Source organism: Argiope bruennichi, chromosome X1 (assembly GCF_947563725.1).
Source record: "Argiope bruennichi chromosome X1, qqArgBrue1.1, whole genome shotgun sequence".
In the NCBI taxonomy this organism is placed as follows: domain Eukaryota; kingdom Metazoa; phylum Arthropoda; class Arachnida; order Araneae; family Araneidae; genus Argiope; species Argiope bruennichi.
Window position 1 is genome coordinate 16,179,514 of NC_079162.1, and position 133,498 is coordinate 16,313,011.

General features: G+C 29.0%; 1 protein-coding gene across 1 annotated transcript; it reads right to left on the minus strand.

Annotated features, from left to right (window-relative positions):
• Positions 1 to 19,974: 19,974 nt before the first annotated feature.
• On the minus strand, positions 19,975 to 53,775 carry LOC129958827 (muscarinic acetylcholine receptor M5-like). The gene is made up of 2 exons (XM_056071526.1): positions 52,953 to 53,775; positions 19,975 to 25,385 (listed from the first exon to the last, which is right to left on the minus strand). Exons 1-2 carry the CDS (start codon positions 53,696 to 53,698, stop codon positions 23,942 to 23,944), a joined length of 2,190 nt encoding a protein of 729 aa, XP_055927501.1. The 5' UTR covers positions 53,699 to 53,775; the 3' UTR covers positions 19,975 to 23,941.
• Positions 53,776 to 133,498: the final 79,723 nt, after the last annotated feature.

The following is a 133,498-nucleotide window of genomic DNA, read 5'->3' on the forward strand; positions in this document are numbered from 1 at the left end:
AAAGGTTGACTAATTTTGTTTTTACAGGATAGTTTCATGAAATATTTGTACTTTCGATGGAATAAGAACAGTTAGATGACCTAAAGCTGCTTTACTTATTTTAGACAATTTTCCTGGGAATGCAATGAAAACAATATGAAATCATCAGTTTTCTTTTTGTCATGTTCCTATCCCCAAATATTGTGCCATTTTCACAATCAATGGATTGGAATTTTATTCAGAAGTTTAAAATGTAACACGAAAAATATCTGTTTAATGACAACGGTGTGATGAAATGAATATAAAATAACCAATTTAAAGGATTGGCTTTCTCCATTGCATATAGTTGCATGAGAAATCTACGTGACAAAAAGATCGTTTGCTCTCGAAAAAACTTGTCTTAACATGTCGTTATTAGATCAATACAAAAAGAAGGCTGTTCAAAACGAAAAACAATAACAAGCCATTGCTGACAATGAAGAAACCATTGATGATCAATTATATCAACTGAGAGGTACAGTTGTCGAAATGTCTTTCGATACATTTGATGATATGACAACAGACCAAGTTAAACAAGTGGTTTTCGGGGAAGAAAAAGAAAATGTACCAGGTGACGGGATAATCAAGGAAGTGAGGAGATAAAAAAAGGACAGGGGAAAGGAAGCAGCAGTTCAAAGAATATCTCGCAATATTGCAATGGATTCCTTCACAACATTTATTATGGTCCAAAAAATTGTGTCCCGACTAGTGGTATCTTGCTGTTAGAATGACATCAAGAAGAAGTATTACTTCAAGCTAAGAAGCAAGGGAAAATGACTCTTTTTTTTTTTTTTTTTTTTTTTTTGGAAGTGATCCTTTCCAGAGATGATGCGGCCGCGATGGTCTGGTGGTAAGGTCTCGGCTTCGGAGCTAGAGGGTTTCAGGTTCGAGACCAGACTCCACCGAAGAACCGCCGTGTAAGCGGGTGTGATGCACGTTAAACGTCCGGGCCAAGGCAAGCGTCCTCCCGCTGGTGTGGTGTGGTGTGGTGTGGAGAGGGGGGTAACAGTTCAGGTACCGTCCTCGTCATCCGACCGAGGTTCAGAATTACGAGGTTCATCCCCCAAAAAATAACACTTGTGTTCCTTCAAAACGGGACGTTAATATAATTAAACTGAACCAATTGAGGGATGATGCAAATACAATACAGAAATTGAAGTTCTTTTTTTTTTGGTTTTTGTTATAATGTAAATCTAATATATTCCTTGTTAATATATATGAACTATAGAAAAAGCAATGACTTTTTTCATAGTTTTTTATGACACTTATTTCTATTTTCATACATTTTTTAATATGTTCCTCACTGTATACCTATTTTTCCTTAAAATGAATTTTTTTTAAAATTTTTAAAATTATTTTTTATTTTATTATTGAACTTGTACTAATTCGGCAGTCATCTGTGTGATATCTGCCGCCTTACTGTAGTTTATTTATTTGCTATAAAAGTTTAAAAAAAGTAATTTTCTAAGGTTTTAAATTAAAAACAAAATCTTAAATACAGGGATTAAATATATGAATTAAACTGAATTATAAGTATTAATCTCTAAATAAATTTGCTACAAGACAATTTTTTAAAGAAAACAACCTGTATCAAACAAACAATCAATGAACAGTATTAGAAAACAATCTAAGTTTTTAAGCAACAGTGTTTCAATCGAATATTTATATTAGCTAAATATTTTAATACGAATTAAATACTAGCAGAACTATAAAAATCTCTTTCACCGAAAAAACTTTTTTTCATATAAAATATCTATTTCAGTGTTAAGTTCATGAAATGTCCACCAAATTAATTTATTTTTTTTGAATTAATTAATTTTTATTTTTGAAGTTTCTGAATTATAAAAAAAATAATGGATAAGATTCGAATAAAGAGTTCTGACATTAAATTATTAGTTCGATTTTAATGTCTCGGATAAAATATATGTTTTATTTTACATATATTGTTTGCCTTGACAATATGCTTGTTCGAACCCAATATTCTATGAGAATTTTAAGGGCACCGAATTTCAGGCAATTAACTAAAACAACTACCATTACTAAAAATAAAATAATTAAAATGGATCTTTTCTTTCATTTTAAAATCTTAGTAGAAATACTGCATAAGATATCACGTAATTTCTTTCTCTCTTTTTTTTTTCAAAAAATTCTCTTATGCTTTTGCTTAGCTTTCGAAAAAGGGGCCGCGACTAAATAAATCGTTTAATTTGAAAGAAAAAAAATCTCGTAACTTTCCGCGGTCGATGCTCTCTTTTGAAAAGCATTCGATTTCTAATTGATCTTTGAGATGAAGCTGAACAATAATCGAAGAGGCGGACGACGTCGTTAGGGCAAGAGCAATTAAGTTTGCTACCGATCGATACGCTTAGAATAGCTTCTGAAGAAGTTCAAGAAAGGAAGACCGTCAGCACTTCTGATGAGTCATTACGTTATTAAACTGCTGAGAGATTAATTTGAAATTAATTCACTCCACACTTTCAATTTCTTCTTTTAAAATACAGTTATCAGCACTTTTTTAAAAGCTACAAAGAATTGGGTGTAACAAGTACATCAGGAAATATTTGCTCACGTTCTTTTCTGTGTCTAGGGAAGATACGTGATTCGGAGAATTTTCAATATAAATTATGTCGTTATTTAAATAACGAGGCAAAGCAGGGCAGTTCTCTGTTAGGAAAAATTATTTGCATTAAAATAAATAGTACAGGTCTGAGACAAAACTGTCTTAAAAATAGCTAGAGGTTTTAAAAAAAATTTGCTTGGTAATTACTAGAAAATAATTTAAAAATTCTATCGTGATCACACATTGGGTTATTGTATACCTGTTGATAGCTCCAATTACATATTTTCTTTAACCGTTTGGAATAATTATAGAATTGAAAGCCGTGAATTATTATTCAATTATTTATTTTTTTGTCATTTCTATAAATCTAATAAGCTTGCGTCATACTCTAATCATCTATGCTTATTTTGTAATTATAATCATTCTATAATTAAGAATAAAGACTTAAATGTGCAGTTTATATAGACGTTTCCCAGTGCTTTATCTGCAATGTAATTAAATTAGTACAGTGATTAAAATGGATGGCTTTCAAAACCGATTCAATTTATTTTATGAAATTTCAAACAACATAATTACTAGGATATTTTTTGAAGGTATGTTTCACTTTTACGAAGTAAGCTAGCACAATTCCAAGTATATTTAAAGTAGTACTCCTCTTTTATTGTGCCATCTTCATCATACATTAGTGCAAGTTTTTAGCTTTATCTCTACTGGATTAAGCACAGAGACAGAAAACATTTTGGGTTCAATATAAATTTATATAAGTCGTACTATTATAATTTTCAGCTATAAAGATTCTGCAACACAGCACATTGCCTATAAAATCAGGAACCATTTGGTAAACCATTCACAGACTCTAGTTAATTTTGCTTCTCTGGATTTTTTACTTTTAGCAGAATTATTTTATGACGTCTTTGCAAGGGACGAATTTGAACGTCATTTTGAATTTCAAAAACCCAAATTTCTAGGATTTTTGAAATTTAACTAGTGATCAAAAGTAGCAAGGAATTTGACATGAATTTAAACATTTGGATAAAAACTTTGGAAACTTGTTTCCCATTAGCATATGTAAATTACCTTAAATATTTCTGATTTGACAGTGTCTTGTGTAGCATTTAAGTACAGCACATAATTATTAAAGTTCATAAGATTTTAAAGTTATCCTCCCTTAAGCAGGTTTATTACTTAAAACTGATCGCTTTTAGTGCCAAGTTGATTTGACGAGATTATTCATTACGAAAAATTTCAATTAAATCGATTAAAAGTTAAAACAATATATTAAAATATTTTAATCTATTAAATTATTATTAAAATATTTTTAAACTTTCAATTTTAATAGACATTTAAATCGTTCTATTTTAGAATTCTTGCAATATTCTATTCATTGTGCTATGCTCCTTCCCAATTCTCTGTCATCTCACCTAGTTTAATTTGAAGCAGCAAATGATTCAACTTCAATCTAATAACTTGGTTACTCAATCGAAATAAGTTCATAAGATATCTATTGGACGAAAAACAGGCAATAAACCATAGATTTATGAATGAAGATAGATAACCATACCTTTCGTTCATCAACCGACAACGCAACCATCTGGTTTGTCATTCGCTGCGGAACACATTCGATTTCAATAAAAATTGAGTAAAATTATTCATTTGACCATATTTTTTAACGGTCCTTATTTCTATATATTATTCTTATTTAATGACACTCCTAGACCGTTTAAACATTTAAAAAGTGCATTTTAGATGAGTTGCATTTTTTAAACTTACTTTTCCTCTGTGATGTTAATAAACTCATTTGTTGTAGGATGCTTTGGGAGAGTATTTTTTATTACTGTTACAGCATATCCAAACCATTTGGACATTGCAAGACTTGTCAGAGAATTTAGACGTTAAAAAGCATTCCAGGCGAATTCTCTTTCATTATTTTTGACCTCATTTACTTCCATAAATTTATAAAAGTAAATTTTTATATATTTTAGCTGTACATTCTCGGTTGATTTACTTTTTCATTTACAGAATATACTGCAATAGTTTAAATATTTACAAACCAATTAAATAATCAGAAGTTAACGATTCTGATATATAAATATTTGCATTGAAATTAAATTTATTTTTAACTCTTTCTAAGAAAATTTAAATAATAAGTAATTGTTAAAAATTATTTATAAGCTGGTTAAAGGAGAGAAAAAAAAAAAGAAAAGAATTTCAAAAACGATAAAAAAAAAATACGCAACATTTGCAGGAAATGAAAAATTAGAGTTTTAATGCAAAATTATAATTTTTCTAGTGCTGTAATAAATTACATTAATATAAATTCATGATTCTGATTTTACATAATTTTCATTATTACGCTTATTTTTAATCTGAGAATAAATAATAACTTTATCTTCGTCATCAATATTCATTTCCTCATCATTTTTCAGCCTTTTTTTTGTCTCTTCATTTTTAGAAAGTTAAATAGATGTGAATAATTAGTCAAACATGTTTTTAATATCAGCATAATGAAATGTAAATGCTTACGATGACTCATACATTTTATTATTTTTATTTATTTATTTATTATTTTTCATTCAACTATTTTTTCTTTCCCCAAATAACAATTCTAAAATTATTATTTCGTGATTGAAATTCGTCAGAAATAGTCAATTTTTAGATTTTTGCACAAATTTATGAGCTTCAAAAGAATTACTACTTACCAATTCTTTGATCTGGTGTGTATTATCTTAAACTGCTGCAGCATGGTCAGTGAAAATATATAAATTCCTTGGTAATTAAAACATCTAAAAAGCTTTGATAAACTCGTAAATTACAGAGATGTTTAAATCAATGAACTCGTATGAATCGCTTTCTTTCAATGCGTCAACAGTCAGGCAACATTATAATAGTAATAAAAATGTATTTCCCGACCACGTACAAAAAATGATCGTTGAAAAATTGAAAACAATGAACTCACCTGGCGTATCATTTTCACCATCCAAATAGTCTAATATATCTTATGTAACGTTTAAATGATATGGTAATATTATATTATAGTTAGCCAAGCACTATGCGAAAATCGAGTTTTGTTAAAATAATTTATTCGTCCTGAAAATTGACGGACATAGGTTGAATTGCAAAATCTATGAACAGCTAGAAGGCTTCATTCGTCACTTGATAAACAAAAGGGTCGAGATCTTTGTTAAAATCATTTATAAATGACGCCTCTAAACTATAAGAATAGCAAGTAGAATCATTCATCAGTAATGTTTGGCGTTTTCGGCCAAATATATTTCATAATTAATATGTCAGATAATTTTTGTTTACTGGTCCCGTAAAATATTCTGAGTACTGAAATAAAAAAAGCGAAATTTCAAGCTAAAGAAGTGATAAAATATTACTATACATTCAATTATATTACAGGAAAGAGCAGCAGTGCTTCTTAAAAATGGAAAAATTAAAAAAGATTTCACCAGTACTGAAATCAAATCCTGACTCTAACTATCACATGTTAAAAAAAGTATAAAAAACATCAAAATATGCTTAAAATATTTTTTTAATTTATTAAAACTGAATAAAGATTGTATAGCTGTGAAATCAGCTTCAATGAAAAGTTGATATTTTGAAATTTAAAATAGTATACAAGTCCCTTTGTTCTATAATATTTTCAGAGGTAATCGCTTAGTTTTTAATAATTTAATTTTATACTTAAAATTTCATATAAATATTTTCAATGCACGTATTCTTTCCCTCCTCAGAAGTAAATTTGTGTCTCAGTCCAACGGTTTGTCTCATAAAGTGCCAGCAGGGGAACATACACACATAAAACTTTTTATTATCAGTTCAAATAATAAATATTAAAATTTAATTCGTATCAAGAGAGTATTAGCCTATGTTTGGGTAAAGTTGTCTCTTCGTTTAAAATAGCCCTTTTTTAACAGAAAAAGAATATCGAAATAGTTTTACTTTTTGGCCCAAAATCATTGATTCTTGTCATACCTTGTATAGTTAAATTTATCTGGGTGAATAAATTGCTGCAACTTAAAATAATGTTTATATTAGTTAGGAATTTTTTAATTGTTATGAATGATAATAATACATAATTTTAATATTTAATTACGAAATCACCATGTTTGAAAAAATTGAGGAAATTTTAATACATTTTTGGAGCTTAATCTAGTTCTACGATTCTGTAATTAATTTGAAGCTTAATGGAAGTAAAGTTTTGACTTCGACAGATTCCAATGCTTCTTTCAAATACATAGTGGCGCACGTTTAATCCATTAAGGGTCAAAAGATGGTGCGAAGAAGGGTTGGTAACATTTCATCATTGGTGAAAATTAGAAGATCTTTACGACTATAGTCTTTGAGGAGCAGCGAAACACGAAGTTAATCGGTTTAAACAAAACTTGAAATCTTAATAAATAGATGTGATGTCATAGCATTTTAAAAATTCCAACCAACTGAATCAAAGAAATAAGAACAATAGTCTTTTTTTGCATAAATATTATTTTAAAAATATAACTTTTTTTTTCTCACTTTCTATATGAATCTTTTAAGAAGATAATAACAAAATTCTATTTTTTCTTTTCTTTTTGTCTAACTAAACTTAACTAACTAACTAAACTATGCTACGCAATTTTCTGTATATTATATTATATTTGTGTATATAATAGTCTTTGCTGAGTTTCAGAAATGCATTATTCTTTTTTTTGGTATACCTGAAAGGAAATACTTTTTACGAAATTGTTTCAAAAATCATTCTGTTTCACAAAATGATATGAGCTGTGGGAGAAAGGACAGTTAAATCACAACTTTTTATTTAATAAACTTAACAATTTGATTATTGATATAAGCTGAAACTTTTGGTCTCTGATAACAGTATGTACAAAATAATCTGCATTATGCATTATTTTTTGATAAACAATACAAAAACGCCATATATCCAACAAATTAATCACACAGATATAAAAAGTGAAATGAATTTATAATTATTATAATGATTTTATAATTTATAATTTATAATGATTTTATTTTTTTCTTTCCAATTGTAGTAAATTTTTTGCAGTTATATCACTCTTATCTTATGAATATTTATTCTTGCTGTTGTAACATTACGGTCGAGTTGGTCGCGATTTCTGGTCGACCAATTTTAAATGAGTTTGGACAAGTTTTTTTTTATTTTACAGCTAATCATGTTAATAAAAACACTGAAAGAATAGTTCGCTATTGACTCATCTACAAAATATACAACCAGTTTTTTCTTTCTTTACTTTCTGTGGCATTCATCTCTCTTGGTTGTTTTCAGTCTCATTCATTTAGCCCCAGCATAGTCAAGAAGTTACAGAGAAATTGCGTAAGAAACTGTGATTGATTAAAACATAAAAGTAAGAAACAAAAAGTTACAGTAATCTTTACAATGACAACTTTCTCATCGACTTCATGCAATTGTAAATGGCGGCCACATGATCCTCAGGTATTCATTCACCTGAACTTGATGTCTTAGAAACAGAGAATAAACATCTTCTCTAAAGTACATACTCTAAGGTTCTGAATGAGTTACATAGTAATTTTTTTCATTTGTTGACTCATAGCGGAGCCAGTTCAAATGAACTTGATTGTACTAGAAGAATAAACAAAGTATAATTCATATTAGTCCTTCTATTTTTTATCCACTTAGAAAATATTGAATTGATTTAATTTATGATGAAATATTGAGGAGTAAACAGACGTTTCACTGAAGTTATTTGAAATAGGAATTTTGTCTGTGATATTATAGAAAGCCTTTATATCATTTGATCCTTACACAATATTTTTCTGACACTACGGAGAGTCGAGAGTGGTAACGCTATCGATAGTCAAGAAAATATTAGTTTTGTCAAAACAAAATCTTCATCAACATTTTGCTACAAATTCATTTAAATTTGATATACAGCTCCATATATCTACATCACGCTTCTGTTTTGATTTTTTGAAATATTTAGACGTCTATTCAAAGGATTATTTGCTCTAGAGTTTGGTTCACGGAATTTTCAAATAGTAATGCATTATTTTGCTTTGTTTATTCTTTTCGTTTATGTTTTGGATGAATCTCAGAATTAATTCACATTCGAATCATATAAAATCCTTATCAATTTATGTTGAATGTGAGGCTAATGTGATACAATTCACCAGTAAATTTATAACATTAATCATTCTTCTTACATAAATATCTAATATTAGATGACAACAGGCAACAACTGCAATTTAGCCCCAAATGGGATAGACAAAATGAATATTCGTCGTCTTTATTTTGAACAGTTAGTTGTAAATATTGAAAAACATTTAGATAATCATGAAAAGATGCCCGAATCCTAATTAGCTTTCAAAATCTTCAAATTCTTCGAATGAATTTTTTTTGCTTGTTTCTTTTATTGATTGGACTTCCACTGAAATATTCCTTCAACGAAAAAAAATTATTCATTATAAAAATAATTTTTTAAAGATGGTAGGGGTTCCCATTTTATGGAAAGGGAATTTTTTATAATATTTTTATTGCATTCTGTATAATATAATTACATACATTCTTTTTTGAAAATATAAGCATATTAGGATTGAAGGATGACAATAGACGGAATTGTGTAAAGTAGGGAATTCAAATCTATATAGTTTCTAGCCAAAATAATTTTTGTATAGCTTAAGAATCATCTTAGACATTATTCAAAACCTTTTTTTCTTAATAATTATTTAATATTTAAACTGATTGAACTTTTTACAAAAATAAACCTTTTGCTTGGAAAAGACGTTTCTGTTGATTTTTTTATAGCTCAAGAATCATTTCATGGTAATAATTTCTTTTTTCAATAAGAAAAAAAAATGTATTATTGAAAAAAAAGAAAATTGAACTTTTTAGTTATACATATGATCGAAAAGTTACTCTAAAGATTATCCGTTTTAAAGAAAAATAAAATCCTGAGTGTTCAATGAAGTGAGTGTAAAGAAAATGAGTTCTTCGAGTTTGGAAGTATAGTTCCAGTTTAATTATAATAAAGTCACATCCAATCATATAACATAGTACGAATGTATGTAAATCTCAATTTGACATCGAACGTGCATGCAATACAAAGTCACCAGTTAGCTAACATTTGCTTATGGTAAATACAGCAACATTTCTGCAAAGAATTTTATTACATTTCATAGCAAAGAGTTGTTTGTTCCTACTGAACAATTAAGTATAATATACATCATTGTAAACAATACCATAAAGCATGCTTCAAAATATAAAGTAATCATACTAACAAACTCAACATAGCTTATCTATTAATATTACTTAATATACTACAATTAGTAAAAATTTTGTAATTATGTTATTAGTGTATATAACAATCATTACATTTATGAAATAAAAACATATACTATGAGGTAGCGTCACTCAACGTACAATTTTTCATTATAATTTTGGTTTCATATATATTAAATTCATATATGAACACTGCAATGATACAATAAAATTCAGTATATACAGCTTACCCTTTTTATTTAAAATTCATCAAAAAAAAATTTTTACTTCAAAAAGCAATTCAGTAGCAATAATGGATGTTAATGGCTTCATTAAAATATATAAGAAAGATTTGGAAACACGCTTTATTCTTTGAATAGTACATGAATCTTTGCAAGGAATGCATGTACGATCAACTGACATTACCTTTAATTTATAAAAATGAAAGAACAATGATCTTTTGGCAAAGCAAATGTAACTGTGCATAAACTCTTTCCTGAATTGTCTTTGAATTTAAGATATCTAAGTTCACTGATATGTTTCGTATTTGTATGACAAGAAGTTCTGAGCTACACGAACAAGAAAAAGCTGATAGTCACTCAACACTATTTCTTTCCTTTTTGCACGATGTTTTTTCTAAGATTGAGTATCATCAGAATGATACTCTAATTTAATTTATTTTGTTTACTCGTTGTTTAAAATTATTGTAGAAGAATCACAGTAGCACAAGAAAGAAACTTAGATTAAAGAGGGTGTCATCCTATTAGACTCCTATTATTTTGTCTTCTGATAGAAGCAATTGATCTCTTTTTCTTCAAACGGCTACTTAAAGCGAATATTGCTCCGTTAATAACTGTTACATCCACATCATTGCGTTTCCATCTAAAAATGATGATGCGAAACCATCATTCTCTGCTTCAATTTTTGAGTACATAAGAAATTCGAGATTTAATTGGATCAATGCACAGTGTTGAAGCTACAGGTAGGTTATTTCGCGGCGGTCCTCAGGATTTTCATCAATGGGCAGATAACACCTACTTTCGAAACATCCGGGCCACTTTAGCGGGAAGACGAGGCATATTTTAACGCGCACCAAATCCACATTTTAAGTAATCGAGTTTCGAATTTGCGATATCCGCTCAAAAGACGAGACTTGGCCTAAAGCGGATTTTTTAATTCGGAATTTATATTTGCATATTAAAAAAAGAAAGCGGGCATACGCTATCAATATTAAATATATCCTGCACTGGTGAACAATGAAAAATTACATAGCTAGATTTATCACAAATCTTTATTCAAAGATAATGGTATTCAATAAAAATAGATACATAGATAAAAATTAGCAAGAAGCATGATTTATATTACAATATCTTTTCGATAATCAAAATGAATCGTTCAATCTTCTGTGCTACTGTAATTCTTGTATAAACGAGAAGATTATTTTAATTCATTCAACTCATCTCAAAAAATATGTAGTTAAAACTGGCAGAGAGGTCTTGCAGAAAATAAGTGCAAATTGAAGTTCGAAAGAAATGCAAATTTTTTATATATTGATTGACGTAAATAGAAAATTAGAGAATCTCAGGAGCTTTTTCTAACAACATAAGTTGTAGAACTCATACCTTGAACCTTTCATCTGTAGTATATGTTTTCTACTGTCTAAAAGTGGATGATCTTTGACGTTGAGAAATCATGTTGACATGGAAGACTGAAACTGCCGCGACCAGTATCAGAATTCCTTCTGCGGCATAACTGAGATTAGGTATGTAATAAGTGATCTGAAATAACTTGTAAAAATGGCACGAAAACAAGACTTGTAAAAGGTATTTGTCTATAAATCCCCTTACCTCTTCCACCGTTACTCAATGTCGTGTTAAATCTTTACTTTAGTTCTGACGAAGCTCAAACACTCATTGCTTTTAATGCTTACTGGTATAAGAAGAAAGATGGTATTTTAAAAACGATTTAAAAGATATAAATGTTGCTGAAATGGCGATTTACATTAGCTTGAATAAAATCGAATTCAAAGAAGTTTCAAATTAAACAGAAGCTAAAATGAAATGTGGTTGTTACAGGATGCGTTTTGGTGGTATGATCTTATTGCTGTTGGGTCAATAATCTTCTAACTTTTTTTTAAAATATATTAAATAAAAATTTAGTATCAAAGCTTCTGCTATTTTTTTTATTTCATTAATATTATTCTCTTATTTTTATTCATTTATTACGATGATCGATAACAATGAAAAAGCCTCATTCCGAAATAAATAATTTCGAAGCCAAGTGTTTCTCCCCAGAGAAGCAACAGATGAAGCTGATTGCTGCAATATGTAGTTATCTGTAAATTTCATTGAGTATCAGACAAATTACAGCAATTGGAATATTAAGATTCTTTCGGGGGAAAAAAACGAAATGTTATGGCATCTGAAGCATTACAAATATTTGTACCTGTAAAATTCACCTTCAAATCGTTGAAATTTTTGATGAATATATTGAATGATAGTATTCTGCTTCATGACAATTCCCGCGATTTGATAAAAAGCTCCAAGTGGAAGGTTTGGCGCCATTCCCGTATAGCCCTGATCCTTTTCTTGCAAATGCAAAAGCACTTGAAAAGTTCTCTTCAGAGGAGGCAATCAAATGCTAAGAACTGAAGAAATGATCAAGAACGAGATATTTTTTCCTCCGTGATGTCCTGTGCTCTAATAAATGCCTTAATCGATTTAACAATTCCATAGAAAAGTGATATGTCTCTCAAAAACAATTTCATTTTGTGTCAACCATTATTTAACAATATTTTTTACTGGTATTGTTTTTTAAAACTTACTTTATATGCATTTGCAATGATATGTCTTTAAACCAAGACACAGCTTCTTTGGTTTAGCATATCTTTTATTACGAAAATGTCTGCTGTTGAAACTTGATTATGGTTTTTACCCTGCAAATTTCAGTTCCATATCAGAATAAATACTACAAAACTAATGTTAAACGCTTTTCATTATTTTCATATTCATTGAAATAAGTACTTATTTTACTTTTACTTAAAATCCCTCCGAATTTTTCAGTACTTTTTCATCCGACTATTGATCTGATGATTTGAAATGTTTATAACTTATTGCTTCGACTTTATATGAAACTGTAGAAGCTGAAATTCCGTAAAAATCATATCTACAATTTTAGATTTTAGTGACTTTTAGCGACTTTCATATGTATTTACTATTTTAGAAATAGCAACACCTAGAATGAACATACACCCTACATAGCTCAAGAGTAGATATAATTGTTTCTGATAAAAATATCAACTCTTTCTGAGGTAAGGCGTTATGGTGATATTTTCAGAATGTAAGCATATTGTTAATTCTTAAATCACAGTTATATAAATAGTGAAAAGCTTTTTTATAAAAGCAACTAAGCTCTTTTAAGAAACATATATGTAATGTAATGGCGCCTCTTAAATGTAAGAAAGCTCAATTTGACAGCGAAAAATGAAGGTTTCAACAAAGAATGATCTAATCGCTTAAAACTTCTCTTGAAGGAAAATCACTGAAATGGGAAATTTATTTCAATTAAGTAAACCTGAGTTATTTCAGTAACAATTTTGCAGAAATATTCTGAGGATTCTGCCGTATCGGGGGTAAAAAAAATAGGAATTTCGAGTCAAAAATTTAAATGAAGCCCATTAGTTAATATCGTTTTCGAGCAGTGATATTTTAAGATCACTCTAAGTTTTAGTTTCAACGAATGCTATAAAAAATTCATTCAGAATAAGTTTTAACATAACAAAAGGAAAACGAAGCGAAGGAAAAATTAGTTTTATTAATACCACTTTTGGAAGTAACATGAGAGCTATTTAGAGAGGAATCTCGTAATTTTGAACTGTGATCAGATGACGGGACGACACTTGAGCTAGCAACTCTCTCTCCGTACGTCTTTACAAACTCAAGGCGAGAATATTTGACCCATGAAATACTTAAAACGCACCAGGCCTGATTATGCGACCCATCTTTAGTGAAATCAGATCTAAAACCGCCCGTGGCCGAAGCCGGAGCCGGAGCCTTGCTACTAGGCCAAAAGAGCCATCCATCATTATTATCATCAGGAGCCATTATTTCCATCTACCCGGAATCGAAACAGCGACCTATGACTATTTGCTATTTAGTTTTTCAGCCAATTTAGCTGACGATGTACAAGTGTGATCTCAAGAATGTTTAAATTGAATGCAACAAAATTGAAAGAAGGATATAAAATATAAAGTATGTCCCTTTGAATTCCTTTATTTTTAATGGAATTTAGACGAAGGACAACATATAGAGATCTGTGCCTGATATGTAGATTGCATTCTCTGGATTAGAATGACAGACTATACAGTATCAGAAGAAAATGAATATAAAATGAGCAGGGAATAGAATAATATTCACAATTTTAGCTCTGAATTCTGACTAAAAAGGCTGCATTTCTTTCTTCGAAGGATTGAATATCTCATACAAACTTAAATCAAATATACGATTTCAAGAAACTCACCGCCCCAAATGGCATAATATATTTAAAAAAATATTGCAAAATTTGAAAACATAGTATTGTGTAATATTTTTTCACAATTTTGAAATAGTTTAAAGAATAATACTTTATTATATTACACAACACTGATATTCAGTATTGTACAATATATTTCCCGACATTGTACAACGCATTTCGCAATATTACAAGTATTATCAAAATTAAACTTAACTACTATTAGATTATGGAAAAAAATGGTTACCATTAAGAAGTATTTCTTGATTCTTTTTCAACTCATACTCCGTATTTTTCCCTCATTCTTTGAACTTACCTTGACATTCGAACTCAGGAGCCTTTGTTTGGCTAATATCTCACTCTCTAGACTAGCAAGATCTTAAAGAGCGTAGATTATAACAACGGAGACGAAGCACGAATGATGCATACCTATATGCAATTTTGAATAGTCCTTTTGAATTAAATTACTTTTTTACTGTTTCATAAAGTTTACTGTTTCATTTGAAGTCAAAGAGAAACCAATTTCCCTCGTAACTAAGATTTGCCATTGAAATAAATGATGAAAGTGAATGACAAGATGAATTGCTTTTAAAATATGGGACATTACCGAAATGATCACTTTATTATAGTTACCGAAGTGACTGAAACCATTTACCGTTTCTTGGTTTTGATTTAGTTTATGAGCATTAAAATTTCAGCATCAAGAAAGAGGTGAAATAAAGAACTCTGTAAAGCATAGGTTATTCATTAAAGCTTTTGATAGTTTTCTTAAGCAGACTCATTTTGGCATGTTTTATATTTAGTAAAAGTTGGGATGGAGAATTCTTGAAAAGAAAAATTTTATATATCTATACCTCATCAGTTAAAAAAAAACTAAAATTAATTTATTGTACGTTAAATTAATAAATAAGGGATGAATTAGGACATTTTGTGAAAAACCCAGAAACAATAAAAACTAAGATATACAAACGTATCCAGGTCGTCTGATCAGATCAGGAAAAACAAATAACAAATGAGAAGTAAAATGACGTATTATATTGTTAAATACAGAAATCAAAATATTGTCACCATAACATTGATAAAGCTCCTTAACGAAGAATTTATAGTATACTTTTCGCAATATTACTCAACGCTTATTAAACGTAGAATTTATAGCATACTTTTGGCAATATTACTCAATATTTTGCAATATATAAAACGTAGAAATTACAATATAGTTTTAGCAATGCTGCCAAATAGAATTCATTTAATTGCCCTGAATGTAGAATCTGCAATATCGTTTAAACGTTGTTGTTCAATAATATACAATATTCCTCTTAATGGAAAACTGTTTCAGTGAATTATTTTAAATAAAATGAATTATATACATTCAAATAAAATGAGCTCAGTTAAAACTAACATTTTAAGGCAAAATTTTACTTTAATAATATTTTTTTTTTAAATTATCTTCCCCTTGAATGTTGTTATATATTGTAAAATATTGTTGATACGGTACTAAGCATTCACAATATCCTCTAAATATTCTACAATAGTGTGGTGCTAATGGGCTACTTCAAGAAGTCAAATATGCTCAGAAGTTAATCATAAAATAATTCCGTATAAATCCAGAAATGTGAAACAGAGCGTCCTAGGCAGCAATCGTATAGATATGTCTTCCGAGCTTATCTTTCTCTCTCTATATATACATACATACATACATATATGTATGTATACAAAATCTATTAATGATACATTATTGCTATTTTATATGTTTTTGTGAAACATATACATTTATATACCAGCATACATCATTTTTGACATTCCTCGAGAAGGTTTTTATTTGTGATATTTATGGACAGTTACATCTGCTTGCTTGCCTTATTAGAACTCTGAAGTTTCCTACTGGAACTTTTCAATGATGATGAATAGCTCAAAAATAGTTCTTGAGAGTTTCTGTTATTACACTACAGGATTGCCATAATATAAAAGCTCTAAAAATATTAAAGATATTTAGAAGTATCATATACGATGAAATCTCAAATTTGGCATCTTCGTCGTAAATGCAGCGCCAGAACGTAAACAAAAGAACTAACTACGTTATACAACTATCAACAATTGTTAAATACATTGTCATCGTTATATTCTTGGTTAATCAACATGGAAAGCTACGTAGTAGCTAACACTTAAAATATGTTCACTGTAACTACAATCAATCATGCAATACTGAGATTTCACACATAATCTTCCAAAAGTATATACGAATAGGAACATCAAAGAAGACAAAGCAAGAGTTGAGAAATATATTCTTAACTGCAAGATTCCTGCACTTCATTTCGGAAGTGTTTTAATTACAATCGATTTAGTTCTGATATTTAGTTTCGATCTTTCAAAACACACATTATACATATTATCCACTAATGCCTTTTGCATCGAATCATTGCTTATTTTCTGTAACTTGTGACAACAAACATGATCATTTCTTCAACTTACAATTTTATAAATAACTCAGAATAGAAAGGGAAAAATAAATGTATTAGAACATTCATCCCTAAAAATATTATTCAGTTTTGTAGAATAATCGGAAACTATGAAAAAAACGCAAGAGAAAAGTCACCAACTTTCGTAATTTACATAAAAGTTAACAATATATCACAGTGTTTCCCTAAACAGTGTAAAAGCATTTCCCACACTAGTGTCCAAAATAAAAGTCATTTAGAAAAATTATTTCACAGATCATTTATGGGGTTAAGCCAGAGTTTAACCCTATAAATTCAGAATTTATTAATCTCTATCCTTTATAATTGAATAGGAGAAAAGTTCGCGACACTATTTTTATCCATGAACTCTTTTAATGACCTCCAGTAATCAAGCATGCTTTGCATTTGACCCCAGCACTTGTTAACAGATTTTCTACCATTCTCAAATTTTGCTACCCATAGCATACGGAAGTCATATAGTTAAACGACAGCGACAAAGGCGGTAAAATACTAAAGGACCGTCTGTAGGGCTTCTAAACTGCTCTGTTCAGGGTTCCAAATGCAGATTTATGCTACGAGACCGATTACAGAACTCAGTTTATGTTCAAATGAAGCGATTATACGAAAGACTGCCTATGTTAGTTAATAAGTGGCAAATTCAGTAAATTATGAAAGAATATGTATGTAGAGAAAATATGTGTGTGTTTAATCAGAACTTTTTCTGAGATAAATGTTTTCAAGCAAAACAGGATATTTAACGAATTGGGCGCAATTCTAATATTTACCACGAAAATATTTTAAATTAAGATGGTATTCTCAAGTCGATTGATTGAAAAATCAGACTGTTGAAATGATTAAGATCACATTTGAAGCAAAGATTAAGCAGCTGTAATGAATTGGTGGTGGGGGGGAAAATGCTGATGTTTTAAACTCCTGGTCAGAACAAAAAGATTTTGCTGAAAAGAAAGTCATTTTATATATGATAAAGTAGCAACTGGAAAAGGCCCCCAAACATTTTGTTGTAAATGGTGATTTCGACTGAAAAATGTGTTTCTTCAATGGTTGATGTAAGAAAAAGCATACGTATAAACTTTGGTATTAAAAAATTTCCTCTGAATAGTTATTTGCAAATTTTTCATGGTTGGTAATGAAAATTATAAAAATGAAGAAGTAGACATTATAAATAAATTTCAATTTGCTATCAATAAATTCAAACGTGATTCCTAAAATTAATTTAAAATAGGTCCAAATGCGAACAGTCCATAAAATTCCATTTCTTATGGATATTTATGTACTGTTCGGTATGAAAATTATTTAGAATTGTGCCAGATATTCATCTTCGATTAGGGATTGCAATACCGGTATTTTGAGCCATTTGTGCAATTTTGTAATACCGGTATTCACAAGTTTAAATACCGGTTTTTCGGTATTTACTAGAAATTTTAAAAATTGTCTCCACATTATGTCCAGGGATCGCAAACATAGCAAAATAGTATACGCTTTTGTTTTTATGTCACCATAACGGGCGAAATTAATTAACTAATTAATGGCTTAATTAATTGTTAAATCTAAATTAGCGAAACATGGATTATCCCTGAAAGAAAATATTGTATCCGTAACGACTGATGGAGCAACAATTATGAAAAAAGTTGCAAAGTTGATTGGTGCAAATCAGTAGTTGTGCTTTGCACATGGAATTCAATTAGGAGTAATTGATATATTATATCAAAAAAAAAAAAATAAAGAACAGAAGAATCCAAATACTGTGGATATAAAATTTTCGGATTCCAACTTTGAAAAGAGTAAGAGTGAGAGTGATATTGACAATGAAGATAATGACAATGTAATTGTTGAAGAAGATATTGCTAATGAGGATGAAATATTAACCTATCAAGAATTGTTTCCTATAATTTATAAAGTTCGAAAAATTGTTAAGATATTTAAACGTTCCCCTATAAAAAGGATATATTGCTAAATTATATACTAACTGAAAGTAAAACAGAATATATGTTAATATTAGATTCTAAAACACGTTGGAACAGTTTACTCCTAATGATGGAAAGATTTTTGAAATTGAGAAATCCAATCCAAAAAGCAATAATCGACTTAAACCTGTAAATTAATTTTTCAGATAGTGAATTCGACTTAATATCCAGAACAATATCAGCTCTACTTCCAACAAAACTGAATATTGAGGCATTATGTTGGAGAGATTCTAATTTATTAACAGCTAATACCACAATAAATTTCATGTTGCAGTCACTGAAAGAATAGCACACATCACTATCTGAAGAATTATATATTACATTGAAAAATCGCATAGAAGAAAGGCATGCCGAAATAGAAAATGTTCTTATGGTATTTACATAATTATAATGATTTTAAAAATGAAAATGAAAAAGAAATTTTTTACCCACAAACCTATCCACATTCAGAAGAATTCTTTTCAATTATTGAAGATTATTATGTCACTATTGTCGATAGTGAAAAGGAATTGTCTCTTGAACAAAAATTAGAATTAGCGATAAATAAGAAAATTTCAACGAACCAAAATACAATACAGAAATCAGCTATATCCAAAACCATCCGACGAGAAATCAATTTATTTGAAGATGAGGGATTTAGAGGTAAATACTTGGAAAAAGTATATCACGTATTGCTAACAGTACCACCAACTAGCGTAGATGCCGAAAGCGCGTTTTCGACAGCTGTTAATTTTTACACAAATTACTTTTCAGGCTTAATGACAGTAGAATTCATGCATTATGTTTTTTAAGATCAGATTTCAAAAATTTGTCATAGTACCACAGACTGAATAGTTATATTTACGCTTTTTTTGTAATTTAAATAAATAAGATGTTTCTTTACTTTTTTGTGATTATATACTGTTATAATTTATAAGTTACAAATTATTTTTGTGATATTTACACTCTCTAACAAAACTGGCAAATAAAACAAAGAAACACCTACGTTTTCTTTCTTTTTCTAAAATTTCTAATACCGGTATTAAAACCGGTATCCCGGTATTAAGATTTAAAAAATACCGAATACCGGTATTGAAATTTTGGTCCGGTATTGCAATCCCTATCTTCGATACTGGCATCTACGGAAATTTATAACAGTCATTTATATTTTAAATAGGAGTTTCTTGGATTTGTAGCAAAATGACACACAGATTATCCCAAAAACGTGGAACAAGCTTTTATTCCCATAAATATTGTAATAAGACATATATTTCTTGTTACAAAGTTCTATTAAATAAGGTAAACAATTACATGAAAATAGTCTTGTTTATGTAGAAGGTGATAATAAAAAGTTTAAAAAATTAAATTTTTATACCGCTCCGTCGTGAAAAAAGGGCCAGTAAGTGAAACGTTTTTCTTATGCTTATTTACAAACACACGAATTTTCATACTTCGTTCTGCAAAATTTCCAGATATATTAAAAGGCAAATTTATTGCCTGAGACCAAATCCGATTTCTATCCGAAATATGTTTTAGCGAGTCATAATCATTTAAGGGATTATGAAATATCACATTATGCTATTAAAAGGCAGCATTAGAAACTCTTACATTTATCGATTCTTGTTAAAATTTAAAAAAAGGTTCGAATAATTCGTTATTAAAGTATTTGGTACTTGTATAAAGCCTCATCTTTCTCTCTCCTCCCCGGGAACTAAAGATTCTTCATTTTGCAATAATTTAAACATGCTTTCTATACGCTTCTTTGAAGTATACCAGGAATTCTAAAAATGACAAGTTTATGTTCTTTTGCAGCTTAGCCAGGATTACGATTACATACAGCATTAATAATCTGTATTTCAAAATATTCCTCGTTGCTGAAAGCAATAGGATAGTTCATTCATTAATTCTTATAAAGCTTAATATCACATATATAAATGGGAGCAAAGAATTTTTATTTTCTTGTTCGGTAATACATTACTTCTCTAAGATATTTTAAATATTCCATTTGTGAAGTGCTTCTTCTCTTCTAAATAAAATCGAACATGTATTATTAACCAATAAAAGTGAACAAATGTATGTGTGATTAGTAAATTCATTTCAAGCTATGATACTTAGATTACGTACTACTATACAAATATTTGTATGTGAAATTTTTCTGCATTGGATAAATCTGCATCCTGAAATAAATTCTTCCATCTAAATTTGCGATTTGCTTTAAAAAATAAGCATATCGCTGCAAATTTTGTAGAGAGAAGAGTGAAACTTTCTGTTCGCATCATAGACGAATGTAAGAAAAATATTTTACTAATTGACACTTTTTTACTACTGGGTTGTATAAAAATTTAGTTTGTAGAACTTTTCATTATCGACCTCCACATTGTTTTCATAGAATCATCCACCTTATTTAATGAATAGAATAAAAAAAAATTTATAACACTTTATTACGTTCGATTTTATAGAATTTAAATATACAAGACATTGTAAATGGACCTTTCATTTTGAACACTAGTGATGCACACATTTGTAATAAAACTTCTGTTTGATAATCGTTTATACACACAATAGATATAATCACATTGTAATAAATAGTTTTGCCACCTGAGTGTTTACAGAAAGAAGGCTACGAAACAATTCCTACTCCCTAATCCTATTTTTTCTTTCAAGAATAAACTTATTTAATTTGAAATAATGTCTGTTAGATTCATTCCAACGAATAAGATTTTCATAAAAAGAATTATATTTTAAAGGATTCTATACATTGAGAATAAAAAAATCAAAGTTTAACAGATAAATTTACAAAAAGGTTATCCTGTTTCTACTCAGTGTTTATTTACATGCAACAAGCAGTTAACTTGTCGAAATACCACAATATTTTATTTCAGGAAGAAAACTCAACAAAGTTGAAATTTCAACTTTGAAACAAAGTTGCATTTCGCTCAGTATGGTACATCGAAAATAACCACTAAATGTGACAAAGGGTTTAAAGAGGATTTATAAAGAGCTCCTTGATCATGAATAAAATATTGAAAAAATAGGACAATAATAATGCATTTAAGAATTAGTTCAATTATAATTGTAGATAATTTCTTAAAATTGATTATTGAAAATAGTTTTGGGAAAATGAAATTCAGAATAATTTTATTCAAGAATGAAATAAACTTATATTGACTTATTAATTATTCAAACTTAAATCAATTAGCCTTTTACCAAATAAAATGTAATTTACAATTGATGATACAGATTTTACTAGCCTCTAATTAATGATTTTTTTCATAAAGTACTGAGTAGTGATACATCAATGCTATTTTTGTCCTTTCCAGTTTATTTTAAATGCTTTAATAATTGATTAAAATGATACGCTTGAGGAAGGAAGAAAATCAGTAAAGAAAATTTTATCAGTATATCTAATATTTTTAAATCATTTTCATTTAAAGAAAAATTAAATTTTGTAAATATGTTTCCTGTATTTCTTACACAAATGTATGTATCGTTGAAAAGCAAAATACCTTGCAAGTTAGTTTTAAAACTATACACCATTTTTAGTGAGATTGATTATTTATTCAACTATTTTTCAGTTATTCACTTGCATTGTGTCACTGCTTTCTTAATTTCAATCATCGATTCCAAGCTTCTGTCTACTGGAATTGCAAGAAGCTTTCAGGTTTAGAAAGTTGTAAGGGGTTTCTACAAATTAAATAAATATTTCTGAATTTCTGCACTTTTTTTCGCATGCTTCTTTTATTCATAATATGATATGTTACTTTTATTTTATTGTTAAATTTTAAACAGTGGTAAAAATTTGAATAAAAGTAAGCAATTAAATAAGTAAAGTTAACTTTTTTCTGTGTTTCTCTGAAATTATGAGGATTTTTAAGATATAGTTTCAGATTGGATTGAATATAATATAAATATTTTTTTTAAAGAATGTTCAGTATTCAGTAATTTCGTTATACTGAGTTAGAGAATATTTAGATTAGGAAATATTGTTAATGGCAACACATTTTATGAAATAAGTTAACGATATTATCATTTATAGAAAATTACTGAAATAACATTTACACAGATTTTTGTAACTGCTTAGAATAAGAGAAAATCACAGAAAAAGTTAAAATGTATGATCCAATTGCATTAAACTTTACTTAGAGCCAGTGATTGCTAATCTGGTATTTATCAACAAAATCTACATTTTATGTATAATAATTTATTTGAGTTGTTCTTTCAATTACTATAGACTTTATCTTTTGAGAAATATGTCTAAAAACTAATATTTTGCAAAATATTGGCGCACTATATAAAGCTCATAAAGAAGTTTGTAAAGGTGTAACTGATTATAAAGTATTTTAAATACATATATCAGTGATTTAACTATAAAATTTTAGGAGCATTTTTGGTGCCTTAAATCGTAGGATGATTTAGTAGATTAGCTCTTACCATCATTTTAGAATGTATCATTCTCGTAGGTTTCTTTAATGCTGCTTTTAAGTATAAAACTAATTTTAAAAAGTTCATTAGAATTTTGAAAAAAGTTAGTAGCTTCTTTCATATGCATTAGTTATTCCAACGAAACTTTCCAAGAGCTCTAACTATGAAAGTTTTTTAAGTTGGATGCATATTTTCTGATGAAAATATTGATATAATGCCTCCAACTATTGAAAATAATTACTAAAAGTCTAGTTGCTTGGAAAATATTTACACCTTAATCAATCGATGAACATGTATAAATTTTCTTCACATTTTCTCCTGTAACGCACAAAGATGTCTTTGTTCTGAAGTAATGAATTTTCTATCTAGAAAATTTTATTAAGAACATTTTAAGCGTCATAGGAGATGTATATATTCAATAAGGTTATAGCCACACGTTGTAAAATGATATACTAATAATTGCTAAACATGCATCCAAAAACTCTACAGGCTAATTATCAAAAAGATAAGGGTAAAGTCGAGAATTTGATTGAATTCAACTATAATTGATTCTAAAAATATAAAGGAAATTTAATTCTAAATAGTCAATAAAATACAAAACTTATCATTGGAAATAAATCTATTCAGAATCATATCTTAAAAATATATAAAGGGATTAAAAGTCGTAATTAAAAAGGGGATATATAAAATCATTCTAACTCAATTCTTATTCATACACAGATCAATAAATGTTGACTACAGAATAGTTTGCAAGTCAACAGTTTCGAAAAGTCAACTATGTCTTATGAAAATCGCCTTTCAGTATGCGGGTGAATGTTTTCTTGAATTGTTGGTTAGCCATAGCGTAACAAAAAGGATTGATTGGGCTATTGGCATAGCAAAGAAAATAAGTAAAGTAAAAGAGATGGTGGTTTACACAACCTGTTGCATCTCTGCAAAATCCAGCAACCAAAGCACATATATGATAAGGTGTCCAGCATACGACGAATGCACCTAAAATAAATGAGATTGTCCTAAGCGCTTTGCGGGCTCTATTTTCCGATTTCGATTTATGCCGTTTGTCACTTCGACGACTCCGTTTCCTTTTATTGCGGTGAATTTTAATTTTTTGGCTCAGGGCTGAAACAAGTGTTCGTCGTGACTTTTCGTTTTTCGCTCCATCTAAGCTTAACTTCCCTTCGATGACAGAGAGATGATCCATTGGTTCAACCACATGAATGACATTTTCCCCATTTTTGGATTCGATCATAACATTTTTGGGAGTAATTGACTGATTTTTAGTCGATGATTGTCCTGCTTTAATCGAAGAGTCGAGGATTTCTGAGTTTGGTTTCGGAAGGAAGGCGACAGACGCCATTTTTTCATCTTTTTCCGCTTTATGTGTATCTTGGGCTCGTCGATTCCCTGACTCATGGCAACTTTCTTGATCACTAAAATCATTTGTCGAGACCTCAAGGATGCGTGTTATATCCATTTTAAACAGAGTATCACATAACTGATTGTTATGTAAAGTGTTGTCATTTCGAGACGTCTGAGGTTCGTCACGATCTCTCAATTTTAATGACGAATCGGGAGAAAATTGCGAAGGAATATTCGTCGCTACTGTTGAAGTTGAAGGCTCTAATAAATTAGGCGTCGGAAGAATCAGATTCATAAACGGCTTTTCTTTCATCATTGGAGTGGAAGGCTCAAGTCGGGGGATTGGAATCTGTATACCTGCTGATGGAGATCGCTTTTTCTCTTTATGCTTGCTTCCTTTTTTGCTCTTTTTTGAGGCTGTGAATTTTGGCTCGATTTCATCGGTTTGCTGAAACATTTCATCGAAATCAGAATCAAAACCTACGCTACTTGATCGATCTTGATCATCTGAATTGTTTTCCGTTAAATTCGAATTATCTTGATTTTCCATAGCACCGTCCTTCTTTGATCTATTTCCTTTTGGACTAGTTTCTGCCGTTGGAAACGGTTGACCACTTGTGGAAGTAGCTGCTGCTATCGAACCAATCACTGCTCCAGCGACTCCTCCCATCGCAGATCCGAAAGCAAGACCCATTGAGATATTCTTTGTTTCATTCTTCTTGTCTTGGCTCAGAAGGGTACTCTGAGTTTTGGATACCGGCAGGGAGGCTTTAACTTCAGTATGGGATCTCCCCATGGCAACGAGAGCTTGAATCTTCCTTTGCTTTTCAATAGACCTTTTTTGCATTTGACTTGCAGTCCTACGAAGAAAGAGATCAAGATTAATAATTTAAATCTTCATGCATAATCGATATCACATATAAAATGTTTACGTTTTGTTTTTATCATAAATTTTTTAAAGAATTTTGCGATGTCCAGATTTGAACACGTATTGTCGTTAGCCCTCAGAAGTTTTATAGGGCTAAAAATTTGTCGAAATTTAGTGTTTATATGTTGCTTTATAACCATTCACAAATGTATATATATTACAGTAATTTCATAAAAACTTTGATCAAAATCAAAAAATTATCAATGGTCTCTTGGATTAATATCTAGAATTCCATCGACCATTGTGGCAGAATATCTACCGAAATGAATGAAAAAAATTAAATAGAGAACTATCTAACAGCTTTTAAACTCAACAAGGTTTTCCTTTCTAAGTTATTCCTATGTTTATCCTTTATCTAAAGCTCAAATCTTCGTTTAGTTAATTATTCTGAGTACTGTTTTTCTAAAATTTATATTTACATGGAAATGGACTTCTTCAAAAGATATTATTCTACTCACAAAAAAGAAACAAGTGAAACTACACCCCTCCCCTCCCTTCCTCTTCATTCTTTTCGGCCATTCGGGTAAAGTTCAGTTGTCCCTGTGGGGGGGGGGCAGGTTTTCCCCACTTCTTATCGCTGGTTGCTTCCCTTCCAAAGCTTTTCTTTCACACATGTTCTGTTTTATTAGAACACTTTTTTTTTTTTTTTTACTACAGATGATGAAATTACATAATATTTTGCAAAAAATGTACAGATATTTATCAGAAATTAATTCGGATATCCAAAATCGGAAGCCATAATTTTATTATCCTCTGAAAATCATTTTTAAAAAAAAGTATGAGAGTATATTTAAAAAAATCAAAAAAATCTTTTAATAAGAGTCTTTCTTTATTTCCAAAATTTAAAAGCTTCATTTCTTAATATAACATATATTTTCGAAATTTTTAAATAGTTAAAATATTATTTTTACGAAACAAGGCATTTCGATCTAAAATAACAAAAACATATTTTTGGATGCCGTTTCCTGTTAACGACACCAAGACAATTTTATTATTGAATAATTTTTTAGAACTAAAATGTGGGAATTAAAAAATATCCAGAAATAAATTTTCCTCATACCTCCAGAGATAAATTTTCCTCATTTTCCTGGGAATAGAAGAATTATTCTTGAAAGAATAATGATTTGAAATATTACTGAATATTAAGAATACTTCAATCCATAATTTGATATACATTTTGCAACATCTTAATACTAATGAGTTTAATCTTTAAATTTTTAGAAAAAAGTCAAGTAAGGGATACTTGATCTTAGCCCGTTAAGATATATTTAGACCTCAAAAAAAAAAAAAAAAAAAACTTTTTCAAAGCAAGAATTTAACTAGGTAGATGCATTTTGATATTTGGGGCCGCAATCGTTTTACTCATGAGTTTGTCGATATAATGAAAACCACTTGTAAGAGTGGTCACCGGAAACTTTCTCATATACACTGTAAAAAGGTATCATCCCCTTTTCTATAAAAATTGTGGACTTTAGGTAAAGAGCGTTTTGTGCTTCATAGTACAGCGAAGAAAACTGAATATGTATTTTGGCTATTTTTTTTGTCCGGTGAATGAAACCAAACTTTGACATAAAACCGCAGATTCAGTAACAATATCGCCTGATTTCATTTAAAAAAGCCGTAGAGCATGTGAATGCTCGCATTTACAGGCCTGTGAATGAACAAATCGAATGCCAATCCCTTGAGGATTTCGGTTTAAAATTGATGCAGATATATAGATATTAAAACTGTAACTACATTTTATCAATCGAGCTCTTTTGTTTTGTAATCATTCTTTTCAATTCCAATTGAACAGGCAGTCAGACATACAAACTTCCTGTAAATGATATCGTTCAAAATTTGATAAAAATCTACAAATTTGTTGTTTAAGCCACATACCAAAATTCATCCATCTAATTTTGCGTATTTTAGAATGATCGAGTTCGCAGACAGACATCATTCCAAAAATGTTGTTTTCAGACTCTAGAAAGATCTGAAATGTGGAGACTCGTCAACATGTTGAGTTCGAACTTTTTGATGATTGCAGTACTTTTTCTTTGTATGCAAGAAAGTAAAAAGTTAGATCTGTCATGAACTAACAATAAAAGTGCAAAGGAACTGCTGCTAGGAACTTACGTCTAGGTTTCCGAAACAGATGAATTCTAAAAAGAGAAGATATATTTTTTCAAACTGTAAAGTTGGCTGGAGCTATTCTCATTCATTAAATAGAAAAATAATGAACATACTTTAAAAGGAAAAACGAATGATATTATTTTTTGTTTTATTATTTTAAGCAATTAAAATTAATTTTTATATGTATTTATTTCCCAGGTCAAAGGTACAACACCCCCTGTTTAAAGGTACAACATCTTGTTGTGCCAATGGCCACGGTGTAAGAGTGATTTAAAAAAATATTTAAAAATACAAAATTTATATTTTTGACTTTTTAAGATATGTAGTCAATGCAAACTAAGCAGAGTTAAACATTTCAACAGAACATTCACAACAGAATAATGAATTTATAAATAAAACAAAAAAAGGCACAACATTCTCCGATAATAGATAACAAAACGAAAAATCATATAATCAAGACAATAATAATGAAAGGGGGAATTAGAATCCCACTAAATTTTTTAAAAATGAATTATGTAAGTAATAAACTTTTGACTGACAAACTTTCCAAACTGAAGAAATTTCCTAAAGAGTAGATTAAAGAACTATTTTAAAAAGATGGCCAGAAATATAGTATTTTCATACAAAGATAGCAAAAAATATTAAAGCAGACCCTATTCGATAATAATAAGAAAAATATAATCATTTCCTTACAGTTATCAAATTAAGAATAAAAAGAAAAGATTGTCATAGATGAAACTTTATATATTATTTGTTAATATATAACCATCATGTCCTGATGAATTGCAAATGAATACCTGTTATAAATGATTGACTTTTATGTAGGAAAATGCGTTAATTTTCCTACATAAAATTATTTAATGATTAATTAATAATTCATTAATAAATGATTGTAATGTATACATCAGGGAAATACATGAAAAGGTTAAATTTTCAAAAATGAATGGGAGAGGGGGAAAAGATAAGTATTGTTTGTATTTTTTTTAAAAATTTTTGCAAATTTCAGAGTATTCTATTTCAGATTATTCAACAAATAAATTAAAAATTTTATTTAATTGCCTATACATTTCTGATATTGAAATCAATTAAATGATGCTCTTAAATAAAATCAAAGTCATGTGCTGAAAATCTAATAACTATCACAGTTAGAAAGAAATAACAATAATATATGTCAGTTGATTTTGAGAAATAACTCTTTAAAATTAGCAAAATGTTTTCCACATGTTCATAAGTTGTAGAATATTATAACTTTTTGCAAGAACATTAAAATGATTCAATGATAATGATTTCAACAAGTCTCAGTGTTATCCTCTTAAAATATATTTATCTTATTTTCATTCACTTCGGATGTTTTGAATAATTGATGACTCAGGTAATCAGAAAATTATATCTTGTGCTTCCCTTTTCTTCCCTTATTCTTATTTCAGACCCATCAATTACACTCTAAGTAAGCAAGTTGATCAATCTTTTTTTGTTTATTACGGATTGGTTGGTTGATTTAATAAATTTAATGGTGCAAGAGCCAAGTTTGGCTACTTTGTGTTCATGTTTGTTACGGCATATGTGTGCGCTTATAATCCGCATTTTAGTTCTCGTAAAAGATATTGAATGAAAGAATGGAAATCTTGAATCTTATTTCTTATAAATGAGCAGATACTTTATATAAGAAAGTATCAATTTCAGAATGATGATATCATTAAAGATATTCATCGAAATTAAAGCTTTCATCTTATTTGTCTATTAGAAGGGGACATATAGGATGCATTTAATATATAGCTAAATGAAATAACTTTTACGCGAAGTGAATCTTCCTCTAAGATCATCGTTATTAACAGCAGGTTCCTGGGGATTTCCTATTTAAGGGCCAATACAGTAATGATAAGCATTTTTTTTTAAAGGTAAATATTCGGTATTCAAGGGAAAACAGATACTTTATTTGTTTTCCCTTGAATGCCGAAAATCTATTTTGAAAACAAATCATGTAATAAGTGATGTAAATAATCGAAATTTTAAAAACTAATAATTCAATTTTTTATTTTCAAAGACATAATAATTTTATATTTATTTAAGCATATTTAAGACATATAAAATATTTTAATATGTATATACAACATTTCATATAGCATTCACATCAAAATGCATATTGCAAGGAAAAGATTTGAAATGAACAGAATTTCATTTTTTATATTTCTTATTCATAGCTACTCTAAAAACGAAAATTTACTCCCTCAAAAGAGAACCAAGATAGTTTGTATCTGATATCGTTGGAGAGTAAATCTTGAAGCTACATGCAAACTAACACCTACTTCTTGAAGTAAACTGTGATTCATTTTAGAAACTAGATGCTTTAAGGGTACAAGATATCTCGACATGACATATTTGAATATAAATACAATTATAAATATGAAAATAACTTTGCCAGAAAAATCTAAAATGAAATCATCCAAACAATCGAGCGTTAATGTAAAATATTTTTATGAAAAAGATTTCAAATGAAATCGTTGGAATATTGTTGAAGATAACTTTCAATAGAGATTCTCACATTCATCCACCCCTCCCAACCTCAAAAAAGAACAATCACCTGTAAGAACCCTATTTTTAATGATTTTTAGAAACATGCCTAAGATTAATTCTTTTTTTATATGTAAATAAACAATTCTACTTTCCCTTTTCATTCTTGAAACTAGGCTTGGCTTTCAAAGAGAAAAGAAAATTTTATCACTGAGAAATTATTCAACAAGCCCATTATTTCAATGCCTTCTTAATCAAGTTCTTTTCTACGATCCCAAAGGAATATATAATGCCACGAAAATAAAAGACAGAAAGTTACTGAATAAAAATATCAAATAGATTATAAAAAAGAAAAATATGAAATGGATAAAACTTTATCAGCCAGAAAAAGAAACGGCTTCAACAGAACTCCAGATCAATACTTATCGCGTGCCTTTCTATAGAGAAAGTTGAGAGATTTCTTTTGAAAATGCAGGAAAGAGATCTTCTCTTGTGGACAAAACAAATTACATAGAAGCGTCATTTGAAGAAGAAATAAAGGAAAATAATTCCTTTTGATACATAACCGTATGATTTTGCATCCTTTTCTGGTGCATTCATGCAATAAATGAAGAATTTTTGGAATAAAATAAGTTGGGATAATCCTCGAAAATAATAATTTTTCTTCTTTTGTTAGAAAGGTCTTAAAAAAATCTGGAAAAGAAAAATAAAGGATTTCTTTTTCATTATATTTTGGAATGAAAGTAACTCTTAAATGTCACATCAATCAATATAAAAATCATAATATTTTCCACTGATTTCGAAATTTAAATTTTCAGCTTTAGATTTGAATGTATTTCTTTAAAATAAAATTTATTTGACGAGTATAATTTGAACTTAATATAAATTTAGATAAGTTGAAAGAGGAAAAATTATTAACATAACCAAAGACATATGAGTACAAACATCACTATTTAGTAAAATATTTTTCAATTATTTCGGAAGATTACTTTTTCTGCATTTTAGTTGATAATTCTTGACATGGCAGAAAAAAATAATACGTGTTTATCAAAAATGCAAGAGAAAAGTAATAAGTTCAAAACTTATCCCCTTTTTCACTTGAACAAGCTTTTAATTTCTTTTTAATAATAATGCATTTAATTGTTTTTAGTTGCATTGAAATCACGGATGGCAAAAGAGACGAAATGATTCTTTCACCGCAAGAATTTTTTTAGTCAAATAAGGAAAAATAAGAATATCCACAAATGTAGGGTGAAATCCAAAAAGGAAAATGGAGTGCATAGGAGAATTTTATTTGCTTCTCTAATAAAATATTCTTTTACATGGGACAATATGGAAGTGAATCTTTTTTACTTCTTCCTTTATGCTTATCGTTCGCTATTTGTAACATAAGAGCAAACCTATGTGCGCCTAAAAATGTAGTCTAGTTAAAGTGTCTATGCGTCATTTTATTCTTTAGAAGCATCCATGTCAAAACTTTATGCTTTGTATTCGAGTTTGTCAAAAGTTGAAGCCTTTGTAAACTCTAATTATGCATTTTCATTTATCCTTCTTTATTTATAGTTGATTTGGATTCATTGAATCAATCCATCACAATAGTTCTAAGAAAAAATATCTTACAGTAAATGCTATAACAATTCATCTAAGAATAACTTGAGGCAAAATTGGCTTGATTCTGCTCTGAGTTTTCTGATTGATTATACTTACAATTTATTAACAAATAATTATTATTTATTGCAAATAATAAAAGGATTTCATTGGGGTAGAGACAGTTCACATGTTATGTAAAGGCTAGTAACAGCGTTTTGTGATTGAAAAAAAAACTTTTGATACGAATAAGTGCTATATATTTGCATTTCATAATCTTATAACAAAAAATAGCTTTCATTTAAAAGAAATGGTCAGTTTGATGAATATTCCTGCATACATTTTATTTTAAAATGTTTTTTCTATAAAAAAATGCTAGCATTTTTACGTTTTAAGCCTATAAGATTTTTCTATTTTCTCATGAGCTCACAAGAATGAACTCAGCAATGGAATTTTAATGTACTTTTTCAGGAGGCGAAGCATTATCCTATTTGTTGGTCTATTATTGATATCAGATCTTTAGCGAAGTTCCAAAAAAGCCTGATGTCAAACTTCCTTTTAAAGGTAACTCGTTTTACTTGCAGTAAAAGACATTCATGATAGATTCTTATGAAAAAGAATAAGCTACATCAAATATGTGCAGCTGTACTTTAGTAGCTTCAAATAAAGCATGTTTGAAAGTGACTGCTAAAACGGATAAATTGAATCTGGAAATTCTATTTAAAACAAGAGATAGGAAGTTCGTCATAAACTTTGCAGAGGTCTTTTAAATAAAATGAAAAAATTTACTTTGCTTGATTTAACTTCAAAACTTTTTAAGGCTATAAATTTTTGATAAAATAAAACTTTTCAGAGCTTCTTCCTAAATGCTTTTATAAGGCTTTGTCATTTAAATCATTTTTTTTAGTTTAATGCGCCAATGGACCGCATTTCGAAATATCATCGAAAGAGCAGTGAAATTTTGGAATAGAAAATATATATCTGATGGCCTAAATTTCTAAAATAAAATATTTTCATTGCAAATTTTTGTAAATATTATGTATCTGAATATACAAACATTCAATTAGAAAAAACCTCATCTCGTGAGAACATTAGCAGCCAATTAATAAAATATCTCAAGATACTCTTGTAAAAAAATCTTCATAAGATTCCATATTAAAAAAAATAATGAAGTCAATGCCAATAATATATAAAATATGTTAAAGAATATAATATTTTTGTATTGTTAAATTACCTATATACTACTTAGAGCAGTGACATTTGATTAATTTGAATGATATGCATATTCCAATTGGTATAATTAAAAATAGAATTTTTTGAACTTTAAATTTTTCAAAATTTATTTTTGTGTAATAGTATTTTCGGAAATTATTGTAAAAAAAAATCAGAATCTTACTTTATTTTTAATTAATGAAAATTATTAAGAAATTACCCTGATCTGCTCATTCCCATCTTCCAAAGCTTATTTCTGTCAAATTTGATAATTCAAAGCGGCAACAGACAGACACATACACACACTCCTTTATTTTTAATAGATATATATAGAACGGTTTTACTCTAGTGACCATATTTGTGGAAACCGGTGAATATATATTTGTAAGGATTGTTGGCTCACTTGTTTCAAATAAAATCTTAAATATACACTTGAGTGAAAGAATAGTTTATTCAAAAATGAAAATAATTTCCTTAAAGTGATATGAGACTTTTATGAGTGCCAGAAAAGAGTTTAAGAGAGTCAATTTTAGGTCAACTTATTTTGGTATAGTTCACCAACTCATGTTCTCTCTTTATATATATATATATATATATATATATATATATATATATATATATATATATATATATATATATATATATATATATATATCAACTTTAAATTAAAAAAATAAACTGAAGAAATGCCACAAGTATACCAATTACCATCCAGAAAAGGATGTTAGATAGTACTGTTAAGCGATTAATGCTACAATTTTGAAGAAAAACTCATGGAAATGCAATAAAAAATGTGACTTCTAAATTTTTGAAAAAGATTTAGTTGCTACAAAATCCGATTGGTAGATGTTCATAATAACAAGGGACATTAGAGTAAAAAAAGAAACATGATGAAAAGACGGAATGTATCGCGAAAATGAATGCAAGGGCTGTTCAGCGCAGATTGCAGGGAATTGCTCTGATCGCTAGAATTTCATAAGAAAAGCTATTTTAATCCCTCGAACAAAGATTAGAAAGTTTAAAATATATAAAAGTTTGATTAATTGAACATAGACACAGTGAAAATGAATTTTTGTGACGACGAAGCCAAAGCCTCCTGGTTTGTTAATAATTACTAAAAATATGTAAAAATAAAGATTGGAAAGATCTGATTTTGATGAATGTAAATAGCTAGGTTTATATTGTATAAGTAATTTTGAAGTAGCAAATATTATGACAAAACACTTGATTGCAGGTCACCTTCAAGAGAGCTAGTTTCAGTATCTCGCATGCGAAAAATTAATGTAAATTTAAAAGTAATTTTCAACAGAAAGGTAAAAAAATTGCATAAATTTTTAACACCATCCAATTCCTAATTTGTCAGAGCCGTTGATTTAGAGTCAGTCACCTGAATTAAAAAAAAAAAGAAGAAGAAGAATCGTTCTTATAACGAAGCAAATTCTGGAAACATAAAGAAAAACCTTCAAGAATAGCGAAATGATAGATGATTATAATTTGAATAACTTCTAAAATTCAAAAATGTAAATGAAATGAAAGCACAAAATTAAATTACCTTTTGAATAATGTTAAAAAAAATCGAGTCCTCTCCCCTCTAAGTTGAGAGACCTGAAAAACAGTTGCTTACTTTGCCCATTTGATTTTTCGCATGCGAGATACTGATAATCCTACCCTGATCGTAAAAAGCCAGATACAAACATTTAGATCTAAAATTGCAAAGGCATTCTGTTGAGAAATTTGTAAGGCAGTGTTCTTTATGATATTGGAAAAAACAAGCTGTGTTAACACTGATGATTATACATAACATTCTCGTAAAGCTGCTGATAGTTGCTCGTAAAGCTAATATTCAGCTTTTGAAGCCTTTTCGCGCGCGCGCGCACACACATACATACGCACACACACACACACGCACAAATACACAGACTCACACAAATGCAGAAAGGGATGCATCGTTACGATTTCTTATGGCAAGGTTCTCAAGAAACGTGGGAAAATTCGGGTGGCAATTATCACGCAATGCGTTATCGTCTCTGCTGTTGTGCTTAACTGCTGCACAATCCATAATGGTCCTGAATGCTAGGTTATTATCTTCCGCTGTTGCTACATGTGTTCTAATCAATAGGTCCTTTTCTTTATTTCTCACTTAATGTAGAATTGGATAAAATATTCACTACCACAAAAAATTTCTGCCTTTTCGATGTTTAAATGGATCATATTCTTTGATAAAACAAGATGCGGCGGTATGAATCGGTTTTAGGAGGATTTTTTTAATGTATAATTTTATTCTAACTTGAATCGTAAATAATTGGATTGCCTAAGCTTTCAAAATTTTAACCACCAGAATTTTTTAAAAAATCCTGTTTTTGCGATTTTCTGTTATTTTGATGAATTTTTCATTGTTAAGATGGTAGTTTCAGCTGTGAAAACGTGTTAATGAATTGAAATAAGGGTATACGAACTTCAAAGCTATCATTCATTTAACTTCTTTATTGAAAACTCGAAACAATATTTATAGCTTTGCTTTTTTATTTAACAGAAAATAAAATCAGTTAGCGATAAAATCGTTTATATTTCAAAACTTTCTTTATTTAAAAATTCCTAAAAACAAAAAATTAGGAAGAATTGCCAGTTTTCGAAACCTCAGGGAAGCCTAATAATTTTCTTCACTTTATATTTCAACAAAGCAAAAGATAAATTATTAAGGTCAGAAGAAAACTCAAATTTAGAGAATAGTAAGTGTAAATAAAAATAAAAACTAATGAAATTATAATGTCCTGTGATCAGCTCTCGATGAGAAATTACCTCGTACTTAGATTTTTAAGAATTAATATTTTCTTTTTAACTTATACAAGCCTCGCAAGTTATTTAAAACATTAGAATTCCACCACGTTTTTAATAATTGTCATCTTTTGCTGACATGACTTCATGAACCATTTCAATACCAGCGAAGCAGTGGACAATGCAAAATTGTCAAAAATTAAGTAACATAAAATATTAATTTTAAAATTATAAAAAAATTAATTATATATAAGACGTTCAAACAGAGTACCATTTTTCCAAAATCCTTATTTTAAAGAATTTGAAAGTAATGCAGGATAACATGAAAGCGAAAGCCGAAGAGAAGAAAGAACTGAAAAATTAAATAAAGATGATCAAATTTCTAAACATCTTTTCAGTTGAAATTACTCGTGTTTTTCATAATCCAAATAACAATAAAATATTTTGATTCATATCTTGTAATAAATATAATTTGTTGAATGAATAGCAATAATTCATTTAATACATAAATATCCCATTTTGAAGTTGTACAGGGATTTTGTTTCATAATGAGACTGTACATGTACTCCTCTTGGGATTGCAACATATCGCCTGTTTAATTAAATCTCGAAGCTGAGACTGTGCTTAGTTTCGAAAGAAAAACGGAAAATATGTTCTTAATTTCAAAATTTTCAAATCATATGATTTTAAAAATATCTTAGCAGTTGCTATCATGTAAAAAGTTTTATATTATAAGCAATAAATCTTATAGAGATTTATTAACTGATTAATAAGAATATATGATTTCCAAAGAAACAGTTTTAATTTTTTTTATTTACATTCATGTCCCTAAATTAAGGATAATTCAGAATGACACGGAAATTGAACTCTAAAATACATATATCACCCATAAAATGACTAGAAACATCCTCAAAGATCATATGCAAATTGCAGGAAGTCACCAGATGACACCGATAGTACGTCACAATGACGAGAGTGTAAGAGAGTGATGTATAAGGAATACAGGCAAAGAAGTAAAATGGTTCGCAAGCGCTTTATAAGCCTTTCAATGCAATAATCGCACAGTTATGTCACAAAGGATGCATTTGGATGATTTTTTACATGGTAGAATTATCGGCCATCTGGAATGTGGGCATGCCCAGCTGGAAGTATCCGAGGAACTTGGAATCGCCCAGAGTGTGATCTCCAGGCTTTGGCAACGATTCCAAGATGATGGTAATGTGAGTAGATGCTACAGGACAGGTCGCCCTCGAATTACAATGCCGAATGAAGGCAGGTATTTGGCAGTTACTTCCAAAAGAAACAGACGGAGCGCAGCATCAGACCTGCATCGTCAGCTCTCTTCAGCCACTGGTATGACAGTTTCAAAGCAGACCGTGAACAGATGCTTAGGGCAGATTGGTCTATATGCTCGTAGGCCTATCAGATGTGTTCCACTTATTGCAACTCACTGTCGTCTGCGGTTAGACTGGAGTAGAGAGCATGCATTTTGGATACCGCAACAGTGGGCTTCTGTGATGTTTTCCGATGAGTCCAGGTTTAGCTTGAAGTCTGATTCTCGCCGGAATTTCATATGGAGAGCTCCAGGTACCCGTTACTACCAAGAGAACATCTTTGAACGGCACCGTTACGATGGTGCAGGATTTCTCGTTGGGGGAGGAATTATTCTGGGTTCCAGAACTGACCTACAAGTTCAAATTGGAACCATGACAGGCCAAATCTATCGGGGCGTCATTCTGGAACAGCATGTACGTTTGTTTCGGGGTGTCATGGGCACAGAATTCGTGTTTATGGATGACAATGCCCGTCCTCACCGTGCAAACATCGTAAACGAATGCCTTCGATAGGAGGATATCACCCGTTTGGACTGAACAGCATTCTCACCGAACTTGAATCCAGTAGAACATGTGTAGGACATGCTTGGCCGACGAGTTGCAGCCCGTCAACCATCTCCTATATGTCTACCGGAACTTCGGAGAGCATTGCTTGATGAATGGTGTAATATTCCCCAAGATCAGATCGATAATTTGATACTCAGCATACCTAGGCGTTTTATGGACTGTATTGCATCTTCTGGGAGACATACTATGTATTAACCATAATACCAACCACGTATCTTTTTTGTTCGTTAATTTTTGTTTAATAAATACGCTTTACAAATAAGTCACATTTGTTTTGCTTCTGACTCTTTCTTTTCCTGAACTTGCATTATTATTAATTTAAGGACATGAGTGTAGTGCGATGACAGAAGAATTAAATCATTTTACTTTTCAAATTCATATCTCTAATGATTTAAGCATGAAATTATATTTAAATATATTTAAGACTGTGGAATTTCATGGAAAAACCAGGACTAAATAGTTATTTCAGCTTAAAATAGAAGAATTTATCATAAATTCTTGACTTAATAAACATGCCTATTATATAAATATAACAATGAAAACTATTTAAAAAAATGTTTGATGATCGAAATTATACTGCTGTTTTCTGGGGAGTCGGACAATATTCATATCCATATATTTTTATATTATTAAAGGGAAAGGAAAAGTTATTGTCATGTGAAAATTGTTACTGTAACAGTAAAACACTACAGTACCTACAGTAGAGTCTTTGAACAAGACAAAAAAGACCTTTGAAAGTTTTTTAGTGACTAATTGAAAGTATACAGTGCAATGGTTTTCTCCACTCTCTACTTCGAATCGTGATGAGAACAAATCTTTTGCATTCAAACTTTACATGCGCCTTATTTTTCAAATAAATCCTCTTTGATGTAGGGAGTTGCTGGAGATTTAGAAAAATATTCTCCAATTCGAAATATAATAGGAATGCTGTTCGGCCAATTTAAAGCAATTCCAACCTTAAAAAGAAGTTTTGAATTATTAAAATGGCATGATAATTGTTTTTTTAGACTGTCAAATGCAAGCAAAAACAAGTTTTTCTCTTGCTGTTACGACTTATTGTCGTTAAACTGATCAAAGAAAAAAATTATTCAATTCTGTATTAGATTCATTATTCTTATCAGACTCTGTCCACAATGAAGGAAACTGCGAAAGTGAATCAGTGTCTCTGCAAATAATTTATTCATCCATATTATCGCTTTTGTAAATAAATATATTTATACATTGCCACATCAAGTTAAATATTGATTCATATATTTATATTAGATACCACAGCATATATATAAATATATCACACATAATTGCATACAGAATAGAATTCAGGCTGTAAATTATTTTAAATATCTATTATGTGGCACTGTTGAAATTTTGAGTGAACTAAAACTTGTTTGATAATTTCCGACTGATGATAAAACTTAAGGGAACCTTTCAATTTAGCTGAATATATATATAAGCTTATCTATCCTCATTTGCTTTCATTGGAACCAATGTTAATCGACCATTTGTCTTTTATCAATAACTTTTTTCATTTGAAAATTCCTTATTTTAGAGATTAAAACTTAAACCGCATCCAAACAATTTCGATTGAACTGAAATCAAGCGCTTCTGTCCATTTGCCATCAGGATCAATGGCATAAAGGCTTTGAATCACAAGCTGATGGAGATCGGTCACTTTTATCGTATACCTGAAAATTTATAATTAGGCTAGATTATGCAGAAGGTTTATTTATTTATTTATTTTGCTTTATTAGAATCTTTCGAAACTAATTAAGACGAAAATAAAAAAGAGAAAAAGATTGTTCTGAAGCAGTATTGGGCTTTCATTCCTCTTTTTTTTCTTTAATTCTAAAGTGCTATCATTTTTAGGAAAGCAAAAAATTCATTTTACTCTTTCTTCTTGTAAGAATGCCATAAATTTTGGTGTGACATTCTCTACAGTAATAATTTCGCAGATTCTCTTTGCTTATGAAGAAGAATCCAAGTTCGAGGTAACATTCTTTAAAGCACTTTATCCATAGAAAAGAAAATGCTAAATGCAGCAAAGATTTTAAAAGTCATTTTTAATAATAATAACAAAATGAAAGATGCCTATAATTCAATCACAACAAAAAAGGCATATGTTAAATTTCCATATCCCTTTTATGATAACGAAAGTAAAAAAAAAAAAAATCATTTTTTTTTTTATCAATTGTAATTTTATTTGTAATGTACTCTCGTCAAATCATCATGAATACTCTTCTACAATTGTGTTATGATTTTCATTAATATATTAATGACAGTCTCTGCGGAACACTAAATAAGTAAGAAATCGGGATGGCTGAATCTCTAATCCATTCCCACTTTCATTTGCCTTCAGAGAAGATGCGTGCGCACCTGTGCCTCCGGGAGCTTCAACCGTGCATGAAATGAAGTTCCCTTCCTGACACTTCCGTGGGAAAGTGGAGTAGAGTGCTTAGGGCAGCTTTGAAAATAACACCGAGTTGATCACCTGATCCATTTTATTTCTAAATTCATATTTTACATCTGCTAAAAATGGGAAGGAGTTCTCATTTCGTGAGATTTATTTAAAAAAGCAAATCCCCCGCCCATTATCATAGCTACAAAAAACAGGACTGCGGTCCAGGTTGCAAATTTCTTTAGAATCTGTTCGAACAGTAAATGTTATTGCAATTTACCTTGTTCATTTGATAACTTTTTGAAATAAAAGAAATTCTCAAAGGCTGTTAAAACAATAATAAATATGTTCTCAACGAAACAGACGTCCATTCTTCTTTCCCATTTCCCTTAACGGCCTTTTAGTAAATAGAAAAACTTTCATGTAACTGCATGAGCGATATTAAAGTGGAAAAAGCAATCTCATTTGGTATTTTTAATTAGGCTTTTATTCCATTTTCAAATTAAAAAAGCAAACGTAATTTTAATGCGATAAATTTTAATATGTAGTAATAAGTTAATTTTACAAAATCAACAATATATATTTGTATACTATAAAAAGATTTATGTACTACAAAATAGATTTATATGCGAAGTTCCAAATTTACTGAAAAACTACCCGTTCATTTCCTTTGATATCTGACCACCAAAAAAATAATATTAAGTCAGAATAAATGTTTGTGGGACTTAAATTTTTTCCATGAGCTGAGATACAAAGACAGAAACGGAAGCATCAGTTGAACTTTGCGCTTACACTTCATTAGGCTTAAATAGAAGTTGAAAACCGCTTTGAAATCCAATTTTGAGGAATATGGTAGCGTTACTTTAATAACGAAAATAAGCATTCATTTCGTTTGTGCCAGATGAACGGAGTTCAATGAAATCTTACATTTAGAAAACTACATTTTCAAAAATCCGAATTTTATTTACTCCACGTCGTCTTTAATATTTGGAATGATTTTTTTTGTAAATAATGAACTGAAATATAACACTTAAATTCAATAATAAAATACAATTGAAATTTTATTGATGGGATTAAGAGATTCGAGGCAGTTTTAATTCCTAGAAAGTCATAAGACTGGTCTCCTATATAACTCTTGTATTTATTTCCATGGAGCTTATAGTAGGGTTTTTTTCTGCATTTCACTCATTTTCGATAGCAAGAAATCTTGCAGAATTATCTTTATGGAAAACATTTTTCAAGCTTGTAGCAATACGAGAAAACAAAAATGGAATCTAAAAAATTTATTTATAAAAAATTTTTTAATTTAAAAATTTCAAATCATAATTTTTTTTAATGAAGCTATCAGACGAACATAGGTCATACTTTGAAATACGAAAATTTTGATTGTCATTTTGGCTTGCACATTGCATTTAACACTCAGATGTAAAAACCAAAATAATCAAGTTTAATTAACGGTTTATATATTCTTTTCTGACAATGGGAAGATTCAAAAGAAATTCAAATGAGGGTTTAAGTTAATAAAAGTATTTTGAGCTAGTGTTGAGAGAAAAGTTAGGTATCTATTCATAAATAACGACAAATTTCCAAAATCAAAATCAAGAAAACTGGCTTTGTAATCTTTCGTATTATTATCATTTCTGTATTAAAGCTCGTGTCTCTAGTATTTATAGTAGAATAAATTATTCAGATTATACTAGTTGAAGCAAATCATCAGTCTCGTTCACATAAAATGCTTTTAAAATTTTTATTTCTAAATGTAAAAGTGACAGCTTTCTTAATTCTATTATATTCTTTAGTCAAAATTTTTAATTTTCGAAATTATTCATGGCAATTGTGCCATCCTTCAATCTGGTTATTACAAAATTTTATTTTAGCGAGTATTTATCGTCATTTTGTAGCTTCAAACATCTTACTTTTACGAAAGATTTTTTTTTACACTTTCGTAAGGCTTTAAAATTAATCCTCGCTACCAGGATTTACCAAAAAAGAAGTTATTTATAAATCCAAGTTGTTGATAAAGTATAGTGATCAAGATTATCTGGCGCATTTATAAAATTATGCAGGAAAAAAAAATTATTCAGCGATAAAAAAGATTTACGTTTAATTTTTACATTGAATTTATTTATATTTTTGTCTATTTAGTTACAGAAACTGAAAATTCTTGAAGCTTTTCGAAAGAGAGTACTTCACTTAAATTTAATCAAGGCTGAATTCATTCGCATTTATCTTTTCTTGAGTACACAAGTTTTTTTTTCTTTATCAATATTTTTAAAGCTGGTCCAATTTATTGTCCAAAAATCAGCTTCATTATTTTTGCTACAGCTTCAGTTGTGATTTCATAAGGGGCTGTATCTATTTGAATTATATATCATTAGTATGGGTTAGTTTGCCAATCGAAATCAGTACAAAAAATAAAGCCATAAATTTGGATAAAATATAATACGTAGAATTTAGAAAGAAATGGAATAATGCAAAATAATAAATAATTGATAAAATTGCTTGATTAACATTTGAATTGTACGCTATTAGAATGGGTAGTTTGCTAAACACCAAAAGGAACAGATAACTCTCTTTTAAAAGTTGCACAGCCCTTAATTTCTATTATCTATTATTTCTTCTATTATCTATTATAGTTTTGTTAAATTCTAGTAGTTTTAGATAATTTTGCTAAACTCTCTTGAAAACATCATGCTCACGCCAGACGAATAAACTGACACACTTTACGACTGATCGTTGTAAAGCTTTCAGGGAGAGGATGATTGGTAAGATGTAATGATGCCAACGACCACAATTTACCAAATTGAAGATAAAACAACACGAAATGGTGAGAGAAACGAAATAAGAAAATTCTCGTATATTCTTAAGTATGATTTATATAAATTTAATAAAAAACATTTTTTAAATACAATTTTGTGTTTATTAAAAGAAGATTTCTTTATTTTACTTGTTTTCTATTCTTGGGCTTTAATTTAAAATTCATCCTTGTAAATCTTAAGGAACCCTGAAATCAAACGGCTTCACTCTATAGAATCAAATATTGCCCAAATTAACAAATGATGATGCTCCGAAAATGTTAAAATAACATTTCATCTTCAAGAATACCCAATTGCACAAAATTTTAAAATTCCGACATACTAGGAAGTGAATGAAAACTGTTTGCGAAACTTCATCTTCACAAATTTGAAACAAATTAAGTTCAATAAAGGTATCTGAAAACAAATTTAACAGCCAATCACGGGGAAAAGTTCAAACCTTTCCCCATTTCCCTGGAAAGTTAAGTAGATAGGAAGTTAAAAATGATTAACATGGGAGACAAGCCAAAGGCAACATACGCTGGCATCATGGATACAAATATTGTCTAGAAAATATTACATGTCCTCTCTCACTAACTGCTTCCGATTCATTATTAGAGTGGCAAACATTTGAATGATGTTTGGTTGGAAAATTTTGCTATTCAACATAAGAAAAATCTCTGCTGGTGGATTATTAGTGAAGAATTATTTTAATTCAAGCAATTCTTTGTTTAAAGAGAAATCAAATTAAATCGAGATGAAACATTTACTGACATTTTTGCTTTCTTAGAGAAATTATCTAAAACACAAGATAAATGCTTCAAAAGACAATAAATGCGAAATCATATTACAAGATAACTATTATAATTTCAAGAAAAACTGTAAGACAAGTATAAAAGATATAAAGAAAAACAAAAAAACAATGGCTTTGAAAGTTTTCGTTCAGTAATAAATTATCATTGCCTAAATGGAATATCACCTTTACAGTATATTAAAAATAAAACTATTCTAATCTTTTACTTTTCAAGAAAAAGTAAAACGGATTATTTCTGATTTTTAAAAGAGGGTTTGACCTTTAAAGCGTGAATTTTCTAGAAAATTGTCTCATGCTGAGTAGAAGAAGAATACCCTCTAATTCCCCTTGAAATGCAGTCCTTAATGAAGACTGAACACGCGATGGCGTGAGTCAACAGATTCTACTGGGGGAACATTAACCCATAAATCCGAAACCTTTATTTTTAAAAAATTTAAGAGTCGAAGTAAATGAATATGCTTGATTAGTCCCATTTTGATGTTATACGAGGGCATCCAGCCTTATAATATTCAACTATGCTCAAGTGATGAGGAGAGCATTTTCCAATCTTCCATACCAAACCAATTGGAAAATGTGTGCTCCGATGGATTAAAGGTTCCATGGAATCGGATTTCACACTCTTCCGATTTTAAAACTAAGATTTGAAGAAGACACGAAGCTCTCATTATATCATACGAAATCGTAAATACGCAGGACTTTTATTTTTTATCCATTTTCACAAAGATAAATTGCTTACAAGCACATATCTATTAATTTAAAGGACATTTACATTAATGGGTAAAATAAATACAATAATGAAAAATGTAAAGAGATATATCCACTGTCTTACAACAACACCAATAAATTACGAAAGAAACGTAGAGAATAAAAACTGTTTTTGATTGAAATACTTGTCTCATTCTTAAATCTAGAAAATGACAAGAAAATTCTTTTTTTTGATTGAGTATGTCCATCACTTCTTTAGTTTCGAAATAAAATGATTCTATCGAAAAATGTACAAAATTATTTGTAAATATTGATGGCATATATTTAATTAGGCTTTCCTAAATTGAATTTTTCTCATTTGAATGCAAGTGAAATGATTAAGCGAAATGAAAAATACTAACCTTAAATGTTTCCTTAACACATAAAATGCCACCCGCCATTTCGTTTCTAAAATCAAGAAGTCTCCAAGACATAAAATAATGTCTAAAAATGATCAAATAGATAGAAAAGTGAGGCACAAATTTCTTTGAAATTGAAGACACGTGTCATTAATGATCGAAAAGAAGAAACTTTTGCTAATTCCTTTTGTTTAAATACAAGAATAGTTCTATTGGGGCATCAATTTCAAAACATCCAATTCCAAAGGCATTGGAGAAGGAACCAAAGAGCAGGCAGGTGCCAGAATGGAAAGACAAAAAAATTAGACAGAAACAAGCCACTCTTTCTCTTTCAAAGAGACCATTCTATATCTTAAGTTCATGTTATTTTACACTTTTTTTTTGTTTTTATCATTGAAAGTTATTTTAACTGTCAGGATTCAACTACTAAAAGACAGTTTACCAAATTGAAGTTGGGAATCCAATAGTTCAAAAAGCATAGATTCGAGTAGCGATCTCAATTTATGCTCACATTAAAAAGTATGAAACAAGCCATAATCATGTTTCATTACTAGTTTTCTTACTCATTTCATTTTGATGTTAATCCATGGGTTAAACCTAGGCAATTCTCAAATATTAATATTTTTCTGAAAATAATGAAACTGTGCGACAAAGTATTCAGTTCAGCTCATGTATTGAACGTACCTGAGCTCTTTTTTGCATATATTGTTGCGCACTTCTATAGTCCATTGAAATTAGGAAAAGAAAAAGAAAAAATTTATATACTTTTTAAAGTTCCGCTCAAATATTCTTTTGATATTCAGGAACTGAGAACCGAAAAGTGCCCACCTCTGAAGGTGGATCTTCCTCTCTTACACCGCCCTAAAATTTGAAAAAGTCAAACCATAAAATGGTTATATCTTGATTATAGAACAAGGAACAGTAATGATATTTTGGTAAATATTGGTAATTAATTATTCTATACATTAGTAGATTAGATTAAAACTTATATCTAAGGCAGTTTTCCTATAACAATATATTTTACATAAATATACCAGTAAAATATTAAATTCTTTCTACGACAATATTTATTTAATTGCGTCAAATAAATATTTAATTGACTTGTGAAACTTGAAATATAAAAATATAAATATTATTTAGTTAAATAATTGAAATACCGTACTGTTTTATGCTTTGTTTTATCAGTGATGTTATTAAAAGCAACCTAGCCTTTTTTTTTATCCAGTGCTTTTAATTTCAGAAGAAAAAACATGTCAAAGTTTAAAATCAAAGCTTTCTAATCATTAAGCAAACCAGAATTTTCTTTAAAGGTAAAATTTGGAACATAGTTTTTTAAACTAAGAATTCATAACCTTCGTAGACGAGAAATAACTTTTGCATTCACATCAATACAATTTTCTATTTAGAAATACTATAATTATCATAACTTTTTCTGCCTAAATAATGTAAAGTAATGTAATATTTGGTTTTGCTGCATAATATCATTACTTTTTTCTTCGCCAAAATACGATATTATTGCTGCGGTATTAGAGATTAACATTTTGACTTCAGCAGCGCTAATAATTCATACAACGATCGAAATGAAATATTGTCGAATGTCATCTTTCGATTAGCAGGTTTTCGACTATCTAATGTACAACTTTGTACCTTGGATTGATCGAAATATTTATAAAGAATAGTGGAGTTATGGGAAATTGCATAGCCTGAAGAATCATTCATCCACATGCATCCGGACACGCTCATGGAAGAGATATCTAAGAACACTTTACAACTCCTATGCCTATTTCAGTAATAATAATCGACAAAGTGATAACTTGATAAAAACTGTACGACTAGATCCTATGTCTTAATAGATTTTTCAGGTAGCGCAAATGTCGGAGAAAAATGAGTTCAATAAGAGATTGACTTGAAATGAAAACTCTATTTTCAACTACTAAATTAAACTATTAATCCTTACTCATTTGCATTTTAAAAAGTGCGTTCTCATAATATCCAATCACATCTATTTTTAAATAGACATCTTTCCGTACTAACCCGCTGAAAGTGGAGCACAAAATGATTATAAATTACTTCATACTGACGGTAATAAATAGCATAAGAATTTGCAGGCTGTATTCCATGAAATAGAATACATTTTTATTGTAAAACAATAAAAGGACAGTACTTTGGGATAGTTGAAAACTTGATGGTAAAACAATTCTGAGACAACAAGCAGTAGTTTCTTGTCATTTTAAAATATTGTATCAAATCAGTTCATTATTGTGATATGAAACCAAAATTCGAGTTTTCGATCACCTCAAAGTCTCTCGAATAATCGGGAAGATACCGGGTTATCATATTGTTACATTTGAGATTGGATAGATAATAAATTATTATATTTATAAGACATTGTTTAATGAGCTCTCAAGGGAATGATTATACATACGCATAAATTATAAGTCTACTTTCAATTCCATACCATCATTTTAAATAAAAAATGTAATAACATCTGCGAAATTCATCCTTATTAAACTCACTAATCCTAATTGCTATTCTAATTTAATACTCCATCCTCTTCTATTCTATGGTATTCTAATTGTTAATTAAAAGAATAATTCGGCATAATTTGAAATAGGACTAAAGATTTAATATAAATTCTCACAGAAAACTTACTAGCATTAAGCTTGATATCAAAGGAAATATTACTTTTACGTTTTAAAATGCATTTAAAATACATTGGATTTTTTGAAAATAAAAAAATATTTAATATGCCAAAGTCATCTTTATGTTACAAGTCTTTCGGAGTGTATTAGTGAAAACATGGCCGGTAAATTTAATTTAACTTTCAAATAATTAAAAGTAAGTTAAAATTTTTTGGGGAAAAGGGCTCGGATGTTCTCTCTCCCACCCTCTAATGCATGCCTATTGTTGATGTGTATCAGTCGTTTCATGGCCACCTCAATTTATCTAATCTGGATTTCTTCTTGCGGATGGTCCCAAAAACAGTTAATTCTGCTATTGACTTTGTTGTAAAAATGTAGAAATGATTAGAAATCGATGTTTCAAAAGGACCTTTTCCTATCTCTTCAAAATTTCAGTTGGTGTTTTTACTGAAATTAATCATATAAATAATTTGATATTTAATCATTTAGATATGTTCAAATTTTGGATCATAAGAAGCAGTAAGGTAGTCATTATAATGAATTTTCCTTTCAAAAGATTATATCAATTTTATTTTCCTCTTTTTAACAATATACTTAAATACTGTTAATACAGAAACAGGTTATACTGTAAACTATATAAGATTTAGAGAATTGCATCCAATTACCTTTTTCTTATCATAAAATTTACGATTTTTCGTATCATAAAAATTTTACTTCTTATGAAAAATGCATATTGAAACTTAATTGGTAATTGAAAAACAGTACTTCAGAAAATTATATATATATTTTTTATTTTGAAAGAAAGAAAGACTTTTTAAATATGTATAGAAATTCAAATTACATTTTGTAGAAAAGAGGATGATTAAAACTTTCATTCTCATCTACTTTGATTACCTACTTAATATGACTTATTATCTACTTTTTAATTCAAGATTAAACGAGGATTTATTGACCTGCTAGTTTATGTTTTAAGTTAACAGATAATGAAAACTGATATAAGAAAGGGAAAAGATTTTAAAAAGTGAAAGACCCAGTTGACATAAGCTCTTAAGCAACAAAATCATACGCTGATTTTATTCAAATGGATTTAAAATCTCAAATGATTGAATTTCAAAAAATATGTCTCGTTTATTTGAACATGGCGGTTTTGAGGCAAAAGAGAAAATCATTAAACATGTAAAAGTTCTTGATCACGATATCCATGTCCATGTAAAAGATCTTATTTATTTTTCATCAATAAACAGCATTTAGAAAATACTATTCTAGTTTTAGATGAAAGAATTTATGATGTAATAGGCATTCGATAAAAATATCTTTCAAGTCTTAAAGATAAAGCTGATGCTGTTCCTAAACAATATGCCAACAGAAAACAATAAAAATATCTGATAATATTTTAACATTAAGCTCTGTTTATCCGACTAAGTATGTGGTAACGGGGTGACTAGCTGTAATAAAAAAAAATTTATCGCGAGAATGTGTGACCCATCACAATTCAGTTGAGTCCCATGACATCACAGTGCGATTAAAAACATCACTATTCATGGTTCATCCATTTTTTTTTTACTTTCCTGATACTGTAACTTAGTCCTTAAATAAACTTCTCACATATTGGATATAATCTTTATTCTGTTTTCAACCAAGGAAGAAAATTACGGAATAAAATATTTGATGACATGGGAAAAAATGTTCGAGTTTCGGTTCAACAATAAAATCTATTGTTGAAATTTATTCAAAAAATATCTTTAAAAAATTGCCAAAATGCAGAAAAATTTGCAGGACAAATTGATATAGTTAAAAAGACAAAATTTTCAATTTTAAAAATGGAACCAAAATCAAATCAATCAATATTTTCAGAGGTCAGGGCAGAAAAACGCTTAAATGTAGATTATTTTTAATTAACAAAAAGTTTAATTAAAATTTCAAATAACGCTCCAAACACAAATTTTCAGCCACCAAAGTATATCTTTTCCGAAATTTTGTAATTCTAGATCAAACGGTCTATCCTATAGGGAGAAAACACACACACTTATAAATTATCTTTCACTATTAGAGATAAATGGGAGAAGGAACGAAAATTCTGAATATCCTGAACAGACTGAAAATTTGATCAGAAACTTTCAATATTACGTTGAATTATGTTTGATCGCTAGATATCAAAAAGTATCTGATTTATTAATTTTAAAACTTAAAGATAAATCTATTAATACATTTAAACTTATCAAAAATTGTGTGAAAATTTTTTAATTGAAAATAAAAATTTGAACAAGATTGAGATATCGAATCCAAATATCACACATTTTCAAAAAAAAATTATATTGATGAATGATTATAAAGTCTTTCCAAAATATCAGATATAAACGATCAATTTTTTTGGATAATGTTGAAAATTTAGATATAGATATAGATTCTAGATATTAAATGAAAAAAATTAGTCTTTTTCAAAAGTGATTCCTTCTTAGAATGTTTAACGTATAAGAGTTCCAGCTTGTGCACGGAGAGCAAATGTTTATATCAAATAGCTCCTATGTAGTTATTAAAGGGACATTTGTCACAGAAAATTAATCAATACCAAACAAACTTCTCAAATTTGCTGTTAATTTATAAACTGATGAGAAAAAAAAAAAGAAAAGAACAAATATGAAGTTACAGCTCATGAAACTTCACAAGTAATAAGTATTATAATTGAATATTTATCACTTTGAAGGTAAATAAGCAAATATGAGAATAATAAGAATTAAATAAAACACCTGAAAAAAAATGAGAAGATAACAGGAACCTTCCCCGATGACATCATCGTAACTCTATTTCGAAAGAGACGCGCAAGAACTTGTAGATGGTAAAACTCGAGTGGGGGGGGGGACTCGAGTGCTTTCTCGCTACGCTAAGTTCATTCGTAAATTTGTTTTTATTCTCTCTCTTTGTGCTGCTGCAAGCCGTTTTCGCTTTAAATTTATTTCTTGACTTTCTCTTATTAGTATCGGCCTTTTTCAAATTAAGAGTACTTAGAAAGTTGTCAAAGTGTGATTTTTTCTTTATTTGGCTGCGTAATCTACTGGATAGATTTTCTTCAACTTTTGCTCACAAATACTAGGAAGTTTGAAGGAGGTTTAATAAAAGTAACTCTAATAATTGAAACTAGCTTTTCATGCGTTTTTTTAAAAATTCCGCTGATTTCTCATTTTAATTTTTAGACTCTTCTTGTGATAAAAAGATTAGTTTTATTAATTAATTTGTGTATTATTTTTTTTTAAATCAACACATACTTTGCATTCAAGATCTTAGACAGGAAAACTGATATATTAGAATTCTAGCAAACCGGAGATGATAGTGCTTTCCCGTTTATCATTGATAAGTTCAGACTTCCTGCCTCAGGGCTTGAATTCAATTTCAAAATTGTTCGGTGAGATTTTCTCTCTTATACTTTACATTATGCGGAGATAATTATCAAAATATTAATATTTAATTAAAAAATTTTTCATTAAGTGATGCATAACGAACATGTACAGAAAATGTGAAGAAAACGCACTTCCTTCCGTACTGAAGAAGCCAAATATTTTAAGTCAATGACAAATTTGTAGGATCCAGAATATCTCTGTTAAAATAATAAAATAATTTTCAAGATTCAAATGCATTATTGAAAGGCTAGAGAAAATTTTCAATTCAAAAAATAAATCTTTAAAAAAAGACAAAGCTGACGAATGAATCAAATGAAATAATACGTCTTAAGTAAATAGACACAATTCTTTTCTTTTGTAATTGTCACTACAACATAAATTAAAATGCTTTCAGCTATGAATAAGTAATTTATTTGTTTTTTAAGTCATTGGATATTCAACCAACATTATTCATCTTTTGTAAATTGGCGAAAAAATAAGAATTATCGTAGCGAGTCTTATTTTCATGCGGCATTTGCAAAAGCAAATAATATTTAGAAATCAGTCGTATTTTCTTTAATATGCTAGATTAGGAAAACTGCGTATAAAAATAAATGCAACAAAAAGCGTATAGAATAGCATTTCCTTGTTTCTAATTTCTAAAATGTTTTCGTATTTCTCTGATGCGTTAACTCTTAATTTTTTTTTATTTTGGTAAAACTGTCTGCCTTTTCAACACATAATCTATCATAAGAGGTTGTTATCCGATTATAGGAAGGATTTTTCCTTTTTTTGTTTCCCCCAAAATCTTTCGTTCGTTTCTCTTATCTAAAATTTCCTAATTAGAATTTTCGATTAATTACCAATCTCAAAATTAATTTTAGAACAAGTATATCCTTCAAAAATTAAATATAGGAGCAATATGAAAGTAAGATTTATAACATTGATAGCTATCAATGACTGTTTTCTAGGAAATTGGGGAATGCTTATTAAATAAAAAAAATGTGAAGTATTACGAGGAAAATATTTTATGTTAATTCGTCGAACAGCTGGGACTTCTTATCTCGTCTAATATTTGAAAAGCCATCATCACTGATCACACTTTAAATTGTAAAAGTAATTGCAATTCATTCTCTAAAAAGAGAATAATATTGAGAATTTAGAAAGCTCAGAGATGTACCTGTAAAGAATAAAAGATTTTTGAAATTCTTTTTGTTCCAAAATACGAATAGACGTATATCCTAGATTATCTGATAGAATTTACAATAACTTTCAGTTTTTTTTTTTTTTTTTTTTTTGAAGTCGAACTGCAGCCATTCTGAAATAACTTTTTAGAGAGATCGCTTAGATGAAGATAAATTCCCATCTATTTTATTTATGAAAATATTAAATAAGAAATGAAATCCGAAGATATATCTTCTTTTGATACTGCTTACATTTGTTGAACTTCGATATAATAAATGGCAAAGAGGATAAAAATTAGAACAAAACAACAAAAGTAGTAGGAAACAAAATGGAAAGTATATTCGCTGTACTTATGAGAAAATGTTAAAAGTAAATTATTATTTATAAACATATATTTCAACTGTGAAACCTGGACCGTTTAATGGTTTAAATTAGTTGAAATAAAGAATACAAAGTATAGAACGTCAAATAACTTTTCATAAAAAAGCAATGCATTTATGACTTATTTACTAAATACTAAATAAGGAAATACTAAATAAGGAAAAATGTACTCATTTGTTACAATATACACTTCTAAAGCGGTTTTATTCAGAAAAAAATAAACCCTAAAATTCGCGTATAATATTACCTAAATATCGACAGTATTTGTCGATATTTAGGTAATGGAAAATTAAATCTTATAATAATTTAGTTGTGCTTTAAGTTACAATAGAGAGTGTCTTATATTTGGTCAAACGGAAAGATGAATTATAAATGTAGACATGAGGATCAAGATGTGAGAGATTCATTCAAATTGTTGTTGAATTTATACTCTGATAAATTGCAACTGTATTAACATTTTTTTTAGTCAATTTGATTCAAGCAGCATTCAACTTCAGAAGATTTTAGTCACAGCATTAATATTAAACATAGAAAATAAAACATCCTGAAAAATTCTCAAATGAGATTGGTACTTTAATATTTAATTTAAAATGAAAAAAATTAAAATTTGCAATAATTCTAAATTAATCTAAAACCCAGAATTATCTGCTTAATGTGATGATCAAATTAAACTAATGCTTAGTAATAAAAAGAATTCAATTTAAATGTAACATACCTGTATATTCCCCAATAAAGCCAGAAGAGGATGATCAAAGTGCAGTAAAAGTAACCAATGATGAGCGACGTATTGAAGATTGGATCTTTCAGAAACTGAACTTCGCATTCTCCATCTTCCAGATCTCTATACCCTATAAAGTGCTCCCATCCCATAATACTGATAAAGAATACCAAAAATGGAACTATCCATGTCACAGCTACCATCCAGATCACTTTGTTTTTGGTTCTCCAGCTCCGGTAACGAGCTGCAATTTTCACTGAACAAAACCGGTCAATGGTGATTAAAAGAACGGTGTAGATGGATACTAAGCATACTGTATGATCGGTAGCTAACCAAAGATCACATGTGATTGGACCCAAGTCCCACCTCCCCATCAAAACATACACAGCGTAGAAAGGCATGGATATAACACCAATGCAAAGGTCAGAAACAGCTAAGGAGACGATGAAATAATTACTTGGTTGCCTGATGCTCCTTTCTACAGAAAAAGCTAACAAGACCAGGATATTACCAGCTACAGTTAGAATAATACAGAGCCCTATCATAACGCCAATGAAAATGCTAAACCATAAAGAAAATGGCAGAATCCAGGCACTGGGTTGCGAAGCCGTGAAATTGGTATGAGTTCCACATGGGATAGTAAAATTGGTAGAATTGAAGCAAAGCTCCTCAGAAAATACTGATGTGGTTTCATTTGGCATTGAAGTGTTATTTAAAAGTGATGGCTTAACGGCAGATGCCATTTCTTGTTATTATACAAAGGAAAGAAAAATTAAAAATAAAATCACGAGAAATTTATATTGAGGTCCACCGCTAACATCAGAGAAAACAGAAACTATTCAAATTTGGCTTTCTTTGGAATAATTTGTTGTCAAACAGTGAGCACTTGTTTCAATAAAGGAATCAGTATTTTGATCCATCTGAAATAAAAAGAAAAAATGCTATTTAGTACAGTATAAGTGAGTTTTCATCATGATAATTTCTAATACACCGATAAAAGAAATAAGCACAACGCGACTATAGAATCAATTTTAAATATATCATCCGAAATTTCAAGGAAACATGATAAGATTCTAAATTGAAATGGCAAATGCCATGTGTTATAGTCTTATCAGCTTTTATCTTACAATGAAACTGCTTCAAGTTTTCATTAGCCTACAATTTTTGTGTGATTTTAAATTCAATTAAAATGCTGATTTTAAACGAGAAAAAAATAGCTTACAATATCAAAGATATGAACAACAAAGAAACTAATCGCATGAAAATAAATTAAATGTTATGCAGAAGACAGAGAGAAATATTTCAATTTTTGTCGAGTTTCAATGCAGATTGACATGGTGTTTAAAAAAGATTCATTGAATACAGTGAGCCTTATTAATGCCTGATGAAAAATTAGTCATTTTTTTATTATCTTCTGCTCTTTTGTTTTTAAATGGCACCATAAAAAATGTAAATTAAAATAAGATATGGACACCTTCATTCTAGCATATGCCATAAAAAATCTGAATGAATGCAAAATAAGACATATTAAAGCAGAACAGAATAAACTGAAAGATGGCAAATTCCATATAGTAATTAAATACATTATGCTATTCAGATTTAATCGGCTGTTTAATTATTACTCGGAAATTACTTAGTTAAATAGCAGTGTAAAAGTTCTATTAAATAACAGCGGAAGATTTGAAAGAGTATTATTAAATAATAAAATTTTATTACAAGAATTTGGAAATAATTTCTTTTACAGAATATTCTTGGTATTTATGTAAAAATAACCATCTTGATATTATATAAATTATTCTTAAGTGACTATGAGAATTATTTTTAATAAATTATGCAAAAATGAAGTCTTTGCATTTATAAATGCTTTATATATAAATTTCTAATAAGTCATTTCGAAAGTCCTATATATAACTGCATCCATGATATACTTAATTAGTCTATTTTTCTAGTTAAAGTTTTACGCAATAAATTCATTCAATCTTTTGAAAAACTTATCATGATATTTTTTAATATCTAAAAAATATTTTAAAATAAAATGGCAATCTGACTAAAATGACTGTATTCCAAGAAGTTTTTAGTAAAAATATCTTCCAAGACCCTAAATAATAAATAATAAAATAAAAGACCCTAAATAAAATTAGCAGGTATATTGTCATTTTTTTAATCGACCTGGTTTTACCAACCGATAGCAAGTTATCTTCTAGACTAATCAAATTTTTTTTTCTTTTCTGCATGATCATGTGTACTCAGATTTCTATTTTCCTTTCCCTTTAATGAGAGCAGGCAACGTTTTTCCAAGAAAAAGAAAAAAACTGAGTTTATTGATGCAGCGTCATGGTTTTGTCTATTTATAAGGATTTCCACAGTAGAATGGCTATCCTTTTTTATGAGAAAAATTCACAATAAAGGACTGCACTTTTCATCTTTAAAGTACCGAGAGTTTTTATTTATTTATTTTTAATCTTCTGGAATTTTTTTTTCAGATCCAAAACTCAAACAAACCTAAAAACAGAATGGCTAAAATTTTGTAAAAGAGAATTTAATTTCAATGCACGATCTTTAAGCTCTTTTTACTTATGGTTTTATGATGAGCCTTTTCCTACCTAAGAAGTAACCTAAATGCCTGTCTTCTCTGATGAATAATTCAGTGTTACATTTCTATTAGAAAGATGTCAAAAGAATTTATTGACGCGGAAGGGGTCTTTAATTTGCGTATTTAATAAAACTGTCATCGTTACTCAATAAACACGCAGCGAATTTTATTCCGTTTTTGTCTTTTACATTTAAGTTCAAATTTTTGAAGGAATGAAGGATTTGTAATAAGTTGCTGCATGAGCATAATGAAGCGAGCTCCTAAAATAGTATGGATGTGCATGGGATCACAAAATCTGAAATTTCAACTCTTTTTGAAAGAAATCTCTAATATAAGGACAAGCATTGAAATACTGATTGCGTGAGGCATAACTAATATCCCAAATGAGCACTGGAGCAAAGACATTCCCGAAAAAATGTATTTACAACATTTTAAAATGTACGCTTTAACCTTTGAAACAATACTAGTTTCATTTCTGTGCAAATATTTCTTAAGTTATTATTATTTTTAAAAAATAAACGGAGACGATTTTGAGATGAGGAAATATAAAGGCACTCCTTCGTTAGGCAACGATAAAGCTTTACTTTAGTTTACAACTATTTTTTTTCTTCTCTTTTATTTTATGCATACATTTTAAAATCCTTTTTAATAGTGTGAAAGTATTGATTTATGGTTACCTAAAAGCAAACATAGGTCAATCGCTCAGACGAAGGCAAGAAAAATAAAGCTTTTGCGAACGAATGAAAATCATGTTCAATGACAGGAACGGTTTCAAACTATAAGAAATAAATTAATTTTTTTTCTTTTTCTATAGTAACTTGGAAGAAACTGATTCCAGAAGTTTATGTTAACATCATCTTAAAATTCAAAATTTACCTTTCTGATCGTAACAATTTCATTTCTATTCATTTTTTTTTTATTTGAGCTTTCAAATATTTTAGCACAGACGATTCTAAAATACGTACTCGTTTGCTAACAGTAATAAGACTTTAAATTATTATTATTTTTTAAAATTTCTTTCAGTAATTTAACGGTAAATAAAAGAAAGAATAAGTGCTCAGCTCAAATTGAAGCGAAGACTAAGAAAGCAATTCTTTCATAAGCAAATGAAAAATCTTTTATTTTTGATGAACAAGAATATATAAGAAGAGCTGCTGCCAAAGCATATGAGAAAAATTCTACGAGAAATGCAAACAATTAACAATTTGTAACAGGAAAACTATCGATTTAACCCTTTCTAGGGCAGTGGGAAGTATGCTTCCCACCAAATTTATCAATCTTTGTATGAAATTATGTAGATTGGTATAAGTTCTGACAAATTTTTTTAGAAAGACAGAAACTTAGATGCTTCAGTTCTTTATCTTACACAAAATGATGTGTCTTCATTTGTTACTTAATTTTTAATTAATCAAATTAAATTTATCTAATAAGCTAAATGAATCCCTTTTTTTTATTCTAATTTCAAGCCTAAAAATAATTAAACATAATATGACTAGAAAAAAATGGCCCTTTAAAGGGTTAATTTAATTTCCTGTTTCTTTTATTAATGAAAAATTAATATTTACTTAATTATCTCAAAATGTTCTTTAAAATTTTACTTGTATTTTTGAAAAAAAATTGGCTGCACTAATATGACAAATATTAATAACTTATGGAGAAACTTGGTTATCGTTGGTTTTTAAAAACCATCCAATTCAGTTGATATCCTAACTTTGATTAAGAAATATTTCATATGATAAAAAGATTTTGAATATTACAATATTTTACATAAAAGTAATTTTTATATAAAAAAATTATACATGAAAGAGTTAAATCCCAGATGTATCATTTATTACCCAATAAAATAAAGCAGATGCTCTCTGTATACATTGGAGAATGCAGTATGTCTCGAGCAGAAAAACTAATAGTACTCTTTTCGCATTGAGAATATGGTAAAACATTTTTTTCAGTACAGCACATTAACACACTGAGCACTAAACTATACTATTGTACAGAGGTAGATCATTATGTTCTTTATTCAAAACCATGTGAAACATTAGAATAGATAGAATAGAAGTGGATGACATGTTTCAATTCGTTATTTAAGTATGTCCCGTGCATGCTCCTTTGAATTCAGGAGAAAAAATTGACCATTCTTAACTTCTTCAAAGCATACATTCATGGTGGTTACACGAGTCAGTAGGGACGTTTTCATTCAGAAAATAAAGTCTGTGCCCTTTGCAGTCCTTATGGAAATCCCGATGAATTTAATCCTGATAAATGGAACCTGTTATGGTTGAAATATTTGAAAACTCATGATAATACTACTCCAAAACAGAAATCTAATGCCACTATAACCATGACATTCATTAACATTCTATGCAACAAAACGCAACTCCGATAAATTCATAAACAGATTCGACGTGAGCCAGATTGAAAAGAAAACTCAGATCTTTTAGCAAATAACCTAGAGGCTTAGTATGCTAGAATTCAGGTAATTTTTTTATACCACATTAACGTGCAATGAGTGATACATATCTGACAGACTTGTATGTATTAAAGCTATACTCTTCTAATACCCGATGTCAATACCCGATGTCGTCTTGAGGCAGTAAACCAAAGATAACGTATCAACTTAAGTGCATCCTCTTGTGATAGTTATAAGGTGTGACAAAATGAAAAGGAGACTTTAGCTGTAGCAGTGTTGTATAAAATTCAAATGAATTAATGTATTAGCCGATAGATGGCGTGGTGATATTCTCAGTTGCACAAGTCTAGTTAACGACTTCGTGTTAATATCCTCATTTCTGATAAATTGTTTTCGCAGTTCGATGCGAGATGGATTTCTCCAGATCAACTCAAAGTCAGTTATTTAGTTTCGTCGCGCAAAAGGAGAACATATTCCACAAATTTATCGCAGGCTATAAGAGGTGCAAGGAGAGCATTGGCTCGCACGGTGCAGCATATTCCGGTGGTGTCTGTACTCTGAAACATCGAAGTAATGATTAGTTTCAGACGACAGCGAAAGCAAATATTCTTCAGATGGCAGTCGTATCTTTAGAATGATAATACTTTAAAATTAGGGTAAATTGACTTACCACTTTTAGATTTTTTACATGGAATTAGCAATCATTTCGAAAATAAAATAGAGATAGTTCAACATGAAGATGATTTAGGTATCTTTTGCCCATATCTCCCCGTGGAGGAAAGTCTTATCTTCTATATATTTTATACATCACTCATATTTATGAAACTTTCAATAAAATCGTTTTTACTCCAGGTATGGGGATGTAGTGAGGTTATCATCCGCAATTGAATAAAAGGGTGTTTGAACGAAAACATCATCCACAAAGGCCCAGAACTCTTTAGTCATGTAGGAATTGCGTCCCTTCACGAAAAGTGACAAACAAGTTTTATCAGCATCGAAAAATTATTGGAGCAGAAATGTTATAACGTCTATAGTACTTGCCTAGACCTTCCTTAGTTCCTCTATGTAACCAGACTTCCTTAGTTTTGCTATTTTCAAAACTCTTTTCAGCCGAATCAAAGATCTCATTCGAATGAATCATGAGTGAATATATGATGGTTTATTTGCATAAAATGCTCCAAATAATAAGTTAAGAGCCTTGTCATGCACTGAAAGCTCATAATCCCTTTTTATTTTAAAAAAAATATTCCAAAGAAGTTTTCAGTTTTCTAAGTTCTAAGTATGGTGTTTTGTTTTACAAATGACATACTAGAAAGGTAAAATTCGAAAAACGATCAATGAAACTCTGGGCTCAAAGTATGGACTAGATAAAACACTTGCATTGATAATTTATAAATTGATCCGTAGATCATACAACCATAATCTAATTTTAATAAAACAAATGATTTGTATATTTTTCATAAGGAATGTTGGCTGGTTTAGTAAGACTTAATGGTGCAAAAGCCAGATTTGGTGAAGTCCCGTAATATAAGTGATATAAAAGATATTTAAACAGTGAAAACAGTCCTACATGAGTATAGAGAAAGATAAAACTGTTAAGAAAAAAAGCAATGAATATTTAAAAACTGACAGTTGCCAAAATATTAGAAAATGTAAAATCAGAAAAATAGAAACTTCTTATTTTAAACAGAGGCAAGGTTCAAAATTTAAAGAAAAGCAAAAGATGTTGCACATTTTTATAATGATTTCTTAGCCGTTTAATAAATACTTAAAATACAAAGGCTATTTTTTGTATGTTTGATTTAATAATCTTTTTAAGGATTATAAATTTGTATCGCGATGTTTCGTAATGGAAGGGTTTTTCGTAAAATTTCCGGGGGGTTATTGATTTCCATTACTTTCCAGAGTCGAATAATGGTGGATTTGTACTTAGAAAAAGTTCTTTCCAACAAATCAAAGGCATAATAGACTATTGGTGCAGCGTTAGAAAAATTTTCAGGAATATTTTGAAAAGTTATATAAGAAAACTTGTATGAATCTTCATTGTTTCGAGGAATGCAGGGTACTTTTCGAAGTATAACTTATAGCTTTATCTTGATAAAGTTTCACCGTTTGAAATTCATTGGGATAAAAAAAAAGTAATTTCTTTAATCTCTTAATATTTGGCGTTTTTGTCTTGTTAAAAACTATTTTACTTCAGAAATATTTGAAACAGTGCGTTTCTTTTCAGGATATTCGTTTATAGTTTTCTTTCCGTGTAGAAACAATGATTATCGTTTTTTCATTGCCGATTAATAATGTGCTTATTTTGTACCATTTAAAAAGAAAAGCAAATATAAAAAAAAAAAACAGATGATATTTCTCATTGCAAACAATATACTGTTTTTAAAAATTTACATTCCAGAAAATGTTTGAAAATATAAATTCCTTGTCGAAATCGTTCTAAAAATGTGTAAATATTCTCTGTATAGATTATATTTAGAATTAAAAAAATTTATAACACAGAGCCAAATAACTCTAGTAGAGAATACTTCTGATCGTGCGATGAAAAGTTAAAATCAGGTCTTTGAAATTGACTTTTTTCAGTTTTTGTTTCAAACAAGTTTATCCAAGAGATAGGGTTTGTAAAGGGTTATTGTTGTTGCTATTGTTGCTGCTCAAAAAATGGAAGACGTTTTTTCAGTGGTTTCGTTTGAATTATAGTGTACAGCACCAATCTCATTATCAGATGCTTCATTCTTTTAGGTTTCTTTTTCTTTATAACTGTTTTGAAACCGTATAAATCTGGGAATTAAAACGCCGACAAGGCTGCAAAGAACGAGGCTATAGTGAAATATTTTTAGTTCTAAAAAAACTGGAAGTTAAATAAAAATTTAGAATGGAAATCTGTTGTTCAGTTTGAATAATGGGTGTAATAAGTAGGACCTGATCAGAAATTCAATGTGCAATTTTAGGAGCTATGATTATTTTTTCTAATGTAGAAAACTCCTACATTTTATCAGTAAGTTTTTTTTTTTGTCTATTTGTCCAGATTTTTGTCAGACAGAATGGTTTTTTGATGGCAGATGAATCGCTAGTTTCAGCTGTAGGTATTTGATATATAACTATTTGTCTTCAAAATAAGAAATCTGTTGTTTTATTTTAATGGCGATAACTTTTTTTTAAATTGACAGAAGTGGGAAAAATGGCATGAATTTCTTTGCATTTGTGCACACCTCTTGGACGTCTCACAGTAGACTGTCGTGACCGTTTTCGCTGCAACAGGCACAACTAAGAACAAGCTGTCTGAAATGCATGCAATTAAAGCATCTGGGGTAGTTCGGAGTATAAGGATTTGCTACCAATTTCAGAAAATCTGCTTAAAGGGGTGGAAGTAGTTGTGGAGCATGGAAGTTTAGTACAGAGTGTTTTGTGACAAGGAATTTTCCCTCTCTTCATATTTTAATAATTCGGATATGTGCTACTCCTTGAGATTTTAAATCTTGGAAAATATTACAAGAAACGACCGAATATTGAATTACTGAGTGTGGAATATGCATTGATGTTATTGTTATAGTTGCAAGATTTTCTTTTTTAGTTTTAGAAATTGCTGGGCTTGCTTACGATAAGAAACTTCTACAAGCAGGTTTCCAGAACAGAGCTCTTTGATGGAAATTACGTCGCCAATATTAATAGTGATGCCTTTTTAAACAATAAATTATGTGAGGCTTCGTTTTGTAAAGAAATATGTTTCCTAATGAAAAAATAATCAAAATGCTGGTTAGATGAAAAACTCTGAATTTTTGGAGCCCACCAAAAAAGCAGGTTTCCTTTTCCCTATAAGGTATCAAATGCTATTCAGGTCTTTATAAGGGATGGAAAATCTGCCACCCGTGTAGTATTTCATAAGACATTAAAAAACTTCAGAATCTTGACTATCTTTTTTTTATAAATAAAATATGGTGTTTAATATGGTGTTAATGTTTTTCTATCCGAGGAATTTAACCTCAAAGATTACAGGAATAACAGTGCTTTTACTAAAAGCTTCAAGATGAATTCCACGTAATACCTAAAGCATTAACAATTTTCTTCCAGTTATATAAAACAATTATGATATATTATAATTTATATAAAAAAACATCTTTGAATATATGCAGTGATGCAAACAACATTTAAAAAAACAAAATAAGGTACCACACTTTATTACAATGCCTTAAGTCTCATTTCCTGTAAAAGAAACTGGAGCAAGTATAATACAAAATAAATTAATGTAGAAGTAACCGATTTTGAATGAAAGTACTGATGCAAATTATGTATAATATAATTTAAAATTTATTAAAATTAAACAAAAATCTATATGATTGAAAATATTATGATCAAAATTTTAAGAAAGGGTGTAAAAATTATTTTTGTGGGACAATACTTTCAAAAATTAAAACAGGATAAAACTTTGAAATAGTCCAAATACTGATGAGGATCTGCACTATAAGTAAGTTTTGAATAGTCCAAATACTTCCCCCCTCATAAATAGATTCAGTGTTTCTAATGATCATTCACCTAAATCGAAAATGCTTGAGGGGAAAAAAAAAAGCTTGAACATCGCTACTTGTTTCAAAGAAAGTAGGTATAGAACTAGTAGAAAGCCTGAGTCCATTGGAAATTCAGGACCCATTTCTGACACGATGATACCAGACAAGTTTTTTGAACCAATGTGAACAACAACAATAAACATGTTCTTCGTATGTTTTCAAAGTGACTTAGTCTGTACATGCTCTATACAGATATTTCATTATTAATGTGCCAAAATTTTCAATATATTGTATAACAATCTGTAAATTAAAGGAATCATTTGTTGATATATCACAATGAATGCAATTTTTATATTTATTTTTTATTCAACTTAAAGTGCAATGAATGATCTCTAGACATATGAATTTTATGTACTTCACTTATCTATTTCTGTATATCACACTTGTATACATTAGGCTTTTTTATATTTATGCATATAATAGGTAGGAGCAATGTTTTTGCTTAATTGAAATGGATCATATGCAAAACATTAGTTTTATTAGGACTGTTATCTGATTATTTGGAAGAGTTTGTTTCGTAATGAGATTTATCAAAAATTCGGTTTCAACATGATGGGGCTTGTCACATTTTTTCAGCCACGCATTTTCTAGATGAAAACGTATGAAAATAATATTACTTGACGCTTAAATCCTTGTGAGGAACTCATGTGATTACCAGATTTATGTTCATTAAGCTATTTCTCTGGGAATTACTTAAAGAATAAATATTACAAAAAGTAATTAGTAATAAGAACAGATTTTATGGCACATTAATTGTTACACCATTAATGTTACCTAATATGTATATTTCGCACGCTTTTTTGTATATCAATCGGAAGAAGTCGCTTTTCAAACAAATATTGTGGTAAAACGTCTTTTATTTTAAGTTCTCAAAAATGCCTATTATTGTAGTATTTTAAATAACATTTCATTTTGTAATGAGATTTTCATCATTGCCGCACAATCTGCTTTATTTTTCAATTTCTTTTTGCATACAAGCTGTCTATCTGTTTTATGTTTTTCTATTAAATATTTAAACCAATAAAAAATGTAATGGCATTTTTGATATCATACAAACATTTTACTTTTCAAAAGGTAATCAATTTCCTTGAAATATGTATGTATACAAGTTCCCATTTTCTTTAAACAGCTATTACTCAGTCAATTTTATTCATAAAATATAAACTTTTATTATTATATGTTTTAGGGTTTCTAAAGTTCTATTGGGACCGGTGTGCTGTATAAAAATCTAGATTTTGTAATTCTTTCAGCATTAAATTACTGATTAATTACATAAAATTTATTTTTTACATCTTTTAAAGCCTTTTTTCAGTTGGAATTCCATGCCTAACTCTATAGGTTATTAGTTAGCAACTGGGCCACGATTAAAGTGAACCTCTGTAGTTATTTTCTCAATGGTAAATGTTAATAGTTAATATGCTAATACTTAATTTTGAATAACATTAATTTTAGTCTCATCTCTTGAACATTTTCGAAACATCCTTTTGAAATGAATATTCGGAGCTCTACATTGCTTATTTGTTAAAAATCGCATGCATCTGAGTCGATTATATCTCTTAACAAGTTCTTTATAATTTAAACGAAGTTTAAGGTTCTGAGTTCAATTTGAACATCTCATTGAACGATTAAGCGTTAATTGCAGACTATTATAGCAAACAATATAATCATTCTTTTTTTTTTATTCGGAAATATTGTGTCTTTAATCCCATTCAACTTTCTCTCATCCGAATTCTTCTCGAATGAATTATTCAGAGGAAACGTTGTTTTTCTAAAATTAGAAGCTCATTCGATCGATTGGAGGCTAACCATTCAGAAGCAGAGAACGAGAAATGTCTTCCTTTTTTTTTATCTCTTCTAAAAGCTTCACTCTCAAGAGAGGAATCACTCGCTGCTCACAATTCCAATTGTTTTCCCATGCTTATCGATTGCTTTGCTTTCGGTCAGGAAAAAATTATAGGTATTGAAAATCGACAGCGTTGCTTTTTTATTATTACCTCATTCTCAACCCATTTCTGCAGCTGTTTATTTTCACAAAACGAAAACAACTCGTGTGAACTCGCAAAAATTCATCACGGACTCTAGAGAAAGTCATTGCACCGTAGAGAGTGCTTTTCTTGTAAAAGGAAAATTAGGATAATTTTCTATATTCAAAAGAACAAAGCACGACTCTGGCGCTACAATCAAGCCCTTTGTTTATGTGTGTGCTTTCAAATTGTTTTAGAAATATAGATAATATGTCTCGAAATGCATAGCTGTTAAAAATGATTATGCAATAAAAATACGTTGATAAATTTACATAGTAGAGAAACTTACCTTTTGATCTGAGAAATTTTCAATCAAATTTCAATACAGATAGAGTATATTATTGCAAAAAAGTCAAATGGACCCAAATTCTTTTTTCGTTTTCATTATTTTTGTATCAAAATAAGTACTTTACTAATATAAAAAAGTTTAACAAATGTATAATTATTTTACATATTTTTCCCACTTATGTGCACGTGCTTTATTGAAAAATTTAATTTTTGCGATCATCGCAAGAGAGATGATTACAAAAATTGAGAGTGAGAGTTCAAGAAAATAAAATAAATAATTACGATAATAGTCTAAGGTAATGAAAAATATTCAAGTACAAAAACTTGCATTAAACAACTTAGAAAAATTATATAATACAAAATTTTTATGCTTTATCTTAACTGTCAGCCTCTAAAAAAATCTCACTGCTGCTAAAGAATGGAAATGATAATTGATCTGATACCGTAATATGGGAATTGATAAAACTTTTTTCCAAACAATTGTTTTAGGAACAAAATGCATGTTTAAGAACTGAAAGCAATGCTTAAGTGCTACTTCATGGTAGCTTTAATAAGTCGAAGAAAACTCCGATTCATGTATAAAAAGAAATTTTTAAGCACCAGTTCGGCGATCCTAAAAACGTGGAGCAAAACGAATCCTTCAGTAGTTGGTTTTGGTCGTTTTCATAAGTTTCAGATAAGAATGTTGTTCTAGAAAATACGAAGTAACTCTTAAAGAAATATTTCTGACACAAAAAATAAGAAAATAAAAATTATAAAGATTTCGTGCAAAAGGAAGGAGAAATTAATAAAAATATTTGTTAGTGGGTGTTGCCATGGCAGAGGTTATACGTCAAATGATATGACAAGTAACAGATGATCGTTTCCTAATAAAAATGATGGAAAATCAAAAGGAATCGTCAACCATTTCAAATTAATCCGTTGATTAAATTAAAATCTTATTGCATAAGTTATTCTATGTTCATCATGTAATAATACTCCATTGTGTTTAGCATTTACAATTTCAAAAGAATGTCGAAATACAATAAAACTCCATTGTGATTAGCATTTACAATTTCAAAAGAATGTCGAATTACAATAAAACTCCATTGTGATTAGCAATTAAAATTTCAAAAGAGTGTCAAAATGCAGCAAGTTTCTTTGGGGATAATCAGCGTACATTTAAAACAAAACTTTTGATCGTCTTAAGGAAATGATCTCTAGAAATCTATTATTATTTATGCAAAATGTCTTCTCATTATCAAAATTCTAACTCCATTCGTTCTAAATTGTTGCTACAGCCAATTTGGAATAGAAATTCGAATTCTTGTAATTAAATTATCTTGAATATGTATAAAATATTCCTATTTCATTGAGATAAATGTTGAATTATAAGTTGTCAAAATTCAAGTCTTCGAATGTTGAATGAGGCTTAACATTTTTCGGTGTACCTCTAGATATATGAAATCGATTAATATAATTCTTTATTTGCATTTATCCATTACTTAACACACGCAAAGAAACAGTGTTTTTTTTTCAAATTGAAGTCCATAGTAATTTCAAATTGAAAAAAGAATGTTATAATTTTAATTTGTTGCTATACTCATATCTTAAAATTTAATTAATAAAAACGAGCAAAAATTTTGTCCCGAAAAGGTGCAACTGAGCAACTTGGATCAAAATTTCAGTCATTTCACTGTATAAAATATTAAAGTGACCATTTTCAGTTTTTTCAGGAGTCATCGTAGCTATATTAGCTTGGAAAATATCTCAAAATTAAAATGAAAGTAAAAGAGATCTTTGAAAATTACTATGGACTAATATTTATTAAATGATTTAATGATTAGATATTGTTATAGCATTTCCATTTTCAGAATCTAAGAAAGATTCAGCAAATAGATTCTAATTTGCTTGCATTCGAACAAAATTGTTTCTACTCTAATTAGTATTGAACTAATTAGTAATGCAGAAAGTTCTGGGAAATCCTTTGTCTATAAAATAATAAAAAAAGCATTCTTGAAAAAATATTTTTTAAAATATAAGACAATACAGCCATAAAAATATAATTAAGTAAAAATTTGAAGGAATAGATAAAATAATAAAAGTATGATTGAGTTAAATACTGACATTAGATTTTAAAATTGTGTTATCTTTAAAATTGAATAACAAATTTAAAGCTGTCTAAGTCAGTTTTCTCATTTGCGAACCTTTCTACCAAAAAGCAATTGAATGTAAATGCTACATTAAAAGTTTTCGTAAATGTTTTAAATTTTCGCTTGAAGAAAACTTCATCATAAATATCATATTATATTGATGAAGAATTTTTTAAATAATGGTTATTTGCCATTATTTTATGTTTCTGAAGATATTCGATAACTTTTTTAATCTAAACAACAACACGATTCGATATAACGAAATATCGAAACATTATAAAGAAGCAAACTTCAAATGGATATATGTAAGGTTAATTCCTAAATGCGGAATTAAAAATATAGAACTTCTGTTCATGTTACTTTTTTTTCCCTAAATGAACATAAAAGCAGGAAAAGTTATTTTGAACTCATATTTTGACAAACCTTTCGAACTTTTACTATCAGCGCAAATCTTTTTCATAACAATTAACACATTCAATGTAAAATAATCGAATCAATTTATGAAATATAAAAAGTAAAGAAAAGAGGTGTAAAAACGATACATTTTCTTCTTTTGTGTACAATGAGACGACCCCCTAATTATTTTTCTTGTACGTCTCAGGTCGCTTTGTGTAAAACAAGAAAACATTTTATATCCAGAGAGTCCTCAGTGGGTGAAATTGTTTAAAAGAAGAAAAGCTGATATTTGCTTTTGGAAAATTTAAAGATAATATAAAAATAAATAGGAAGATTGGACACTGCGCAAACACTATTTATGTATTTTTAAGAAAAATGCATTGCTAAAATAAAGACATATTTTAATTAATCTTAACATTTGAATATGGCTAGTAATAAGAAATGTTTGGGACAATTTTTGTTGACAAACTATAAATGTCAATAAAGATTAAAAAATAATTCTTGAATTTATTTGTTGATAGATTTATTTGATTAAAATTCTTTTCTCTTTAAAATAAGATTGCAAAGCTGAATTTTCAGAAATAGCTTTTTTCTTTTTGCACAGATTTAAATATTATGGAAACTTACTAAACTTATATAATTGCACATTCTTAAATTGATGCCCTTTTGAATATACGTGTTATATCAGACTTCACTTTATATCAAAAGACCAGCAAATTCACTTTATATAAAAAAGAAAGCACTAGTAACAGTGGGATAATTTCTATATAATGATAATTTTTTCGTCAGGATATATTGAAACAAGCAGTGCCGAATGGAATTAACACGGAAATCTATAAACAGCACTATCGTAACTACCCTTCATGCTAAAATCTGTCAACTTTACCAGAACTGTGTCCATTTCATAAGCTTCCTAATGAGTTTACAATATACCCTATTTTTTTCCAAAAAAAAATAGCCTCGTATTTGCAATTCATCTCTGAAATCAGCGAATTCCATTGTAGACATTCGTCTAGCATTTTAGAAATGAAGCAATTGTAGTTCAACAGAATGTATGTAAATCCATCACTATCTAGTTGTGAGCTCTATGAGATATGCAGATGTCTTTTAACCATTCTTAGCATACATCTAACTTGCGGGTATAGAACAAGACAATCCGCCTTATTTATGGCTCTTGCGCCACTAAAACCCAAATTAAATCTAAAGCCTAGGGAAACTGGTTTGTTTGATAAGGTCTAAGAAAGGTACCATAATCACTGCTTCTCCACCATCCAGGAAATGTAGTCAACTACAAAGCAAGCAATCCAAATATGAGTTCACGTAAAGAAATGGTTAAAGAAGATGCAATTTTACTAACTGAAAAATATTTTGCACAAAATCCAATGTCACCCATTTCATTTTACAATAGCACAATAGTTACGACATTCAAAGTGTCAAAAGCGCGTATCATTTTATAAGTGTGCAACGAAATATTGAAGAACATCGCTTTCTAACAATGATGCTATGTATAGATGAAGCCCTTTTCAGTCTGGAAGGCATGTTAAATTTAAACAGTTGGTTTGCAATTCCTTCAACAGAACACGTTTATCGTGCGAAATTCGTTGTTCCAAGTGCAATTCAACTTCCTTTACTTGGAGAGATAGAAAATCACTTGATTGGTCTATATGTGTTTCAGGATCATCTCAAAAACAAAACCCATCTGGAGTTTCAAGAATCTCATCTGCTAGGATTACTTGATATCAATCCGGCACCACAATGAGAAAAAATCTTTTCTGAACATGATGGGGGCCTTGTATTTTCTATAAACGCCGTTCGGGACTTCCAGAGAGAAAAAAAATCCAAATTTTGGTCGCATGGAGGCAATTTCTTTGGCCATGTATATTGCCAAATCTCACTCCAGTGTATTGATTTTTTGGGATTTTCTAAAATAAGTTTAGCGCACACAAGAAATCAATTTGATAGACCTGGGAAGCCGGTTTAATGAGGCATTACGAAAACTAGGGGATTAACTACCATCAAAAGCCTCAGTGGTTTCAGTTCGTAAACAAGCAAGGACGTATATAAGATATGGTGGCTATCAATTTCTATATTTTATTGTACGCATATTTTTATTTTTAAAATTCATTTCACTTATTTACACATTTATCGATGGCGCATTATATTTCCAAATGAATGAAAAATTTTAAATAAAATATTAAAATATATGACTATAAGTAACTTCTATTTTTCGAAGTGGTTAAAATTTATTTCACCATTCATAAAAAGCTAAGCAAAAGGTGTGACAGTTTTTACCCATCTAGCTCTAAAAAGTTAATCAGTAGAAGATACATTTGTGTTTTTAAACTGTGGCTTAATAATTGCAATTAAAAGGGACGAGTTGATGTTTCTAAAGATGAGCTTTATGGAGAGCCAAGTGAGGTCAGTCAATCAGCATTGAAGAATAAAATTGAAATCTATTGAAGCCTCCCAGAAATGCACTTCACAAGCAAGAGTTGGGGCTGTTTTGGAGGTAGTATGATATAGAAGGTAAAGTCATTGATCTGCATAGTAGAACTAGCTATATAGTTTTTTCAATAACATATGTTTTGTTTTTGTAGATACATTTTTATCCTTCGTTACTTTATTAAAATGGAATTAAATTATTGGTTTGTTGGTTATAAAAATTTTTCATCTTGATTTACAATATCTCATGAGAAATATTCATTTAGGGTACAAGGAATTTTACTTAAAAATTCTATCGTTTCTGAATCTATAATACAACCCACATTTTGTATTATCCTTCCCTGTTTCAGACTTTGTAAAGAAATTTTAGTTCCACAAATCTGTATCTATAAAAGGAGCTTAAAAAAGGTTCTTAAAGGAAATATATGGGTTTTTTTTTCTATACATGAACTCGAATTCTTGAAGATCCTGTTTTCATAAATATTCTTCATTCTGCCTTCAACACGATTTATTATGCCAATAAAGCAGGAGCATTTAAAAATTTTATTTCCTCATTGGAAAAAAAGAGGAATCGGTTTATTTATACTACTCTGTACGATAGCTTAAATAAGACCTGCATTTTTTTATTGATTAGATTTTTCATGGTATTTCACAAAATCCAGGGCTGACCGTTCTGCACCAAACACAAAGTGTTTACTTGAAGTCTTTATCCCCTTCCTTAACATTCAGTTCTGAAAATAAAAACTAAACAAGAAAAAAATAACTAAAAAAACCAAAACAACAACATTTAGTCATATAAAATTACGCAATACTGATAACAACATAAAATGATTTTATATTCTGAGTATCTCCGAATAATGCAACCAGATTTTGATGTTTTGTTTACATAGAGGACTGCCATAAAATAACTTTCTTTATTTGGAAACATTTGCAACGAAGAATTGTGGACGAAATAAAATGAAATTTTATATACAAACAGTCGAAGGCATAGGGTAAGCAATCCCACAAAAATTAAAATTACAGAAGTCATCGATAAAAGAGTTTTTGGTGCTATTTCAGAGTCAATAAATGTAATGAACAGACGAGAAATGAGTTATGTCAAAATTTCATTAATGCTGGAGAAAGGGTAAAAAGAATATACAGAAATGAGAGACATACAGAATGAAATTCAAGAAAAATAACCTTTCATTAATCAACAATGAAGCCCCTTGGCTGGCAAGCAACATCGCCAAACATGCCGACTTTCTCTCTATATAAAATATCGCTTCGGCAGCTTTTGATGAATTTGTTTTCGGAAATCATTTCCAGTGGCAGTTTTCGGAAATCATTTCCAGAATAAATTTATGGAATTTTTCAGTTGTTCTTTTTAAGTACACCCATATCTTGGAAGCACAATCAACAAACCTTGGCGTAAAGGAAATCTCTTGTATGAAACGTTTGAAGCATTCATCTAATGCAATGCAAGCGAAAGATGCAAGTACTTTCTGCTTTGCTTGAATACAATGTTGTGCTGAGGTTGTTGGCTGAGATGTCTGTGACCGTAAATAATATGCTTTCCCTTCTTGATTTAATCTGTTTTGTTATAAACGTGTTTTCTCAACTTAGTAACGATTTTATCTTCCAGGAATCAGATGATGGTTAATTCACATCAAAACTTGCAAAGTAGAGTAGTCTTCTGGGTTTGAAATATCGAATTCATGCATTATTTTTACTGAAATGGGCTTCATAATTAACCCTCATAATTTCTTAATTCATGACGATGCTCTAAATTTTACATTCACGAAAGGTTATATATTTTTTAGTTACTGTTTTGAAAAACTTAGATTTTAAATTGTGTTTTATGATTTTTTTTCTAAATTAAAATTTGCACAAATGAAAAACAAAACAAAAAAAAAAGCACTGACTTTTAACAACAGCTTTGATTAGAAAAAACAACGCAGTTCGATATTGCGAAATTTAAGTGAATAGTATTTATTTCTTATCATAGAAAAAAATCCATTATTTTTTATTAAGTTGTTACAGGAAAACTATACTAGATACAGGCTTTAATCTAATGTAATGATTTATGGAAAATTTAATTACTTATATTTAAATAATTTGTTTTGAAATAAATATACAAACGTTTCATATTTAACTTTTCCGAAGGTTTGCAAAGGGTGTTTTGTGAGGCAGGACGATCTCCTCTCAAAAGAGAGAATTTTTCGTTTCTCAATTCTTTGAGAACAAAAGGAGTATTTTACCAAAATTTAAGAATTTTATACATTTTTTCTTCTATTTTCTCCAATTGCAGTGAATTCCTTTGCACAGTTAGAAATTAATATGGTTGCACCGTTCTCCATCTGCATCCAAAAAGAACAGCGTTCTTTAATCAGTATATTGTAATCTGAAGGTGTGTTAAGAGCTGAAATTCAAAGAAGAATTTTAATTCTATACATGAACTATGTTTTACCACGGTCGAGTGTTCGCCAATGAATTGAACAGTTCTAAAATTGTATAACGAGCATGAAAGACATGGAAAGAGCTACAAGTTCAACCACATTCTGTATCATCCGATTTTTTTTAAAATATACGTTTGGAGGTTTTACATACAGTTTGCTATTTTTTCCCGTAAAATTACCACGTATTTGGTCCACTTGAATACTCTCTAAGTATCCAAGGCTTCAAGTGTTGTCCCGGAGATGAAAGAAACGGTACACATTTTGGCTTGATACTCAAACGAAAACCTTCTTCCTCTGAGAATATCAAAAAGCTTTGGCAAAGATGAACCAAGTGGATTGAAAACATGGGTGACGTTTTTAAAAAAAATTATCATTTTAAATTCTGTTGTTGTTGTTATTAAAATTCAACGGAAATATTAATTGACTTAACCTGGTATTTTCTGCAATAACCCAAAAGACTTTATAGAACAAAAATTCTCAATATTATGTGCATGATTATTGATATGCGCTAAATACTGAAGTGATTAGTTTGGTAAAGTCATATATCATGAAAGAAATACCAAATCGTTTAACTATATTTTATAGGATGTATACACTAAAATTTAAATGTTTTGTGTGATTGAGCAATAAAAGAAAGCAACTGTGATGTAATGACATATAAAGCAAATGTAATGACATATAAATCACATTTTTACTTTCAATCTCAGCATCCTGGAAACTTTTATGTTTTTTTTAAGGAGTAAAACTTATAAAGTTAAAATGTTACTTATAAAGTTAAAATATAATAATACTTAAAAAGTAAAATGTGATGAAATGTAGTTCATTATACAATGCTTCATTCAATAATACTACAAAGTATTATTGAATGTATAAGTATTATACTACAGAGTATTATTGAATGAAAATAATTAAAACGTTATTATATCTAAAAGCTTAAAGAAATAAATTTTCCTGATAGTAAAATGGAAAAACTTTTGTAGCAGAAAAAAGATGATTACACGTTTACGTATGTAATTATTGCAATTACCTAAAATGCATAATTAGCACTGCTTTTTATGAAGAGTTAATGAAATTCTCTGCGTTATATAATGTTATGCATTCTGCTTCCTTTCGGGAAGAAATTCAAGAGAAAGGAAGTTGACGATTTGTAAATTAAGACAGAAACTAACAATGATTGTAACACTTTATGAGATTGCAATCATTGCTAATTTGCCATCTCATAAAGAGTAAAAAAAGATAAAAAACGATTTGATATGTAAAGCTCCAACATAAAATTTTTAAAATGATGAAAAACTGGAAATTAAAAAAACATTTGGAAGTGCGCATATATTAATTCTTCCTGTATACAATTCACAATAAAACAGAATGAAAACTAAATTGCATAAAGAATCACTTGGAGAACGGTAGAAATAAACATCTCTGCACCTTTAAATATGTGACTAAGTATACAAACTGAGATTAACTGAATATTGGAGAATAGATGATGTTCAGAGGGACTTAAAAATCGCAAATCATCCAACCAAGTCGGATGAAATTTTGAAAGAATTGTTTGTTATCGATTAAGAAGGACTTCAGAATGCTTGAAAATTTTTTTACTGAAAGAGTATTCTCCAGCATCAGGAGAAAACAAGATTATTGCTAATACATGAAGAAGATAGTCGGATTTGTTTTCTCTCCATTCTTGTTAAAGAAAGAACTTGTTCATTCAAAAATTCAATTTAAACTACATAGAAAACTATTCAAGATAAAGTCAGAAGGAGAAGAAGTCTCTACGTCACAGAAAGAGTCATTATAAAAAATGATGACCTGAAATTTTTAAAGTAATACTGAGAAAATAATTTTTAATGAAAATCATACTACACTCAAAAGCAAAAAGTATTTATATAACATTAGAGTATCATAAATTGAGTTCAGGAACTTTAAAGACGGAAGTTTCTGTGCAGTCCTTGCAGATGAATAATAAACACAAATTATTCAATTATGCTCAAACATAACATTGTTTGCGAACTTGCTTGTGAATGTTGAAAAAGAGCATCGTCGTGTTGAAGAAGAGAAAATTATGATATTTACACAGCTTTATTATCCTGATGTGGCTTGAAAAAATTTATATAACATATGTCATAGAACACTTCCAGAGTTTAGAAGAATAAAACAGTGGAAAAATGAATAGAGGAGTTTCAAAAGGCATAAAAAATATTTCTGGGAAATCATTCTAAGAAATTGATTTTTAAATCTAACACTTCATTTTGGTTTAGTAAGCATCAATTATTCATTTTTTCGATACATCATACGATATTTGTTTGAGACTGGGGATAAAAATAGAGTATATCCATATATTTTGTTTGTTGTGAGATGACTGAATTTTGCATCATCAGGGAATTTGAAATGTTTTGTTTCATTACACACTGTTTGCCATAAATATATAAAAAAAGGAATGATGGAAGGATTACAGATCTTTTCAAAAGGAAACCAATCGGCCTGAAATATGAGAATATTCTTACCTGAAATGTTTGGACTTAACAGTGTTTCTGTACACGGAAAGGGTCTTTTGCAAATCTGTGTATGAAATTAAGAAAGCAAGATTCATAGAAATAAATAATTAGGAATAACCAGTACCTTATAAGGACATTCTTGCCCAGAAAAAAGTCGATGACGAACCATTGGGAGGCATGTCAGAATCAGCAGGAGGGAATCCGATAGTAAAATGTGAACCCTTCTATAATTAACTACAAATCCTCGTATGACATCCAAAATTATCAAACAAGAACAGTCAATAGATATTTCAAGTGCTGATGGCATGTAGGTGTAGTTATGTGTATGAAAAACTGCATACCTACTGAACTAACTTATAGTTTTTCTGCAGACAACGGAAAGTTTGGTGTTAATTTCTACAGCACACACTGAAACGATTAGGGATTTATTAAGTATTCATCTCGTGAAAGAAATAGGCACGTTTGAGATCAATTCCATTGAACTACATGTCAAGATAAGAATGTTCACTTTATGGATAAGTCTAACTTTATCATATTTTATGGGCTAAATTCTTTTGCAAAAACTACTTGGTCATTTGTTATCATATTAGTTAATCCCTTAAAACATTTCTCTCAATTCCATGAAAATCCATAAGTAACTTTATGAGTAAACGCTGTAATTTTCCGCTAATTTGTAGAGCATGTAATGACATATAAATCACATTTTTACTTTCAATCTTAGCATCCTGGAAACTTTTATGTTTTTTTTAAGGAGTAAAACTTATAAAGTTAAAATGTTACTTATAAAGTTAAAATATAATAATACTTAAAAAGTAAAATGTGATGAAATGTAGTTCATTATACAATGCTTCATTCAATAATACTACAAAGTATTATTGAATGTATAAGTATTATACTACAGAGTATTATTGAATGAAAATAATTAAAACGTTATTATATCTAAAAGCTTAAAGAAATAAATTTTCCTGATAGTAAAATGGAAAAACTTTTGTAGCAGAAAAAAGATGATTACACGTTTACGTATGTAATTATTGCAATTACCTAAAATGCATAATTAGCACTGCTTTTTATGAAGAGTTAATGAAATTCTCTGCGTTATATAATGTTATGCATTCTGCTTCCTTTCGGGAAGAAATTCAAGAGAAAGGAAGTTGACGATTTGTAAATTAAGACAGAAACTAACAATGATTGTAACACTTTATGAGATTGCAATCATTGCTAATTTGCCATCTCATAAAGAGTTGCAATTGCTTTGAATTGAGGTTTATGCAACACTTATTTCCTTATGGAGAGAGTATTTCCTTACATTTTTGTTTCTATGACGAAAATGTTACTTATAATACTTTTGTCATAGAAAACCTGCTCATACTGAAAATTCTTTATGCGAAAGATGAGTTCCAGTTAGCAAGATTCTGTATGGAATTTCTTAGAGGAAAGTAAAAATTTTCATTGCAGAAAAATATAAATCTTCATTTATTTACAGTTTTATTATTCTTTTTGAAAAAAAAAAAGAGATTGATTTTGTTGACCAATTTGGAAAAAGAATTCATAATAGTTTTTTTTCAATAAAGACCAGATTTTTTTTTTATATTTAAAAAAAAATTCGAAAAAGATCTATAATTTTTCATAATGATTGAAATCCATAACTTTCTTTTCTTTAAAGGCGTTCTTTCGCACATGATAGAATGGCAGAAAATTAGTAACAGATGATGGTTTTATAGAAAGTCATTATGTCCAATGAAATCATAGTCAAAATACCAGTTCTTTGTTCAGCTTTTAATTTACATGAAAATTAGTCGTAAAAGCTCCATAATTATTATAATTATATACCTGTGGATAATACAGCCTTTTGGGGATTTCAGTATTACTTTAACTTTTACCAAAAAATACTTTACTATTTTGTAAAGCAAAGTAAGAAATGGCAGAGTCATCCATTTCCCATACAACTAAAAATGCTTCACAAGTATCTTAAGAAGGTTATTTGATATATAAAACAGTAAATTTATCATCATCATCCACTTTTAGTTTTTTTTAATAACTGTTGCATAAAATTCTTTTAATATTATTTACTTAGATAAAAGAATAATTTATTAATGCTAAAAATAATAGCTTATATTTAATATTTAATGCAAATTCAACTCGCGTCGAAATTCAGAAGAATAAAACAGTATTAGATCTGTAAAATATAAAAAAACTGTTAAGAATTTTTAAACAATTTTCTCCGCGAGACTATAAATGTATTTTCAATCCATTATTATTCTTAAAATACTCAATTGCATTGCTAAATATTTTTTTCTCTGAAGTATAAAAAGGCAATATGCAGTATTTTTCAAATCATTAATAATTTTTGAAAAAGTAAGAAAGGCAAGTTCATTGTTGTCAATCTTGATTATTGAACAAATTAAGTTAAAGGAATTCTGAGACTCAATTTGGAAAATTAGTGGATGCTGAATTAGTTTTTATCATTTTTTCATAATGATTTTTTTCAGATGAAAAGTCAGGCCTCTCACAGAAAAACTCCCTGCTTGAAGGTGACCCAATTTTCAGGCCGGATTCATCATTTTCTCTTTAGTCTTCTATTTTATTCTGTTTTAATGCACTATAATCTTCTTGCTCATTGATTATTTCTACTTTGGATAATTTAATTTGTGTTTTAGAGGTAATAGCATTGGCGCGCTCTAAATGCAGTGTTAATAAATTTCATTTTCCTCTCAGAAAATATTTTCCTATTAAGTTGTTTCATAAAATTATCTTTAACTTTATTGATTTTTGTATATTATTTGTAATTTTTCCTATTTTATGATTCATTTTTATTTTATTCTGTTCTTTTAATGTCGATACGTCAATTTTTTATTCAAATTTTTAAATTTAATGGGAAATTTAAATTTAAAGGGTCATTTAAAAGTTTGAGCAACCTTGAATACCATACAACAATATAAAAATTTATCTCTGAACTCTGTATTTTTAAACATTTAAAAATGAGACTGGAAAAAGAACTATAATGAAATTAACTTCTTTTGAAACAGAAGAGTTTTGACAGAGAGTCAATTGAATAAAAATTTGAAAATTTCTAAACAAATTTTCCAGTTTAAGTTCGTAGCTATGTTAAGTACTGGTTGTAAAAGTAATTACAGAATGGTCTCAATAGGATTTTAAATTGCATGAAGAGCTGTTTTTGATTTAAAGAGAAGAAAGGCAATGCCAGCATTCGAATGCTTTCAGTGACAAGATGGAAAAATTAAGAGAACAGTTTTTTCACGATTAATAAACAATACAATGAACGAGATGAAACGTCTCATTTTGCTTAAAAACCCAAAAAGGACATTTTCTGCTTATAGATAATAATATTCAATATAAAAATTTACCCATTGTATTATGAATTCGATCATTAAAACAAAATATCCATCCAAAGAGTCAATTTTTATAACTAAAAACTTCAAAGTTTATTTGATTTGACTGCTAAGAAAATTTCTTCATTTCAATATTAAAAACAGATCAGATAATCATTTAGATAGTGCTAAGTAAAATGGATTCTGAAAGGTGATCTAGCAAACAGATTAATATAAATCACAACGCAGGTGAACCTTCAATTTTTTACTTTCATTTGCAATTTTTTTCTATACATTTTATTTCAGTTAGCATGTTTATATTGCTTTTATAAATTCTTTTGTCTGAATACAAGATATGAAGAAAATTCTAGAAATCCAATTCTCGTCTTGCTAGCCATTTAAGACCTCAAAATAAATACGTTTAAATGCTAGCATTTAATAATATCATGGATACCTTGATAAACATTTGGTTTTATACCTCAGAGAATTTATTATTAGACAAATATTGGAAAGTTAGTTATAAGAAAGTAATCATTAGAAATGAAAAAAGAAATTCAGCAAATCGTGTTTCCAGACATTTTGCAAACTCATTCCCTAGATTCATCATTTGGTAGATTTCTTTTTCATATGTTGCTCAACTTTTATGCATACAGTTCTACAGTTTACAACAGTTCGTCCATAAAGAATCCTAAATATGGATAATTCTACATATCCATATATGAAGTTTGTCTATATATGGATAATAATTTTCAAAAATTAGAAATGAAATATTTAAACGAATGTTACGAAACTTCATGAGATACAATTAAAACCCATTTTCTTTAAATATAACAAAAAATCAAGATTTTGCTATTTTTCAGTTTTGACTCTATGAATGTGATTTCGTTACTAAACGACTTGGGTGGAAGTTGAATGGACTAAAGTATTAAAATAAATATGTATATAAAATGAAATCAATTGATGTCTCTTAAAATTATAAGCAATTACATTTCGTTATTGAATACATTACAATTCCTTAAGGTCATCCTTCCACGCTTTAATGCTTGATGAAATGAAATTTCTGTTAAGAAAAATACTACTTGTTTGTATAATTATTATCATCAGCATTAATAAAAAGTGTTTGCATTATTGCATTAATAAAATTCGGATTATTATAACAGACACAAAATAAATAAATAAAATTGCCGAACTACACTAACTGCATTAATTATCTGTAAATAAATCAGGACTGAGCAGTACTTTATTTTATTTTTTTTAATTTCAATCGTCTTTTGTGAATTTTTCTGACTAAAAATGTTTCAAGTAATTTGAAGTAGGAGAGTAAAATCTGTTTCTGATTGAAGAAATGGATGTATAGCCAAGCACATTCTGAAAATGTTTAAAGTAATATTTATTGTTTAAAATTGTTTTATAGTGTATCTTAAGATGTGATGTACAAATTGTTAGTGTGGATAGTAAGCACAAAAACAAGCCAACTGAGTAAGCTAGAGGGTGAAAGCACTGCGGTAGATTTCAGTGTCTAAATACAAATTACATGCATCTTGCGTCATAAAGATCAGTAAACATTCGAAAGGGTGAAAAGAGTAAACAGTCATTTCTGTCTTAGTTTAATACGGAATGATTCTCTCTCTCTCTCTTTTTTCAATTTTAAATCCCCTAGTATTAGTATCGCACACATCACAAATATTTCCTTAAAAGTTAGAATGGTATTTTCCTCATTTCTTCCTGCAACATTTATCAATTTTAATTCATATCAAATAATCTAAACAACAGTTTTGCATTTAAGTATAACAGAACTCATCTTTGGAAAGTTAAATATAAGAATTTTTCTTCATTTTTCTGAAATTCAAAACAAAGTAAGTCCATTTTTTGAGCGAAATTTATAAACAAATTGAAAGTAAACTATGTCTTTTTGCTATTAAATGATGCACAAAATATCAAAATAATTCATCGGGCTGCTTCACTACTGACGGGGACGCGAGATCAGGTAGCAATGGAAACGCATCTGAACGTCATTCAATATTTTGGAAAATAATAGAACTTTCTTTACTTTATAAGATTTACGAGTATAAGTAACGAGTTTATTTTAACAACGAATCGGTAAAAACAAACCTATCATTTCAGGTATTAGCAGATTTTGTAATAAATATGAGTAGGTTCATAGAAAAAAACAGAATATTTTCTATTCATTTTGAATCAATTAAATAATGAAATCAAGAACAAGTTTCAATGGTGAATAAAATTTATCGAAAAAGTGATTGAAAAGATGAAATAGAGTGCTTTATTGCAGAGTACTTACTTATAAGTTGGATGGAAAAATTGATTTTTTTAAAGTATCAAATTCATTAGGTAATAAGTTTTAAAAGTAGCATTTTTGCATACCAATGAACAGGAAGATATTTAAAATTTATATTCTTTATATCTTCAATTTATGCAAAGATAAATACTTTAGCCAAAGTACTTCATTTTATTTGGCTGATAATAGAAAAATTATATTAAAAAATCACGTGCTGCATTTTGAGTTCTTGCATTGCGACTGATATTTACATACTTCCGTGAAAAATCGGGGATTTCCTTTTTACAAAGACACACCGCGCATTATTAAATGGCAGGCTATAAAGACAATATACGAACTCGTTCTTAGTATAAAGAGAATAAATTTTGATGGCAGATAAAATGATATTATATACCTTTAAAAAAATAGGATCTAAATTGTACCAAAGAATTAGAAAAAAGGAGCACATTAGCGTTATTCATGAGTTTACGGAACACTGTAAACCTGTAAAACAAGCCAGTGGGAAAACAACTAAGTGGAAATGAAGTAACTCGATTATAATGCTATTGATGATAATGAACCAGAAACAATCTGTTGCAATGGCATAACAAAATTCTGAGATTAACAAGGTGAAAAAATAATATTATCCGCAACATAGAGGTTAACATTTAGTGCCCATTGCAGTAGCGCATTTTCTCACTTCATTTCTACGAGATACCCTTCAAACATTTATATGAATGCTTGGCTAGAGAGACGACGAGACCAGCGTTATTCTCTGAAAAATTTAGTAATAAAAAAATCCTTTCCTAATTGTGAGAAAGTATCCGATATAAATTTTGAAGCAATTAAGTTAAATCAAATGAACGTAAATAAAACTGAACATAATAATAAAGACTAAGAGTACCTTCGGATATTATCAGACCAATCCAGATCTTCTGGTAAAATAATTTGGACCTCATCGTCATTTCCGATGGCTAAAATATGTAAACTGAAGCTTATGGATATTTATTAAACAAACAAGTCCAACTAACAAGATGCTTGTAAACTATATTGTAGCATCATACACCTCTATCTGGTTTGACAATAAGAGATATCAGTTTGGGAAATACGGTCTTAAACCTATTTTGAAAGCTGTTCAAGCAAACAAGACATTGGTCAAACGACATTAAAAGAGCCATCGAACCTTGTATTGAATAAAATGTATTCATATATCATCTAATGGATGATGGCATTACATAATAGGCCTACTATAATAGTAGTGACAGGCAATACATGCGAGAATTAGGTTACAAAGGGTGGGAGGGTACTAAAAGTAAGAAACCGAGAGCTTTTAATATTCCTTCAAAAAATTTTGATACTATGGTAAGAACGAAGCTGATAAATTAGATAAAATGAAAGCTGTTCACTCTCTCCAATCATGGAAAAGTTGACAGAACGAACTGTCTCGTCACTTCCCCTGGATATAGTTCTTCCTGAGTTTGACTTTATAAACTTCTCAACGCCATACACTAGCTGCTTAAGGATGTTGCAGTAATTCAAAAATGAAAAACTCCAGTTACAGAAAAAAAGCAGTGAAAATAGAAATGATTACATATTAGTAATCTTTCTCTCAAAATCCACAATCCGAAAATTTGATTTTAAAAAGTTTCAATTTAAGAGAAAAAAAATTTAACTCATTCAAATTGGTTTGATGTTCTAATAAGTTATATGTTGAATTCTGAGTCATATTCTCGTATTGCGTTCTGAATCATTTCATAAAAAAAGTTTCGTAAAAAGACAACTCCAAGGCTTTTTTCTCATGGAAAATCAATGTATCAAATCGTTTCATATCAAAAATAATCCCTAATGGTCTTTTATAACTTAAAATAAAAATGGTGTATCTATATGTAACGGTACAAATCACGATTTCTCATCGAAATTTTAAAATTTTAGACCTTTTACGCGAGTTAATAAGGTTTAAGAATAAACTTGTCAAAATGTAATATCTAGGTTCTGTTAGAAACCAAAAACCGAAATCTTTATGAGCGAAATGTAAATATTAGTGGGGTTTTTTTTTGTCATTTATTTTCTAATTTAAGATCCTACGTAAGAAATGAACTTTCAAAGTATTTTCTTTACAATATTTTCCCATTCATCAACGTATGAAGATGAAGCATTTGACTCTGCTAGGATTTGATATTTTTTTATCTCTATTTAATAGCAATTTATCTGAATTTAATAGTACTAAATTTAAAAAAATAAAAATTGGAATTCTAAATAATAACTTTTACAAAGACGAACTATACATAGTGATTCGTTGCTAAGTTTATGAGCGAAGCCTTAATAATCCTTAAGAAAGGAAACACTAAAGTAATAAAATATGAAAGTAGCTATTTTTAACTAGGATATACGTTGCCAGTATCAAAAATGATCTCACATCGCTGACATTTTAAATAATGAATTTTCATCTTATGCTCATCCCTCGCACTTTTTCTGAATGCAGTAATGTAGAAATTAAAGCAATAAATTATTCATTAAAAGGAAGGTTTGCAATTTTTGAGAAAAATGAATTCGTTGCCCTACCAAATTCTTCGCCATACAATAAAAGCCTCATCGTACTGAGAAGACTTTTAACAATAGTCATTTTGTGCATTTTAACACTTATCAGCTTTTTATAATATTTAATCAACGTTTTTGTTTTCAACTTACAAAATAAAAGTTTTTGGAAGCCATGTTAAATGATTCAAACAACTTGCTCATTCAAACCTAAGTAAAAGCCAATTTTTTGCCTAAATTATTAAATAATTTCATCTCAAAATGGCTTTCAGATGTTTATTTTATCTTACATTTCGGTTTCATTATATAACTTGGCATGTTAAACGAGAAATCTGATTGAAAACGAGACACCTTTGCCATTCTAGAATTTCGTATTTTTTCTCAAATTCTTACAATTCTTGGAAAACACACTCTTCCTTTTTCAAGCAGTGTGTTTTCCGTGTTTGTTTTAGAGGTATTTAAGATGCCAATACTCATTAGGGCGAATGAAGAAGTCGCAGATATCAAAATAATGACAATGCTGCATTGCTGTTTCTGAATGCATTAATGTAGAAATTAATGTCTTTACTTGTACTGATTGGAGAATACCTTTTGATGCTCTAGAGTTTCGACTTATGTTGAACGATTTCTTGGATTCTGACGGAAGACATATCCAAAATTCTACAGTTGATGAAAAAAATCTTTTCCGAGTACTTTTACGACAAATAAAATTGAGAGGAGAGCTCGTAAATCGAAGAGGAATGATCATCACACTAGAGAGGAATTTGGCAATGTGTGTTTTCATAGTTTAAATCTCTTTTTCCTTATGCTTCTTCAGAAATTTCAACTGTTTTTAACACAGCTGGAAAATTTAGTCCTTTTCCAAGGTAACTTATAGATATTCACTTAAATTGCCGTGTTTCCAAAGAATGTGAAACTAGAGAGCAAGACTCATATTTTTATACATTTTTAGTTTACAAAGCAGTTGAAGGAAAATAAAAATATGGCATAATTGCAACGGTTTACGGTTGTCATAATTTACTACTATTTCTAATATAATTTTGTATTGATTTTTTTATTCACTTAACTAAGTAATATTCGCAGTCTAAATCCATACTATGTGAATTTCGATGACATATCAATCAGCCTCACTGCTTTGGCAGGATTTAACGATATAGCAGATAATATGCATTCTAAATTATGATGGATTACAGTTCTTTTTAACTATCCTCTTTTACATATAAAAGTCAAATCAAAACGTTTTGTCTCTCATTGAAATTTAGAAAATTAATTTAGTGAAATAAACTTAGGAAGCAAAAATACTGTAATCCTAACTTTTCTTTTCTGTTGGTATTCGTCTTTAATAATCAAGTGCACTAAAAAGATTAAAATACACCATGAAATAACTGAATGATTACGAACAGGCGATGAGGTAAAATTTTATATACATAGGAGTGACAAATATATAATTTCCTGAAATCCATATGGAGTTTCCAGTCTAGTTCTATTTGTCTTGTGTGTGGGGCTTGCATCTTTCTGTATTCCCAGCATTATGAAGCATCATTATCCTTTCACGCAACACAATGATAACAGAATTTTGAAATAAATCTACGGTTATAAAGGACATATTTAATAGTTTGAACAATGAAAAACATACAACTTTAGAAATTATGTCACAGAAAACTTTACTTCGAGATTAAAATAATTTTACTATACTTTTTATCAACAAACTTTATTTTACTGAATAGGAATATTATGTTCTACATAAAAATTTGAATACTACATAGAAATTGTACGCTTTATTGAATTGTTTCTAATTACTGTATTATGATATCTGTAATAAGATCCTAAATTGATTTCGATACAATACTTTTTTGCAATAATTTTACCATATAGGTAAAAGTAATTGAACAAAGTTTTCCATAATAAGGAAATATTTTTTTAATTACTAGAATGAAAAAAAATGACAATTGCTAGATAAAAGAGCAATCTTGATAATGATCAAGAAAAAATGAATTTCTCAAAATGAGCACTGAAATCTTTCAAAGTTTGAGCTTTTAAAATGTTGATTAAGTCCTTTTTTAAGACAGAATATGCTATAGCTTCTTTTTCAGTCGTATTAATATTTTCCACATTTATGTGCAAAGATGTAAGAAAATTCACTCAAATGCTACGACATAAACGAAACATTCAAATATAATGAAATTCACTTTTCGTTTTGTAAAACGGAGATTATTCTGTATTACATTTAAATAAGAGTGCCTTTTCTTTTATGATTTTATTATTAACAAATCCTTTCCTTCGTATCAAATAATATTCATCATCTCAGTAAATATTTCAATTATCTTAAAAGGAAATTTGCTTTCGATTTATCTGGAACTTCATAGAAGAATCTGTTAAATATCAAAGAAATTTTCCTTCGATGTAAAAACCAATATTTTTGATGGATTTGCTCTAATTATTGCAGACTGTTGCTAAAAGTCGGTTTGAAGAAAGCCAACCAATTTATTTATTCACTTTAAGAAGCATAGATTTCATTACATGGAGCTTTTTCGACTATTGATGCATTGAAATATTTTCTTCGACTGTTCATATAAAGTATCTAACAAGACTGAAATAAGATATAAATCCTGTATTTCAATAATTAACTAATCAGATTCGACAGAGAAAGGATATTAATATCTATAAAATATAATAAAATTATAAGAATTCAAATATTCAATTCTTCTTAAACTTCTTCGATTCTTCTGTCTATCTTAAATGCAGTAATGGGTCTTTTCCATATCAAAGGACTTATTCAAAATCTGTTTCTGCAGCAAGATGCTTTTTGCTCATGCAAAGACCATTCTTTCTGGAAACTTTAAGCAAGCAGTTTTTCAACATATTGTTGCAAGGACATAAATTACTTTTCAATATTTCTTGAATTATGAATAAAATGGATAAAAATAAAAATTCGATAATTTATTACTTTAGAAATGGACGTTTTTGTGAGAATAGGAAACTTGCATCTTTTGAAACAATTAGCTAAACAGTTAAAATATGTTTACTTTTTACTTAAAAATCCTTGCGTAAGAGTAAATACAAAATTCTATTTGTCTTGTATTGGCATTGGGGCCATACGCTTTCATTCAACGCCACAGAATTTTAAATGTTTCAATATTAATTTCCAAACCAGGACAAATGATTATCATTTTCAAAATCTACCATTCATAAAACAAATATTTTACAAAAAAATCTTTTAAATAAAATAAAAAAAAACATATCTCATAAATTCAATAAAAATTCCATCCTCACAAAATTTAAAGATTTTTGATTGAAGTAAAATTCGATGTATAAACCGCAATGAAATTTACATTTCATGACCATTTAAATAAAAATTGAATATGAACTATATATATGATTTTCTTTCAAAGCCATTTCATATTTTACGTTAATATATTAATAACAATATATACTTTATATATAAATAATAACGGCAAGTATCCTATGACCATGTTTCAAGAATTTTTTTAGATTTCATTTTCACTAATCTAAAAAAAAGAGCAATATTAACACATATTGAGCGATCAAAAATTGATAACGATCAAAGAATAATTTACATTTTTTAAGTTATTTTCTTTTTTTCGCAAATCCAAGCACGAGATAATACAAATTTCATATATTCTATATAAAGATATGAATTTATTGTGTATTTATTTCGAAATTGCGTTTTCTCCATTAGAGGGTCCTCTAGTCTACCGATATACAAGAATAAAATGCATCACTCCAAAGCAATTTCAAAATGAATGATTCATTCATAAGTGGTTTTTTTTTTTCCATTCGTGAATAATAAAAAACTTAACAATTAATAACAATACAAAGAAAAAAATTATATATTATTCCATTATTGTATTATTGCTATTAGTATTAATTCTGTAAGAAGATTTGAAGCTAATTCAGAATAGAACAATTCCTCCCCTCTCCAATATTATAACTGGTTAGATATTTTAGTCGTTATATTACCCAAAAATCCATAATTTATTTTTTCCTACAATTGCTTGAATGATGACATTTTTCTGAAAAATCTGAAAACAGTATCAGGAAAATTTAAGAGAAAAAATATTTCTTGAAACGAAATATTTTTATTGCTATCAAAACATTCGATCTCTGTGCGTTCAGATATTTTAAAGGAAACCTACTTACGTACTTACTGTCAAATAGACTTTGCTTTCAAAAAAAGCATACAAACGATAGAAATCTATAATAGCTTTTTTTTAAAAAAGGAATTAACGCACGATTTTTTTAAATTTTAAAATTTAAAAAAAATGTTTTTCGCACGGGATGTTTACATATAAATACAGAAAGAACACCAAATAATCAAAATTGGATTTTTATTAAAATTTCTATTTAAAAAAATTATTTTGAATTATATTCTAAAATTTATTTTAAAAATTCTAAAATCTTTTTGATTCTAGAAATATTTTTTATTCATTTCTAACATGAAAACTAAATTTGTATGTATATGTATCAAATATGTATCAAATTTGATAGAGTATGCAATGAAGAGTATTAAAAATACTTCATTTTAATTACCTTGCAGGGATGCAAACTTTATGCGGTAATCTATAGATTCGCTTAAATTTTTCATATATTTGTGAAATTCTTTAAAAGTTTTAGTAGATGTCAAATAGTTTAGTAGATGTTGAGGATAATAAATTTCATTTATAGTATTTATAAGCTCTGCTAAAAATTATGAAATATCACAAAATGATACGAGAATATCAATGCTTCTAAAAAATATGCTCAAAATTGCAAATGAATTTATAATAATTTTTTTGCTTTTCTTCAGGACTCCCAAACTTTTGAAGAATTCCTAATTCGAAAAGAAATTTTAAAATTTGAGAACCCCCGGATCGGTGAAGACATTGAAAGTTGCGAAAGCACTCACCCCTGCGTCAAAATGACCTGGAACATGTGGGATCCCTGACGAATGGGCAACTCCTGCGAAGGAATCAATACGAAAAGCAATGAAAAAACATGCTTCTGGCAGGACCTTTCGGATCCGTGTGTTGGAAGGGATGGTCTGGAGCCTCGGTGCAACAGCCACCGACAGCAGCTCGCTTAAATAGACCCGGAGAAGAGCGCGCGCATGTACTCAATCAATCCGTCTCCTTCAGTAGACTCGGCTCTCACTAGTAGTAAACAGTTGCTCACCCTCAACAGGCAAAGGGTCTTTGATTGTCCTTTTCATTAGAGTTTCCATTTTTTTTTTCTCCTATAGACGAAAACTCTTTATATATCGACTAATAATTGAAGCAATAACATTTCATTTCATCCATATCGGTAATCCATGAAAACAAACTAGCCGACTTTGAAAATAGCCTTAAATTCACTTAACAAGCTCAATATCGGTTATCCTTATTGATGTATCTATTATGCTTTTATACAATTGTTCTTTTAGATTTTTCTTTAAAGCATCCACAATTATATTCATAAAATATTTTGGTCCATGGAGGTTTTGCCTCAAAAAATTTTTTTGACATCTTATAATTTTAATGCGAAATAAGAGCTGATCTTGGTGTAATAGTTGTTGTTAGTTCTTTACAATTCTAAAATAAATTTGTTTGCTTTTTCTACTTAACCACAAAATACAGTTCTTCAATAAATTTTAACTACATATTTTTACATTATTTTCTTCGCATTCCATCTACTACGATCTTTCCAGACAAAAATTGCTGAGTGAATAATTTGCACATGCAAATCCATCTTGCTCAATTTTGGAAACTAAACGATTACTTTTGTTTAATCAAAATATCAGGCAGAATTAGTATGAAAAAGTATATTTGACTCGCGAAATTTATTTATTATATGCAATGTGGAAATTAAGTGGGAAGAAAATCCTCTCGCCAAACAAAGAACTATGACATGGTCTTCAAAACCTGTTCTTAACAGGTGGTTAATAAAAGACGAATTTGTGAATTACAATTTATTAGCTTCAAAGTGACATTTTATATGTGAAACTTACGAAATTCGTATGTTTGTATTCACGGGATTTTCATTATCTTGGAAAGTAAGATGAAGAGAAAAAATAATCATACTTTTTTTTCCGATTGCTGTATCACGGAAAAGTTGTCGATTGGTAAGAAATTTAAATGAGGAAAAAAATTATTAAAATTCATAGATATCTTCTACTCTAGCATGGAGCTCAAAAATTAAAAAATGACGAAAATCGGATGTGTTTCCTTAATAGGTAAAATCTGAACATTTATCTATATCTGCTTATTATTGCGTTATTTGTTAAGTACACATTTCTTTAATAATAATGAAATTTGTTTTATTAAAAATAGATCTATAACTTTAGATTGCACTATGCTTCTAAAATAAACAAAAAATAAACCGCAAAATTATTTCAGTATGCATTTTTTAGTTCGTAATGACCACCATAACTTTTATGTATCATTTTGTCGATGAATTATATTTTGAAGTATATGCATAGAAAAATCTTATTAAGATCTAAAAAATTTCTGCTTTAAGATATTTATTTTTATTTATTGTAACTTACAGCAAAATTAAGATCCAAAAACTATATTAAACTATAATATAGAATGGCAAGACAACAGATGGTAACAAAAATTAAGAAATATTAAAGAAAACTCTTCTGCTATAAATAATTCTTCATGTGCTGCAATTTTGTGCATGGAATTTTAGTTTTATATCTTACCAAATGATACTAACTCATCATTTCTGGATTCAGCTCCATAAACTGCTCGTTATTCACCAGATCAATGATACCTTATGAGTGCAAAAATTCGGGTGTCAATGTATGAATCCCCCCCCCCCTCCAGTAAGAGAAAAATATGAATGCAACATTATCTACAACCGGAATATTTCAAATGATTACGGCCTGAAAAAAATCTAATTGTTTTTTACATTGCAGTTGGCTTATTTGCTTTTAAAATTTGTTTATTACTCAGTTTTTTTAAGCATTTTCTGTTGTCAAGTGGCATGATTATTATCATATATTCAACATGAGCATTTAAAATATATTTTATTCTTTCATGGCCTTTATAAATTTATGTAAGTTTTCAGACTAGTTTCAGAAACGAGTTGTTGCTTTGATAGTTTTAAATACTTGCTTTGCTTAAAGTATTTCCTATTTTTCAACAATTGTGGGATAGAGAAACAGATGATTTCAAAATAATATTTACTTTTATTTTAGGCTATCTGAGCACTTTTCCTGCTATTGTTAACCATCTAAAATGGGACAATTTGCTAATATTTCTTGAATACAGTTTACTGATTTTATGGCGATTGAAATATTCAGAATATATTTTTTATCCTCATTGAGTATTTTTTGATTAAAGCAAGTCTGTAAAGATCGATCAACTTATTCGGAATAATCTAGTGAGAAGAAAGCATAAAATGCCATGCAAAAAATTAAAACACATTGACAATACACAACACATGAAATGCTTTCTTAAAGGTCTCAAAAAATTTGTTACTTTCTATTTTCTTGCAATTCGTTCTTTGCTAAGAAAATGATATTTTATCATTGCAGTGTGTTCTATAAACAAAGAAAATAAATGAAGTTGATCTTTTTTTAGTATCAAATAACCTTTTGTAAAGTATACATGTCGAATTATTATAATTCATCAACAACATTTCCTTCCGTAATACTTGGTCTGTTTGGATATTATACCATGCAAGACTGTAACTTGCACTAAATATTGAAAAAAAATATCATTTAATTACTTTCAAATATCCTTGACATTACATTTCCTTGACTGAAATGCAGTCCAAAAGAATTTAAAATAACTTTTGAAAGATAGGCACTAAAAACTGTAGATATATAAAATTTTAGAATAGCAAATATTTATAACTGTGATAAATATAAAAACACCAAAGTGTTAATCTCAATAGCTTTCAATACATCATTTTAGCAGAGTAAAATTATCTTAATATTTATTTAAATAAGACTGATAATGCAAAAGAAATCATTACTGCTTTAAAAAGATTTGATAATCACGCATAACGTTGTCCACTTTCATTGTTCGGCAGTTGCACCATCGTCTTTATAAAGAAGGGAAGAGAAGCTTGAGGAACTGAACATTTAAAGCATCTTGGAGACTTACCGGAATATTCAGCAAGAAAAGAACAAATTTTTGAACGAATATGAGCAGGTTCTAAAAGAGTGATATATATATATCAAGAAACTTTTGGTTATGATGATGATTTATTTTGTATGTAATCGTAATGCTTCCCTAGTTCTAGAAGAATACAATATCGTTTTCCGTTCCCAACATTTTAATAGGATGTGTGATTTAGTGATTAAAAATTGTAGGATCCTTACATCAACCGGAGAGAAATGGTGAGAGAAAGTGTCATGTATGTGATGAAAAAAAATTGAGAGTTTGCTCTATTTTTAGGTTACTTTTTGCTAGATTAAAAATAGTCAGTCTAGAGCTCAGCATTCCAAAATTGGCAGCGTAGAGAATATTTCAACTTTAATAAGTGAAATTTATATAGAATACAAGATCGGCGTCTAAATTCAAACAAATAGACACTTCCTTAGGCAAAATCAAAACTTTTTTTTTTTTTGAAAAGTGTTTTTTGGAAAGACGATTGTTGCTTTCATCTAGATTAATTTTCAAAATTGTCACGTTTAGAAAAGTGAAAGCAATTTCTCGTGTAAAAAATTCATCATCAATCGCAGTTTTCTGTTCACATGTTACATGCTGCTGTTTTTAGAAGCTCTTTAGTTGGTCCCATTTTCTACAAAATATATACTATATGATACCGATAGATTCAGTTAATTTTTATAGACATTATATTTGAACTAAGAAATGAATTGACTTTATCAGTGGATATTTGATAAATCTTTGCTGACTAACTCAAAAAGTCAGTCCTTAAGTCACATGAACTCGATCACATATGCCCAAGTATTATTAAGATAATGCAATTCTGTATCATTGTCGAAGGTGTTAATTTGGAACAAATTTTTAAGCACTTTAATTAGTGCAATACCGGGTTAATTTTTTTTTAATTTAATGAAAGTTAATAATTATGTTATAGGCTTTAGCAAAGAAAAGATAGAATTTAAACCACTCGACATTAAGTAACAAAACAGATTAAATCCTTAGAGAGTAAATTTTATTAAATTTTAAAATGCTTATTACAGTATAATTTTATTCAAATACTTTAAAGATAAGGTTAGGTTATTCTTTTTTTTGGGGGGGGGGCAGAATAACAGAAAGCAGTTATAATCATTATCATTAATTGGAGTTGGAAAAAATTAAAGCAAAAAGATAATGACACCAAACAATAGAAAAGCTAAGGCTGTGTGCTTTTATATCTTGAGGAACAAACGAATAAAAAAAGAAATGCTACAGTTCATAAAATATTAAACTTGAGTTCAGATTTTATATGCTGATATGAACATCAAAATCAAACCTATTTTGCATTATTGAGCTCAAAGAAATTAATGATTTAATTTGAGGAACCATTTTCTTTCATTGAACCGATGAAACAATTTTAATAGGCTATGTTTTATTCTACTTCAAAGTGTATTTCTCAGAAAGTTTATTTCATTTTTAAAAGCAAATAAACTACAAAGGATTTACTGCTTTTGCTTTGTTGAAATTAGTTTTCTGTCAGTTTTCATTAAAAACTATTTATATGATTCAAATGAGATAGATTTTCCTTATTTCTGCTATTTTAAATATACTCCTTTCAAAGTAAGCAGCAGCAAGCTAATTTTCTTCTTAACGCAACAAATATAATTGAGAAGGAAACAAAATCCATAAAATGGTAATAGAGTGGAACGCGCCAATCATTCTATTTACTGATCAATAACATTAGATTTTTTGTTAATTTATATAGTTGTATCACTGAAACCTAAATTTGAAGCAAAACTTAAATCTCGGCATAGCTTAAAAATTTAATTAGCTATGTATTAAATAGCCTATTCTATTTAATATATAATTTTTAAAAGAATATTTGACATAAATGTGTGTTAAAATAAACAAAGGTTGTTGTTTTTTTCTTTTGCCTAACTAAAGTATTGCATAAAAAAGCAGAACAATTCTTGAAATCTATTATTTATCTGCTGCAAATATATATGTATATATAATATTAATCATATATCATTCTTCATAACATAAGGAATTGTTCTTTGAAAGAAAAAAAAAAGTTTATTTTGCCTCTTAATACTACTTATTTAAAAATCAAATTGACTTTAGACATAATTGAAGCTCTGACTGTCAGTATTTTTTAAACATTATATATGACCACGTTTCGTCAGTATTTTTTAAGTTACAAAAAATGTAGCATTTAATAATTTAAAACTGGCAGATAATTGGCAGAATCCCATGATCGAAGTAATTCACTTACGCACACTTTTTTTACTTCAGTTTCTTTTCCATGATTTAAATAAATGTTATTCTGATTTAAATAAATGTTAAGACAACGTTACTCCTACTAAAATGATGTATTGGAAATATAATATTAACAGTTTTTGATACTTTTATATATAAAGCAATTATTATAGTAGTTTGTTTGTCTAAAATTTGATATATCTATAGTTTTTAGTGCCAATTTTTCAAAGATTATTTCAAATTCTTTTTGACTATATTACAATCAGGGTAGTAGTTAAATAATTTTTTTTTTCAATATTTAGTATAAATTATAGTTTTGCATGGCATAATACCCAAAAAAATCAAGTTGTTCGAAAGGAAAGGTTATAAATGTAATAATTATTTTATTTTTTTCGAATATTAATGATAATTGGACATTGCTTGATAATCTCGAACTCCCCTTTTTGTTTTTACTAAATGTATCTTAACGTCGATTTGAGCTTCATACGGCTTATAAGAATGGTGCATTTCAGAGAGAACACAGTTGTCTTTTGTTTTCAGCAGTTCTTTACACTTTTCGGACTTATCGTTAATGCAGTTAATGTTACCTCATTTTCAAGGTTACAGCGATATTTTTGATATTAATATCCATCCTACACAGCTGATAGCTTTCCTTTTGATGTTTCAAAATAAACTTCAATACTGTTATTCGTTACTCAAATTTAAAATCACATCAAAATAACGGACAGAAGAAAAAAAGCTAACACACCGAGCATCTAATCTAAAATAAACTTTCAAAAATATTCCTAGCATTCTTAATGAGAAATTATCAGTTTTACTGTGAAAAAAAGTTGAATATTTCAAGAAAAAAGAACCCTCTATCAGCAATCATTCTCTTAACAATACGAGAAATATGCCTTCTCTATAGACCCTCTAGATGCACCTCAATTTTTCCTGCGAAAGGTAATTAAATCCCAGTAAGCCTACAATGCGAGCACAAATGATATTATTTAATGTGTGAGCGCATATGCGACTTAGCGCAAGTTTCACAGTCTCAATTTCTTATATGTTAAGAGTTGCTTCGAAGTAATAAGTCCATTTTATTGCTTAATTACCTTCCATGATTCCTTGCAATGACAATATCTTAAAAGAAAGGAGACGCTCAAATGATATTTAAATTAAAAACACAGGTTAAGTTAAAAGAACAGTTCTTTATTAAAGGGCCAGTGGAAGCAAATATCCATTCTAGTTTACTTCAATAAATTCATATTACAAGAATGCATTGACATTTTTAAGTATTTACAATGATGCCTAAGCAGAATACTTAGAAATCGAGGTTATTAAAAATTTATATAGCCATTAGTACAATCATTAAAAAATATTCAACATCACAAATTTTCAATGCAAAAGAAAATATTCTATAAAAATTAGTAAAATACGAACTCCATACGATGTAATTAGTCTTCAATAGATTCAACAGAATCAATATTCTCAAAAAAAAAAGCGCCTTTAAAAAACTTTAAAATGATAAAAATTATTATTATTATAGTAATGTGCCATTATTTTGAATAAACAAATTTTAAACCGAAATGAAGAATCTTGAAAGCCCATTAATATATTACTGGTTTTAAAATAATTTCACATTATTAAATTCAATTTTGATTCGAATTTAATTTCTTAATTTTGATATCTTATATCTTATTTGTAAGTTTTATTTTGTCATTCCCTTGCATACTGTTGACTTTAACTTCCATTTTAAATGTTTTAACTGACACCATGAGGCAACAACAAATTTTTAAAATATATTGTGGTTGTTTTGTTGTCTTTTAATGACTCTTGTCATTCATTTGTCTTTTAATTCCCCTGTGCTCAGAGGTTCAAATCTGATTCTTGTTCCATTAAATCAATAAACAAGCCAATAGCAAATAGAATAACAAAAACAGACAATGATCAGCACAATAGAAATTAATTTTAAAAAATGGCTACTGTAAACATCTTCCTGCAAAGATTATTTAAGAATTTCCCCAAATTTCCTCAGCAAAACTTGTAAGAAACAAGATAACAATAAGTGGTAGTTATTTTTGGTCTCAGATCCCCATAACATTATCGTTTCAATAATAGCAGAAAAACACCCTTTCATTAAAGATCAACAAACATACCAGATTATCCCTATAGAACATTTCACGCTTGATGGAGAATTACGGAATGGATATCAACTATAGCATCAAGTACTGAATCATATCATCAAAACAAAATATCATTTAATAGCATTAAGCGATAAGACTCTATCTTTGGATAAGAATATAATATTGGAATCTCTCTGGCATCTTCGTATCCATTGAGGCACTTTTTATTAACGACAATAACGAGAAAAACTTGCATTTTAAGCTATAATACTTCATTTAGGCCATACCAATGCAATGATTATTGAATTTTTATGTTGCTTGTATGAAAAAATAGAGCATTACATTCGGAAACACATTGATTTTAAGTAGATTCCCTATAAGAATATTTCCTATTGCAATGTTTCATATAACGCAAGTTCGGCAAGATATGTATATAGGATGTCTAAAAATAAGTGGAGTAAGCTTTAATTTCTTTAGTATTGCATTTGAACATAAATCTCCAATCCACAAAGTTTCATTAAATTAGGCGGGGAGAAAGAATCTGTGAAAATAATTAGAATAATTTCAAAAAAATTAACCATGGTATCATTTGTCGAACGAAATTGAAAGTATAATTATATCATATATTTACTTCATAAATATAATAAAATATTCAAAAGAAGTGAATAAGCTCAAAATCAAAAAAATTATTTTTAACTGAAATTAAGTATTTATATACGTATATAGGAAGTCTAAAAGATAACTCATAATTCAGCGCTCATTTTATTAAATTATCATTATTATTCTATTAGCTGTCAAATTATTGTTTGCAGTATTATTGCGATGCGAATACTTTAACATAACATTTAGTTAAATAGTGATTCTAATAGTACACTCTAACAAGACACTATTAATAGTGAAGGAATTCATTTATCATTAATATTATTGAAAATTTCGATGTTAATTTGAATATACAGACCTAAAAAAAATACGTTTTAAGAATTGTTGTTAATAGCTAGAAGGTTGAGCTATTCAAGATAAAAATTAAGTATCGCTTTAAAGTGTTTTTTTTTTCTGTTATATTTATACATCATTAATGTTTCTGTTCATAAAGTATTAAGTACTTTTTATACTATCTTTTTTATAAGATTTTATCCCCGGGGCCCCATTAGTGTGTGTATTAGCAATTAAGTGAAAAGATACCCTCTAAATTCCAAAAGCTTCATAGACCAATGTGGATAAGAAAGAAAATAATATTCAAAACTGAGATACGATACAAATAATTTAAAAGAAAAGCCCTTAATGGATCAAAGCAAATCAAATATGGAAACAAAGTGGAGATGTAATATGGAAATTTAAAAATAAAAATGTATCTCACGAAAAAGAAAAAAGTAGTACGAAAGAAAACCTTTTTACGTATTGGACAAAGGTGTTTACAAAATATCTAAGATGCATCGAATTTTCGGGCTCTGACACTTTAAGGGGTTTCATTTTTTTTTTTTTTTTTTGCTATTTCTTTTATTGTATTTTTCTTTTATTTGTACACTATTTTGTATATATAATATTATATAAATTTCTCTAAGGGCATTACAACCATCTGTATTAGAAATACATATCCTCTACATCCATAACCTCTTTTTTTTACTAGGCCAAACATGTTTACGTCTTTTCTGTCTAATCCAATTATTTCTCCCGAGTTTCTTTATTTCGACGCCTTCTTTTTTTTAGCCTTAGAAGCAGAATGAATGTGTGTGTGTGTGTGTGTGTGTGTGTGTGTGTGTGTGTGTGTGTGTGTGTGTGTGTGTGTGTGTGTGTGTGTGTGTGCGTGCGTGTGTAAACAAAGAAACCAATAGCAAAAAGCCTATACTTTATTATAAAATGAGCTATGAAGCTCTTGACATAATGACTTTCTTGGCTGTTTAGTAGATATCTGCCATTTTTGTCAGGATATTTTTATGTCTCTTCAGGCTCTCTTTTTGTTTGTGAATACTTTTAATTTTTATTATGTACAAGGATTGTAGTGACATCCACTTAGATACAACGGAAAGTGTAAAACGGTTTAGGAATTTCACTAATGAATATCGAAGAAAGTAAAGGACTCATTTTTTATCCTTTGGTAATGCCAGCATGAATATTTTTGAACACGGATAATTTATTTTTTTACTTTGATTTTAAATTATGTGTTTTTATGTAGGAAATTGAATTTTGTCTGATGCGAGTGAGTGTGTTACAGTTAGTTACTTTATAGATCTTCTCATCAAACTCTATCGAAAGCGTTTTGCATATAAAGAAACATGGCTACAATTTTTTGCTTTCTGAGAATTGATTTTTCAATAAATTTAATTACTCGTATTAAATGATGGATGGTGGAGAAATTTTTCCTGTAACTAAGCTGTTCAGCGGGGAGTTTGATTATATAAAGGCTCAACAATTTTGCTAATGGCTGGAAGTAAGGCAATGTTTATATTTAAATGAATCAATGGGGTCTTGTCCAGGCTTTAAATCTTCACTCGATGAGAAAGTTGTTATCTGTAAACTGTCTAAAAAATCGATTATAACGCAGGAAATCGTCATTTGAAAATGTCTGTGACGGCATTGTATATCCGCAAACTATCTATGCAAACACCAAAATATTTGACGTATCGGGACTAATTTTACAGAATTATTAGAGCAAATGAGAGCTGATGTCATAAAAATTATTTTAAAATTCAAATTAGTTAGTTAAATGGAAAATTCGGGTATTATTCCACAATCACTTCAACAGATATTATTTCACAAATGTGATTTTCACTTCATCTTAAAATTCCAAATATACCTCTTTTAGATTATGCCTCTTTTGAAATGCACGTTCAGCAAAATACCTTCTACACCTTGCATATGAAACTCGTTAGCATTGATTAGAGCATGAAGTGCGTAAAAGCAACGCTCTAAAAGGAGAAATTCTTGACTGTTCGGTACATGTAGGTTAAGTCTCGTTTTCATCTACAAAATTTCACAAATTTTCATAATGAAACCATGCTATTGAAAAGTATTAAAAGGAGTTAATTTCCATGAAGGAATTCAGGAAGTTACCTTCAGGAAAAATTAATTACAAGATTTGTAATGAAACTACAAGAACAATACAGGAGGTTTTTATGAAAATATTTCTGGTCCCGATAAATGACGGATATATCAGTTAGTTTACCTAAATTTGCAACGTTTGTAAATAACATAAAAAAAACTGACGTTTCAAATATTAACCGTTTAAAGAGAAAATTCTAATTTTGATGCAAAATAAGCTTCGTATGTAAATGGATACATATAAGCATATTTTCCCATTTTATAGTTAAATTTTAAAATCTTATTATTTTGTCTCTCTTTCCTTAGTTATTTCTCACAATTCAAAAAAAAAATCGCTGCTTATTATTGGTGAATGATTGTCTTAATATTTTAAGAGCTTAAAGATGAAATGAAAAACAAGAATTTAAAGCACAATGTTACACAAACGTTTTATTCAATCTTCATTTTATTATATAACAAAAATTTTTACAATCTCAAGATGAACGTAGAATTTTTATTAATATTATATTATTAAGTAATATAACTCAAAATTTTTATAACATTCTAATTAAAGAATTATACAAAATTTGTGAATAAAATGCTTAACATTAATAAATTAAAACTAAAAGGAACTGAAGTAAAATTCTTTGAATGTCAGTAGAAAGTATATTTACTCTCAAAATGCATTTCGATGAGTGATATTTTTTCAAAATCATTTACCAAACAAATTTATTTTATTTAGTATAGGAATTTCTAAAATCATAACACAAGAATTTTTTCTGAAAAAACTCTACTCTTTGTCAAAACGCTTCAGTCCAAAAGTGAAACAGATTTCAACGCGAAAACCAAGTTCTTAGTTGAAAAACTACAAAGCAGTTATTCTAGACTGACAGATTTATTACTTTGAATGATAAGAAATGAATAATCACCCGATCACGTGTTCCTACTCAAGCCTCCCGGTGTTTTCTGGCATTGAATAGGCTGGAAGAGGAAAAGTTTACCCCCTATTGTTACTGCACACAATAACGCCAGAAGAAAGCGAAAACATAAGTGACTGGTATACAATTCTTTAGATATTCTTTGAAGAAATCGTGTTCAACATTTATTTAGACTGGGGCCGTTTAAGGAATATTCAGATACTGCACTGTCAAAAGATTAAATTGTGGAAAACAGTCGCAGCCTTTTTGCTAATTTCAAGTGCGAGGATATATTTATCGATAATTTGGCATTTTAGCATTTAATGCGTTTAAGCACTTTATTGTAAACATCGAAGATAAAAGGGGCCCTATTTGATTTCAATTTTTATTGCAGTTTTAAATTTCAGAAGGTAATGGGAATCGATATATCTATAATTAAGGTAGATAAGAATTTTGGTTTCGTAGACCAGGATTTCAATTTCTTCATTTTTAATATCATCCATTGAAATTATTTATCTAGATTTTCTGTAAGAGAGTTATCTCCAGGTCCGTTAGAGTAATTTTTTTGTATGGGCCGATATATTCGTATTATTTTTAAATGGCTTTATGAATTTTCACAGTGTTCCATCTTCTAAGTAAATATTAATAATTTTATTGACAAAACTATTTTACTCAGTTTTGTTGTTAAGTTGGTCTACATCTTTATCAAAGTTGTGTATATATATATAAAATACACAAAGCAAAACACAGTTGTGTAAAACAATGAATCAATATTAAATTTTATAGGTTCCATCATCATTTTCTTTTTCTTTTGACAACAACTACCGAAAAACCATGTAAGTATCAATCTTTCGTATGAAAATAATTTTGAATGGGCAGATTCTCAAAAGAAAAAAAGAAAATTGTAATATCAGGATCAAATTTTTTCTCTCTCTCAAGATTACTTTTTTTTAATTATTGTGATGTCAAGTATAGTAAAAACGCACTGCAGCGCCAACTGTAAAAAATTTGTAACAACTGAGTTCATTTGAGAGCTTCAAATAAGTCGGTGAATGAAAATGGTAAATAAAATGGCTGAGGTTGCAAAGGATTCGTTTTCATTCACATTACAGTCCATTTAATACGACAGATCAATGATTATAAGAATCGGAGGAGAAATGGGGAAAAAATTTAAAGCAAAAATAATTGCAACACAGCTAATAAAGAGAAACTGAATTTTGTGAAAGGTTCAATATAAAATTTTTTAACCAGGATAGAGACATTTATCTCGAAAAAGGCAATGTCACAGGATACCAGCGTCACTGAAATAGAAGTAGAGCTAAAAAAAAACTGGATAAAATGACGGAAGAATAATTGAATAATAGAAATTGACGGAACTGTGATATCGGATCTTCCGAAAATTTAGAAACTATTAATCGAAAATATTAATACTAGAAAATATTAATCGTATTCCTAATACTAAAATAATGCAGTGCCAACTGCAGCAAAAAGCATTTGTGGCTAATAGAAAAAAAGAAAGATCAAAACTTTTATTCTCTGTTGTAATTCCTATTCCTTTTATAAATGTATTGCATTTCAAAATATGTCCGTAGAATGCAGAAATAATTTTTTAAGCAATGGCAAACTTTTCAAAAATATATTCCTGCATTTCTAAATACGTATGATAGTTTCTGTTTGCAAGGGGTTCGCTGTTTCATGAGTTAAATGAATTTCGCATTGCGTTTCAAGATTGCAATGTCAGGGAGCGTGAAGAGGTAAACGACACCTGTCTGAATCGAATTCAAGTGAATTCGAAAGTCAGGTAGAAGTGTTTTATTTTGATTTGGGGCATATATAAACAATTATGATATATGTTAAGTTTGTTAAGGCACAGAGCTAAATTATGAGGTTTATAAGCTAACGCCTCAATAATACGCATCATGTGATAAGATATAGGAGGGAAATTAGGAATGAAATTCAATTCTGTAAATCAACGATTAACAAATATAAATGGAACTATTGAATCGGCAAAGTATGCAGCTAATATTGAAGTTTCAAATCGTGATTACACCTTTTCATGCGAAGTACAATTCTTAGTTTTAGTTAAAATTACCGATGCGATTTCTATATCGAAATTAAATACAATAGCTTAAACAATTGATAATATATCTTACTTACATTCGATATATCCAACTTTCAATATAAGTAACAGGTTACAAAGAAATGCAAACATGTTTTTATTTCTACACGTAACAAACGGTATAATTTAAGGTAAAAATGAAGAAAACTCAACGAAAAAATTCTAAAATAAAGATTTAGAAGTATTTTTAATAAACATATACAGATTTTTACCTCAAAAAATTGAGAATATACCAAAGAATGTTTTGTAATATCTCGCATACAAAGAAAGTATCAATATTTATTTGCATGTCCTTTGGCTTTAATAATGTCCTGCAAACGTCGTGTTAATGATTTGACCAATTTTTTGGTGATATCTGAAAACATTTTATCCCAATCTTTTGAAACACTCGTTTTAAATGTGCTTCGTTTCAAATTTTGTGTTTTTGGATCACTATTTCGAGTGTGATCCACAGATTTTCAATGACATTGATATCGGGAGATTATGGTGGTGTGAGAAACTATTTTTTATAGAGAAAAATACACCAGATTTTAATGTTATGTCCATCCAAACCTAAATTCTTAGCAATTTTTAGATTGCTGTGAAGTATATCCAAGTAAATCATATGATTCATAATGCCATTTATAAAAACTAAATTTCATACTCCAGTTAAAGTCAAACCATAATAGAACCACCACCATGTTTAACTGTAGAAAGTCAATTTTTTTGAGAACATAGCGGCTTTCTCCATGCGAAGCTACGGCCGTCACGGCCGAAAAACGACTTTCATTACTAAATATAACATTCTTCCAAAAGTTAAATTGATGAGCTTTTGCAAACTCCAAATGCTTTTTCTGATTTTGCTTTTTTGATTTCTATCTAGCAACTCGACTTTTATATCCAATTTGTCTAATTAGATTTCGCAAAGTTTCAGCACTTTCATTTCTACCAATGATTTGAGAAGCTTCTGCAGCGATTTTGACTCAACTAGCTTTAAGATCAATCTTGATATCTTTCAAAAATTTTCTTTTTGCGAAATTACCCAGAATACATTTCCTTCTTCTTCCGCTTTTATTTTCAACCAATCCATTACTTTCAAATTCTCCAATGATTTTCTGGAAGCATATGTGGCTTCTATCAACAATTTTAGCTATTTTACAATACTATTTTCCTCTTTAAATAATCATAATACGAATTTCCTTATATCAATATTCGTTTCTCATCGAGGAGACATTTTCCATTTAAAGGTTTGGCATTAAAGTTGTGTAACAAACTTCATCACGCAAAACTGATCGTTGAAAAGGTTTAAGATAATATTGCGTAAAATTACATTAAAATAGAAATCAAGATAAAATATTTAGAGGTAGTTAAATATATTTTTCATAAGTGTATACTCAATTTTTTTACTGGAAAATATGTCTAATAAAGAAAGCAGCATAAATAATATGATTTTTAATGATTTTTTTGTGTGTGTGTGCATGTACAAAGTCAAATGTTCATAGTTTAATGCTTCAACAAAAAGTTATTATAAACATATCTTTTGTACATTATTCACTATAAATTTTTTAATTTGAGCAGAACCCAAAATGTATTCTTAATTATTTAAGCCACTGTACATCGGTAAGATCAAATAAATATATTGGTGGGAAGTAAATTTTTTTTGAAATTTTAAAATTATAACAACATTATTTGCAGGATGGAAATGTATTATTACGAATACAAAATTTGCTTATTTAGTTACAGACATTCATTCTCAGTTACAAAAACAAGCCAATTGTTGTTTAATAAATGAGTCAATTTTAGATGCAACAGTAAAGAAATTTTTGAACTGGAATCTCTTCCAGATGATTCTAGAGATATAACTAAAAGTGAAATTTACTATGAAGAACTTTTTGTTAGAATCTATAAAGAGATTTATAAAGAATCTATAAAAGACGGGAAGATTTATAGTTCAATCGCCCATAAAGGAAAATGCAGAGTCATTGTTAGGATATCCCAAACAGAATGCAATCAAACAACTAAAGAGTATTTGGAAAAAATTAAACAAAATTAATGCTATGTTGATTTTGTATAAGAAATTTATAAATGAATATGAACTTTTAGGCCATTTAGAAGAGATTAAGAAGCAAGCTATGGACAAGATGAACGATTACATTCCTCATAATGTCCTATACAAAACAGAAAGGCACCCACCGAACACCCAGAATTAATTGGGTTTCACAAAACCAGCAGGAAGAAAGTGACTTTGTATTTTGAAAATGCATAACAATCTTAAGGTAAAAGGATTGAAATTTTACCTAAGTGGAGAGTCTGGTTTAAAATCATTTGACCTGAAATTTCTATATTTCCATATTCAATACTGAAGTTGCACTTGACTTCTGTTTTTCAGCAGGGCCAGAATAATCTATTTTGTAAAAATCAGATTTTATTAATGTTGTGCCAATAGATGGAAATGTAGAGACTTCTTGAAGAAATAAGCCATCGTAGTAACATCAAAATCATCTTTATTATTTTTATTACGTCCTCGTTTAAGAGCAAAAAGGCTCACGCGCAGTTTGGGGAGGATGAGGGGAGGGGAGTTAACTTTTTTAAAAGAAAAAACGAATGACTAGGGTGATAGGGTAAGACCTCCTCTCCTCAGAAAAAAAAAAAAAAAAAGTGAAACCACAATTTGTATAATATTTTATTTTACGTATCGACGACTTTTGGATAGTATATTGTAGCGTAAAAAATACATATATATCATGTAATTTATTTTTGAAGTCGGTATTTCCGCTAAATATTTACTTACCTTCAGTTAAAAATTTAAGTTATTGAAAGAAAAAAAAAATCTGCAAAACTATGTTTGCTGCTCGGTTAAAATATCGATACTTCTTGTGAAGGTGATGCTCGTATTCACTCAGATCGACTTGTCACGCATAAATTCAAAAATAGGTTATTTTTGAATAGGTGAGCAAATAGTTTAGATGACAGTTTTAAGTATTTATCCACCATTTTTAATCGGAATACTTGAGATTATATAATCAATGTGATTAATCGGCAAATAAGAATCAGGTAAAAGACTAACAAATAATGAAAATCATTTGCCTGAAAATGCGTAATATTAACAATGAAACAAATGTCAACTAAAATATCAGTCGGGAAATTTTCTAACTATATCATACATAATTTTTAATAAAAAATGCCTTTTTCTCCTTTTATCTTTAGGTTATAACAAGTTTTAGAAATTATGCATCGCTTGAATGCATGAAAATTTTAAAAAAAATTACCGAATTTTTATTTCTTAAACGTATACTCAAAAATAACAGAAATAATAAGGCTGAAGGGATTCAACATAAGTTAGGACTTAATGAAAGTGTTAACTCTGAAACTAGGAGATTATAAAGAACATGGTGATAACCGGTATACAGGGAGCAAAACTTGGAAGACGCAATGATGATAAATGCTTAATTGATGATTTGAATGTCAGAAAACAAAAGTGTTATCGATATCATCTGCCTCAGATTCTAAAACATTCCCCAGGTGTTTTTCAAATTCTATAATCTATTCAAAAGACTCTATATACGATGACACTTAGCTGACTGGAACATTTTTTATTCAGATTTGCCATTAATTTGAATTTTTTTCTCTGATCCTTTGAATTTATTATTAAAATAATATTAAGATATTGTCTATAATTGAAATATATTTTGATTAATTCAGTATATAAATTAAAACTTCTATTAAATTCTACTTTTTTATTATTTAAATATTCAATACATTGTATTTTCTGTAACCGTAAGAGGAGGAGTTTTAAATTATCTTAATTCACGAGAAAGATCACAGGACATTTCATAAATTATAAGTGAGAATAAAATTTCAGAGATGGAAAATCTAATTTCTGCTAAATTTTAAAGCTTTTTTCTTTAAATCTTTTTTTTCCCTTAAAGTTCCCTATTCTTATATATGAAATTGATGTTTACAGACGTCTCACGGATTTAGAACAAAAAAGTTGAGCTTCAGAAATAATGAATCGTGCCAAACATAAACTCGGAGAAGTAAAATAAGTTTGACTAACTGAACAATAAAATGAATGAATTTATACAAAAAGTGACTGAGATATTAAAAATATTATAGAATTATTTTTCAAAGGAGAATTCATGAATGAAAAATTAATTATTTACTAAGACAGTTTTGTTAAAATAAAAGCTGAGATAAAAATGACACAAAAAACTAAACAAAAGATTCATCCCATTAAAAAAAGTATATAGTAATGTAAAAAAATCTATTTGTTTGTGCATTATTTTTAATCCTTTTATTTTATCCCCTTTTTGAGCTAATAGTTAAAGATTTCATTTATGTTTCACTTTGCGATTTCCGTTCATTTTCAAACATTTTTTATTGCTCTCTTTCTTTAACAGGATTATTTTTTTTTTCATTTATATTTTCTTATTATCAAGTTCCTGGAGGTAATATTTTCTTAACGGCCTTAAACTTTTTGCTCAAACTACTATCAATAGCATCATGAGCCCCCCCCCTCTTTTTTTTTAAACACTCAACAGCAGATTGTACTCGTCATTTTGTATTAAACAGTCTCAATTGAAGAATATATTTCGATATCATGTTGAATCTGTCTTTTACTAATTATGGCCTTTATCATCTTATTGTGTCTAATTTATTTTTTCATAGTGAATAATTTAGACTTTCAAATGTCTGTGGGAGTAATTTTACTTGAATCATCAATAGGAGGTTTAGTTTTATTTCAACTTGATATTGGTGAATTTCCAATGCGTAAATCTTTTTATCCTCAGTGATTGTCAAAACATCTGTTACAAAAAACGGTAGCTTCGGTAGCTTCTTAAATATAACATCTTTCCCTCTAGCAGCTAGATTAATTGAGGAAAGGCACTTCAATAAAAGATTTTCCAGAGGGAATTTCTTTTACAAAAAGCACAGTTTGCATAGGCCTTTTTAACTTTAAAAAGAAATTCTTCTTTTATACATTCATTTGGACCATTTAATACGATAGATGGAGTGTCTGCGCCTATAAAAATTTTACTCAAACCTCTATGATTCACATCATTCATTACATCAATACTTAAAACCTCTTTTGAACTTTTACTCATACTTACTTTTTTTACAATTACTTCATAATAAAGCAAAACAATAATAAAAAAACCTTTAATAATTGTCTCTGTTCTTCAAACGTATTATGAATAAACAATTGTTTAAACTGGAACGTGCATACATATTTCTTCAACAGAGGTAAAGTTGCAACATAAAAATGGAGATTCATGAGTGTTTGCTTCTACAGTAAAATAACTTCTAGATTATTCTATCTTTTCTTCTCTTTTCATATTCAATCATATTTTTTAATGATAACTTCTTCGGCAATTCCTTTATTTGTGCACTATCTCCTGAATAAACATTTCTTTGTTTACATAGTTTTGTTATTGTTATTGAGGAAAACATAATACAAAAGAGTCAAAGCCTCATTTAAGAATAACATGTTTATTGCAGCACTGTAACATAATAGCCAACGATGAGAAATGACATTTACTAGAAAAGTATTCTTAAGATTTAATATAGAGCATATTTTAATAAACCATTTTGTTATGTTAGCTGACCATTTCGCATCACTAAAAATATATCTCATTAAGTTCTGAAGCCAACAGTCAAAAGAGGAACAAAATTCTTCCTTAGCATTGTGATATGATGACATGAAACCAACAAATTAAGGCTTTTTATCGCAATTCTTATTCCAACCCCATTCTTTGTACCCCTCATAAATTTGTAAGAGTTTATAAAAACAGACATAAGATATTCCGAAAAAATTTTGTTACTTTCAAAATTTTTTGAAATTTCTTTAAAAATGTTTTCCAAATTTATTATTACAACTTTTGAAGAAGCCAGATGTTTCATCTCAACTCTATTTACAGAAGAGAAAAATATTTATTGGATTGAAGTTTGTTTTTAACCATACTCAGACGAACATAAGTGAAGAAATTTTAAATAATTGATATTGTTCCTTCGTTTAAAAAGCATGGTGACAGATTTGATTTTTGCATCATATTAAACAAATGGTCTCAATTAAAGTTAGTTCCTGTAAAGCTATACACCAAACTGTGTTTAAAGAAAACTCTTTAAGGTCTCTTATTGTACATAAAAGAAAGTTTTATCTTGACAGAATTCGTGAACTTCATTATCATTCATGAATTTATTTTCATTATTAATTTTCTAAATACTTTCCGTTTCTATTCTTCCTGATTACTTTCTAAGCTCTCTGATAGTCTGGTATATAATAATCTATCTTGTAGACTATATAATTTTCCAATTTTCAAATAAAAATCGAAAATGATATTATATTTTACAGTATGAACATGTTTATAAATTGTATATCATGAAAACGTATCCAAAAGTTCTAAGTCGGCAAGGTTTATCATTAGAGTAAGCACTTTTACCTCAAAAATGAAGTGTTCCATAAATCTCAGCTGCTAGTAAAGGAAAACCATTAGAACCATTAAAATTGGAATTTTATTTCTTTCAGGAATCAATCATTAACCAAAATAGCATTTCATATCAATCAATTGCTATCGATCAATCAATCAACTTTTACAAACAGTACCTAACAACCAGCAATTTTGTCTGAAGGATGTGTTAAGGTATTTTTTGAATCTTTCTTTTACTTCCCTCTGAGTTGCAGTACTGTTTCATTACTACCATAGATTTTGGAGAATAGTATGCTTTCTGTATTTTATGCTCTGAATGCTCTTCACGATGATGGGCTAGAACCATATCTGCAATAAGAACCTCACTTTTTGTTCTCAGTATATGTTTACTTTTCGCTTTCGAATTTTTTCGCGTAATTTTTGTTTCACTCAGGGCTGGAGGTGATAAAATTGAGACAATAGCCAGTTCCAAAACTTTCAAACAGCTTTTCAAAAAATAGAAACGTCATTACCTTCTTTTGAAATTCCTACGGTCTTCTTTAAAGCTGAAGGAGGAATGTGCATTATTATTTGGTTCTTTACTTCAGCTTAATTGACTGGGTCATGTTCACAACCTTGAAGACCTTTCACAGCATTTTGTAAAGAAAATTTTTTGATCAACTCTTTTTAAGGGTGAAGAAAATTAGCTTTAAAAATATTATGTAATATGCTCTCCTCCTCCCGCTTCTTTAAAATTTCATTTCTCTTGTTCTTCAAAGGTGCAAATTGAAACACAATTTGTCTAAATGATGAATATAAATCACGTGAAAACAAATAAGATTAACATGATAAAATATGCAAAATATGAGGAAAAATGCTCTTCTTACGTCTATTAACTGTAGAGAAGACACTATATAATACTTAAACAAGTTGGAAAAAGTATTTAAGTTTTTGAACTAATCTGTTGTTTATTTAAAGCCCTAATAATAATGCATTGTTTAAAATGTTCATATTTTCCCGTAATCATGATTATAAGATATCTAGAAGATATGTAAGATAAGGTCAATATCATTAGAATATATGCATATTTCATCTGTTTCTCAAAGAGTAGCACATAAAATATTCATAATTCAACAGCTAAGCCTACTACTATATTCATTTGACCCCACTTTACTTAAATTGCTCTAAAATAAAAAGTTAAATGAATACAATTTCCTTAGGTACAGAATTCTGCACCTTAGGAATAACAGTAAACAATATATCATCAAATTTTCAAGAATTTTATATGGCAAAAATGATAGTAAACTTCTTTAAAGTTCCAGTGACAGAGTAGAACATCAGAAGTATGCCAATTTATACCAAAGGAATGCCAAATAAAAAAATAATTTAAGGACATTGTTTATATAATACAAAAGATCTAAAATATCAGCAAGCCAACAAAATAATAAATTTGACAATTACTGTCTGTATTCTGTAGACCGTTTCATCCCACCTGATTCTTTGACCCCATCTTGCAAAAAGACTTGCTTTCTTTGACCCCATCTTGCTCTTAGACTTGCTTTCTTTGAAGAATTTAGGAAAACTTCAACCGTCTATTTTCCTGTAAGAAAGAAAATTTTGGTTATTTCTCTATGCTTGTAACCAAAAAGTAATATTAAGTATCATAACAGAGAAACCATAAAAAACATTTACATTTAGATCTATCTCCAGTACAGGTTCTTTCGTCAGCTAAAGAATTCTTGAAAAAATTTGGTTATATCTTCTACATCGATTTTTCTTCTTCTTTCTATATCATTGCTAATACTTGATTCGAAGTATCAACTTTCAAGAGTTCTAATCAAGTCAAAAGTGCGTTAGGATTTGTTTCTTATTTTCAAAGATTTTCGCTGGCCCTATTGAAATATGAAATGATATGTAATATTTTGTTCTTTATAATAATATTTTGTGTGCCTATTAATATAATATCAAGAGATTCACATTGTCAAATACAAAAAAAAAAATGAACTTCAACAATAGTTATCATCAATATCCAATTTTCTAAATCGAATATCATACATATTTAGAACTTTCTCAAATGCCAATACAAACCTTACAAAGAGTTGATTCTTTATGAAAATTATTTACTTTACACACATTTTTTAATGAATATTCATTTCATTAGAAACAATTTGAAAAAAAAAATGTAATATTTCTTTAAAGCATTCCGTGATTATCATTAGCTACAATTTTTAAGAATTCCTATTGGTATTTACAGTTTCTAAGAATTGGTTTAAGAAAATGATTAAATAAAACAGAATATGAATTTCCTTTCGAATTCTTACATTCAAAAAGAATTTGTATTACATACAGAATTATTTCCTCCATTTGTTAGCAAAGATTTCCGAGTGCAGCCTTCTCAAATAACTGTTTTGTTTTTCTTCAATCCATTCGCGAGAACAAAAATCCAAAAAATAAACAAAAAATTGAAGTTTCATCTTGAGAATGACAAATTACATGAACCAAGGAATCATACAGGAAAAAGGAACATATGCTGTGAATCATTTTTAAGCTGGAAATATTTTTGAGGTATTCAAATTCCGCTTTTAGTTATTGAATTTCGTTTTCCATCTAGCGCAAATAAAACTTGATAGAGATGTATTTTTATTCCGTAATTTTATCTAGTAAAACGGAGTTCTCTACGAAAGTAAAATGCACGTTGGTGATGATCATGGCACATTTCAGTCAGACGTTGTAAGATTTCCTGAGAAAATGTCAAGTTATTGCTTCGTCGATATTTACAATCTAATTTTTTCCCCCTATAAATCTGTCGTTCCTTCAGAAAATGACAAATTACAAATCAATCGATGTTTACAAATCTAATATTACCCATTCTTCGATGTTGGCGGTGTTCAAAGTATAACTTGAAATTCTGACTCAAAATTTTATTTCATCGGAAGGAAAAGGAAAACCTTGACAAACAATTGACTTGTATCAGGAGAAATTATTCAACCCATCTTAGAGCATTTCTTTTAAATAATAACTGTAATCTAGCTTAAAAATTTTATTCGATTTCAAGGCAAATATCTAATTTAGTTTAAATTTTGTCGAGACCTATAAGAAGCCGTTCGAATAGTAAGTTGGTTTACGCTGCCAAAGTGCTTGGGTTCGATTACCGAGAAAGGTTTTATCGGAGATTCCTGCTATTAGAAATGCTCTTGTCCAAATAAATAAGTTTTTCGTATTGTCCCTCTTTCTTCAGCCTTTGACCGTTAAGTAAGGGAAAAAAAAATAATTTAAAAATTAATAGGGAAGTATTGTAACAGTATAAAGCTTCGCTTTCATTTGTCTATTTTTGGGATTTTCTCCCACTAAACGAAATTTACGACCCCGTGCTCTGAGACTTATCCTCTCCTCTTGATGCCTACTATCCCTCCCCTCTGAATTCCTAGGTCGAATTCAGAAACTCCCTATGTAATGCTGCTTTTTGATAAATTACATTTAGATATATTCTTATGATTTTTAATCTTTATTGGTTAATTTCATTCTTCTAATTAATAAATTTGATTGATAAATGTTTTTTCCTTTGCTGATTTCATTTAATTCATTTTGTTGTCTTTGATAAAAAAAAAAGTTCAAAGTTTTAATTTCAAAACTTTTGAACTATTAAACTAGTTATTTTTAAAAACATTTTATGTAATAATTATACATGATTTCCAATTTCTATTCATAGAAAAGCTGTAAAATTTATGTAGAACCGCTTGTTTTCATTAGTAAAAAGGAGGGAAAAAATACTAATAAATGAATGAGTATTTAGAATAATATTCTGTGATTTGCGTTCCACGTTTGTAAAACTCATATATCCTGTAGCTGTGCCCTCGTATTATTAAAGCAAATTTATTTAACCATACCGTTTCTTCATTCTTATGTTTGCATAAAAAATGCGGTGCAGTATTTCATAAGTCCTTTAATGAATGAGCGCTAAGCAGCGATAATAGAAATATTACGTACTAATAAAGAAAAGGAGGGAAAGTTCAAAAAAGAAAAGTCAATAAATTTTATATCAGCAAGATATTATTCTTATTATTAATGGGAATATCAAATAAAACAATAAAAAATATTTGCGTTATTTCTTTTACTCAAACAACAGGAATTAAGATTTTCAATTTCATCATTTTGAGCGTAACAGCAACACAAGCTCAAATGTAATTTAGACACAACAATCTTGAATATCTTTTAGGAGGAAGAATTTAATTTTTCGCTGAAAATTTCAAGGCTATAAAGTTTAGATATGTATCAAGTAGTAATCAATCGTAGCACGTTGATTATAACTTTAAAGATATTTTTATGTTACCTCAAAACTAAAAATATTATTTTCGACTTATAAAGAAAAGTAGGAAGCTGAATTATTTGTATATGGAGACGACCCCTTAACAGAAAATGTAAAATATCTCTAGAAGTAATCAAGGTGTATTAAGTCAAAATTCATACTCCGGGTAATTTTTTAATGAGAAATCTATTTACAATATCAAAAAAGGGTGTTGCCATTGTAAAGTGTAAAGTAGTGCAAGTTTAAATATGTTGCTAATCCCTTACGAACATTTTAAATGCAAAATCTTTCTGTAGATATTGTTACATTTAAGGGTCTAACACGCCAGCGAAATTTCCTTGAGCCAACAATTTCTGCTTGTCGAAACAGGCTTGTGACAGTCGAAATGGATGAAGGAAGCTTTCAAGCAAGTCAAAAAATGTACATCGTTATACCATTAAAGCTGTTAGCAAACTATTGAAATAGCCGAGAGCTTACAAGGGCCAACAAGGAAGTATGATATTGTTACGAATCTGTAATGCTGCTTCCCAGCATAGTTGGTTCCACCACCGGAAAGAATGTTTTACAGTCATCTGTATTGGACGGAGTCCGGTGTCGCGTCGGAGGTTCCAGAGCTTGGCGACAAACTTGGCGACCATTTGGCAACTTGGCGCCAAAATAGATTATACCCGAAACATCAAGAATTTTCCCGATCCTTCCAGTAGGAACCGAGATACGCCTCGAAAGTTCCTGATTGGTTGAGAGGCTTCTAGCTCCGCCTCCTGAGACCTATAAAAGGAGACAGCCGCAGCTGCCAGAGTAGAGTAGTCGGAATCGACGGTGAAGAACTGGTCTTCCAGGGATTAGCAGAGCAGCGACGGAGTCAAGCTAGTGCTGAACGAAGTTGTGCGCTACTGTCTACAGTAGAGTCTTGTTGTGTGCTGCTGTTTGCACGTCTAGCGGCTGAAGATAATTGTCTTCTCTGTGCTGTATATAGTTGTCGTCTTTGTGTGTCCTGTGTGTCTTCGTGTAAATAAACGTCTTTGTTTTTTTCTACTGCCGCCTGCTGATTGAGCGTTCTCCACACCATATAACTCCCACTATCCAAACGAACCCCGGAAATTTCGTAACAATATGAACTTGAGTGCAAGAGGCGAAGATACCAATATTCAACCTGACAACTCCAACGGGGTACGTTCATTGCGGTTATTGCTTACTAGGCGATCATTCATTGATATTTCTTTCGCTTGTATATTTTTCAAGTCTTTCATTTCCATTTCTAGCTGTGTATTTGCTGTTAAATTTTAAATTAAGTCTTCCATTCATCAACAACTTTTAAAGTATCATTTGTACAATCTTATCTAGAGTTTTGAATTGAAACATAATTTCATTTTGGGCAAATTGTACCACGCCGGGATAGCCTGGTTGGTAGGACGTTGGATTCGCGTCCGTTGGTTTGCGAGTTCGAACTCCGCCGGCCGAAGATTCTCGCTCTGTGTGTGTGTGGTGGCGCAAAAATGTGTGGTAAAAAATGGTGGTGTATAAATGTGCCGTGGTGTCGAAGTCCTCCATGTCGCGAGTAATACCGTTGGGGGTACTGGATGAAGAGTGATCGTTCAGTGATTCAGGTATAAATTGCGATCTGTGATTGAAGTCCGCGCCGTAAAAAGGGTTGTGACGTCTGTGTAGCTAAGTTGTACACTAGGCCCAAGATGGCGCTACTGAAAAACAAGAGACGCACCCTTGGCTTAAAATCACTGATTTCTAAAGTCAGTGGGCTTGTCTATGACATGTGCCATTAGAAACAACAAATTACATAATATGATGAGCAAAGGAATTCTCTTACTGAAGTGAAAAGTATTATAAGATTTACTTATGAAAACTTCAATAACTTTATTTATTTATTGGCTGATATAAGAGAACTGATTACTAAATACAAAACAAAATTCTAAGCTTGACTGAATTGCAAATCAACAAGTGCTCTTTCCATTTTATAAACTAAGAGATGAAAAGGAATGTTATAAATTCTAATGCAAAAAAAAAAGTTTTATTTGCAGCTAAAATTTGATTCAAGAGTAAATGATTATAGAAAAATGATGCAGGATATAAATTTTTGTTTGCTAAAGGACAATTTTTTTTTCAATCTATTTTAATTCCATAAAATCTTTTAATATTATATTCATCCTGCATCATTATTTGTTTTTGCACAATTGTATGCAGGGCCGTATTATTAAATCTATAAAGTAGGTAACTACTTAGAGGCCTCGGTATCTTTTTTTCCCGTATTTTCAAAGTAATTTAATATGATGCTTTCTGTTTGAAGGACAAAAACAGTATCCTTAAATTTATTCAAATTAAAATCAAATATCGCTTAAATTTTGAAATTCCTACCGTAATATTCTTAATGAATCACTTTTTGTAAGTTGTATATTATGTTGTTTTATTATATTTAAAAATGTCTCTTCATTATTAAATATAATTTAAGTTGAATTAAAACTGCAGGCATATTTTAAAGATTTTTTAAATAAAATTACATGAAAATTTCCATCTTGAATTGTTTTATAAGCAAGATACTACCACTCCAGAAAGTGGCTTATATTTCAGTGTGCAAAATCTTCTATTCAAAACTGCTTGAATAGAGATTAAATTAAAATTAATAAAAATGTATATAGTTTTGAAAGAAAGGGGGCAAATCCTAAAAACTACTCGAAAACATATTCTGGTCCTGGCTGTGTGATTGTTACATTGTACTTATTTCAAAAGAAACCGATTTTTAAACACACGATAATTTAGTATTTAGACTTATTTGTCAGTTTTCGATCGAGTAATGTTCGAAAGAGGACACTTTCCACTTATTTAATAAATGAATGCATTATATTTTGAGAGCTGAAAAACTTTATTCTTCATTTTTTTCTTTTTAAAACTTTTTTCTTAAATTCTTCCATGTAAATTTGTGTGAAAATATACAAAGTACCGGAATATTTTCGAGGGGACGTACTTCCTTTTAGTTGGCTGAATAATCTTTTTTTTTTTTTTTTTTTTTTTGCTCATATAAAGTTGCTTTTATTTTCATTTGTTTTTGTGGTTTGTTTGTTTGTTTTCATTTGCATTTGTTAATAAATTTTGAGCAATGTATGGTATTAGAATTATTGGATAAAAATATTTTTCTCTGTGTTTGTTCTTTAATTTGTCAAATATAAGTAAATGTAATGTAAAACGATATAAATTAAAATCAATGAATATTAAAAATGTTTTCACATAAAACCATTTTTCAGATAAATTTAATTAATTTTTATTACATGCTAACTAGTTTTCGCAATAATGTTTCACATATAAACCAAAAAGGTCTTTATGAATTCGTATATTATATTTATAGATTGGCGTCCACTGTGAATCTGAATTCAAATGATGGGTGATTTCCGATTTTCAGAGCCAGCAATGATCTTGAAAATGATCAGTTCATTTTTGAGGGGCGAATATTTCGAGAGCACTTTTTCACTTGCATCAAAATGCCCTTCATCCATTTCGGCGGCCTGTTTTCGAAGGACAAAATTCAAGCTTGACTTTGATGGCTCTCGGTAATTTTGGTTGCAACTTAAGATTGAACCAATTATTTATTATTTGGATGATGAAATCACTGGAGCGGAAAGGTGGGGATATGGCTTTTCTGAATTTAGATTTGTAATAGACGTCAAACGATACGTATGGTACACGAATTCACGTGGAGTTTTATGGTTTAATTGTATCTAAAATATAGTAAAGTAAAGTATTTGGTTTTAAAGTTATTTTCATTTTATTCACATTTTTTTCCCTGAGGAATAAAGGAATATATTTAACAATCAGAGATAGAAAAATTTTTGTGAAAATTCAAGTTGCGTAAGTTTACGATCTTCCGATACAAATATAAAAAATGTTATATGTTCAAAACGGTTTTTCAACTAACAAACCGAAAAATACGATATGTCAAAAATGTTCCAACAGCTTTATAGAATTTTCCAAATAACACGAAAATATTTAATAGAAAGGAATATTAAAAATTGAAACAAATTTGTAATTCTCAAAATATAATTCAATATTTATCAAATAAGTGGAAAGTGTCCTCTTTGAAAATTGTTCTATTGAAAACAATAGAATATCTCTAAACACTACATTCTTGTATGCAGACAGGGCCAGATGAAGCTTTTTGGAGGCCTTTTAAGCCCCTTTGGAGGCCTTTTGGAGGCCCTTTGGAAATAAAAATTTTAGGTGGCCCTATTCCCGTCCAAAATTGTAAAACTTAATTTTTTTTAATTAATTTTTATTTAACCTCCATACAAGCAGTTTTAAATACAAATTTTGGTTAACTTAAATCACAATACTTTTAATTGTGAACCATGTTTTAGAAAATATGTTGCGATAAAACAATTCAAATTTAAAAGTAATTTTATACTAAGATGCATAAAATGCCAATATTTTTAATGCAGTCAAAATAATGCTTCGTCATAAGATCGATTTTTTTTTTTTCAATTATAAAGCAACATTTTTCAATATAATAAAATAACATAATATAAAACTTGAGAAAAGTAATTAAGAATATCATTAGAATCGTTCAAAAATTTAAACGAACTTGATTTTAATTTAAAAAGTTGGTGAACATGGCAATTTAGAAATTCTTCTATTTAGAAAGTAGCAAAACTGTAGAGAAATATCTGAATCTTAAAAGTATTCACGTAAGTAAATAGTCTTGCATCCTATTTTATTACTTTAAAATTTGCATAATAACTCATATTAAACAACTTTTATGTTTCTTTTTCTAATAGTAAGACCTGTTTTAATTTGTTGTAAGAAATTCAGATTAGAGATATCCGTTTGAACAGATTTTGACTCTGTTGATAAAAACATGTATTTACCTAACACAAGTATTTATAAGATTTCTGAAATTTAATAGACCTCTTAAATATAATTGATTATTGTATTAATTTTATAATTTTATTTTTCTGTGATAAACTACTTTTCGAGTTAAGCTGCTAATTAGAAAAAGTTTTTTTAGCGTTTAATTTTCATAAGATTTTGAGATAATAGCAACTGACTAATAGCTGTATATCTGCAATTAGATAGATGTAAGGATGAAAATATGGCCACTTTCATAACAGTGAAGCTCATTCAAAGATGTAAATTATATTGAATAGTATTCATATAACAATTGTCAGTTCGGTTGTTATTCAGACGGTTGTTCTTTCTGGAAATCTATAAATATCTGCTTAGTTTCATTTCCCGTAAGGTAAAAGGAACTGAGAAAAATCTCAAAACTATATAAGAACACCAATAGTTTCTAAAAATGGAAAAAACAAACAAACAAACTGAGCTGTTAAAATTTTCTTAACACTAGAGTTTCAAACTCCACATAACGCTGATGTTTTGGAAGAATTCTCTCATCCAGTTTCAATTATTTCTTGTCAAAAATACACAAAATCCATTCATTTATTTATATTGGGCAATATATAAATATACCTAAATTCAGCCATTTATCCACAAATATTTAAATACTACAATTTTTAAATAATTGAAAGGTGATTGTCATAGACTTATCTTTAAATAAAGATAGGGCAACTTTTTCAAAGGAATTTAAAAATATATTTGGTAATGAACGCTATTGATTGGTAAACATTTTGTCACTATGGCAGCATCTTATAGTTGCCTAGTAACTGTTTGAAGAACCCTTGCGCTCCTTTATACCATTTCTCGAGAAGTACTTGAACGTCTGTTGGGACAGCATTTCGCACTGATGTACTTTATCTAAGTTTTTTTCAGAATATTTGTTGTTATTTTAATTTTGTTCTATGCAGCTTTATCGGGGTCTTCTTAAGATAACAGCATTTAAAATTAAAAGTACTTATCTGACCATTCTTTACTGAAGATAATTACCAGACTTCAAAGCCCGAGGAGCTTTTTCATTTATCTCAAGACAAGATAACAATTCGCTTTTCCTACCGAAGGTAAGGTTTGTATTCTTTGCTTTTAAAATGAAAGTAAATGAAGCTCATTAAACAATAACGCTTCCAGAAAATTTGAATTTTGAATATTTTATATGACTAAAGAATCTCAAGAACTATGGACTGCTCGACTTTTTCACCTGAAAAAATGTGGATGAAAATAGCTGCTGGATTTTTGAAAGAAATCGTGTTTTGTTTTGTTGTTAAAAAATATTTGCAAAGGTGCAAAAAGTGTGACAAACATATTATAAAGAAATATTACTTATTCGAATATGACATACATTACAAATTTTTGGAAATGGTTGTAAATAATATTCCAAATTCAATCTGTTATTTATTTTATAATTTTATACATTTGTTCAATACTATGGTTTTTAAAAATAAATTATTTAGCTTTTGATCGTGTGTTAATACTATTTTCAATGTAAAGGTGAAGAAAATCTTGATGAGCATATTCCTTACAAAAGAAAGACTTACGCCGATCTGGAATATTACTTCGTAATATTTTCGAATATTACGAAGGCAAAAACAACAAGCATCAAAGCAACAAGCATTTCAGGTCGCTTCTTTACAATCGATCTATTTGCTAATTTGAGTTCGCTTATCTGAAACATTTGTGCAAATGAATTTGTTCCTTCGAAATCAGCCTCTGATTAGTTAGTGGCGAGAAATTTTTATTCCAGATCAAAATGCATTGACTAACAATATTATTATTATTGGGAAATGAGAAACGAAATCCGCTGGGCTCAAAAGAGCAAGACACATTTACAGACATCAGTTGAGAAATTAAAAGGCTTATAATTATTAAATTCCCTGAATTTTCTTTTATTTAAAAAAAAATTATACAAAAACAAATCTAAAACGTATTGATGAATTCAAAACGTTTTCTGAAAATTTTAATGGTTTAAAACAGAATTCAGAATAAATAAAAAGATTGAAACATATAGGGAAGATATGTTGATTTCATATCAATGAAATTCCTAAAAAACATATGCAGTCACAATTGGCCTGTATAATTTTTTTTTCTTTTAATGCTTTAAATAAATATTGAAATTAACGTTTACAAGCTAGTTATATAGTTTGATATTTGACTTGATGAAATACTTATCTGCATTTTTAGTTTTCCTATTTAAATATTGATATTTCATGCGATACTTAAACAGGTTGACTTTTATTCTTCCTCAAATTAGGAAAAAAAGAGCTATAAATGAAACCATTAAATTTCCAAATAAAAAAGTCAAATTGTATCAAAAATAAAATAAATCAAAATAATAAAAAGATGATACTGTTTTTATTTGAATTTTAAAGGATAAGAATTTCGAAAAAAATTAGTCTCAGAGGAAAAATCTTTTTAAAAAATAATTAAAATTACCAGTTGAGCAGTTTCACATATTTCGCCTTTGGCGCAATGTGAGGGATGAAATTGCTGGGTATCTCCCTCTATTAGCATTAATCTGCATAAAAAATGTATTACATAAAAAAGGACTGAATAAAAGATATGTTGAAAATTATCTCGTAATAAAAGTGGATATTTATTTTGATTTAAAGATGAATAACACAAGATTTATGCGTTTAATTCTTTGATTAATACAAAAATTTAATTTTGCTAAAAACAAAGAAGTTCTTCAGTATGAAATTATTTAGAATGTAATTCTAATCTATTTATGCAATAGCATAAGACAGAAAAGAATTTCTGGAAATTTCTGTTATTAGGAATAAAGACTAAATTATTTAGGGAGGCAGTTTGACAAATTGTCAAAATCATTAATATCACAAAAAGCCCAAAACATTTATGTATATCGGGGAGTGGGGATGGTTCCATTCTCAGTTTAATGCTGCAGACCGTATCAGGCCTCGATCATTAAAATAACCTCATAAATGCTGCTTCGTTAAAAAATATCCCGTTTCGAAAAGCGCTGCTTTTTTCCCCCCATTTTGAAACAATATTCTATAGCGAATGTCAGCAAAATAAACCAGAAAGACTTTGAGAATAATTGAGGTATAGATGAAGTAATAAAGATGTTATAAGGATCCTACATTATCAGAATAAGAAGAAACCCGATTAAAAAAACTGCCTATAAAAGGATCTGCATTTTCCTGTAGAAATTAATGTAGTACCGTGAAGTCATAAAATAGCTGAGTGAGAAAGTGGCCAGTAACAGAAATATATGAAGTCTGAGAAGACAGATTTAATTAACTGACAAATATTACTTTCTCTTCATTTTCCATCCATCTAAATCTAAATTTTGTTATTCGGATGTAGGATTATTCCTTTGCTTCGACATAAGACATATTCTTTTCAGCTTTCATAAGCTGGATTCATTTCTCAATTTACCACTCAGGATGGGGCAGTTTGAAGGATGTATTTATAGTTGAGATATTAAATATCTGCCTAATAATTGATATCGGATTGATCGAATAATGAACAATGGCAATACAAGACTGTGTGTAAATAATTTTTTGACTTTCAAAGCAGAATAATGATGTTGACTTTGTAGCTAAAATAATTTTTGCTGCACAAAGTTTTCATCCTGAATCTGTACATGAGCTTGAATATGAATTGTTCCTCGTTTTCTCTTCCTATTCACGCGACAAACAAATGAATTATAAACATGAAAATGCAAGGTTGAGCTATAGGATAGCATATCCTTTACTGAACGCAATTTATTCAGTGTTTTATTCAATAAAGTTTCCTTATGTTATTTTTATATATTACTGAACATTGTGGGACACTGCAGAATTTGCAACTTATACCCTATTTACAAATTAAATTCATAAATCGGATTGTAAACAATTCATGAATATTTATTTACATAAGATTAATTTGCTTGCACATTAGAGACAATAAGCAAGTTATTGTAACTTTTAAAGGGAACTGCATTTGAACAAACTGCGCAACTATTTAAAATTATTTATAGTAACGTGATGAAACCTTAAATTATAAAGAAAAATGAGCAGAAAATTAGAGATTTAAGGGAACTATGAAAACGGTTTGAGTTGCACAACAGAAATGAGAAGTGTTGTAGCAAATTTGTTTGGATCAACTGCAGTATGGCAATTGCTTAAAAATAAATCTACTGTTTTTAGATATAATAAAAATAATGTTTTCAATTTTAGGATGTAAATTTCTAAAGAGAAAAAAAATTTCTTGCTTTGAATAACTCACACTTGCAACCAAAAAAAGTGCTTAAAAACCAACAACAGATTCTGGTAGATTTTTAAATGCTAATTTCAGGAAAAATAGTCAAAAAATTCCATCACATATCATTTTTTCACAAATAAAAAATTCCGATTTTCTGAACCATCAATCCTTTGAGTTGGAGCCATTAAGGAAGTGGTTGAGTATTTAGTGTCATATGCCTTCATTACTTGCGAAAATTAGAGATTTTTAGAGTAGTCTGTGTTACAAAATATTAAATAATTATGTCTAAAAAAATTTTTTTTAGGCAGATTTTACTTCCAAATGGTTATTATTAGTTTAGGCTAAAGGAAAATATTTTATTGGCTCTTAGCATCTCTTTCTCATGGAATTGATGAGAAAGAGATGCTCTCTCTTTCTCTCAAAATGCAGTCGAATGGAACGAGAAAAACTTTGACGCTTTTGCACACATTAAGCTATAACTCTCGGATTTACATGTACTGCATTTCGCTGCTGAGTAAGATTCAAATATTTTGTGGTATAAAATCAAAGTAACTTTAACGGATCAGGCAGAATACCGAAAAAATTAAAGCTGAAAACTAACTGAAAATTATTGAAATCAGAAATTACTTACCAATTGGAGCGACTATACCGCTAGAACAAGAGGGATTGTGACTAAGTGTCCCTTTCTCAGTTTATGTATCTCATTTGGAGCTCATATACCATACTGTACGCGGTCTAAAAGGAAAATTTTCCAAAATACACGATATTCTCAAAACGCAACACGACAATTCCATAGATGAAGTGTTAAATTCTCCATGAAGAAGAAAAGGCCTTTAATTCGCTGTGAAATCGCATTGAAGGTGCCAATGCAGAAATGTTTCATTCAATAAAAAACAAAAATCCAATTTCAAGACTTTCCTGCATTTGCAGAAGCCCAAATCATGTGGCCAAGGATTGCTGTCACAGAAATAAAAATAAGGGAAGTTAGACGTTCAATGCAAATAATTAGAAAAAACTCATCTCCATGCCAAATAGTCAACTAGAGAACGAGATTCTGTTTTTATCCATTTTACATAAAGCATGAAAAATTAAGTGATAAATTATGGTTACTGGACATAGGAACTTCTTGTTATCTGGTCAAAGACAGTGTATAGTTTGAAAAAGTAATCCCTAAAATAAAAGAAATTTATTTAGCAGGTGGACTAGAATTAAAATTTTTTGTGAAGGAGTCAGGAACGTGAATTCAAAATATGATAATACTATAAATTTAAAAAAAAATTGTATAAATATAATTTATAAAAATTAACTATTACAAATGTAAGTTATATTCCTCCACTACGATATAATTTACTGTCTGTTACATGTTTAATGAATAAGTGCATGCAAAATGAAATCTGGTAATAATTGTGTATTGATATTTGGTAAAGATAATAAATTAGTTATTAATAATGGTAGATTAGAAGTATATTTAGAACCACTGAATAATTCTGTGTTATTTTTTTTAATCAGTAATGAAGAGATTTGGCATATGTTATATAAATCCTAAATATATGCTTAAAATGAAAGAACATATTGATATTGATTATATAAATGATTTTAAATGTGAAACTTGTGATGTAAGTAAAATAATCAGAAAAATTCATCCTAATTTTGACATAAGTCACAGTTCAGAAGTTCATGAGTTAACATGGTTCAGTGGTATAAAATATTTCTATTCGGTGGTACGGTGGTTCGATTCTATTCGGTGGTACAAAATATTTTATGGTATTGGTGGGTGATTTTGCTGACATGTAATTTACTTATTTCTTTAAAAAAATTAAAGTGATGTATTCGATATATTTTTTTAACTTAAATATGAAAATTTAATTGGTAAAGAATTTTTTTAAAAAACCAAGAACTGATAACGGCATCGAATTTGGAATTGAGCAGTTTGATATTTATCTTGCTAATTCAGGTATATTTCATGAAAAAATCATTTCATACAATAGTGAGAGTGACGGTAAAGCTGAAAAAGCAAACTGTATATTTCTCGAAAGAGCTAGATCATTGTTGTGATGAGTGAGTTTCCATTAAAATTTTGATCCGAGACTATTAACTGTAATACCCAGGTATCCAACGTAACATTACGTAAAGGAAATGAAAAAAATTCCCCTAGAAATTGGAATAGATAAAAAATAGAAATTAGATTATTTAAAAAAAATTTGGATGGTGGCTTATTTTCACGTTCCGAAAATAATGAAAAATAAATGTGAAGTTCCAGGAAGACGTGGTTATAATGTTAGGATACATTAGAGAAAGGAAGGGATATCGAATTTATGATATTAAAAACAGAAAAATAATCGGGGAAAGATATGATTCTTTAAAATTCGAGGAAAGACATGAAATTTAATAATTCTTTAAAAGGTAGTTCATTGCTAGAAACCTCTTCAGAAAAAAACGAGTTTAATCAAAAGAACAAAAAATGCAATGTCTCACTTGGAAATTCTTGACCAGCCTGCAGCAAGTGAGAGTAATATTTCAATTCCATATTAGACCCTTACTTCACATCAGCCAGGGAACGGCAAGGGTGATAAAAACTAACTGCCAGATGTTGAGTTGAAAAGTCATGATGTAAATCAATTCCTACTTAGGAGGTTCAAAAGGCTCAAATCCAAACAAATGTTAACTAATATAGCTCATGATGTTACGAATACTTATATAGAAGCAATAAATAGTATTCATTGGAAGAAACGAGAAATGACAATTAAAAATTAAACAGATTCCTTGATGATAATAGATAGTGAACAGCAACAGTAAACAGATACAGAGCATAAGGCTTGGAAAATAGAAGACAAGTCTGCAATAACAAAATAAAAAGCAAAAGGGTATATTACTTAAAGCAAAATAGCTTTGGTGGTATAAAATATAAAGCAAGGCTTGTTGCAAGTTTTCTAACTAGATAAAATATAAAGATTATGTAAAGCCATATTCTCCTGTCGTAAATATAGAATCTTTCCGATTGTTAATTTTACTTGCATCAAAGTTAAATTTGTTTGCTAAGTTCTGCGAAGTAAAAACTACATATTTGTATAGTGATCTAGAAGAATCTACTTATATATTACCCATTACCTGGTTATGAAAAATTAACTGGAAAGGAAACGGTTTTTGCAAATTGAAAAAGAATATCTATGGCTTACTTCAATCAGGTAGAAATTGGTATATGACACTGAAAGGTGAATTGAAAATTTTTGTTTTAATGCAATCGGCTTCAGACAGTTGTGTTTTTATTAAGAATGATGATCAGAATTTTCTTATTTTATGTATTTACATAGGTGATTTAGCTATTTTCTGTAATAATAATGAAATGTGTCTTGAAATGTAACCATGATTAAAAATGTATTTGAAAGGCATGAGAATGAAACTGGTAAGTTTTTAAGTATGGAAATTCTAAAACATGAAAATGGCATCAGTATCAGTTTGTCGAATCTGAATATATTGATACATTACTGGTTAAATATAATCTGGAAAAATATATAAGTATCAAAACTACTATTGAAAAAGGAGAAGATACGAGTTTTCCATCTACAGGGTGTCCCACAAAGTATGTAGCTTCTAATATTTACAAATTCGGATAGAGCTTGTCAAGACGAGTATTTTGATGTACAACACGTGTAGTCCCCGAATTTAGCTTCATAGTCTAACTACACGAAGAACGTTAATTACGAATCCTACAAACATATCCCAAATTACGATGCATAAGATGATTGCACAACATGGAAGATTCTGTAGGTGACTATGCAAATTTGTGGCAACCAATGAGAGGAAAAATGCGTTTGCAAATGGATTGAAATTCATTCAAAAATCGGCAATCACCATAACATAAGCTACACGACGATTAAAAGAAATTACGATGATTTAAGGAGACCATCAGTGTATTGGACAATGTGCTAGTGATGGTGGAAAACAGACAGGTGACATGATAATTAGATATATCCAAAAGCACGGTGCGTCGGATAATTAGGAGGAATGCTGCTCTGTTCCCTACAAAATTCAAATCAATCATCCATTGGCCGATTTGGATGGTTTAAGGAGGCTTATTTTGCAAATACAATGATTAGTAAGGTTGAATGTGGCAAAACTGATTTTTATCGGATCTGGTTCAGTGTCGAGGTGCAACTGGAGGTTCTGGGCCATTGAAGATCCTCATCATGCAATAGTTCGGCCACTGCACCCGCTTAGACTCGCAGTTTGGTGCCTATCATCCGCAGAAGGCATCATTGAGCCATTTTTTTTAAAATCAAAAATGTCCCAATTTTTTATTTTTTTTTTTATTTTGACATGTTGGATGACGGTATTATCCCATTCTTGCATGGCATAGAGAAAATAAGCGATTATTGGTTTATGCAAGATGATGCTAGACCTCTCCGCACTCACGAAATTTCGATCTCTGAGTGGAATATTTTCACGATAAACTGATCGGGTTTGATTCCATTACGAAACTAGGCAATGGTATAGAGTGGTCATCTTACTCCCCGGATCTTAACCCGTGCGATTTTTTATGCGAAAACACATTAAATGTCATTCAAATGTCACACTCGAAGTGTAGCTCTTAAAACGAGAATTGCATATATATATTTTTTTTTAATTTACAGATTTGAGGTATTAACTGCCAATTTTAAACAATGTCTCTCTCAGCTACCAGTGAAAAATCACAAATTTCAAAATTAGTTAAAATTAAATAATGAAGATGATATAGGAATTGTATAATTTAACCCTTTGCACTTGGATGGTGCCTCTCACTCACCATTCAAGACGTTGCATCATTTCGACATTTTTTTTTTTCAATTTTGATTGTTAAAAACGCCTACAGAATGGTAAAAAGATGTAGATTAATTTTGCAGAGAAATTCAACTTAAAACAATTATATATGCTTATTTTTCGGAACAAGAAACAAGCCTTTGTATTATGTGAATAATCATGCATCGAATTACTTTTCTGAGTGCAAAGGGTTAACATTTTGACCTTCCACACCACAAAAATAAAACTGGGCTCAAGACAAAATACGCAGTTATGGCATCTCTTTTATAGACGTGAAGTTGCAATTAGTATTATTAAGTATTAGTACTATTAGTAAGTATTAGATCATCTGGTTAAAATACGATACACTTTACTCGCTATGGCATCTCACTTTGTAGTAATTAAACCAACAACCAATTCGTATTTGAAAGTATAGATTTGATTTTTTTTTCACAATTAGTATCACTTTTCCTTCACTGATGAACTTTCCAATAAAGAGGAAATTCTATCATCATTCGCTCTATTCTTTCAAAGTTTCCAAGATGGCTAAAACTGCTTAAATTCTATCAAAACTACTGTATCGTTTACTGTATTAACATTTGGGTTAGTCCAAATCTATAATTTCTGAACTGTGATCAGATATCAAGAACAAGTACTTGGAAGGCAAAACTTGCCTTGATAGTCTAACTCGAGGGTATTTGATCAGCTGTAAGTTTAGAGTATAACAATCCTCATGTGTTGTAGATTTTCAAAGGAATTGGGTCATAAAATTTTCATCCTAAAATTCTGAAGTTGAGACTATTTCCAAGTCACCATGCAGCCCAATGGAAATAAATAAAATGCATGCTTCCATATAGTTGGTTCTAAAAATTTACAGTAACTTTTTGTCTGAATATGTTCGTCATTCGTGCATCCAATTATCGCACCACAAATTTATAAGCCAATGACTAATCATTATAAGATGTTATTATTCGATACAAGATAATAATCACAATTACCTCAAATATTCTATGAATTCTCATATGAATAATTAGATCAGCACATTCCCGAAATGGAAAAGTGTCTTCTAATGAGAGAGTAGAGAAAACTAAACAGCCAAATTGTTAGAACTACGGTGTTGCATCTGTGAGATTTATCATAAAAATTGTTGTCTTACGAGACGAGACGTCTGGTTTCCGCATTTTAATTTATTCTTCCTCTTTGATATTTTATTTTGTAATTATTTTTGACAACTTTCTTGTTTGCTTTAGTAATTATCCGATTATAAGTATTAAAAACTACTACCGTTTGTATTATTGTTCTCCCCCCCTCCTTTTTTTTTTAACTTTTGTGTATCCGCAGAATTTAATTTCTCGTGACTTATGCGAAGTACATAATTTATCAATTGGAAATAAAATTGCATTGGTATTTATTAGAGGTTTACGTACATATTCAACCAAAGCTAAGACTACTATCAAATAGACAATTTTAGGATTTTTTTTATTTTTATTTTGAATCGATTTCAGGACAATTTAATTTACCGCTTTCATGTGGTCTACAAGGGCCATGTGTTCAAAGTTTCTTTAAATTAAAATCAAAAATTTCAGAACATCTCAAGATTTTATTCTTTTTTTTTCATGTTTTGAAATTTAATTGTAAATTAGTACGATAGACTTTTTTAAAAATTTTTTTAGTTAGCTGACAGGCTCGTAGTTCAAAAACCTTGGTAAACTTTTTATGAAAGTATTTAAATTTACTAAAACAGTTTCGTAATTTTTTTTAAATCCTTTGTCAATTATTAGTTTTCAATATCATTTTTTTTTATATGCGACATACTTAAACCCTTTTTCTTGAAAGTAACGGTAATTAATATATTTTGTCATTTCAATATTCTTAAAATCGGTTGCTTAATAAATACTTATATAAATATAAAAATTGCAACAATAAAAAAAAATGTGGCTTCGAGAAGGTTGGAATGGGGAGAGCGAATTTCACGTTGCCTATGTGCCACAGGTCTTCTCAATTATTAAAGATTATCCATTAAAAGAATAATTTAATATCAAAACTCTTTTTAAATATTTGCTGAAAATTTTAACACGAAAATTATTTCGACATTCAGACAAACATTTAAAGTATAAACAGAAAATAGGCCTAATAGATTCAATTCACATATTAAGATTTTAATGAAATAATATAAACAAATTTCATTATTTCAAAAACTACTTTTTTATAAAATATCTGAAATATTTCTGCAAAGGTGTTGGAAAAATTACTGAAAGTAATAAAGGTGTCTTTCATTGTCAGCTGAAAAGGTGATAAAAAATATAGTGTTGAAAAATATTGATGATTCACAAAAAGAATAATGTCTCTTCTAAGCCAATGTAATTTTCAAGACGAAAGACAAATCTTACTGTAATTTTTAACTGCATAAAAGTAATTCCAAAGAAAATGTTACCATTTAAAAAATATCTGTTTAGAAGACTGTGGTATATTCTAAGGTATTTCTTACAACAAGAGGAAATAGTACAGTTGCTTTATCAAATTTTATTGAATAAAATATAACATAAAACTAAACAAACTTCAATGAAAATTTACCAGCATAATTTAGAATTTATCAACGTTAAAAATAACAGCATAATTTAAACCATGAAACGATTCTGACAGATCTTTTATTTTATAAATTCCTAATGCAGAAAGCAAAAGAATGTAAATAATTAGAATTAAAATGAAAACAAGTAGAAATACATTTTATATTGAACAAAATTATTCAAATAAGAAGAAACGTTCATCACTATCTTACAGGCCTTGTTAGAAAAAAATATACTTATTTTTTTTAAACGTGAATAAGTCAACTGGTAATATATCCCCCCCCCCAAAAAAAGATACAACCTTTTTACTTACAATAATGAAACACTACTTCTTACTTGAATAACACAGGAACTGTAGTTACCATAATTCAAACACATTTTTATACATTAATACTAATACATAAAAACACATGCATCTATTTTGAAACATCTAATAACCTGTACTAAGTAATCGTGTGAAACACTATTTCCTTTCTTTCTCCAAAATACAAACACTTAATAGATTAACACGAGAAAAGGAAAGGCACTCCCCCCCCCAAAAAAAAATTAAATTTCTACCAAACAAATAATTGGTGTAAAACATGGATGTTTATAAAAACTGTAAAATATGTACATGAAAAGTAAGTGTCATACTTGCATGCCTAGATATTTTGAAAAAGTATCTATAATCCTTTCATCTGGTAACTAGCATAATAATCATTGTTTAAGTGATTCTATAATAACTCATCATGCATTTGCTTCAAGAATATACTCATTCAGCAGATATGTCAAAATAAGAACAGGAAACTTAAGATTAGATTTCTTGTATCTTTATTTATTTTTCAAACAATATTTTGCATCTGTAACACATATGCAATGCACATAAATGCCACTCGAAACACTGGTGAAAATTAAAAGCCATCTAGATTATATTAAAAACTGTAGACACAATTGGCTAATTCAAAAAAGAAAAGAAAAAAAAAAAGAAAGAAAAGAAATATTTCTCTATCGATAAGGAATCAAAAATTGCAAAACACATTTGAAAATAAAAACCAGCAGCAGTACTCTTAATTTTAATAAAACATTAACAAGGGAAAAAATAAGAATAAAAATCTAAATGGCTTTAGTATGTGTTTTTTTTCCCATTACTTGTCTCTGAATGACTTACATTTATGAGGCTTTAAAACACTACCAATTATTTTTCCTTATAAATAAGTTTCAAAAGTGAATTCATCCCTATGTATTAATTTACATCTGCTTATGCAAATACTGCACATTTGTCAAGCAACCAGTACTTTACACATTCTATAAAATATCTCTAATCAAGTCCTCTTCTTTTTCTCCAAATACTGATAAGATTTATGTACGCCTAAACTTTTATTACCACTAAGTTTACATAAAACAAAAGCGAGCAAAGAAAGTTATATGCACTGAAATTGTCTTATAAATTACTACGAAAAATATAACCGTCTACATAATCATCATTTATAAAAATTAAGCTAAGAATACAAATAGCAACAATAATGAATTTGGTAACTACAATTATAACATGACAAAATAAAAGCAGAAGAAAAATCATTGTAATCTAATAATAAAATACTTAAGAGAAATCTATGAAGAAATTAGTACAACAGAATAGAATTTTTTTTTTTTATTGAAGTAGTAAGTTTGTAAGTAAAGAAGATCAGTGGCAGTTCATCAGTATAAGTCGAAGTGTGCAGCTAAAGATAAATTTCAAGAGTTTATTCTCTCAGTAGCTCTGTCAAGACAAACGAGGGGTCATCCCCTCCAATTTCTAGTTTGCTTACACAATGCCATGGGTTTTATTTCTAACTTCATAATGTAATGACAAATATCGAATATGCATTTCTCAATAACTTGATAGTTTCAGAACTCGATATTCTGATGAAGACCACACATAAAAAATATCTTGGTAATTGTGTTTTGGAATTAATGTGACCAAATACTTAGACTATCTATCAAATTTATATATACAGCCGAAAATTAGTGATCTATAATTTTAATGTAAAAATCATATACTGATACTCATGCACCTAATCATTTGTTATTATGAATTCTCGAGTTCCCATATCAACGAGGGGCTGATATTCTATCCTTCGACATATTTGGTCCAAGATTTAACAGAGATTTAGAAATACGGCAAAAAACACAATATGCCGAATTTCAGCTATGAATCTGGCTGCATTTCTTAATTATCATTCTAACACGCACGATGATTGACAGATAAATTTCCTTTTGCCGAATTTCACTAGTTTTTTCTTGCTGGAAATCTACAAATTTTGTATGAAGAATAATATAAAATGTTTATTCCGTTTAAATTCATAGCACTCTCGAGTCACATTATTTAGAAACATGCATACACATAATCCCACGCTTGGTTGTTTTTTTAGAATATGGAAGGTCAATGAAATGTGTAGATTCGTCAAGATCTCAAATTTTTTAGGCAATTGCAACACTCTTTTCATAAATAACAATTGCAATTGATTTAGCTCTTATTAAACAAAAGTTCTCACATTTAGAATAAGATGTTAGTTTTTTTTTTCCCCCCACATTTTCACATAATTAAATAAGCAGCATTTCCTGTTTCCTACAAAATCGAATTAAAAAATTATATTAAGCAAATGCATCTACAATTTCAGAAACTCTTTAAACGGTTACTCAGGCTCTTAATTGCTAAAAAACAGTACTCAAAACAATAGCTTAAAGAAGACAAGTAACGATTCGGTGTCCCCCCCCCAGCCGTCCCCAGACAGTTAGCAAGAGCAAACAGCACCCGAAACATAAAATTTTCTTAACTCCTCGTGATAAATTTTTGAAAAGGTACCACTCTGTCCCCCAAAGAGTAGCATTCAGTGTGTGTGTGGGGATATATATATATATATATATATACCCCACGCGCCGTATCTCTTACACTATGCCGCTGTCTGTGAAGATTGTTTCCAAGTTCAACGGCGCTTCGCGATGCGCAATCATCACAAAAGAAGAACTATTTTGTGCTTGGGCCTTGATACCACATGGTTTTAATTGCGATTACAGAATACGACAAATAAAAGATTTCATTTGCATTCGTTCATAGTCATGAATAACCACAAAGAAAAAAAAAATAGAAAATGATAAAAGTAACTTGACAAATAAGGTCATGAAATGATGCAGGAAGTGCTGCAGCTTTCCATTTCCCATGGATGAGCTGCCACTGAGTAAAATTATTGTGATATGTATAAAATGGATTCAAGTTTTCTTTAAGTATAAAAAAATAAATCTCAACTATAAAATGTGCAGATTTTTACTCTGAAACTATAAAAAATACTTCCTAGTTTCTGGTATGAATAATTTGCTCCAGTAGTTTCATTTGCAAAATTTAAATTAAACATTTAAAAGTCATGAATTACTAATTAAAGAAAAATCTAAAATTTTGTTTACAAGATTTTTGTTCATCCAAAACAATGCTGAAGAAATTTAAGATAAATGAAATTAAAGTATTTACAAAGTATACTTAAATCTTGTCTAACATTGATTATTTAAACAACAGTAAAAAATACAAAGCATGCCATTTTTACCTCATTTCAGGTTAATATACAAATGATTTACACATTCGATGTTAGCGATTGTTATTTCTACATTTAGTTAAAATGATAAAACAAAAATTACTGATTAAATTTTAAAAAAAAACAATGGAAGAATGGAAACGGAAAATAAAAGATAAATTGCTGCATTTTTATGAAAGAATGAAAATAAAGAAAACACAGCATTCTCTCCCCCCCCTTTAAGTAATGGTTAACATTTTTTTAAAAGACAGAAATGTGACGATCAAAGAAAGCTTAACATATAGTTATAAATTTTCAAGCTCAAAAAATCTTCTCATTTATTATAAGATGCATTAAAGTTTTTCTGCATTCATGGATAAAAAGATAAGTGTTTCTTGTATAAAAAATCAATATTATATACAAATAAATAAATTCAAAATAGTAAATTAATTTTGGGAACAAAAAAATTAAATTTTAAAAAATCTTGTAAATAAATTTGACAAATAACATTCTTATGTTGTTCCATTCAATAAAAAGTTTTTTTTTAAAGGCCGCTTTTAAATATTTTTAAAAATTATTTGTGATTCCAAAACTTATATGCTGAAATATAATGTTACCAATATAAAATTGGCAATAATTGAGAAATAATTTCCAGCAATTATTTACTCATGAATTTTTTATTACCATTTTACAAAATGAAAAATAAAATGCTTATACTCCTGCATTAAATTACAAGAGGGTTAAACATGACAACTTTTTTTAGGTGTTCAGCCACTATCACATATTTATAAAATTTTTACCTAATTCCAACTATTCCAGTGTAATAAAACAAAATTTATCTACTTAAATATTTATGAAAAAAAAAAGTTGCAGAATGTGAAAATATATTTTTTACGAATCAGTACTGAAATTGCAGATAGCCCTGAATTCTGCACTCATACTTTAACATATCTTGATAAGGAGAGTTTTAAAATTTTACCAAGAATAAAAATGCTAGAAAATGAACTCTCAGATATTTAATTCTGGTTAAAAAAAATTGAAATGCTTTTGCTCTTCATTTTTAAATGGAATTAAAAACAAAAGAACATCACTGAATTTTAAAATAAAATTGTAGAATACAGAGATAAATGTTTATTTGCACCCACATTCGCTTAATAAATGTAATTAATTTTTTCAAATATAAAATATGCAATAGACAAATGTGATATTTTTAGACTTATAAAACAAGAAGTTCAATAATTTTTTTTTTTAATTTTGAAGAATTTTAGGAGGTTGAATTTCAATTAAACAAACAAAATTATAATATCTCTAATAAACAGAAAATAAGATATGTCTATTAAAAAGTAAATATTAAGTTTAATATTCTATATTTTATTCAATACTGAATCATTTTTTAGTTTAATAACCCTAATCCTAATGTAGTGTCTTGTGATTTCATTAATAAAATTATAATGATATTTGTTCATACTTTCACAAATATGA

Bases quoted from the DNA above. Each gene is read 5' to 3' on its own strand.
- LOC129958827 (XM_056071526.1), bottom strand. From the start codon at position 53,698: ATGGCATCTGCCGTTAAGCCATCACTTTTAAATAACACTTCAATGCCA. The intron at 25,386-52,952 runs GTATGTTACATT...CTTTCTTCGTAG, and splicing joins CTTTATTGGGGAATATACAG to GACTGCAAGTCAAATGCAAA.